Source organism: Ceratotherium simum, chromosome 21 (assembly GCF_057802395.1).
Source record: "Ceratotherium simum simum isolate JZ-2026a chromosome 21, ASM5780239v1, whole genome shotgun sequence".
NCBI classification, from domain to species: domain Eukaryota; kingdom Metazoa; phylum Chordata; class Mammalia; order Perissodactyla; family Rhinocerotidae; genus Ceratotherium; species Ceratotherium simum.
The window spans coordinates 30,643,301-30,769,402 of NC_141920.1; the positions used below are offsets into that span (position 1 = coordinate 30,643,301).

Sequence of the window (126,102 nt, forward strand, 5' to 3'; positions counted from 1 at the left end):
TACACATAGTTTAGTTCCATCTTCATTTTCACTAACTCAACATAATAAAGTACTTTTGATTTACCTTACATATAATTGTGTGACGTGACACTGTTTTCACTTATCCTACTTAATTGGCTCTAATTTGCACTAAGATAGTACTTTTGAAGCGACTGTGTGTTTCGGAGCTTATTTGCACATAAAAAATTTACATAGCACTTTAAAGCTCATACATTTTATATTAAATGAATGGTTTTGAGCTTGATTTCAAATAGACACTATTTGTTCTAATTTCCCATAGGAAGTTAGGTTTAGGAATCTTATTTTATCTTAATCTGCTCTAACTTGCAATAAGATATTTAGTTTGAGATGTGTCTTTCTGAGCTAATTTGTTAATTTGCCTTTCTGAGCTAATGTGCTCCAGCTCACGGTAAGAAGTCAATATAGCTTAGTTTTCATTTTAACATAAACTGCTTAGTTACATTTATATTTGCTCTAACTTACAATGAGTTACTTTTGAGATCAAAGATCTGAGCCTCTTTTAACTATACTGCTTAGATTCATGTAAAGTTGCTCTAACTCACAACAAATACTTATCTTGGCAAAGATAAGGTTGTTGAGGTTGTTTTCACGTATACTGGGTAGTGTCTGCCGATGATGCCGCCCGCTAAGCCTCCCCTCTGCACTGCCAAGGCTGTTTTTGGTTTTGCCTCCTGAGTCTGCGCCCGGGTTTTCCGCAATGACCAAGTCCCTGCCTGGCCGACGGGGGGGGGCCGACGAAACCGCCGGGACAGCGAGCTTCCCGGCCCCATTTCTCAGTCCAGGCGGATGGGAGAGCGGTGGAATCCGGGGCGGGGTGGGGGGGCAGAGGCCTGTGCTCAGGCTGTGAGGCCTTTCAGGCAGGAGGCCCCAGGTGCGGGGCGACGCGATGTCAGATCCCGAGCTCCCCCCACAGCCGCCGGCCAGCGGCCCCTCCCCCGGTCCTTTCCAGCCGGTGTTGTAAGGCAGGGCGATGAGGAGGGCCGGTCTGACCTGGAGCCTCCAGGCGCGTCGGCGGAGCGCGCGGGCCTTTCAGGGGGGACCCTCCGCACAGCTGGGCTTGAGATCGGTAGCTAAGCAGACATGAGCCGGGAGATCATAATTGGAGACCTTGCTACATCAAAGAAAGCGTCTTGCTGGCATCCCACAAGATACAGAGAGCACCGAAGTCTGAGACCTTCAACCACCATGATGAAAATAATGAGTGCACAAAACAAAGCCTTCTGCTCTACACCTCTAGAGGACATTGACCTTTCCTTAATTTACACACAAATTCCATATGCATTAGCCCCCCTTCCGCGGGGGATGACGGCCATAAGAGATCCAGAGACTCCCCTAAAAGGTCAAGAACTCCCCCTCCCGACGGGTGGGTGGAGGAAAAACCATTATTGGTGGATAACCAGATAATGCAAATTCCTTCTAAACAGCCCAAATAAAAATAAAACTACCCAAGACTCGGGGCTGATGCATTCTCTGGCACTGGCCGCTCCTCACTTGGAGTGTACCTGACCTTTCCTCTAATAAACCTTGGCTTGCTTGCTGTTGCCTTTGTGTTGGTGTCTTAATTCCTCTCTTACACTGACCTCTGTTACACTGGGCCATCTGACTTTTCAGTCCCGTTACAGGCCCAGAGGCCAAGTTCCCTGTTCTCGACTCAGAAGCTGAGTCTCTGTCTGCAAGTCTACCTGGATCCCTGCTGACCACTCCAGATGCTTAGCCCCCTCTCCCTCCCACTGTTCCTTCAGGAGTCCACCCCGGAAGCTGAATCTGGAATTTATGACCCAAAGTTTAAGTCCCAACCTTCCAGAGACTAAGATCTATGCCACCCTCACACCCCCACACCGCCAGAGGCTACATGCCAACGGGGACCCCACTTGTCACCCAAAAGTCAAGTGCCCACTTTTCACCTCCATGGCCTCTGGGTCCCAACTTTTACAAGCCTCCGTAGGAGGCACTTGACAAACCGCCAGGAGGGGACCAGCTGGCAGCACCCAGGTCATCCATGGGGTGCCCAGGCCTCTCAGGGGTGCTTCTGGGGACCTGAGGGGAGATGAAGCCCCAAACTCCACTCACCCTCTTTGCAAGCTGGATGCGCTCCCTCCCTACTTCTGGACTTGTAGCACAATTAGCTGATAAGAACATTCACCCCAAAAGTGTTACCAGAAGGCAAACATAAACTATAATCACAGTCAGCACCAAATTAGAAAAACTTAAGGGAGCAGTCACCTCTGAAAACCAGAGACAAATGTTGTGTGAATATACTAAAAACCCCTGACTTGTACACTTTCAAAGGATGAATTTTATGGTATGTGAATTATACCTTCATCAAGCTGCTATAAAAAAATCTTAGACCCCAGATCCTCTTCCCCACTGCTGCAGAAGATTCAGCCTTGACGCTCAGGAGAGGCTGACAAAGGGAGCAGCTCTGGACTGAGGGGTAGTAGACACAGTGGAGGGCAAGATGAAGTGCCACAGTGAAAACAGGAGAATTGAGTGAAAACCATATACTGAAGAGAAGGACTCCCAGCCTCCTCCTCTTCCTCAGCTCCCCAAACACTGGCAGCCAAAGTTATATTCCCCAGGCAGGAGATGGGAAGCCTTCTCTCTGGGAAGTCTGCCCTGTCCAGAAGAAAAGGTCCAGGAAGACTCAGAGTGACTGTCCCTTATCCCTGCCTCATCACCCTAGAGCAGAGATTCTCAACTCCCAGGGAATTTGCCCCCAGGGGACACTTGGCAACATTTGGAGACACTGTGAGTTGTCTGACTTTGGGGGTGGGGGTCCTACAGGCATCTAGTGGGCAGAAGCCAGGGATGCCTGCTAAACATCTTACAAATCACAGGACAGCTCCCACCCAACAAAGAATTATCTGGTCCTAAATATCAATAACACCAAGGTTGAGAAACCCTGTCCTGATGTGAGGCCCGCTCACCAGCAGGGCCTGCCCACATGCAGAAAGCTTCCACGTAGCCTTTCAGTACTTCAAGGTTAAGTATAAACAGATAGCCAATGACCCCCAGACCATAAAAACAAACATCAAAAGAGTGAAGACTTATGAGAGTTAACCGAAGTGACTGAGGGAGAGAAATGTCCCCATGAGACACATGCATCTCAGTGAGTGATGTCCCCCTGCACCCTTCCCGGCTCCCTTTGCCATGGTGCATGCTCACCGAGCGGCGTTCCAACCACAGGGCTGCTGGTTGTCCAGGGGTCTTAAAACAGGGGGAGTCTCCAGCTCAGTTAAGGTCTTTTTCTCCACCCCGAACTGTGCATGATTACCCTGACTTTCTAGTATATTAGATGGCAGTGTCTTGCTAGAAGGAGTGAGCTCTAGAAACAAAGTGGCAGGTGGAATTCAAAACATCTGGGGGAGGGGGAAGGTGTTCCTGTGGCAGAAGTGGCCACAGAACTTCAAGCTGTTAAGTTGTCCCTCTTTGAGATTTTCCGCCCTGGGCTCTGCTGCACTGGGTTACCTGCAAACTGTGGATGACGAGGGGTTGCACACCACAGCCTGGGCTTAGTGCTGCTCTGTGGAATGCAGTAGAAGCCATTCTACCCCCAGAGCCAAATGGGCCCAAGGGAGCACAGCAGAAGCCAGAGGTGGGGCAGCAACAGGATAAGTTTGGCCCCTCTGCCACCATGTAGCCACACCTCAGCGAAACAGTTACATGTGGTAAAGGGCTTTGTGGCGGGTGCTCTGAGGAGCAGAGGAAAAGGGCTGGTCTGTGCCCTGGTAAGTGGGGCCGAGATGCACCGCATGCCCAAGCACTGGGGCTGTGAGCCAAGTGACCCCTCTGAACTCTTCAGGGCTCTGGGGTGTTCTGGTTACAGCCACGTTTTCTCCCTCAATCCCCAAAGGACCCTGGTAGGAGTCGTAGCAGAATTAACCTCCACAGGTGAAGAAACAGAAGCATGGAAATCTTCGGTATCTTGCTTGTGGTCCATACATAGTTGGGGAGCTGAAGAGGGATTTGTCACCTGTCTGATTCAGGTGACATTTACAAATGGGCTTTGACTTTACTCATTTAACACATTTGCTTGTGAGGAGCGTTCCAGTTATTAATTGTCCTTATCTCCTACGGATAGAAGTAGCAGAGCCTCAGAATCCTGGCTCCCAGCTCTCTTTCCCTGGCTCTGCCTCCTGGGGTGGCGGGGGGAGAAGCAGACACATAAAATCTATGCCCCGTAGACACCATCTGGCTGCAGTTTTCCTCGTGGGCTGTGTAGGACGTGCCCAGCCAGGTCTGTTGATTTGTCTGGCTTATATCTGGCAAGAATCGTCCCCTGCGCTGGGAGTAATGCTCCCTCAGCTCCCAAATATCTGGGTGTCAGCCTCCCTTTCTGACTAAGAGCCTGAAATGGCAGATACAAGGCCAGCAGTTCCTTGCAAGCAGGACCCCTCTGCCCCTCCTTCAGTGCTGATGGAGAAAAGTCAAGAAACTAAGACCCTGCCCACAGGAGCCTTAGAAACACTCTGTTCATAACACACACCTCAAATCTTGTGGGGACACAGGGCTGCCATCCAGATCTCCACGGCCCCCCCGTCCACGGCTGCCGTGCACCACCCACTACCCCAGCAGCAAGCCCTCTGGTGCGGGTTGGGAGGTGGAGGGCAGCGGCTTGGCCTCAGGGCCAGCTCACGTTATCCAGCTGGGGTATTACCTCCCGTCACTGGATCCTCTCCATTGTGCTGCTATACAACATTCTGTAAGTGACACTGGGTGTTTTGTAAGCAAATACCCATAGCTAATTATATATATATGTCTTTTTAATTGGAGAGATAAATTAGCAAGATGGTCCAAGAAGCTTCCGCATTAACAAGGGGTTTTGAGACAAAAGCACCACTGGATTTGGATGTCCTGCAGCTTTTGGGTGAAATTGCACATGTTATTTTTCTTGATGTTGTATTGGATATTAGGGTTTTATTTTCTCTGATTAAGCCACATCTATGAAAGAGAATTACTACAGAGCTTATCATCCTTAACCCTAGCAATAGAAATGTTCACCATCCTGATAAAATATTAAGAGCACACCACTCCCATATTATTACTCTTCAGAGCAATGTTTATTCATGTTGAGTTGAATGCCCAATAAAAGTAACTCAAGTATTAATTAGCTAAAGCCTTGAGTTAAGCAGAATGAAAAAAAGAAAAAGAATATTTTACGAAAAGTTAAAAGATATGTTTTTGTGCTGCCCGATTATGCTTCACTGTCCTCAAAATAGATTATTTTTCTTAAAACTTGCAAATACGTGAAATCAAGAAGTTTCACGTTACCAACGTGGTGAAATTACCCCAAAGAAAAGGCAAATCTTGATGAGGCAAAATTCGAGGGCAAAGCAGAGAAGAAAATTTCCCAGAGGCTTGAATGATCTCCTCAGACCCCACCTGACAACTATTTAGGATAGTTTATTCTCAGGGATGAACTATTGACCTATACCTTGCTGCATCTCCCCCAGATAAGGAGCAGAGCTTGTCTTCTAACGAGAATTCTCGCGATGGTCTCAGGTACACCGCCTCTTCATCCTCTGAAAAGAAATCTACCACCTGCCCCAGGGGAAGTTGTACGTCGGAGTCCTCCTGTATCCCGCCATCCTGGGCAGACGGCACTGAGGCAAGGAAGAATATAAGCCAGAATCAGTATTTGCAAAGTGCTGACTTTATCCCAAGCGGGCTCAGAAGATCCACAGGAAAGGAGCATGAAGAATATGGACATGGATTAACTGTGATGCCTAAGCCAGCTGCCGGGAAAGGTCTTCCACAGCTATGGCCCCCGCTCCTCCACAGGACAGGAGACACCTGTTGGTAGCTGGAGTTGGATATTGCTTTCTAACACACCATGTCCCATGGCTCGAGTCCTCAAGGACAGCAAAACCTTTAGGATTCAATGACTCAGCAGCACAGGTTAGGACTCCCCTGCTTCTAACTCTCTGTTTGTTTGAGACTGTTGTGCTTTGATCAAAACCCTTCAGGGAAGGTTTTAAGCAGAGGAGAGATGAGGTCAGACTTCTGATCTAGAGGCTCCCCAGGCTGCCGTGTGGGAGAGAGACTGAAGGTGCAGGACCAGAAGCCAGGTGTCCAGGTGGGAGGCAAATGCAGGGACATTTGGAAGGGAGGATATGGTGCGGTACAGGTTTTCCCCGAGAGGTCAGAAGAGTATAGGAAATATACGCCTGGACCATGGAGTGAGAGCAGCCAACAGTGCTGATCCCTGTCTCCAGGAACTGCGGGGACACCTTGATTATCTCAACCTCAGTTTCCTCATCTGTAAGAAAAAAAAAGATAATGAGACTATCTGCCTCAAATGATTGTTGGGATGGTTAAATAAGTCATTTAAAGGGCTTGGCAAGTACCTGGCAGAAAGGAAGTGATGGATGACTCTCAGCTCTTGTTGCCTTTCAGGGTGAGCTTCAAGGGTGTGCAACCTGTGAGGCTGTTCATGGCCCCACACTCAGAAGAGCCATGCACTTGGTTTAATGCTGCACTGCCACCGTCTTGAAATTCTTAATGATTTTACCTTTGAACTTGTGTTTTGTGAGTGAATTCCAGTGGGACTTGTGCGTGAGTAGAGGAGACACGAGCATACACTGCCCCACTCACAGATAACGTCCATGATGCCCCATGAGCACATCTCTCCAGTGAACCCATGGTGCCTGGGAGTTCAGCAAGACTCAGAGCAAGGACAAGAGAAATGTGTTACGTCTGCGACTGAGCACATAGGAGCGGTGACAGGCTGGAGAGGCCACACTTTCCATTTTAACCAGAACTTGCTTCAAACACAGAAGAAGACAACAGTGTTCTAAGAAACATGACAGCAAGAGATCCTATCATATCCTTTCTTATTCATGTTACCTCCTTATATGAGCCAACCACTTACACTGAAAATAATGACACAGAAGGAAAGGAAGAGAATGATGACAGTCTTCCTTTCTCATCAGTAAGCCAAAGGCAAGGGAGTATTAGTAGAATGTGCAAGGATCAAGAAGTGAAATAAAAACAGCTGGGTTCATTTTGTGTGGCATTTCTGCTGCCCTGGTAAGAATGAAAATCATACTTATGTACAAGCTATAAAATACAAATTGTGTTATTTCAGTGATTCCACATATGAGCTAAATCCTCTAATGCTTTACATTTAAAGATGGCATTGCTTAATATAAAGATGAAGAGTAAAACTCATGCTAATAATTTAAAATTTTAAGTTTTCTTAGAATGACATTAAACAGCAGAAAGGGAAAAGCTTTATATTTTAGTACCTTTAACCACATTTTTTCCCTGCTTTTTGAACAAGGAGCCCCACATTTTCATTTTCTCCTGGGCCCTGCATTTTCAGCTGTTGCCTTATTATTAACACTCAGGGATAGATGAGGACCGGGGAGAAGGCCGTGGCATCCTGGCCCATAGGCACTAGAGCCTCGGGTGAAAGGCATGTCATATGGTTTGGAGATACACCTTGAACAAGCATGTACAAGCAGGTGAGCCAGCCCAGGGGATGGTCAGGCCAGTTCCACCCTCCCCTCGGACCCGTCTCCCCCTTGGTCTGAGTGAGCATCCTCATCCCTGCCCTCATCTCCCCCGTGCCGTCATCTCCATCAATCTAGCTCCCCCAGGTCTCACCCCAGCCTGCCACAGGAGGATGTGTGGCTTTTGCCCTCTAGTCTAGAAAAAGCAGCACTGGGCCTGGTTCCCTGGAAGCAGCGTCTGAGGTGGGGCAGGGGAGGGAGATAAGCAGGAACCCCACTGGAGTCTAGCATCAGCCGATCCCACAGGGAGCTCTGGAACATGAATGACACCAAAAAGCTGTCCCCCTTTGACAAAGAGGCTGGGGTCTTATATCTCCATTCAGTCAGTTGGTGGCTGCAGGCTGACCCAGGAGTGGTGGTGGGGTTACCTCAGGGCTCTGTGGCTCCCATTCAGCCAAGGGCAATTCTCCTCCACAGAAGGGGTCAGCCATGCACCACCAGCAGCTGGGGGACAGGGCAGCTGAGCAGGACACCAACAGTGGCCACCACAAAGTCTAACCCAAAAGTCAGAGTGACCTTCCCAATGTCACTCGGAGATGTAAGGGTAGACCCAGGTCAAAGCCACATCTCCTGACTTTGGGCCAGGGCTCTGTTAATCCATTGTCACAGACCCACCCAGGAGACACAAAGGCTCTATGTTTTTTCAGTCTCACCATCTGAAAAGTGGGGGTGAAGCACCACCTCACCAGGCACTGGGGAGGAATAGGAGGTCTTGTGGAGCAATCCTCGGGGGGGGCCACTCAGCACAGAGTGGCGTACAATACATGGGCAACATGGACAAGGGTTTTAAAACATCAGGTCATTCTCTGTGTCTCACTCCTTGATATGAGACCTTCTCACTCTTCCGAACCTGTGTTCACCTCAGGAAGCACTGGAATTGATGTAAGTGTGTGCAAAGATGAAGCAACACACTCTCGCTCCAGCGTTTGACTCCCTAACTTGGATTTTGAATTCCACACCAATAATTGTGGAAAACAGGCTTTGCTGTGAGAGAGTAGATATTTCTAAATTCCCAGATCACCCCTGAGACACTGCAGACTAATTATAGCCACCTTAGATGGCAGAAACACACCAGGGGTGTCTGCTTCATTCACTGACGAATCCCCAGTGCCTGGACTGGGTCTGGCCCTAGTGGGTGCTCCTTACTCTCTGTGGGACACAGAAAAGTGGTGTGTTCCACTGTGTAGACAGAGTAGGTGCTGCAACATGAGGGAATTTCCCTCTGGAGATGAAGGTGAGGTAGAAAACCTCCCTCCTCTGACCATACAGAAGCAGGAGGAGCAGGGCAAGGGGTGGGCTGTGAGGGTCCTCACTCATCAGGGGAGGGGGAGAGGCAGGCTGGAGAGCTGGGAGCTGCGCCCCTTTCCTCTGGGCAGGCCGGCCTGTGGCTGCACAGTCAGTTCCTGCCGTGGGATCGCTCCGCTGGGAGAGGGGCTAGCTGCAGGGACCCCAGGGCCCCACTCCTACAGCACGGAGGACAGAGAATGCACCTGAGTCCCCTCGCTGTCCTCGCACCCTGGGGATGAGGAGGTGCTGCAGAGCCCATCAGATCAGAGAGGAAGGTGAGGTGACAAAGAAAAGTTTTAAAGCTTGAGCTGAACTGTCGTGTGTGCATTTCAGATGCTACCACATGTGGTGGTTCCTTTCCCCCTTCCCTTCATCAAGTTCACAAGGTGACTGGCACTCCTACCCCTGACTCTGCTGGAAATAGAGTGTGAAAGTCTGAGGCTGGATCTGTCCTGACACCCACCTGTGACTTGCCCTGGGGCAGATTCTTAATCCTATTGTGTCACAGAATCCTGGTGAGATCCATAGGCCCCTTCTCAGATCCATAAAATAAAATACTGGAACTACAAAGGAGACCAACGACTGTGAAATAGGTATGAAAATAGTTTTTAAAATCTGTTGTATAATGACACATATGCTTCCTGATAATTAAATAACAAGATCTAGTGGCAGGTCTATAACTGTCATACTTTCAAAGTAATGATAAGCATAAACAATATTTTGAGATATCCCCAACTGCTTAATGTGCTATGAAAATATCTGTGACTTCTATTGGGGACAAAAATCACACCTTTTTGAGGGAAATGGTAAATTTCAGTTAAAGGCTAGGAAAAAGGAATGTGTAATATTTTCCCTGTCCCTTTCACAGACCCACGGAATTCCATCCATGACTCACAGGGTTCCAGGGACCCAGGCAGGTTAAGAACCCCTCACTCCAGGACCTGTGATTGCCTTCCACAGGGTCAACTCTACAAGTCTGCTCATGGTTTTCAAAGCAGCCACATCCGCCCTTTTTGATGCTGGGCAGCAGTGGGAAGAGTTGCGAATGAGTGAGCAGGCAGTGGGAACAGAGAGGGCTCAGGACTCCCGCATCAGGATTCACAGTGCGGATTCCTGGGGCCCTGCTCAGGCCGACTGATTCCACTGCCCAGTGTTAGTCCTGGGAATCCGCGCTTTAAACAGAGCCTGGTGATAACTTGCACAGACATCCTAGAACTTCCCTGGTGCCCTGTCCCACACAGGGACAAGAGAGAGGGAAAGAGCCCTGGGACGCTCCTCACACCTCCCCTGGCTGGAGTGCAAGCGGCGTCATTGCCGCGAGATGAGCCGGCAGCCCCTGGCCCCTCCAGGGCCCCTCCGCGCGTAAGTGATGCCTGAAATGCGAGGCCACGCCGCCGCCTGGAAGGGAAACCTGAGCGGAGGAGTGTGCGGCCGGATTGAAGAACCGAGGACTCACCGCCTCGCCGCCTTCGCCGCCTCCCTCCCACCCTTCACTCACCGCCACGTTCAATCTCAAGCACGCGGAGGAGCTGCCGTGGGGGCCCAGGAAGGGAGGCCAGCCACCATGAGGGGAGGAAAGCACCCCAGGCTGCAGGCGTGCGTGCACAAGCAAGCCGCATGAGCCCTCGGGCTGAGCGAGCCCTGTGGACCATGAGCCGCCAGCGGAAGGGCCTGGGGGAGGAAGGTGAGTCCGCCCTCAGCGCCGCGGGGCCCACCCCCAGGGTTCCTGGGCAGCAGAAGGGGACGCGGAAGCAGACGGGGCCTTTAGAGGCGCGGGAACCCGAGTCTGAGTCCAGAGCGTGCTGCTTGCTCATTGAGTGACCTCAATCTGGTTATCCAACCACTCCCTGCCTCATGCATGAGATGAAGGCAGCCATCGCTTCCTTGCAGGGCTATCGAAGGGATTAAAAATGAAGCGTATGTGGCTGGCCTGATGGCGTAGTTGTTGAGTTCCCGCGCTCTGCCTCGGAGCCCCGGGGTTGGCGGACCTACACGCCACTCATCAAGCCATGCTGTGGCAGCATCCCACATAAAAACTAGAGGAAGATTGGCACAGATGTTAGCTCAGGGCCAATCTTCCTCACACACACACACAAAAAAGACACGGGCAAAGTACCTTGCATAGTGCCTATGTCAACCTTGAGTGGCAGAAGCCATCAGAGCCTGCCAGGGGCTTTCAGCCTCCTGCTGTCTTGGTTAGAATCGCCTTCCCTTAGCAATCCCCTCAGCAGATTTCTCTGTCTGTCTGTCTGTTTGGGGCAAGGCATGGTGGGGATGTTCTGACTTCATGAGTCTTCCAGGGTGTCAGAGAAATGTCAGGACTGGGGCCTCTGGGACTTGCTGGTAAAATCCTTGGAGCCAGGTTCTGGTCCCAGGAGCTGTACCCCAGCTGAGGGTTCCCGCGGTGAAATGGGGGTAGTGCAGGGAGGAGGACCCTCCAGAGGTCAGCCGTTCATGCCGAGTCTGTCTCTTCCAGCAGGAGGTGGAGTGAGAGGGCAGGCCAGGAGCGGCTCTCCCGGCACAGGTGAGGTGGGGTGATGCGTTCTGCGGAGTCTGCAGTGCCAGCTCAGCCCCGCAGTCCAGCCACCATCCAGCGTTCTCTTTCATCCTCCTTCTTCCCTCCCCCCTCCCTTCCCCCCCCCCCCTGCTCTTACTAACACGACACAAGGAGCCCTCTGAGGCAGGGGTTTAATTGGGGAGGGGGCAGAGTGCTGCCCAGAGAGGGCCTGTCAGGGGAGACGCCCGGAGTCAGTGACACTGAGTTGAGCCTTGGGAAGCAGTGAACATTCACCAGCCTGGGGGCAGGGAAGCCTGTTCCTGGCAGCTGGGAGGACATGGAGCCAGGGCTCACATCCAGGCCCCCCCGACTCCAGACGGCACACTCCTAACCTCCACACAGTACCAGCAGTAGCGGGTGCTCCACCACCTTTCCACCGAGAATGTGGCCACAGCTGTTCCATGAGCCAGTGAGGACTTTACCCAGAGGGGGCAACCTGCTCCAGGAGAAGCCAGAGGAAGTTGCAGGCTGGAGAGAAGACTGTCAGCTGCCACTAGGAAGGCAGGAGCCACACGCACAGTTGGGCACCCTACACTTCAGGTCACGAGATGTGTGGATATGATTGTGTTTTCTCCTCTTCGCATCCCGGGCAGGGCCCCACGTGTAAGTGAGGAAGCAGCATCTCAGGGAGCGATGGACTTCTAGGGGGTTGGAAGACATGCTGAGGGGAAGGGACTTCTCCTGGCCCCCATCCTGGCACACGGTACATGGAGGAGCTGGCCCCAGGATCCACCTCATCTGCCTCCTCTGCCAAGCCCTTTCCTCTTGTCACCCACTGTCCCCCACTGCTGGGGGCCTGGGTCCTTGGTGAGGGAGCTCCGTGAAAAGGGGGGAAACCCAAGAGCAAGATGTGCAGAAGAGCCAGGGCCCTGCACAGGAGGGAGGGGCCGTGCAGGCACACAGGAGTCTCAACACTCCTCCCACCCCTGGAGCTGCCCCATGGCCTCTGTCCCTCCTCCCTACCCCACATGCCTCCCCATCCAGTCCTTACCTCCCTCCAGAGATATGTGAGCAAGCATGAGAAAGTGCACCGTGCCCCAGTGTGGCGGGATGAGAAACCCCTTCCACACGGGGTCAGCTCCCTTGATGACAGTTGTCTGCAGGGTACTCGGATCTCGTCCTCCACATTCCATTCTCGTGTTGCCCCCCAGTTGCTGTCCCTTCAGTACCCAACTGGCTCCCCCTGCCCCTCAGCTGAAGGGGCTGGCCTTGTGGGGGTCCCCTGGGCAAATAGTCCTTGGGCAGGACTGAAATGGAAAGTCGTTTTGCCTAAAACACAACCTTTTTGTACTGAAATATGCCACACACACCGCTACCCCTGGCCACTCTCCCTTCCCCATAGAAAAGAGGAAATGGGTCAGAATTTTCACTTCAGGGTTCCAAGTGGTCCAGGGATGCTGTGAAGTTAAGATATTGAGAATCCATTAAATTAACTGAAACCCAATTACATAAAGATTTCCATTTTATATTTCCTCTGGAGTCACCTCTGAGGGGACCTGATAGCCTATTCTGTCAGCTTATGTTCTACAAGGAGGGGGAAAAAAATGTCTGAGAATACAAAGTTCTCTTCTCAAAATAGTTTATTATTCCATTAGTGAAAAGGAGGGTCAGAACGCTCCCTCCTCCCGTATCATTGGGAGAATGCACTTCGCTGTTAAGATCACCAAGTTGGAGGGCGAGCCAGACCCACTGGGCTTCCAGTTTCTTCTCAGCCCATTTTTCGCTCTGAATTCTCTGACTCTAGCCATGCGCATAAACGTGAGGAGGCCTGTTACGTGGAAGGGAGTGCATGCTGGGCTTGGAGGTCTTCCTAATGTGACAGCTGCCTTCTAGCTCCTAAATTATGCATTATGTGGAGTCCATTGAAAACTGACTGTGAAAGGGAAGCTGACAAGGCAGCTTGTTTTCTGTGTAGGAGATGTTTGGGGAAGATTGAGGGGCAAATGAGGGCTTGCTTTCCACATTCCACATGAATTTCGTTCAGTTGGGAAATTAGATTACGACAGGAATTACAGCTTGGAAAAAAATGTATGAACCCCCCAAGTTATCTCTACAATGCTTGGAAGAATGCTTGATACAGTTCATTATGAACTAGAAAACCATATTATTAGCTGATTGAGGACACATGGAGTTCAGAAGAGGATGCAAACGTATATTGACTTTCTTATCCAGTCCTTTCAAGCAATATGGAGCCAGTTTTGGATGGGGATCCAGGAGACCCTTCTCCTTAATCCCTTCCCCACTCTCTCTGCTCTTCTGCCCTCTCTGAGAGCCTAGCTCAGTTCTAGAGCTCTCCTAGGAGTCACAGCTGTGGTGACACACACTCACTCCCATGCCTTTGGAGGGAGTGGATTTGTTTCTGGCTCCATCCCTCCTCCAGGAGAGGGTCGAAATCTTCCAGAACCATGAGGAGGAGCATCTACAGGACAAACCCATGTCTCACTGGCTAATACTGACCACCTTCCTAACTCGGATGAGTTATTATTACACTTAAATAATCTTTCTTTACATTGTCTTACCAAAAGTCCTTTTCCTATAGGAGGCGAGAAGGAGAAGAAAGAGGTTAGGGCAGGAGTGGGTGAAGAAAACCTGTCCTGCCACACAGATGGTTCCCTATCTTTGAATCTGTGAATAGCACTCAGTACTTTTCAGCGTGCTTACACCAGTTAGCTCCTTGGTCCTCACAGTAATTGAGCAATTGCAAACAGAGTCGCAAAGACACAGAGATTGTTAATGGTGGAGTCAGACCCATGCTTGATGCCTCTTCTTGCCTTCACAGCAAGTGAAGAACCGCAGCTAACATGCTGACAGGGCCTGCCCTACAGTGACTGGGGATTGGTGTCCCCACTTCCCAACAGCCTCCTCAGTGCTGCTAGCATGATCCTTTGATGCAGACCACATCCTTCAAAACACGCTCCAGTATCACACCCTCACCCTCCACATTTCAACCCAGCTCCCCATGGGCATGTACCACTCTCTGGGCAACCTCCTCTCTCCACACATCCCACCCTGATCGTATCAGAGTCTCAGCTCTGCCTTGGTTACCCACCTTCCAGGCTTCTTGGCATTTCCGCTGGGGCCCCTCAAGCCCCTGTTTCCTCTGCCCAGAATCCGCCCCCCCAACCTTGTAACCACCACCACCCCCTCCTATCTCCACCACTTTCTTCTCTTGGCAAACTCCTGTTCATCCTTCAAGATTCAGAGTAAACATCAGTTCTTTGTGAAGCATTTCCAGCCATTCCAATTGTAATTCATCACTTTCTCTCTCTGTATTTCCATGTCCTTTTGTCTTTAGTTCACCATTTACTCTTTCTTTTCAAAACAAAATATGTTTATCTAAGTTATTGTCAAAAGCTGGCTCCCTAAATATCACCAACACAACCTGTTGATAAGACAATGCTGATTTGTTGCACACAGCAGGCAAAGCTTTGGCAATGTCTCAGAGAGGGGAAGGTAAGGTAAGAATTTACTGAAAAGTGAAAGTTTGATTTAAGGCAAGTCTTTCAAAGTGAAAGTTTGATTAGGATTGGGTAAGAAGCACAATATAACAGCAAGGCCAGGATTTTGAAGCAAGGCATTTAAAGAATGCCTTGGGTGCATTCTTGCAAAAGGGTGCAAATTGTCTGTGATACTTTCCATTAAAGAGTTGATGGGTCTTTGGGAAGATCCATAATGAACAACCAAGCCATTTCTTTGCCTGGGCAAGAGACCCTTAGAAAAACAAAGTCATGCTACTAAAGACAGAGGCATAGCACAAAGTCATCTTAACACAGACACTAAGGTGTAGTTTAGGTTCTCCATGTTCAGGCTGAATGTGGGTTAGATGGTTTTAGTTCTCAGTCCTACCTTGTGGTCATTCTTCAGCCTGATGAAGGACACACCATCAATATCTGAGAGTGTCAATGCAGATCTTCACCACTGTTTGAGGTATCATAATTGCATGTCAATTGTCTGTTGATAGTTCTTTCAACCTCTAAGTTTCTCATGACGGTTGTTTCAATTTGTATGTCAGATTTTCTGGTTCTTTCTTCAGGATGACCCTTTGCTAGATCATTTGATGCATAGCAGTTGTGTCTGGAGATCACACATCTGAACACTGGTGCACAATAAATACTAAGAGAAGGATTATGACTAGAGTTTGTAGAGTCCACTTTTCAGCCAGGAACCAACAATGCCCAGACTAAACAAGAGAACAAATCTCATGCCCAATCTGAAGAGCCCACAGAAACAAATATGGGGTCATTAGTCAAATTACCCACTTTTCTGATATCTTTGTTTACTTCCTGAATCTTTTTAGTAATTTTAAAGATCTCTGAGAGATCTGCAGGAATGTAAATACAACATCTTTCCCTTAAAACAACTCACATTACGTTGGCCCTTGAGAGGTCAATATTATAGCTGAAACACTCTGTTCTGAACCACCACCTGTCCAATTTCAGAAATCTCCCAGGAGATATGTCCTATGGCCTTAGTGGCGTTGCCTGAATCACCTACTGTTCTCTCAGTCATAGCATGTAAGAGTCACTCTACTATACAGGCCTCTTGTAAAATATGAAATGAAGAGTCCTGAGGAGAGAAGAAAGAAATCCAGAATTCCCCTAGAGTAGTTAGGGTTTCAGTTCTTGAATCAGGGTCCACTTTTAATCCTTCTTCGCTGAAATTATCTACTGATCTGTGTTTCCTAGAGGACAAACCAATGGGCCAAAATGGACCCTGGGTGATGTCAGAGACAATCCTGAGAGTAGGTATCAGTTTACCAAGGTAACAAGTTCCTATCTGATTTGTAAGTAGTAGCTAGTAGTAACTAGGAGTCTTCTGTGCCAGATCCAATACCAGTCATTGGAGCCACCTGGTGATATAGTTTTGGCCAAAATACTCCTGTGGGATCATCAAATATTGCTGTAAGCTTTTAGCACCATTAATTAAGAATCGTTTGGTGTCAAGCAGTGAATTTTGTAGTATCAAGATCATTAGGGCGGTCTAAAGCAAAAGAAAAGTAACATGTCTTATTTGTAACATTTGTGAAAGTGAGACAGGCTCCAAATATACACCACCTGTCTCCTAATCCCCTTCCAAGTTCTATTTCATTGAAAGCTCAGTTACAAAGACTAGCTGTCACAAAAGGTCCCCAAGTACTGTTTCAGTGAGGCAAGGCCCTCCTAGGATGCCATGGGAGTTTTGGATTTCTGGCTACCCGGCCTATTTTGGAGTTTCCCATCTAAAAAGTCACCCAGTGGTTGAGTCCAGTTACCCAGGAAACCAACTGATTTCTTACAAGGAACTGAGACCAAAGGAAGCTGGGTGGTTCCCAAAGGAAATGTGCACTTTAGCCAGTTCGTGGGTGAATTGTAGCTGGGTACTGGAGTCATACCAAGGAGTGATTAAGGATACAAACAGCAATATTAGAAATAGGGGCTTATAAGTAGCACAATTAAAAGTAACTTTAAGTTAGTGAGAGGAAAGAAGAAAGGTAAAAGACTAGAAAACAGAGGAATGTAGGATTTAAAGTGACAATCTGCAGTCTTGTTCCATGGATCTTGGGCACAGCTGTCTATATCCAAAGCCTGTCTGCTCCCGAAGGGCTCCTAAGAACCCTCCATCTGAAGTCACCGGTAGGGACGGTCTTCCAGTAATTTGAGGACGGTTTATGTCTCTTTAGTTGAAGGACATGGATCCAAGAATCAACCTCTTATGAGTTTCACTAGTGTGCTAGTTAACAGCGCCCAACAGAATCCTTCCAAACAGGGTTCTGAGGCAGTCCTTTGTTGAAGATAAAAACTGGCCTACAGCTGAGGTTTCAAGGAAGATTTGGGGTAAAAAAAGAATAGTATCTGTAGGTGACAGAGATTTAAAATGGCTCTGGTTAACTTATTACTGATAACTTTCAAAAGTGAAATATTTCATCACAATAATGAAACTGACAAAGAAATTTGGTCGTTTCTGTAGCATGCAAAACAAGCATAATAAAGGCAATCTAAAAGTTTTGGACACAATGTACGTAATGATTCAGCGTGTTTTATGGACAATGAATATTACATCCAATTTATAAAGACGGTTAAACACAATCTTTACAGAGAAAATACCTTGAGGTATAACATACAATTAGATAAAGACACATACATAACATGCCAAGAACATACCAAGCATATAAGGAAAATATTTCAAGAATATCAAGTAAAAAGGTTCAGTAAGTCCGGAGTTGGTCCTAAGCATGTGTATTTTAATAAAACTCCACAGGTAAGTCTGATGTGAATCTCCAATTGAAAAGCACTACCCTAAAAGATGCTAGATTCAAATTTTAAAAGATTGTTACCAAATGAACATTTTAAATGATAACTGCATTATGACTGATAATTATACTGTAGCCTAACATAAGAAAACACTACCAGGACTCTGATAAATAGAAATAAATGATGGGCAGCAAGGCATTGATAAATCTTTAGGAACTGCGCATAGAGCATACAATTGCTGAAATATTTAAATATTTGACCTACACAAGTTTAACTTAGAAAAGGCTAAGCATCTCTTCTCATTTGACAACTTTTCCCATGAAACTTTAACAGTAACATATCAAATAATCCTAATGGATTCCAGCACCTCTCTTTTTTATAAGGTAGAAGAACAAGTCTTTCTGATTTTACCAGGGGCGCTCTGGGAAATCTCAAAGATAGTTTTAGATACAAAAGACATACTGAAAGTTATTATTCATTATTATACTTCATTTTACACTTAGAAGTCAATCTTAGAAACAAAAAAAAATTCAAAAGTTGTCAGAATTGAACACACAGGATAGGATCATGGGTGCCTTAGAAACAATATTTGGCTACTCATTTGAAAGTGAGAACAAAACATTTAAAAATAAGCATAGAAGGTGATAGGATCACCTACCAAGAACCTTAGCTCGTTCATAAGTGAGGAAGCTTTGTTTTCTTAAATAATCAAGGCCATAATAAAGCCAACACAAAACACAGAAAATTATTGTGGGAAGACACAATCTTTGCTATATAGGCAGATTAGTGGCGGGGAGGGGAGGGGGGACCCCGTATATTGTAGGTGAAGACAACAAACAGTAGACGATAAAAATAAACAGAAACAAGCCCATCAAAACTGAGCAGCTTTTAAGATTTTAACACATTTCATAGCTTTTCAGACTCATTATTTGCACATCTATAATCCAAGGCCAGTAAAATTCCCTTTCCGTGAAGTTTCTGCTAATTTCTATATCCATTCAGCTTTTGTCCTTCACCATTGTCCTTCTCACTCTGCAATAACCAGTCATTTCACTTTAGGACAAAGAGTTTTTCCTCTAATATAAACACATTTCTTTATTTTGCATACAAAGTGGTACTTGCCTGTCAAGATTGATCATAATAGAGTCTCATTTAATTATAACTTTTAACCAAAGGAACTTCTATTTCACAGAATAAACTGGGAAGATGGATAATTGTCAGCTGTCACACATCAGCATTTTAGACTAGCAGAACTAATGAATAAACATAACACAACTTTCTGCAAACATACACATCCCATACACAATATCCACAAAATAACTCACTGGGATTTTGATTGGGACTACATTAAGTCTATAGATGAAGTTGGGAAGAATTGACATCTTAATAATGTTGAGTCTTCCTATCCATGAACATGGAATATCTCTCCATTTATTTAGATCTTTGATTTCTCTAATCAGAGTTTTGTAGTTTTCCTCATATAGCTCTTATATGTATTCTTTTAAATTTATACTTAAGGATTTTGGGTTTTGGTACTAATGAAAATGTTTTGTTTTTAGTTTCAATTTCTAATTGCTCATTGCTGGTATACAGGACTTTTACACATTAACTGTTTATTCTGCAATTCCTATAATTGCTTATTAGTTCTAGGAGGATTTTTGTTGATTCTTTGAGAATTTTCTGCATGGATAATGATATGATCTGTGAACAGACAGTTTTATTTCTTCCTTCCCAATCACTATACCTTTTATTTCCTTTTCTTGTCTTATTGCATTAACTAGGACTTCCAGTACAATGTTGAATAGATGAGAGGGGACATCTTTGTCTTGTTCCCACTCTTAGGGGGAAAGTTCCTCACCCTTAAGTATAATGTTAGCTATAGTTTTTTTGTACAAATTCTTTATCAGGTTGAGGAAGTTCCCCTGTATTCCTCCTTTGCTGAGAGCTTTCGTCATGAATGGGTGTTCTGTTTTTTCAAATGCTTTTTCTGCATCTATTGATATGATCATATGATTTTCTTCATTAGCATGTTGATATGATAGATTACATTAATTGATTTTCTAAAGTTGAATGAGTCTTATATACCTGGAACAAATTCCACTTGGTTGTGGTATATAATTCTTTTTATACTATGTTGGATTCAAGTTGCTAATGTTTTATTGAGGATTTTTGCATCTATGTTCATGAGAGATATTGGTCTGTAATTTTCCTTCTGTGCAATGTTTTTTCTGGTTTTTGTATTGGGGTAATGCAAGCTTCCTAAAATGAGTTAGGAAGTATTCTCTCTGCTTCTATTTTCTGGAAGATATTGTAGAGAAATTGTATCATTTCTTCTTTAACCATTTGGTAGAATTCACTGGTGAAACCATCTGGGACTGGTACTTTCTATTTTGGAAGGTTATTAATTGTTGATTTGATTTCTTAAATAGATATAGGCCTATTCATATTAACTATTTCTTCTTGTGTGAGTTTTAGTATATTGTATCTTTCTAGGAATTTGTCTGTTTCATCCAAGCTATCAAATTTATAAGCATCAAATTGTTCATAATATTCCTTTATTATCCTTTTAATGTCCATGTGATCAATAGTGATGATGCCTCTTTCATTTCTGATATTAGTAATTTGTGTCTTCTTGCTTTTTTCTTGGTTAGCCTGACTGAGGCTTATCAATATTGTTGATCCTTTCAAAGAACTAGATTTTAGATTCATATTTTCTCCATTGTTTTCCTGTTTTCAATTTCATTGATCTCTGCTCTAATTTTTATTGTTTCTTTTCTTCTGCTTAGTTTGGATTTAATTTGCTCTTCTCTTCTAGTTTGCTAAGGTGGAAGCTTAGATTATTGAATTTGTCTGTCTTCTTTTCTAATGGATGCATTCAATGTTATAATTTTCTCTCTAAGCACTGCTTTTGCTGCATCCCACAAATTTTGATAAGTCCTATTTTCATTTAAATTTAGTTCAAAGTACTTTTGATTTCTTTTGAAACTTCTTCTTTGTCCTACGTGTTATATAAAAGTGTACTGTTTCACCTCCGAATATTTTGGTATTTTCCAATTGTCTTTCGGTTTAAGTTCTAGTTTGATTCCATTGTGATCTGACAGCATAATTTGTATGATTCCTATTTTTTTTAAATTTGTTAACATATGTTTTATGGGCCAGAATATAGTCTATCTTGGTGAATGTTCCATGTGAGCTCAAGAAGAATGTGTATGCTGCTGTTGTTGGATGAAGTGTTCTATAAATGTCAACTAGATCCAGTTGATTGATGGTGCTGTTCAGTTCAGTTATGTCCTTGCCGATTTTCTGCCTGCTGGATCTGTCAATTATTGATAGAGGGGTGTTGCAGTCTCCAGCTGTAATAATGGATTTGTCTATTTCTCTTTGCAGTTCTATCAGTTTTTGCCTCATGTATTTTTATGATCTGCTATTGCGTGCATACACATGAATGATTGTTATGTATTCTTGGAGAACTTAACTCTTTAACATTATGTAATGCTCTGCTTTGTCCCTGATAATTTTCCTTACTCTGAAATCTGCTTTGTCTGAAATAAGTACAGTTACTCTAGCTTTGTGTTGGTTAGCATTAGCATAGCATATTTTTTTCATCCCTTTAATTTTAATCTATGTGTCTTTATGTTTAAAATGGATTTCTTGGAGACAACATATAGTTTGGTCTTTTTTTTAATCCACTGTGACAATCTCTGTCTTTAGTTAGTATATTTAGACCATTGATGTTTAAAGTGATTATTGATATAGTTGGATTAATATTTACCACATTTATTGCTGTTTTCTATTCATTGGCCTTGTTCTTTATTCCTATTTTTGTCTTCCACTCTTCTCCTGCCTTTGTGGTTTTGATTGAGCATTTTATATGATTCCAGTTTCTCTTCTTTCTTAGCATATCAATTATCCTTCTTTATAAACTTTTTTTTATGATTGCACTAGAGTTTGCAATATCCATTTACAACTAATCCAAGTCCACTTTCAAATAATACTATACCACTTCATGGGTAGTGCAAGTACTTTATAACAGAGTGTTCTCAATTCCTTCTTCCTGTCCCTTTGACATTGCTGTCATTCATTTACTTATCCATAAGCTATAATCATCCAATATATTGTTGCTATTATTATTTTAAATAAACTCTTATCTGTTAGATCAGTTAAAAGTAAGAAAAATAAAAGATTTTATATTTCCTTCATTTATTCCTTCTCGAATGCTCTTTCTTTCTTTATATAGATCCAAGTTTCTGACCTATATCATTTTCCTTTGCTCTGAAGAACTTAACATTACTTACAAGACAAGTCGACTCAATCTTTGTTTGTCTGAGAAAGTCTTTATTTTTCCTTCATGTATGAAGAATAATTTTGCTGGATACTGTGGGAGATCAAAATTTGGCCCCAAAATATATCTCTTTACCTTGATTATTTTCTCTGAGGGACATTTGACCTCCCCCACTAACTGCCTACAGGAATTTAACTCTAGATGTGGATTGACGGTCAGGGTCCTTGCTAAGCCCATTCTTTTCAAAGTTTTGTTTACCAACCATTTACATTTGTAAAGGTGTCTCCCTCTGTGTGCTGGGAAGAGGCGGGGGATGACCTTATCTCTGGAAACTCTTATCAGGATGGAAGAATAGGACTTAAATCTACATACTCTTGATTACTGTGGTTTCTGTCTCTCTGGCCACATTCTCTATAGGCGGCCCTGCAAAGCATTGTCTGACAAACATTTACATTTCCCTCTCCATGTGAATTGTCTTCTTCCCCTCTGAAATCCCAAACTCCCCACCCCCAACATTCTCCTTTGTCTTTAGCTAAAGATAATATTTAAGATGAGAATCTTTGCCATTTTGTTAAGAAACTCAGTTTCCCTGGTTTCTCCCATGTATACATGTTATTAAACTTGGTATTATTTTCTCCTGCTAACCTGTCTTTTAATTATTTGGCCAGCTATAAGAACCTTAAGGGAAAGGGCAGAGAGGGATTCTCCCTCTTCCCCAACAATACAGAGTGGTAGGTTCTGGTTTTTTCCTTTCAGCACTTTAACTATTTCACTCCACTCTCTTCTTGCTTGTGTGGTTTCTGAAGGGAAGTCTAATATAATTCTATCCTTGCTCCTCTATAGGAAGATGAGTTTTTTTCCTCTGGCTTCTTTCAAGATTTTCTCTTTGTCTTTGATTTTCTGCCGTTTGAATGTGATATGCCTAGGTGGAGATTTTTTGGCATTTATCCTGCTTGGTGTTCTCTGAGCTTCTTGGATCTGTGGTTTGGTGTCTGTCATTAATTTTAGATGATTCTCAGCCATTATTACTTCAAATGTTTCTTCTGTTCCTTTCTCTCTGGTATTCCCCTTACACATATGTTACACATTTTGTAATTGTCCCACAATTATTGGATATTCTGTTCTATCTTTTTCATTCTTTTTTCTCTTTGCTTTTCAGTTTAGGAAGTTTTAGTTGACATATCTTTCACTCTACCGATTCTTTCCTTGACTCTGATCAGTCCACTAATGAGGCCATCAAAGACATTCTTCATTCCTGTTACAGTGTTTTCAGTTTCTAGCATTTCCTTTTGATTCTTTTGATTGAGAGTTTCAATCTCTCTGCTTACATTACCCACTTGTTCTTGTATGTTTTCCACTTTTTCGATTAGATCTGTTAGCATGGTATTCATTGTTGTTTTAAATTCTTGATATGATAATTCCATACGACTCTGCCATATCCGAGCCTGGTTCTGATACTTGCTCTTCAAACTGTGTTTTTCGCCTTTAGTATGCCTTGTAATTTTTTGTTGAAAGCCAACATGATGTGCTGGGTAAAAGGAACTGAGGTAAATTGGCCTTTAGTGTGAGGTTTTGTTTATCTGGCTAGAAGTTAGGCTGTGTTTACTGTTTGCTGTAGCTATAGGTGTCAGAGGATTCAATTTTCTTTAGTGACCTTGTTCTTATCTCCTTGCTGTTTTTGAGCTTTCCTAAAAACTCCTTTTCTCAGAGCCTGGGCCTTGCAGCTCTTTTAGTTGTCATCCCCTTTTATTATACAGAAGCCCTATTGATGTGGTGGTAAGGTACAGGGGCAGGGGAAGTGTTCTATAATCCTATGATTGGTTTCAGTCTTTCAGTGAGCCTGTGCCTCTAGAACATGACATTTACAAGTGCTTCTTACACTTCCCCCCTTCCCCCTTAGGTGAGACAGGAAGGCTAGATGTGGCTGGAGTTGGGTATTTCCCTTCCTCTAGGTCAGTTAGGCTGGTAACCTCCAGTCAATTAGGCTTACTCTGGTATAATAGTTTCTCTTGAGGACAGACCTTTGGTTAAGGAGAACAGGACGCGCTAGGTTTCTTTTCATATTTCAAAATGGTTACTTTCCCCTCCCCCTGCTGGAAGCACCAGAGATTTTCCTCTAATCTTCACAGTGAGAACCTGGTAGGGCTCCTGGAGGTAAAACTCATGAAAGTGTAGGGTCCTCCAAACTGGGCCCCCATAGATTTTAACTCTTATGCTAGTCCACACTGAGCATCCAGCAACTCATTGATTATAGCTTGTGTTCCTATCTATATTAACCATGACTTTTATTTTCTATATTCTGATGCTTTGGCATCTTGGGGCCCTGCTGACCTTGGAGGGACTCCTCTCCCAGTTTTAGTTAACTCCTAGAAACAGCAAACAACTCACCTGCAAGTGTGCCTTTCACATGCAAACCAACCAACCCAAAGCTCATACCCCAACCACCTCCTTTAACGGTCTCACACTATGGGCTACTATCCCACTTGCCCTCATAACCCCAGGGCCAGGTACCAGACAACTAAGGATGGCCCCTATGCCCTAGAGCCCACTGAAATTATTCAAACTAGCCAACCCTAATAACCCTGTTTACCTTGCTTCACCCATTCCTTCCCTCAGAAACCACAGTAAAGACTCTTGCCCACATTTTCCCTCTCTCCCTCTGCCTCCTGACTGAACCTGGTGCTTCTCCATGTGTCTCTACATGGCATGGTGTAGTATGCCTCCTGTTTCTAGGGATTTGTGAGTACAGTAAACCTCTTCCTTCACAGCAATCATTTCCATGTCTGAGTGTCTTACCATACCTGGTTAAAATAAGTCCTGAGTACCCCTTAAAACACTGGCAGTACTGGCTCTTATGAAGAGCTTCTGCTCCAGATAAGCTATGATTCTCTGCCTCTCTCTCCAGTTTTGGGGGAAGTAGCTTATCCTATGAATTCAATTCTCTAATGGATCTAAGATGAGTTGTTTTTCAGTTTTTTTCAGCTCTTTTCTTGTTGTTAGGATAGGGATGATGACTTCCAAGCTCTTTACATGTTGGAGTAGAAACCAGAAATCCAATCATTTCATTTTTTACATATTTTCTTTGTCTTCTTAGCCAAGGCAGGGCAATTTTTTCCAATGTCCTTTACAGTTTACTGTGTTTACAATTTCTTTAAGTATCTTTATCAAGGGAGTTTGAATGACTGAATGGGACCTTTATAAAAGCACAAAACTTGTCATGTCACCTCTGCTTAGAACTTTTCCAGGGGCTCTTCCCACTTGCAGCTAGGGTGACCAACTTGTCCTGGTTTGCCAGGGACTTTACCAGTTTTAGCATTGAAAGCTCCATGTTCTGGAAAACCCCTCAATCCCTGGCCTGGAACTGTCCCAGTGTTAAAATGGTAAGTCCTGTGTCCTAGAAGCCCCCTTCCCCACACCCACTTGGTATCTACCCCTGCTCCACACTCACTCATTACCTACCCACTAATTAGTGGAGGGTAGCCTACCCTCCACCCCACACCTACGCGCTATCTAACCCTGACTGATACCCACTTACCACATACCCCCACACTCCATTTTCAGGTTTCAGCTTAGAAGTTTCCTCCTTCAGAATGCCTTCTTTAAGTCTGGGTGAAGTCCACCCTGTGCTGCTTGGATCATAGAATTGATCACACTCTATCTCTTCCACTAACTCAAAACTTGATGAGGGAAAGAATCTCATCAGTCTCATTTACTTCTGTAGCCCTATACCTGAACAATGTCTAGCAGATGATCAATAAATGTTTTTGTATGGGTGAATGAGTTAATGAATAAAAGGACAAATGTGTATCCTTTGAGTTTTTGGCCAACTCAGTCAGCCATGCAGGTAAACACCTTGTCTGTTTGAATATGCTACCAATATCCTGGTTTGAGATACAAGAAGAGAACTTTGGGTAGTTTCTCTTTGAACCTCAAAGCAAATTCCATTCACTAAATCCAGCATGCTCCAGCTTACATCACACTTGCACAGGTGTTATCTAAGTTGGATTTCCCTACCAACACCTTGAGATAGGTGCCTATACATATATTGGGTGCCCCGGAAGCAGAGCCTGAGGTGGGGAGTCTTGTGCATGTGATTTGTCAAGGGCGGCTCTAAGAGACAAGGAGTGAGGGAAATAAGACAGGGAAAGGGAAGGAGCTGAGCAAGCATGTGTGTTCAGCTGGAGTCTAGCTGTGGCCTGATCCCATAGGGAGCTCTGGAGCATGAGTGAACCACATACTTGCTCTGCCTTGAGTCAGGAGGAGTGGACTTTTGTACCCCCTATATCAGTTGGTAGTTGGCTGTGGGCTGACTCAAGGAGAGGAGAGGGATGTAAACTCCCAGGCATTTCCCAACAAGACGGTTCCCATAAACCAAGGCTCCCTAGAGAAGGGAGAAGCTGTAAGCTGTTAAAGCCAACATGCACAGCAGCTAGGGGATGATGCAGCGGCCAGGTAACGGGGATCTATCTGTTGGCAGACCGCCAACAGCACATACTGAGTACCCAAGAGGAAGCTGACTCAGAGAGAATAAGCAACCTGCCCAGAGTTACCCAGGTAATAACCAGCAGAACTGGGCTTCAGGCCTAGACATCCAGACTCTGAATCCCCAGCTCAGTCTGCCCAAATTCATCCACACCAGCCGTCAACCAGTTTGGGTTACTGTTTCACAGGGTGGCTTGCTCCTCAGAACTAAAGCTCAAGGGTCAGAGAAGCAGAGAGGAAAGCTCTCTGTGACCACTACATTGTACGCACAAGCTTGGGAGGAGACTGAATAAGGAGTAGGATAGAGGCGAGAATTTGGGAACCTGGCACTCCATGGCCCAGACTTCATCACTGATGGGACTGCTGCTGGGAATGGTGGGGGGCAAAACCCCACCCTGCTCTGCCCAAAGTTTCAGTTCTCACAGTGCAGTTGGGGAAATCTGCCTGGTCATGGCAGAAAAGCCTAGCTGCGAGGGTCGGGGGATGGGGGACACAGACTGTAGACAGTGAGAACAAGTGTTCTGCAGCCAGATCGGGTTCCAGGCAACACCCACTTCTGACACAGGGCCTCAGAGGGCAAAAGTGGCAAGGCAGGCTGGAGGCAGGAGAGGAAAGAGCCTTTGTTGAGTACCTCCCCTGGGCCAAATCCTTTACTCTTTTTAATTAACCCTCCCAACCATGTAGCCATATGGGGAAGAGGGGCTACTAGAGCCATTTTACAGATGAGGAAACTGAGGTGCAGAAAAGTTACACAGTTTATCTATGGTCACAGAGATAAATGTTAGAGATGATTAAGTGACTTTCTCAAAGATACCCAGCTAGTAAGTGGTGGAGAGGTTGGTTATTAGTACCAGAATCTCATTATAATTTTTCCTGCATTTAATTTGTAAATGCCTGTACAGATAGTTGTGCTTAAACTAGCTGTTGGGCAAACTGTTTGGGAAAGTTCACACTGTTGAGTAGATTCTGCTCAACTAAGCCATTTGCCAATGCTATAAGTCATGGTTTAAAAAAAAAATTCAGGCAGTGTTGAGAAACAGAACCTGCTCGGCTGCTCTCGCCTTCCATCCCTTCCCTCATGCCACACAGGGCTGCATGAGGGGGCAGCCCCTGGAGAATGGAGCCAGCCCGGCACCTCCTGTCTCAGTGGTCCGGCCTTACCAAAAAGAGGCCCATGCTTGGCCTTGGCCCTGGGGGTCAGGAGATGACTCAGCTCTCACCCCAAGAAACTGAACATCTGAGAGGAGGAAAGGCATGTGCCTAGATCTTTACTCCCTAGAGTGTGGGAGTGCCAGCCAGTCAGAGGAGGGAGATGGTAATTCTCATCCTAGACCAGAGACTCTGAAAGAGGTGGTCCTTGGAGCCAAGAAGCTCCAGGAAGCGTCTTGGACATCTGATTTCTCACAGCTGGGGGCACTTGCCTGGGATCCAGACAGTGAGGTCAGAACTGTCCATTTCCTGCCCCTGCAGGTGACGGGTCCGGGAGGAGACCCTCGAGGAAGCCGGCTCCCAAAGCTGAGGGTGCGCCCGGCAGGCGCGGAGCACCTCCTGGCCGGAAGGAGCAGGCCGGTAGCAGCCCAAAGCCGGGGTCTCCCGCGAAGAAGCAGGCAGAGCGCAGGAGACGCCGAGAGGAGCTGGGGGAACCGGAGCCGAGCACGGCAGACAGGCCCTCCCGGGGGAGAAGGAAGAAGGACAGGAGGCCTTCCTTCAAGGAGAAGAGAGCACCCCCAAAGAAGGAAAAGGAGGTGCCGGGGAAGGAGGAGATGTGGAAGGGGCTGAAGAAACACAGGTGTGTTGTGACTCTGATTCAGGCACGTTTTCAGTCCGCGCTTTCCCTCTCCTGCCGGCCCTTCTCCCTGCCCTAATGAGGGGCAGATGTCCCCTCCCAGGTGAATAGGCTGCCCTGCTCTCTCCTTCTGCTTCTCTTTGCCCCTGCCTTTGCCACTGCCCAGCTCTCTGCAGCTGGGGCAGAACCAGGAGGATCACTGGCACCACAGGTGGAGTGGCCACTGGGCATGCGCAGCTCAAGGCCTCATGTCAGAAGCGTGCAGGTGGAAGCTCTGAGTGGAGAGGTGACATTGCAACAGGTGGGACAAGATCCAAGGTCTCCTGAATTTCAGCTGGTCACTCACCACAGCTCTTGAAGAGGAGCTGAGAGAAGTGAGCAAAATTGGACTTAGGAATCAGCATAGGGCTTAAGCACACCATTTTCCAATCTGGACCTGGGTCCTCCTCTGTGAAATGTGGCATTGATCTAGAAGACCTTCAAGGGTTCCACCAGCTCTGAAATTCTAGAATCTGGGGCTTTGATTTATTTGTCTTGTTTCCTTTGTTCCATTAGCACTAGCACACATGGGGTAGCAGACAGAGCTAGCTTATGGAATCAGCAGTCAGGATTTTAGTTCCATGTTTTGCTACCAATTTAGATGGGACATCTCTCTCTCTCATTGCCTCCCTTTTTTGCTTCACTCCCTTCTCAGGATGTTTAAGAATCCCAATTGATAAAGAGTGGGGAGGATTTTAAAGCAGCTGGATGTGTTGGAATTATGGTAAAGAGTTGCTGCTCCTTCCCACCTGGTTCTAACAAATCTTCTTTGCCCACACTGGTGGGGTATTTCACCGTACCTCCCCACCTTTACAGAGGGAGAACTGAGACCCTCAAAAGGGGCCACTGATTTCTTCTGTGACCCATGTCAGCCATCTCCAGCTTGGTTAGGGCTTTTGTCCACTGTCTGATTGTCCCTGGACTCAAGCTAAAGGGGTAAAGGATGCACAGTGCCCTTAGCAACTTAAAGAGAACTTGAATGCATCGCTGATGGGCCTGAAGTGTCCTGAACTTTAGAGGGAGGCTGCAGCCTCCTAAACGGACCACAGGTGTCTGGATGGCAGATGCAAAGTAAGGGGTACAGACAAGCACTCATTCATGCCATTTTCAGCTAAATGCCATAGCAGGACATAGAGAGATGAAAAAGACTCAGTGCTGTCCCCCCGATGCTGACACTCTAGCAAGGGAGACAGGACATGGGGATCAGTCATCATAAGGGCAAAGCGTAAAGCAATATGTATACGAGGAAGGATCTGATGAAGCACTGATTGGTGGGGCACTGGGGTATCCGAGTTCCTCCATGGAGAAGGTAAGCATTTCAACAAGGCTTTGAATCACAGATGGAATTTGAACAAGCAATGATGGAATGCACCCTGAGACTGAGGGAACAGCCTATGCAAAGACCCAAAGGCAGATGTCATGGGGTGTGCATGAGGTGTGGCAAAAAATCCCCATGTTCTAGGCTTTCCTGCATTCAAGGGCTAGGGACCCTCCTCTCCACCTCCCTCCTGTGAATTCTCCTTTGCTCCTCAGGAGTTCATCAGAAGCTAAAACTTACGGAGGCTGCTGAAACCTATGGTTACCCAAGCCCACATCCTGTTATTTCCATTTGTGAAACTTGCTAAGAAGGCAGCCCAGGTCCAGTCCCTTCTCCAGCCGCTCCCTCACCCCCCACCCCCATGCCCCTGTCAGCTGCCATCTTACTCAGCTGAGAGTCACTGTTTGTATGAATGAAGGAGGCTGTGAGGGGCACACACAAGAACTTGGATGTCGTGGCAGCTGAGCACATAGTATTGTCTGTGAGATGGTGAGGGTCGTCACACGGCAGGGTTTCCAGCTGGAAGTTCTCTGCAGCTGTGCTGTCCGGTACAATAGGCACCAGACACACGTTGGGCACTTGAAACGTGGCTAGTGTGACTGAGGAACTGAATTTCTAATTCAATTTAATTTAATTCAGTGTTAATACTATTGAGTTGACACAAGAGTTAGTGAATTTACTTAAGTTGGACAGATAGATATACTTTTGAAATTGATTTAACTTTGAAGCCAAAGTATCTTCTTAAAAAAAAAAAAAGACAAAGTAATTTTGTCAATGCAGATGCAAATGTCAAAGGAAAATGATATTCTGCTACTTGATTCATTTACTGGGAAACTTTTAGGGATATCTAAAACAATTTGGGTATGTGAATCTACTTTTTTAACTATAAATTTTATGAAATCCAAATACAGATCAAATGTGTTCAATGAAAATTCAATGTCTGAATTGACACACACAATGAGTACAAGATGAACACCAGATTTTGAAGACAGTACAAAAAGAATGTAAAATGTCTCATTAATAATTTTTATATTGATTACATGTTGAAATTATAATTTTTTAATATATTGAATTAAATGAAATGTATTATTAAAATTAATTTTATTCATTTCCTTTTACAATTTTAACATGGCTACTAGAAAATTTAAAATTATAATAAGTGTCTTGCGCTATATTTCTATTGGGCAGCACTGCACTAGAGTGTGGTGTATGGGGAGGACTCAGAGATATTAAGTTTGGGCAGGCAGCCCTCCCGATACCTTGGGCTACAGGACAGAGTTGTGGCCTCTTCTGACAGGTGGCGGGTGTCGCTGAGAGCTTCTGAGCAGGGGCAGGCCTGTGAGCGGTGGTGGGAGCTGTGAGCATCGGGGAGCATAGCCCACATGTCTTGCCCGTGGGCTCTTCTGCATTCCACAGAGCACCTGAGGACAGTTGCCTTCTTTTCACTCTCCTCTGCTCCACTCTGGCTCTGCCTCCAGATCGTCCTCCTTGGCCTCCAGCGCCACTGGTGGGGAGTCTCTGTCTGAGGAGGAACTGGCCCAGATCCTGGAGCAGGTAGAAGACAAGAAGAAGCTCATTGCCACCATGCGGAGCAAGCCCTGGCCCATGGCGAAGAAGCTTCGGGAGCTCAGGTGAGCAGGTGGTGGGCGGTTAGGGCCTCTCGATGTCCAAAAGTCTCCACTCCTTCTGATGGGTGTGGGAGTCCCTTCTTCCTCTCTGCCCCAAAGGATTCACCCTCCCACTCTGCTTTGGTCCCCTTCTGTCCCCAGAACAAGCACAGCACCGGGACAGGGTGGTGGTGGGGTGTTAGAGCCAAGACAGGCATGAGCAGTGATTGTTGATTGAGGCCCTGCTGTCGGCCAGCACGGAGCAGGGCCTGGAGGGAGAGATGGAGGATCATAACACTCTAGCCTGTGCCCAACCCTTCCACTGCCTGAGCGCCCCTTCTGTCTCGCGCCCCCATCTCATCTGGTGGCTTCTCTTCCTCCCTCGTAACCCGACACAGACATGCCTTTCAACAAGTTCAGACCTCTCTCATGTTCTTTAAGCACCAGAATCTCTCCTTGTGTAGCACACTCCTACTTACAGTGTGGAGAACAGGGAGAGGGACTGTCTGAGCTACTCTCATGTCCCAAATACCTAACACAGGGCCAAGCTTGCAGTCATGCTCCATGAATGTTGTTCCAGCCTCGCACCCAGGCCCCTAACTCCTGTTTTCAGCCCAGCCACTCCTGTGGTTTCCATACAAAAGCCTCGCACAACAAGCATTTTATCATTCTTGAGTCTCTGCTGTAGTTTTGAGATAAGGGCAGAGTCACATTGGTTTATAACATTGTAAAAATTTCAGGTCTACATCATTGTACTTCTATTTCTGCATAGATTACATCATGTTCACCACCAAAATACTATAATGCCATCAGGAGACTGGGCATAAATCTTAAGGACAAAGTAAAAAAAAAAAAAAAAAAAAAAAAGTTGGAATATTTGATGAACATTCTATGCTCCCTACCTAATCCACAGGCATCTAATAATATTGCCTAGCACTGGAATGACCTCCTAATAAATCAACTTAAAAAGGAGTCACATTACTTAACTTTTGGTTTTCTACTAAAAAATTCCCTTCCAACCTTACCATTTTCCCCCAAGTCCTCCTGCGTTTTTCTGCCACATTCCCTTTCCCCTTCCTTCTCTATAAAGCCATTTTCCCTGGCTCCTCTCACACCTGAGTTTCCTCATTGCTCAAATCAAATGCCTCCCCCTTCTGTTATGTAGAACAATATGGCAGCCATTTGACATGTTCAGCCTCACAGTTTGCACCCCAGAGGCACAGCAAAGATGCTGGCTGCACAAACACAGTGCAGACCCTGACAAGGGTTCTGGTAAATAGAGCTTACTCCACTGCCCTGCAAATTAGTACATTTGTCTCCTATGAGGCTGCAGGAAGAAATGCTCCCTGCAGTGCCTCCAGGCCAGTGCTGACCAGCAGAACTTTCTGGGATGATGGAAATGCTCTAAATCTGCCCTGTCTAATGCAGCAGCCACTGGGCACACGTGGCTTGTACTTGAAAAGTAGTTAGTGCAACTGAGAAACTGAATTTTTTGTTTTAATTTGTTTACATTTAAAACGTCACACGTGGGAGTGGCTACAGTTTGGGCAGTAGGTACAGCTCCAGGCAGTGGCTGTCTTCCTTCCCAGCCCCCCTTTTCTGAGTCTCTTCTCCTGATCCCTCAGGGACAGGTTCTTCCTCCTTCCAACTGTCACTCTAACAGAACCTCACCCGCACTCAGGTGTCACCTAAACACATCTTTTATTAACAGTGCAAAAAGCAACCCTGATGCTTGTGGAAATGAGATCTCCAGCTGGAAGTCTCAGGGACCATAAAATCCTGAGGGCCATTCAGCTGCCCAGAGAAGTCTGGCCTCTTCTCCAGGCCTGAGGGGCGGAGCTCCTGCTCTTGGTAGGGGTGGGAAGTGACTAAGGCCTGAGACACTAAAAAGACTCATGTCTCTCTCACTGGGGCAGGTCTCCCCAGAAAACAGTGGTCTCCTCCCTCCAGGCCTCTCTCCTTCCTCTTCCTTCTCCCAGGATGCCTTATCCCAGACTCAAGTCTAAGGCTTCCCAGCCTCTGGGTCTCCATTCCAGCCAGTGCCTCTGCCTAGAAGATCCCCGCTTTCTGCCAGCCCACCTGGCTAATTCCTACACACCATGTGAGACTTGAGCCTCTGCAGAGAAGTCCCATTGCCCTCCTTGCATTCAGACTGAGTTATTTACTGCCCCTCTGGTCCCCAGGTCACTTTCCCCTCTCTTGACTGGATGCTCTTGTTTACAGAGCTGTGTCTTATTTATCTTTCAGTATTCTTTCTTTTCCATATATAGCAGCATTTGCTGAGTGCTCCCTATGTGCCAGGCACTGTTCTGAGTGCTGTGTGTGTAACAATTTATTTAATCCTCATAACCACCCTGTGATGTCAGTACTATTATTATTGTTCCCATTTTACTGATGAGCAAACTGAGGCACAGAGCAATTGAGTAATTTGCCCAAAGTCACACAGTGAGTTAAGTGGCCTGGCCAGGATTTGAATTCAGGAATTCTGGTCTAGAACCTGCTCTCTTAATGTGTAACCACTTCTCCAGAATTACTAGATATTCTAGAATGCACCCCTTTGGTTCCTGTATGAGTTCCTCTTCTGGCAGTAAAGTCTTCAACTGCTGATAGCATCCCCAGACTACATCTTCTTTTTTTTAGAAGCAATGCTTTGGGGGCCCCAGTCTCTGGCCCAGTCAGGCAGCTGGCTGATCTGGGTATAGTTGTTGTAGACAATCTAAGAAGGAAGGCAAGGCATAAAGAGCAATAGCAGTGAATGGGGCAAGCCTGTGTTCACACCTCTGCCGCATCTGGGTGGCTTTGGCTGGCCATTCAGTCCCTCTCAGGCTGGTTTCCTTCCCTTAACCTCTCTGAGCCTCACATTCCTCATTTATAAAATAGGAATAATAATATCTGCCTCACAGAGTTGTTCTGACAAATTCAAAATATTTATATTAAGTGTCCAGCACATAATATGCAATTAATAAATGGTAGTTATTATTAAAGCTGGAACAATCTTTTGTGTCAGACACTATGCTGAGCCCTGAGAGATGAGGATGGGGAACAAAGATGAATCAGAGACTGCATTTATTAGTGGACATCATTAATAACGACACAGGTAGGCTGTGATGTTGGCAAAAGAGCTTCTAGAGCCCAGGAGTCAGAGATGTTTGCTTTAATCATAGAATTAATGAGGTGTGTCCCTCAGCTTTGTCAGAAGCCTAATGTCTTAGAAAATTATCAAACTCTCTTCAGAGAGATCTGAAGAATTATACTTCCAGGAAGATGGAGTAGACATACTTTTCTCTATTCTTCCCACTAAGTACAACTAAAACCCTGGACATTATATGTAAAGCAAACATAAGAAGGCTTATAAAAGTGGAGAGAAGATAGCAAACTAACTAAGGAACTCAGGACCAAAGGAATGACAGGGTGCTGAGTTCCAGGGTTTCTTTTTTGCCTTTTATATCCCAGACTGGATATTGGAGAAGCTGCCCTCCCAGAAACACTGATAGACACAGACAAAAAAAACATATCAAGAAAAGTCTGCTCTCTCTGGCCAAAGGACCTGGAAAGAGACAGCCTGGCAAAAGACTCTTAGACAATAACAACACTACTCCAGCCAAACCCCACAAACAAAAGAGCAGCCCCACCCTCATCCCCGGCAGCAAAAGCCAAGTGGGGAAGCCTAGATTTCCTCCTATGTCAGGTTATAACATGGTGCCCGCCAACACCCTCACTAGGTGTCAGAGAAGACCAAGTGGGGAGCAGGGACTTTCATCCCCACCAGGCAGCAATGAACCCTCCTTCTCCCTGTGGTGTCTGTGGAGGCCACATAGGGAGTCTGGACCTTCACCACCACCTGGCAGTAATAAGGCATCCCTCCTAGCCAGGATGATATGAGTAGAAGCCTAGTGGAGAGCCTGAACTCCCATCCCTGCTCAGCAATAACACAGAGCTCCTCCTAGCCCTGGTGTCAAAGAAGGCCAAGTGAAGAACCTGGCTTTCCACCTGGAAGTAACCAGGCAGCATCCCCCTTCACCTCCTGAAGCAGTGTCAGAGGATGCCTGCTGAAATGCAAGATTTAAATAAGATCCAGAGCCTCATAACATAATCTCCCAGAGGTCCAGGCTTCAATCAAAAATCACTCTTCATACCAAGAACAGGAAGATCTCAAACTGAATGATAAGACAATCAACAGATGCTAACACCAAGATGACATAGATGTTAGAATTAACTGACAAAGATTTTAAAGAAACCACAATAAAAATGCTTCAGTGAGCAATTACAAATGCACAAAACAAAGGAAGAAATAGAAAGTCTCAGAAAAGATATAGAAAATATAAAGAAGAACAACTAGAAATTTTATGAGTAAAAAATATAGTACCTGAAATTTTTAAAAATTCAGTGAATGGGCCCAACAGCAGAATGGAGAAAACAGAGTAAAGCATCAGTGAAGTTGAAGCTGGAACAAGAGAAATTACCCAATCTAAACTATAGAGAGAAAATAGTCTGGGGAAAAAAGTAAACAGAGCCTCAGGGACATGTGGGACTATAATAAATGATCTAACATTAGTGTCTTCTCCAAATCCCTTTCCCTGGATATAAGGGGGGGAAAGGGAGCCCCAGAAGAAAAGGAGAAAGAGGGCGGGGCTAAAAAAGTCTTCAAAGAAAGAATGACTGAAAATTTCTCAAATTTCGCAAAACATACAGATTCAAGAAGCTAAACAAAACCCAAACAGGACAAACCCAAAGTAATCCAAGTCAAGACACATCAAAGTCAAACTTCTGAATACTTATAAGCAGTCAGAGAAACAATGTATTACCTATAGGGGAAAAACAATTAGAATGACAGCAAATTCCTCATCAGAAACCATGGAGGACAGAAGGAGGTGGCACGACAATTTTTCAAGTTCCATATGAAAAGAATTGTCAACCCAGAATTCTATATCTAGCAAAAATATCCTTCAAAAATAAAGGAAAAATCAAGATATTCTCAGATGAAGGAAAACTAAAAAAATTTGTCACCAATAGACCTATGCTAAAAGAATGGCTAAAGAAAGTTTTCTAAACAGAAAAGAAATGATAAAATAGTAATCTTAGAACATTAAGAAGGAAGAATATGCTAAGAGCAAAAATATTGGAAAAAATAAATTTTCCTTCTCCTCTTGAATATTTAAAATTATGTTTGACAGTTGAAGAAAAATTATAACACCATCTAATGTGATTCTCAATGAATGTGGAGGAAATATTTAAGACAATTATAAATGGGGATGGTAAAGTGACATAAAGGGAAGTAATATTTCTACACATTTAACTAGTAAAACATCAGCACCAGTAGCCTTTGATATATATCCCTAAAGCATCTACTGAAAAAGCTAAACAAAGAGATACACTCAAAAACACTGTAGAAATGTCAAAATGGAATACTAAAAAATGTTCAAGTAACCCACAGGAAGGCAGGAAAAGGGAAAGCAGAAATGAAAAACAGAGAGAACAAACAGAAACCAAAAAATAAAATGGTAGGTTTAAACCTACCAATAATTACATTAAATGGAAGTGGTTTAAATACACCAATTAAAAGACAGAGATTGGCAGAGTGGATTTTATTTTTTTTTATTTTTTTTTTTTTTTTTTTTAAAGATTTTATTTATTTATTTTTCCCCCAAAGCCCCAGTACATAGTTGTCTGTCATAGCTGCACATCCTTCTAGTTGCTGTATGTGGGACACGGCCTCAGCATGGCTGGAGGAGCGGTGCCTCGGTGCGCACCCGGGATCCGAACCCGGGCCGCCGGCAGCGGAGAGCACGCACTTAACCGCTAAGCCACGGGGCCGGCCCTATGGCAGAGTGGATTTTAAAAATGACTTAACTACATGCAATCTATAAGAAACTCACTTTAAATATGGTGATACATGTAGGTTGAGAGTAAAAAGATGGCCAAAAAATTTTACCGTGCAAACACTAACCAAAATAAAGTAGTAGAAGAGGCTATGTTAATATCAGATAAAGTCAACTTCAGAGTAAAGAAAACTACCAGGGACAGAGACGAACATTATATAATGATCAAAGGGTCAATCCGCCAAGAAGACATAACAACCCTAAATGTGTATGCACCAAAGAGATCAGTGGTTTGGGTACTACAGTGTATTAGTTATCTAGTGCTGTGTAATAAATTATCCCAAAAATTAGTAGTTTAAAACAATAATAAACATTTATTATCATCTATGGGTCAGAAATTCAGAAGCAGCTAAGCTGATCAGTTCTGACTTGAAGTCTCTCATAAGGTTGAGTCAAGGTGTTGGCCAGGGCTATAGTCATCTAAAGGTTTGATTGGGGCTGGTGAATCTACTTTCAAGGCGGCTCACTCACATGGATAACAAATTGGTTCTGGTTGTTAGAAGGAGGCCTCAGTTTCTCTCCATAGTCTCCATAGGCTACTTGAGTGTCCTCATGACATGGCAGCCAGCTTCCCCCAGAAGAGGAGGAATTCAAGGAGGAAGTCACAATACCCTTTATGTCCTAGTCGCAGAAGTCATAAACTGTTGCTTCTATCCCTTTCTGTTCATTGGCAGCAAGTTAATAAGCCTGGCCCACATTCAAGGGGAGGAGAATTAAGTTCTAGATTTTATTTTATTTTATTTTATTTTATTTTATTTTATTTTATTTTATTTTATTTTATCTATTTTTTGTGTGTGTTTGAGGAAGATCAGCCCTGAGCTAACATCCACGCTAATCCTCTTCTTTTTGCTGAGGAAGACCGGCTCTGAGCTAACATCTATTGCCAATCCTCCTCCTTTTTTTTTCCCCAAAGCCCCAGCAGATAGTCGTATATCATAGTTGCACATCCTTCTAGTTGCTGTATGTGGGATGCGGCCTCAGTGTGGCCGGAGAAGCAGTGTATCAGTGCGCGCCCGGGATCTGAACCCGGGCTGCCAGTAGCGGAGCGCACGCACTTAACCGCTAAGCCACGGGGCTGGCCCAAGTTCTACATTTTAAAAGGAGGAATGTCAAATAATTTGCTGACATATTTTAAAACCACCACATATTGGAAGCCAGGCATTCTTGGCTAGCCTCAACTGGCCTCAAATTGACATGGTGAGGTCTTTAGAGCAGATGCCTCAACCTGGCTGATGTGAATTTCCACTTAGAGTGAGCTCACCATCTGTTTGATCCTTGTCTCTACAACCAAAAATGGAAATTGTGTGGGGACAAAGGGAGACACCAAACCAGCATGGCCCAGATCACCTTAGATCTCTGGCCACTTCTAACCTCTAGCCACCTCCTTTTGGCCGCCTATGTTCCTTACCTACATTCAGATGTCTTTGAGATTTCAGCCTGGCTGATACACTCTCCCAGCATTCTGCATGGGACAGCAAAACTCTCGTCATCAAACACAGGCTTCCCTGTGTCTATGTTTACCTCTGCATCTCAAAATTAAGTGTGATTTTGAATCCGATCTCCTTCACTGGGGGAGGAATGTGGGAAGTATATAATCTGAGTGATGCCTTGGGTCAACTTCAGGGTGTTCTATTGTGGAATGCCACATTACCAAGCCCCTTGTCCAGGCACCTGGGGGAGCAGAGGGTTCCTCCTGTCAGCCCCCTGGGTTAGCAAAGAATCTTATCAGCTTCCCACTCCAGGAGCTGCCATTTCCTCAGAAGGGGAAAGGGTGACTGCTCACAGAATGAAATTGTTGTGCTCACACTGCATGCATTCACACATTTAATTCTCACAATACTATCCCCATTTTCAGATGAAAACTCTGCCACTCTGAGAGGCACAGAATCTTGCCTGGTTCTCTGCCTGGTTCTCTCTGGCACTAACAGCCACACAATATATCTCCTTCCCTCCCAGCAGTAATTGCTTGCCACCTTGACCATGTTTTCCAAACTGTGATTTGGGCCACACTTTCTATAAGAAGAGTCTTCCTGGAGGCAAACGTGAGGAGTTTCTGAAGTGGTGTCTGTAGTGTGGCTGCCTCCAGAAGCCCTTTCTTCAATAACTTCCTCCTCTGCTGAGTGTTGGAGGGGCCTGATGGGTCAATAATCACTTGCCAAAAGTGACCTTGAGATTCAGGCCCCTAGAAGCTGCCTCAAAACAATAGATCTTTCCTCTCTTCCTTTCCCCTTCATTTACCACACACCATCTGGTTTGAGGAAAAGGAGAGGTGAGTTTTCGGGAAGTTCCCGTTTGAAAGGACAATGCTGACAAGGAGGGGACAGAAGCACCTTACAGAAATAAGATTTGCAACAGTTGGGAAGTGCAGGCCAGGAGCCACTGTTTCCATAAACCAAATACTGTCTCTGGTAAGGAAGAACACGATATTCTGGATCACAGGTAACATGTTTAAAGGAGTTTGCTCTAAAAATGTTAGTTGTTATTATTTAGGTACCTTCACTGAATCCAAAAAAGTTTGCTGTGTCCATCAAAATTTTAAACCAGGTGAACTCTTCATAGCAAATGGTCCTCAGAGTTTGCACCCAGCACTGGGCAGAGCCCTCTGTTCTGCTGAGGGCTCTCTGGGGGTCTGCACATCAAGAAGAGAAGCATTCGCTGCTGGGCTCAATGGCTCAGGCACAAGAGCTGCCCCTTGCTTTTGAGAACTCTCATCTAAGTCCCCAAATCTTAAAACTTGGCACATTGAAACTCACAAACCCCAAGTGCTCTTTGTTCACTTGTAAGATACAAGAACAGGACAAAAATATGAATTACATGGGGCCGGCCCCGTGGTGCAGCGGTTAAGTGCGCGCACTCCACTGCTGGCGGCTCGGGTTCGGATCCCGGGGCGCACAGACGCACCGCTTGTCAGGCCATGCTGTGGAGGCGTCCCACATAAAGTGGAGGAAGATCGGCCGGATGTTAGCTCAGGGCCAGTCTTTCTCAGCAAAAAGAGGAGGATCGGCATGGATGTTAGCTCAGGGCTGATCTCCTCAGAAAAAAAAAGATATATATATATGAATTACATGAAATCATTCTTTGGTATCACAGAATGTTGGTAGTCACAGATAACTCACTGCCAGAACATGTCCCGCCTAGATGGGGAACAGTGAGCTATCCCATTATGGAATACATACAGCCCACCTTTTGACCATGGGCTCAGGAGCTGGACAGTCAGCCTCATTGATATTGAGACATCCGAGTAAAACCAGCGTTGGGATTAACCCCAGGTTAGAAAGTGACTTTGATTCATGTCAACTGCCTGCATTTGCACTTTGGAGGGGGTGTAGGTATTGTGTAGCGAGCAGCGGGGGCTCTTTGCACTTTGGAGGGGGGCTACGTATTGTGTAGCGAGCAACAGCGGCCAGACACACAGCTCCACAATGCCTTCTTCTGTCCACCCGGAGATGGACTTCATTCTTCATCCACTTGTGTGGGTTTATCCAGTGGTTGCTGATAAACTGGCTCTCTGTGGGGTGGGGGTGAAAGGGGATAAAGGGGGCCTGATTTGTAGCATTTTCTGATTTCCTATAGTCTAAATGCTCCCACTATGGCCAATTTCAAGCTACCAATGGTTTAACAACTGGTTGGCCAAGTTCCTGAGCATTTAACAGTCGGTTCTCAGAGGCCAGTCCTCACCAGCTCCAGCATGCCACCCTAGAATATCTAATAGACAAACTGACCCATGTGTTTCTCTTCCAACTTTCCCTGGATGTTCACTCCCTCATTCAACACTCATGCAGTCCACAAATATCTACTGAATGCTGTATTCATTTTCTATTGCCACTGTAACAAATTACCACAAGCTTAACAATTTAAAACAACACTGGTTTACTAGCTCACAGTTCTGTCAGTCACAAGTCCAGCAAGGTGTGGCTGGATTCTCTGCTCAGGGTCTCATGGGGCTAGAATCAAAATATCACCAAGGTTGCGATTCCCACCTGGGATTCGAAGTCTGCTTTCAAGCTCACTGGTTTTGGGCGGAATTCATTTCCTTCTCTTGCTTTCCATGTGGTATCCTCCACAGGGGCCCAGCCACAGAGGGTCGATAATTCTCCTCCTCCGAATTTCTTTGACTTTCCCCTCCACCACATCTCTCTCTGACTCTTCTGCCTTCTTCTGTTTTTAGGGGTTCATGTGATTACCTTGGGCCCTTCCAGAGAATCCGGGATAATCTCCCTATCTTAAAGTCAGTAATCTTAATTACATCTGCAAAGTCCTTTTTACCATTCACGGGTGTACCACCAGAGGGAGAAGGTCAGCGAGGCCAAAATTCTGCTATTCTTGGCATTTGGGAAGCTTCAGTGGACAGAACCGACAAAATGCTCTGCCCTCATGGAACTTCCATTCTAACTAGGGGCATAAAAACGTTTAAGGATTTCAGCCATATACACATCCTCATAGTTCAGACTTCTTTGGGTTAGGGTGTTAATTGAATTCCTGCCCTTTTTTTTTTTCTAACCAGGGAGGCCCAAGAATTTGTGGAGAAGTATGAAGGAGCCTTGGGAAAGGGGAAAGGCAAGCGACTCTACGCCTATAAGATGCTGATGGCTAAGGTGTGTGGTGCAGAGGCAGTAAACCTGTGGGAGGGCTTGCTCAGCTTCTGAATCTGGGTGACTATCACAGGCACCTGCCCAGCCTCGCCATTTGTGTCCAGCTTGCCCAGAATTCTGAGTGTAAGGTCCAGTTGACCTTTCCAATTCATCCAGGATTGGAAACCAACCGTATCCTGTCAATTTCTCTACTTATCTGTAAGGGCTTCGATGTATTCGAGACAAATCCTCTCCAATGAAGAACTAAACTCACAGCATTAAGATTTTCATATCTATTACCAGAAAGTTGCAGATAGTGGTCTCATAATTTTTGTAATTACTTTCCATATATGTTGGGTTTAAATCTTTTTCATTCCTAATATTATTTTTTCTCCTTTTTCAGTTTTAATTTTCTGACAACTATCTCTGGGTCATTTTGTTAATTATATCTAGAAACTATTTACCGCTTAACAACTACACTCAAATCCTTTTTTTTCCCAACTGAGGAAGTGTGCTTCGTCCTCTGTATTTACCCTCTCTTATTGTTTTTAATTCTTTGTTTTCTCTTTCTTTGCATTGTCTGAAATTTCTCAGGTTTAACCTCAATATAATTGAATCAATTTTCTTCTGTCTCAATTATAATGTAATTCTATTACTGAATTTTTAGCTACTTTGCAATCCTTCCATACCTCAACTATATTCTTTTTAAAATCTCAAATTATCATCCTTTACTCTAGAAGCCATATTTCTTGTATCCTCTTAAGAACACTGTACCATATCTCAAAATTTAGTTATGTATCCTAGAGGAAATGCTTTCCAAAAATTTCAGAGAATGGTGTCCCCTTTTCCTTGTTCTGCGTACTATTTCTCAAGCCTCACCAGTTGTTTTTAGTCATTCAGACCCTGATTTCATCCACAAACAGGATGCATGGCTTGGCTGTGTCTTGTTCCACCACTATTTGAATTTTGTTTTCCTGTATATAGCTGGAGAACAAGACGACATGCCCAGCTAATAACCCAGTCCTGGGGCAGGAGCCACCATCTCACACAGCTCTGAGGAGGGGAGTTGGAGTCTCCTCCTGCCCACGCCCCAGCCCAATTTTCTGATTCTCTAAACCAGTGAAAGATAAGAGCTTCCATGCAGAGCTTCTCCCTGGCCTTTGCCTTCCCCCCTCCAAGGCATCACTTTCCAGGCTGAGATGCCCCTAGCCTTGAGGGGCTGTCAGGTGGCTGCCAAGTGACCAACTGGCAGGCTGTGTCTCCAGGGGCCTCACTTGGCAACGTTCGTTCCCTCTATTGGCCCTCAGCCTTGCAAGCTTATATTTTGTACCGATTTTATCAGCACTCTGACAGGGGATCCATCTCTCGGGGGAGGACTCACATTAATAAAGCTTATGAGACAGATATATAAAACCAGGTACAGGATTATTAATTTACAAGGAGAAATAACTGATGCAAGAACTGGAAAATTTGAAGTCTACATCAGCAGTGCCTTTTATTTCTGATAGTAGAGTTAGTTATATGGGATGCTAAAGCATAATTCCAATTCCAAGCTATTAATTTGCAATGAAAAATCACTGCCATGGAAACCAAAGTACTCACAGCACAGGTGATGGGCAAATGCTTTCCTTATAAGCCAAAGATGATTTTTAGCACAGAATCAGAACTGGGGACGGTAGATGAAGCAATGGGACTGGAGTGTCCAATGTCCATCATCCGCCATTCCCCACATCCCTGCCTTCCTGTCTTAGGGCTGTCTTTGCCATTATCGTCAACCAGTCTTTTGCTTATGGGCCCCTCTTCTCTTTTGCATCTGTGACCCTCTCCCTCTTCTGACAGATATTTTTCTTCCTCATATAGTAATTACCCAATCAGGATGTGGTCAAAGCCTTCAGTTCTGGAAGTCTGTCTGATTCATTCGGATAAATTTTCCCTATCATCCTTTAATGAATTTACAAGGGAAAATCTCATTTCCTTCATGAACAAGTTCTTAGGAGACCTTTGTAAGAGTAGAAACAGATCTTAGGCTCTTCTCCCTACTACCTTTTGGCTGTTTTCTATGAGTTTTTAAATTCCAAATGGATTTACTTCCAGGGGGTGGGGTTGTTGGAGAGCAGCCCCTTGAAGAGTTGACAGATTTTCACCCAGCCAGCAGACAGACAGCTACTCAGGTTTCTGATTGGTACAAACTCTGAGTGTTGGAGCTGGGAACAGACCTTGGAAAGGGGCAGAATGCCTTCCTAACTCCTTTCAGGAAAAAACAGACTGTTGTTTCACCAGACGAGTGGGAAGCCGTGGGCTGAGGTCTCTACCAGTTCTGCCATCCTTATAGTTTAGCAACAATTCCTAGCAGATTTAAGCACGTGGCTGCCTGCCAAATGTGGGTGTGAGAGTTGAGATTTCTTTTCTCCCTTGAATTTTTGTTTTAAAATAAAGGAAGTTGTATTAGAGATTGCTAACCCAATTTGATCCCCTAAACAAGAAATTATACACAGAATCCCTAAGTTCGTATATAAACTATCGAAACCTGAAATTTTATCAGCACTGTAGGCAAATGCAAGGTATTGCTGTTGCCCTGGCTTCTCTCTCACTCCACACCTGACTTTGGGAAGCGAAGATTTGAGCATCCACCTTGGGCAGCCTGGGCTTAATGACTCCAAGATGGCAGCCTCACCCACAGGTCAATCTCATGTTGACACATCAACATCAAAATGTACCTCCACCCAGGTTCGGATCCTGGGCGCACACCGACCACCACTTGTCCGGCCATGCTGAAGCCGCGTCCCACATACAGAAACTAGCAGGATGTGCAACTATGACATACAACTATCTACTGGGGCTTTGGGGGAAAAAAAAGGAGGAGGATTGACAATAGATTTTAGCTGAGAGCCGGTCTTCCTCAAAAAAAAAAACAAAAACAAAAACAAAGTGTACCTCCAGTGTGCCCCTCCAGGCCCCAAGGTAGCGTGTGAATGAACTGAGGGTGTTACCTGTTTGATTCCAGAAATGGGTCAAGTTTAAGAGAGACTTTGATAATTTCAAGACTCAATGTATTCCCTGGGAAATGAAGATCAAGGACATTGAAAGTGAGTATTTTGGTGGCACTGTTTTTAGTTGGTTTACTGAAGAGTTTTCCATGGGCTTGGATTGTGTTCTTGGCAGCTGGTTAGATTATTTCATAAATTCTGTTGCATCAGAAAAAACGAATGGGCTTTGGACTAGTCACACCAAGATTAACATTGTGTTTCTTCACTTTCTGATGGTGGGAGCTAAGGCAGATTGGTTAACTCTACAGAACCTCAGGTTATTTATCTGGAAAAAGAAAATGGAGATCAGGATGTCCATTCCACGGACTGATGCAAAACTTAAATCCATCACAGACACAAAGTGCTCAGTAGTGTTAACTTCCTCCTTCTGCAGTACTTATGTTTCACCATCTTTTCTCTCTTGAGGTCATTTCGGTTCTTCAGTGGCATCATATTTCATCTTTCTCCGATGGATGTATGGAGTTAACCTCGTCCTTTTTGGCTTAATATTTGGTCTAGTCATAATCCCAGAGGTAAGAAAAGAACTTCCTATATCTTTGGATAGTGTTGAGGCTTATCATGACCACCATCTTCCTTTATGTTAATAAAATACTCTCTGTTTTAAAGAGAATCAGTCATTCATTTAAAATTCTATACTCACATTAATTGCCCAGATAGTTCAGTACAAAGAATGGAAACAAAATAGTTGTGTTTCTGAATTGAGATGGATCCTACATTTTTCTACTTTTCATTTTACTTTAAGATCATTTGAGAGTTAATATCTCAGTGAATTTTTTTCTTTTACCCTGAAAAAAAAAAAAGGAATAGAATGCATTATATCATAATTTATTACCAAAAAACCTTACATTTGAATAGTGCTCCTCAGTATTCTCCCAGATATAATCTTATTATGGATGTAGGTAAATCCTTCCATATAGATGAGTAATTGAGAGACAAAAAAGGAATAAGCGACTTGTGCAAAGTTACACAATAAGTTTGTGGTGAATGGGATCCCAGGTCTCCAGAGTGTTGGCCTGGGGTCTTTTCGAAGGGTGCCTGGGGTCTACTAAGTGCTGAGCACACTAATTATTACAGTCCTGCCTGAACCGCTTATTGATGGTGCTGGATACACCAGTGGATTTACTTCAACAGCTTTTAGGGTAACAATATATCTTCATTTAGTATTTTCTTCCTTCCAGGTTTATTAATTAGTTCTATGATACCTTAGCGATCCCTATTTTATTATAAATGGTTCCATGAGCATATTGGAGTCCTTTCTAGCTGTAATCACATCCTTGGAAAACTTTTCTGCACATCTATTTTTCAAATTGAAAAAACTGAAATTGAAAGACTTCCACAGAATGTGAATTAAATCAGATTAGTTGGAAGAGGTTGATGGTGTATTATAATAGCGCTTGGTAGCAAAGGAGTGTTACATTATTTATTAAACCATTGAATTCTTTTCTGCATTACCTAAAAAGTGTACTTAAATATGTCATTAACTAGCTTTTATACTCCTTTATATTCATACGTAGAAATCAAGGGTTATGAGTCCACTTAGTTTTACGTATATTCTTAAGCCATTATCTCTCTCCAACCTAGAGATAAGGATTTTAAACTTCCTGGTAAGTGTGTGCAAATGCTCTTGCACCAAGTCTGGTTCTCCCCATAGGGAAAATATTGTCAGAAGCTAACTAGAAGTTTCACTTCTCCCTTCCATAGCCAAGGAAGTGTGAGTTTTCCCCAGTAGCCACTGGATTTATTTCCATGAGAAGAGAGTATATTTAAATGTTGTAGGCCTATGAGACATGGCTGAAATTGTGCTAGACAGTGGTCCAGGAAGGCAGTCTTTTTGGGAAGTTGAATAATTTTAAGGATACTCAGTTTTTTTCTTTAAGGAAACATTAAATTTTATATAATTTATGTAAATTGATATAATTTATAAATATTTCATATCAGGAGGGACATTTGTTTGAAACAATGACAGCTTAGTGATTGGTGCATTCCAATGAAGCAGCCAAAACCTGAACTGTCCAGGCAAGAGTGCCTTGACTTGGTTGGATGATGACTGGGAAAGCCAAATTGGAGTAGGGTGGCAGACGGGAGAGAGAGAGACAGAGAGAGAGTCAGAGAGGGCTGGCTAGAATGAGGAGCCCTGGGCCCGGAGGAGGGACCGCTAAGGGAGAAAGAGAGGCAAAGACCAGTTAAGAGCCTGTTGCAGTAGCTCTGTCCCAGATCAAGTTATTATCAGTGGGAATGGGTTAAAAGAGAGGAATTAGAGAGAAGTAGAACAGACGAGGCTTAATGACAGGTTGGATAACAGCAGGTGAGGATGTGGGGCATCCCAAGATGCCTTCCTGTTTAGGATAGTGGGAAACTGGCCACCTGGGAATCAGACACATCCAAACTCACTGCAAACAGAGTGGAGGAGGTGCCCTGTTGGTCAAAGACGTGAATAACTTCAGGGCCCCAGGGTTTTTAGCATAAGCCTGATGATCTTATATTCCCATGGCTCATGGATGTTTTAAAGCTAACCACGGTGAATCAGAGGATCTGGGAATAAGAATATTAGAAGTGCTCAAATGTTGGGCAACTTTAACAGAATTTCTCCTCATACTCATCTTTCTTTGCCACAAACCCTCAATACTATTTTAATGGAATTAAACAGCTCTGAATGCTAGAATGAATCTTGTTCAGCTTTAATGACAATTGCCTGCACAGCCCAGGATGCCTTCGTGACCACTGGGGAGCCCTCAGTTTTATGCTGCAGGAGCTGGCTATCAAGGCTGTACTGGATGACGAGTTCATGTACTTCTCGTCTCAACACTGGCTGCATGTGAAAATCAATGGAGAGTTTTAAAAAAATACCACGTCCTAGGCCCACCCCAATCACTTGAATATGAATCTCTGAGAGTGTGGCCTTGGTATCCCTATTTTAAAAGCTCCTGTGGTAGGCAGACATCTAAGATTTCCCCCAATGACTCCCACCTCCTGGTATCATGCCCTTGTATAATCCCCTCCTGTTGAGTATAGGCTAGACCTAGTGACTCACTTTTAACAAATAGAGTATAACTAAAGTTGCAGGCTGTCGCTTACATGACTAGGTTATAAAAGACTATGACTTCCGTCTTGCTGGCATTCTCTCTCGATTCCCTTCTTGGCTTGCATGCTTTGGAATCAGATCCTTCCGCAGCCAGACCTTCAGATGAGACCAAAGCCCTGGCAGACACCTTGATGGCAGCCTGTGAGAGACTCTGAAGCAGAGGACCCAGCTAAACCATACCCAGATTCCTGACCCACAGAAATTGTGAGATAATAAATGTGGTTGTTTTAAGCTGCTGTGTTAGGATAATTTGTTATACAACAATAGGTGACTCATACAGCTCCCCAGGTGATTCTAATATGCAGCCAGGGTTGATAATTGCTGGTATACATTAATTAATTAGATTAAATAATTCTTAAAAATACCTTGTAAGCTCTGCTGTGGGGTTCACATAAACAGCATTCAGTCAGTAAGCCTCATATTGATACTTCCTCTAAAAATTACTATTAAAATATTTCAGACCTATGGAAAGGTATAAAGAATGAGTCCATTTGCCTACCACTAAGTTTAAAAATAAAAATTACATATACACTAATGACTTCTAACTACTTCTCCCCAATCGTATTACCTACATAACCCTTACATGTAATATTCTTCTGAATTTTCCATTTCAGTTTACATTTTAAAATGTATTGGCTTAAAGTTAAATACAGTAGTTTCTTGTTTTTTAAAATCACTTGTGCATCTGAAGTTATATTCCCTTTTGCATTACAGTGTAATTTTTTCCTTTCATTTATATTAAAGATGTGTCTCTTTTCGTTATTTTCTTAAACAACTTTGGCTTTGTTGATTCTCTCTGATATGTCTTTTTTTTAATTCAGGTGTTTTAGGGGAGCATAACTTACATACTGTAAAATTCACTCTTTTTAGATGTATAGTTCAATGAGTTTTCACAAATAGATTCACAGTTGGTAACCATCTGGTTAAATACTATTTAGTAAATAAATATATTTTTACAGTCAGTAACCATCACCACAACTGAGTTATAGAATATTTCCATCATCTCAAAAAGAGTTCCCTTGTGCCCCCTTTGCAAGCAATTTTCTCTCCTTACCTTCAGCCCTTGAAAAGCAGTAATCTGATTTCTGTCCCTAAAGTTTTGCCTTTTCCAGAATATCATATAAATAGAATCATGCAGTATGTAGCTTTTGTGTCTGGCTTCTTTCACTTAGCACAATGTCTTTGAGATTCATTCACTTTGTTGCATGTATCAATAGTCTGTTCCTTTATTGCTGAGCAATATTCCATTGTGTGGATGTACCACAGTTTGTTATTCACCAGTTTATGGACATTTGGGTTGTTCCCAGTTTGGGGCTATTATCAATAAAGCTACTGTAAACATTCACATTCAGGTCTTTGTCTTATGTATCTTCATCTTCTATATCATTAATTTCTACTCTTACCATTTCTTTCCTGCTAAGTTCTTTGTTTTTTTTTTTTTTTTTTTAAAGATTTTTTTATTTATTTATTTTTCCCCCAAAGCCCCAGTAGATAGTTGTATGTCGTAGTTGCACATCCATTCTAGTTGCTGTATGTGGGACGCGGCCTCAGCATGGCCGGAGAAGCGGTGCGTCGGTGCTCGCCCGGGATCCGAACCCGGGCCGCCAGCAGCGGAGCGCGAGCACTTAACCGCTAAGCCACGGGGCCGGCCCCCTGCTAAGTTCTTTGGATTTGTATTAACTAATACAATCTCTTGCTGTGTAACAAAAATTCCCCAAAATTTTTTTGCTGAATACAACAAACATTTATTACCTCACAGTGTCCATGGATCTGGAGGTACACACCCAGAGTGTTAAAGACCTGGTATTCTGTTTCTTAAACTAGGTAGTGGATACACAGAGGTTAATTTTCTTTTAATTATGATCAACTCTACAAATATGAGATAGATAGATAGATATACTATTTTATATATAACATATTTCCCAATAAGAATAAAAAGTTAAAAACAAAAAGAAATGAGGGAATTACCTAAAAATGATGAACCTATAAATTAAAAAACAAAAGTAATGTTACATTAAATGGTCAAATACTAAATGCTGTGTTACCAAAAATCAAGAGCAACATGGTATGCTCCTATCCCCACTACTTTTAAACATTATTTTGAAATTTCTACCTAATGCAATAAGTCAAGAAAATTAAACTTATACATTTTGTACAAAAGAGAATACAAAATTATTTCAGTTTGCAGGTGATATTATTGCACACCCCAAAAGTCCCAATGAGTCTACCAAAAGTTACTTGAATTAATGAAAGTATATTGAGAGGGCTGGTAGTCATTTTAAATAAACAAACATCAGTAGCATTTTCCACACTCTCAATATCCAGTTTGAAAGGAAATTTGAAATTCTCAAACTCACAATAGCAATAAATCTATAAAATAACATAATAAATTTAACAAATTAGAAGATTTCTATGGGGAACACTATAAAGCACTATAGGACAAAAATACAACTGAATAAACAGGAGGACACATTCTTGGAAGGGGAAACTTAATATCATTAAAAAATGTCAGAGGCTGGCCCCATGGCCTAGTGGTTAAGTTCAGCTCACTCCACTTCGGTGGCCCAGGTTCAGTTCCCGGACGTGGACCTACACCACTCATTGGTGGCCATGCTGTGGCGGCAACCCACATACAAGATGGAGGAAGACTGGCACAGACGTAAGCTCAGAGCAAATCTTCTTCAAGCAAAAAGAGGAAGATTGGCAACAGATTTTAACTCAGGAAGAGTCTTTCTCAGCAAAAAAAAAAAAAAAGATAATATTTCAAGTAAATAACACAATAATTCAGTAATAAAAAAGAAAAGTCAATCCTTCCCAAATTGATATGTAAATTTAATATGATTCTGATTTTTTTTGTAATTAAGGATGCAAATAAAGGCATATATATATAAGGGTATTAATAATAGAATTATGTATACATGAAGAACCAGAAATACTCTAATGTCCAACAAGAGGGGATTTGTTAAGTAAGTTTATGGTACATACACGTGATTAGATATTTTGAAGTCATTTTATTTTGAGAAATACCATATGACATAGGGAATTGGTCATAAAATAATATTAAGCTAAATAACCAGACTAAAATATATATAAAACTCAGAAACAACTGAAAGGAAATACGTAAATATCTAATAGTCATTATCTTTGGGATGTGGAGGTTACATGTAATTTTTTAAATGCTCCTCTGTACTTTTTCACATTTTCTATAATGAATATGTGATACTTTTAAAATCAGGAAAGTGATGAATGTTACTTACAGAAGAAATGGATGTGTCCTGCTCTGAGAAAGAAAGTATGTAACCCAGCATATGAATGTCTCCATGTGTTTGTATTTCCTCCACGGATAATTGTGTCGTTCTGTCCCTACACAAGGTGCTGATGGGCATGCCTTATGGAAGTATACCCAGAAAGACAGTACCTCGGGCTGAGCAAGAAAAAGCCATGGATTTTTCCGTCCTTTGGGATTTTGAGGTACCATTGTGAACATGCCTATGTGATACCAAGCAAGGGCTCCATCTGCTCGATACAAGATAAAAGGCCAAGCAGGTGGTGTGGGAAAAACTTTAATAAGCGATAAGCTAGCGTATCGGAAGATGGTGGACTACTGTCCTAAAAAAACCCATCTTAAAAGGAAACTGATTTGGAAGTGACTCACATAAGGCAAACAGGGTTCAGAAGGGGGCTCAAAATGTCAGGTGATGGATGACCTCTCCATAGCGGATCTGGGCACCTCTCCATAGTGGATCTGCTGAATGCCACATTCCTGAGGAATCCAAGAAAACCTCAGTTACTTCCTTATCTGGGACAGAAGGAACGGTTTGGGCAGAGGACAAGTTATTCTTTCTATCGGTTAAGATTAGCTTGTCTACATGCAGTTCTAAGCGTTTTTCCAAAGCACATTGTGAGAATAAGACAGGGAGGGGAGCATGTGGCCTTGGCGCTGAAGTTCTAAGAGCCCTCTGCGCAGGAGTGACTGTCTTCCATATTTCTTCATGGGCCTCATGTGCAAATTCGTGGGTGGGGGAGTTCTATGTGTTGCATGCAGTACATCTTTAGTCTGTGACGTGTGAAGCTTACAACTGGTCATTGTAGCTTCTCAGTGCTCCTGTGAGATGCTTAGTCAGGCAGAGGGCTGTCAGCAAGTTACTCTCTTGTCAGCGGTCCTCCTGCTGTTCTGCAAGGCAAGCTCAGAAACTTTGGTTACTTTTTTCCTCATGTTAACCTTGTGGGTACAGGCACAGTTTCTTCCTAATCCAGGGAAACTTTAACTCCTTCATCCTCGGTTTCAAATGCACTTCCATTTTGTGATTGTGAGCCCTAAAGATTGCTTGGATAAGTTTGAAATGTTACACTGAAATATTGAAAAACCAGTGCTTTAATCAAATAGGATCCCAGCATTATGTAAAATGAGCTAGCCAACCACATCTCTCAGCAGTCCTCCTGGGTCCCCTTCATGAGTCTTTTCTCCAGGCACACACTCTGAGGATGTGAGTCCCCCACGAGGCCAATGGTCCCCTCATTCTGCCAGCTCTACGTATGGTGATCTTAGAGTATGGTTTCTCTCTCCATACCCACATTAACACCCCAGGTCTATCACCACTCCAGCCTTTCCCCAAGTGTCACATGGCATCTTCAAGTGAATGTCCTACCTGCTCCTCAAATTCAACATCTATCCAAGCAAACTCACGTCTCCTTTCCCATCTCCTTTACTGGAACCATCGCTCATCCAATCATTCAAGTCTGAAACCTGAGAGTCATCCTACACTTCTCCCTCCTCCTCACCACCACCCCCCTCTTCCAGTCAGCCACTAAGTCTGAGCCTACTTACTAAATATTTCTTGAATAGGTTTCCTTTTCTCCATCCCGCTTACCTCTCCTTCGAATAACACCCCCACCATACCAGGACTGTCAGAATCTTCTACCTCTGCTTCCTGTCTTGGCTTGGCTCCTAAAATCTCCATTCCCTCTGCTGCCAGAGTGATCTTTCTAAGATACAAACCTGACCCTGTCACTCCCCTACCTCCGATATTCCTTTATTCCTATTCCCAAATGGAATAAAATCCGATGTTCTTATTTGGATTTCCAAAAGAACTGTTCGTGACCTGGCTGCTCCCTACTTCTCCAGTCCATGTCTATCTAAGACTTCACACTTTATGCCCCAATATTACCAAGTTTGGGGGAAGACCCTGAATAAAAGACACACTTTAGTGCCTCCCTGCCTTTGGTCAGGGTCTTATGCCTGGAACACCTCTCCCTCCTTTTGGAATCCCTACGCCCCCATGCCTTGGGGGGGCTTGGTCTGCAGCTCCAAGGAGTTCCTGAGGCTGCGAGGCCTGGCTGAGGTGGTTCAAGCAACAGGTCATTGCTGCCGCCATCTTTCACTCTCATGGTCAGATTCAAGACCCCTCAGAAATGTGTGAAAGTGAGTTGGAGTATTTTTCCAAGTCATTGGAACAGGGGTGGTTCCAAATAACTACTCCACTCCTAAGGGTTATATACTACCACTACTACATATTACTGCTAAGGGTTTCCTTTGTTCTTTATTTCACCCAATAACCCCTGATGAAGCATCCTATTTACCCAAAACAAACTGAATTTATTCAACAACAATCCCATTTTATATTCAACAAAGACATATAAGGGCTAAAATTCTAAGCTAATATTACACCTAAAAAGTATACTAATTATACCTAAAGTTAATTATACCTAAAAATCAAAACCAAAACTAGCAGTTTGGGTTAGACTGTGAGACTTATCACATACAGTTTTCTTTAGAAGTTTTGAAATGCTAAGAAAGTTCACAGACTCCCGTCTACTTCCAGAGTGTTAAATTAAGACCCTGCGAATGAGAGGAAAGAATTTGGAGCTATCTATGCATGTGCACGCAGACATACACACACTATCTTATCCCTAATTTTATCCTAAATGTAAACAACACTCTCGTCTCCATCCTGTATCTCTATGCACTCTGTACAGTGGAGAAATAAAGAAATGGAAGAAAAGAAAGAGGGGGAGGTGTGGAGACATGGAGAGACTCTGGAGCAACTGAGGGAAGTGAAGGGAAGGACAAGTATGTCCAGGACTGGTCCTTCCTCCTCTCAGACTCCTGTTAAACCCCTGAGAAAGAAATCCCCAGTAGAATGGACGTGTCTGATGACTGTGTGTGCTGAGCTTACAAAGCCAGAGCGTTTGGGTTTGCTGTCCCGCAGGGCTACATCAAGTATTCTGCTCTCTTCTACGGCTACTACAACAACCAGAGGACCATCGGGTGGCTGAGGTACAGGTTGCCCATGGCTTACTTTATGGTGGGGGTCAGCGTGTTCAGCTATAGCCTGATGATTGTCATTAGATCGTAAGTATGACCATCTCATTTACAGGCTTTTAATTTTCTTCCCACAAACAGCCCACTCCCAGGGTCGCTCTGCACCTACTTACCTTCTTGTAAGGAATTTAGAGAGGAAAGAAGAAAAGACACAAAGCAAATGCAATTGCAAAATGTAGTATAAAAAACATAAACAGGGTAACGTAGGAAGTTCTTGGAAATGGGATATAACTCCTCTAGATGAGGTTGAGAACACTGAGAGTCTGGGGCACAGCATTTTAGACAAAGCAAGAGCATGTGCAAAGGCCCAGAGGCAGCCAATATCCTAGTGAGTTCCAAAAACTGTCAGAAGGCCAGTGTGGCTTGAGGAGGAGCAGGTACCTGGTATGGTAAGGCTGAAGAGGTTTGCAAGACCTGTATCTACTTTCCCCAGAGCTCAGCTTCCGCAGAAGATCTCTTCTCCTCTTCTACAACTGTAGCTTGCATGTGAGAACCCAGCACGGTACTTATAAAGCTATAAACAATAAGCCTAAATGAATATATGTGGCTGTAATTAACCATGATGTCCTCTCTGGCCCCAACTCTACCTGTCTTTTTGGTCAGAAATGACCTTTTAATGTGTCTGTGGTTCTTAATACATATTCTCTAAAGAAAAAATTGGGACTAGTCCAGGAATTGCCTTCTAAGTCAGGGGACCCCAGTCAGTGAAGGCTGGGGGAGTGGGGCACAGTCTTCTTCACATTCCTCACCACCAGGGCCCACCCACCCTTCAGCAAGGCCACAGGGGTCACTTCTTCCAGAAGAGCATGGGTAGCCGTGTCTGCAGGAGAGGAGTGGAGCCCTCTCAAAGCCTGATTGGAACCCTGGAAGCACAGCGTGTGGGCCCAGCTTGGCTTTCTACCTCATCGTCTCAGGGGAGAATGCCGCTGCTCACGAGGGCCTGTCCTGCACGCGACAGTGACCACTATGTGATATGTGGCTGCCCAGCTCTAAGAAGCAAAAGGAAAAAAAAAGCAGAGAGACAGGCTTGGCTTTATTCTTAGCCCTCATGTTATTACGTTTTTTCCTGCTATTATCCCAGATTAGCATAAGGATATAGAATGTTTCCCTGATGAACCAAAAAGCTGACTTAAGCCAACCAAGCTAACCAAGCCCCTGGACAGCACCCCCTCCCGCCCCCCGCCATTGTATCTGATAGAGCCACTGTTTGGAATTCGGTGATTCCCACAGGGCTGAACTCCAGGGAGCACCAAGAGAGGTTGAGCACAGGGAGGATGAAATAGATGGTTAACAAGGCAGGTCCAAGGTACTTCCAACCAAGCTTGCTTAAGAAAACAATGTGAGTGTTGTCTGGTTGTGGTACCAACTGCCTCAGGGCTTATTGGATTTTATATCAGAAAAAAATATACTTCTATCCAAGAAAACAGATGAATTAGAAGGGGATGTTCCTCTGCGAGAATAGAGTTCTAAAACATTTGCAGGTGAGTCAAGCCACCGGAAATCAGATGGCAGGGCAGAAAACGTGGTTAAGTGTCCTGTATCTTGCAGGCCCCTTATTACCCAATGGATACCCTGTGTGCTCACAGGGGACTCTGAGTTTGGGGGGAAGGCACCCTGGCTATCATTAGTCCGATTCAAATCTGTCTTGGCTCGTTCCCTTCTTTGGATGTCTGCTACCTGTGCCCAAGACCAGCTCAGGGTGACGCAGCAGAAACAGGGCAGACATAACAACAGTGGTGTGCGCCCTACAGGATGGCCAGCAACAACCAGGGCAGCACAAGCGAGGGAGAGAGTGATAACTTCACGTTCAGCTTCAAGATGTTCACCAGCTGGGACTACCTGATCGGGAACTCAGAGACGGCTGACAACAAATATGTCTCCATCACCACCAGCTTCAAGGTAGTCACCCTGGGGCAGTCCCCACTTCCTGGGGGAACTTTGGATCCCTCCAGTCATTGGGAGGCTTTTTTCACCTGGGGCATGGGAAATAAGATCCCCAAGTAATCTGTGGCAAGAGCTTTACCAGAGGGATCAGCCTAGCTCTCAAGCCATGAAGAATGTTCATGGCTGGTACCCACTGTCTGTTTCTTCATATGGCAGAGAATCCTGGATGCTGGCACCTGGTCGTGCCTCTTTCCTCGTGGAACTGTTTTCTGCTGGAGGAAGTGAAAGGATCATTTGGGACAGCAGTTCTCAACCTTTTATGCATGTTTTGATCACCTAAGGAGCTTTAAAAACCTCTGGGCTCCACGCCCAGAGATTCTGGTGTAATTGGTCTGGGGCAGGATTCTAGCATTGTTTTTTTTTTTTAAGCTCCCCAAGTGATTAGAAGGAGTCGAGAATCCTCATTTTGTGATGTGGGAATAAAGGAATCAACTAAGAGTGCAGCTCTACACTTAATTATCTCATTAATTTGTTCACAAAAGAGTGGCCTAAAGAATATAACATAAAAACAAACCGGAGGGTAAGCAAACGAATGAAGGCAGAAGCTGGTACACTGAAGCACTGCACATCTAATTTTTTCCTCCATGACTGTAAAATCATTCAGAGCTCTTGATAGTTCAATATTTCTCCTATCTGATCAGTCAGACTTTCTTTCCCCCAGGACGTGGCAGAGGGCAGATTTACATTGCAGCTGTGCTTGGTTGTCTGGTCGTCTTCCCTCTCCTCTCTCCTTGCCCTCCCTGGGAGGAGAAGTGGGCTCCTGCCCACTGACTTGTGGCTACAGATGGCAGGTACACCCACCAGAGACAGGGCTTGGGCTCAGCAGCTCACTACATGGGTTTCATGAGCCCCAGAGTCCAGTTGGCTTGGCAGAGTGTGGAAGTGGGAGCTGACTCCTTCCCTTCTCCTTCTCACAGCAGTGGGGAGCTTCTGGAGGAGCATCCAAGGGCAGAGTGGAGGTCAGTGAGGCTTTGACTCTTCCTCCAGAGACAAAGTCAAAGCCTATGAATCACTTTGAACATCTGGGAAGGAGAAGGCTTCTCCTCTGAGTCTATTAAAAACCAAGATTATACATTCACATAACAGAGCACATGCTGTGAGAACTCTGTGCGTTAATATATATTAACTGCCTGATGAGTTACTTAAAGCTGAACCTGAACACAGTAACTGTTAATTGATTGGCAAACTCTCCTTCCATGTACTTTGGTGTTGGGGAGACCTCATTTTCCATCCTGGCTCTGCCATATACTATTTGTGTCTTCATAGAGTTACTGATGTAGGATACAAAGCTAATAATAAAAAAATCCATTGTATTTTTATATACTAGCAGCAAACAATTAAAAATAATTTTTAATTCCATTTACAATAAAACTGCGTAAATTACAAAGAACTTCTAGGAATAGATTTAACCAAAAAAAAAAAAAAGTGCAAGACTGCTACACCAAAAAGTACAAAACATTGCTGAAAGAAATTAAGAAATTCTAAATAAATGGAAAGAGATACTATGCTCATGGATTAGAACAGAGGTCAGCAAACTCAGGCCCAGGGTCCAAATCCAGCCTGCTGCCTACTTTTGTAAGTAAGATTTTATTAAAACAAAGCCACGCCCATTTATTTATATATTCTCTATGGTTGCTTTCATGCTACAATGGCATAGCTGAGTACTTGTGTGAGAGACCACATGGCATGCAAAGCCAAAAAGATTTACTGTCTGGCTTTTTACAGAACAAATTTGGCCATAACTTTTTTTTTAGAAAAAGCCAGTCCCTGGATTAGAAGACTCAATATTGTTAAACTTCAGTTTTAATCTATTTGATCTATAGATTTAAAACAATGCCAGTCAGTTACTGAAATGTCTCTGAGCCTTGGTATCTGTAATGTGGGTAATAATAGTAACCACTCTATTGGTTTGTTGTTGAGATTAAGAGGGATATGCATGGCAAGTGTTTGGCACCACATCTGGTGCACAGTATGTATTCAAGAAATCTAAGCTTTTGTCATTACATGAACCAAAATAACAGTATCAACAAAATATATTTTCTTAAAGAAAAGAACTAATTCTCCCTAGCACAACAATGCTTTGCACCACCCACTCTGCATTATTTCATGTATGTAAATAGAGAAAGTAGTCATCTCAGGAGCCCAGCGACAGTGAATCCTATTGGTTCCTGGCCTGTCATTATTCACATCTCATTTTCACACATCAAGGAATCAATAGTGGATGAACAAGAGAGTAACAAAGAAGAAAATATCCACCTGACAAGATTTCTCCGTGTCCTGGCCAACTTTCTGGTCATCTGCTGTTTGTGTGGAAGTGGGTACCTTATTTACTTTGTGGTGAAGCGATCCCAGGAATTCTCCAAAATGCAGAACGTCAGCTGGTATGAAAGGAATGAGGTAAGGAGGGCATCTCTGCTGAAGTGAATACTGTGGGCAAATCCTGAAATTATACTGATTCCTATGCCATTCAACTGAATTATTGAAAGTCTGGGTTATAGGACTTGTTTTAAAAAGTGAAATTACATCCCTTTCCAGTCAAGTAGTATGAACATCTTGAAGACAGAGTCACCTGTTATTAGACTTTTGTAGCTAGATAAAGCTGGATTTAATTAGCATGTCAGTCAACTGGATAGCTAGTTGTCTTAACACCAATCACTGAAAAGATGATCCATTTCCTCACAGCTCTACAGTACCATATATCATACATCAAGTGTCTATTATTGTGTGGATGTGATTCTGAGCTCTCTTTTCTATTCCATTAGTCTATTTGTCTGTTCCTGCATTAATAACACATAGTCCAATGAACTATGGCTTTATAGTGAGTTCTCTCATTGAGATCCATAATAAAACACATTACAGTTTTATTGTGATTATATTGAATCCATAAATCTCTTTTGGGAATTTGACATCTGTGGTAGTTGGAAAAAGGGCTACAAATTCTTCCCATCCTTGTATGCACATTTCTTTGCAATGTAGTTTTCCAGTTCCTCCCATGAAGAGGTGGAATTTGTTTCCCTATCTCTTGATTCCAGCTGGGCTTGGCCATGTGACTTGCTTTAGCCAATTGGACAGTAGCAACTGTGATACAAGCAGACTTGGAAAGTGCTTGTGTATCAGGACTTGCCTTCCTGGGAACCCTGAGACCTCCACCATGTGAACAATCCCAGGCTAGCCTGCTGAATGATGAGAAACACATAGCCCAGTTATCTCATCACCGTAGGTAATAGCCAGTCAACCACCAGATAGGTGAATGAAGCCGTCAACCATCAGCTGACCATAGATTCATGAATGAATCCAGGTGAGACCAGCAGAAGAACGACCTAGCTAAGCCCAGAAAAAAATGCTGACCCACAGAATCATGAGCTAAATAAATTAAATAATCAGAAAAAATCTATCTCCCCCCACAAAGCAAGAAAGGATAGAAAAAGAAATATGGAACCAATAGGACAAATACAAAGCACAAAATCAGATAGATTTAAATCTAAATATGTCAGTGATTACAATAAATGTAAATGGATTCAAGCTGCAGTTTAAAGGCAAAAATAATCAGACCAAATTTTTAAAAGCTACATGCTATTTACAATTAACTCATCAGGTCACTAAGCTATGAGAGAGATACAAAAGATGCCCAAGGTGAATTCTGCCCTGAAGTGATTGCAGTTTCCTTAGGCAGCAGGCTTGACAAGAATAAACCAAAGCACAAACAGCAGTAGGCAAGAATAACGTGATCAAATAAGATGTTTTGGGCTACGGATATGTAGCAGGTGGAAATGTTCATGTGAGCTGGAAAGATGGGGGATTTTGTGTCAAAGGCAGGAATTAGGCTGAGCATTAGACAAACGTATAAAAAAGAGCAGTGGTGGATGTGGTGCAGTGATGGCTCTTGAGGTGGGAAGAACTGTATGAGCAGGTGTGGAGGTGTGATGGTGATAGGAGGCCAAGCCAATGATCAGCGTGAGAGAGTGGGGGAGTCAGGACCAGAAATGTTGACCAAGCTGCAATTTGGTCAGCAATGCAAGGATTTTCTCTTCACTGAGTGAGCAGTTTAGTTGTAGAGAGAAAGTTCTCCTTTGATCAGGTTCAGATATACAAGTCAGATTCTCCCCAAATCAGCACCAAAATTGAGTGCTTACCACTTACCAGGCTCTGGGCTAGTAGATTTATGTCCATTATCTCTTCTGACTCTCACAATAAGGACTGTCATCGCCATTTTATATGTGAAGAAATAAGAAGCTCAGAGAAGTTATACAACTTTTCCTAAGTTACAAAGCTAGCAAGTGATAGAGCTGGGGCTCAAACCCAGACAGCTGACTCCAAATGCCACCCTCTTAACCACATCCCTCTGCTGTTAGTTCCCTTCTGTGATCTGAGCTGCCTGTCTTCCATACTCCTGAGATGAGGGCTATCAGGGTAACTGCTGCCTGGCTTACAGCTTTTACAGAACACAAAGCACTGTCCCATATGTTAACTCATTTACTTCTCAAAGAAAGTTCCCTATTTTTATCAATACCAACAGCAACAATCATGATAGCAACTAGTTGCAGAGCAACTATGATGCATGGAACATATACTGACTCTTTCAAGCATGTTGGTGCCTTAGCCAGGGTCACACAGCAAGTTGTGGAGACCCCAGGGCATCGCCAGGGGCAGAGGAGGAGACATCAGGGAGATGGAGATGCATAGCCCTGGGGGTGCAGGGATGATGGCCAAGCAAGTGATACCGATGACACAAGAAACCCAGGCTTTCCTGATTTCTCAGGTAGAGATCGTGATGTCCCTGCTTGGGATGTTTTGTCCCCCTCTGTTTGAAACCATTGCTGCCCTGGAGAATTACCACCCGCGCATTGGACTGAAGTGGCAGCTGGGACGCATCTTTGCGCTCTTCCTGGGGAACCTCTACACGTTTCTCTTGGCCCTAATGGATGATGTCCGCCTCAAGGTAAAGACCACAACTCCCCCCAGTTCCTGCTGCCCACCAAATTTCCTTTTTAAAATATAATAATTTCCTTATGTATAATTTACATTAATTAAAGAATTTTTAGAAAGTTCAAAAAAGTAAAGGAAGAAAAAATACCCCCATAATCCTATGACCCAAAGACAACCGTTGTTAACATTTTGCTGCAGTTCTTTACTGTATTTTTCTTAGGCTGTCTTTTTTCACGTCATCTACACATCATTTGGTACCCTTAATATTTTACCTGCTGCCTTTCCCATATTGTTTCATAGCTGCCCTGAATGTTTACCAGCCGAGTAAGTGTCCATTGAGGTGATATGTCATGGTTGACTTAACCTTTCACCACTGCTCAGCAGACAGTTATGGAACACCCACTTATGTCATGCCCTGAGGCATGACACAGTCCTTTTCCAAGAGTGTTAACTCTCTGGGCCAGGAGACAGCTCATTCATTACAGCATGCTGCAGGATATGATTCAATGGGGGCAAACCCAGGGCAGCATGGCAGTGCATAGGACGGGCTCCAGAATCCCCCTGGGGAAGCTATGCAGACATTGGAAAAAGCAGAGGAAACAGCTGGTGCAAGCAGGGAACTGCAGGATGGCTGAACAATGGAGTGGAGGGGAAGAAGTGAAAAATGAGACTGGGGGCAGGGCCAGAAGATGACACTCCTCTTCCCCACCCCTCCCTCTTTGTTATTGAGCTGCATGAACTTTTTCCTGAAGTTAACAGGAAACTATTGGAAGGTTCTAAGCATGGAAGTAACTGAATCTGGCCCTTTCCTGCCCTTCCACCCTCATCTCTGGCTTCCCTCCTGCTGCGGTAGACTGTTCCGCTCTCCTGAGCCTCACATTTCCTCCATGGGGCAAAATTCTTTCTTCCCTCTCTCTCCATCCTTCTCCCCATATGTGACTGGTTGACCAGTCCTGCCTCCAGAAAGTCTTCTGTGGCCCCCATTGTCTGATGTGGTTGTTCCTCTGTTCCAGGGAAAATTTCTCACAGCTCTCATCACTCTGTTCTGTGACTACCTGTCTGTTCATTTCTGTCACTTACTGGACTGTGAACTTTCTGAGGGAAGCCCCATCTCTCTTGTTTACTTCTATATCACTGCTGCCTTATTTGCCCAGGATAGACCTGAATAAATTATTCTCAAAAGAAGAATGAATGATTGGATGGATGGATGGACAGATGGATAATAACTTAGTGAAGATAATTTCATGGAAAAGACCCAAGGACTTCAGCTAATTGCCCGCTTCTCCTGTATAGATTGAAAGACTGGTGAGGGCATTTCTGGAGAGACTTTGTTGAGGGGTAGGGCAGAGGCTAGGTGGTAGGATTATGGTAAATGCTGGCTTTAATTGTTGTTCCTGTGGCCAATGGTTGGCCCATGCCTGGCTCCTTCCAACACCACATCTCCATCTTCCATTCTAGCTTTCTAATGAAGAGACAATAAAGAATATCACTCACTGGACTCTGTTTAACTATTACAACTCCTCGGGTTGGAACGAGAGTGTCCCCCGGCCACCCCTGCACCCTGCGGATGTGCCCCGGGGTTCTTGCTGGGAGACAGCCGTGGGCATTGTGAGTAGTTATGCTCTCCTGAAAAGGTGATTCCTATTCTCAGTTCTTTGTTATTCCTTCCTTGATGTTTCCATTTTTAAGCCACCAAAATGTCCATCCAGTATTTCTTAGGAAAGTTCTACCTTTTTACTTCCCATTTTTTTTCAGTGTCCCACATATTTCTCTCTATGCTCCATTCATCAATCTAATACCGCTTGGATTTATTTAGAACTTTACTGCAGATTTCACTGAAAGCCTGAAGTTCTCCACCTGGAAATCATGAATAAATACTCCTAAAAATTGGATGAAGGATTTTGTGTGTATATGCATTTATGCATTCTTCTGTAAAGAGAATTAATTAGAATCTCAAAAATTAAAAACTATCATTTCCCATTATCCACTTTCACTACCGTTCCTGTGGCTTGCACAGTGTGGACTTCAAAGCCTAGTGTTCTTTGCCTTCCCAGGGAGAAACTTGAAGTATTCACGGGTCACACAGGGATCAGCTGCCTTCTATCCCTCAACTCCATCTCTTTGCATGGGGTTTCTATTCATCTGACACCCCACTGAGATGCAGAGGTTGTCACTTTTACACAGGTCCCCTGAAGAATCACTCACCTAGAGCATTAGGCAACAGTGTTTTTAACTGAGGATAATGAAATATCACAGAGGAGGGCATTACATCACACAATCCATCAAACACTGCCTTCAAGTCCCTGTGGAGAAAATATCTGCTCTTTCCCAGGGGTCCTGGGCCTTTTCTCCCCAATTCCTTCAGGGAGGGCTCAGACTCACCATTTGTCTCCTCCAGCTCAGATTCCTTCATACTCTTCAAATCCTCGTTATCTTTAATGGGCAGAGCAACTCAGCTTCCCCAGCTCCTGCATTTCTAAACCACCACAGTGTGTAACAGAAAGATTCTTTAAGTCAATAAAACTCATCCTCTTTGGAAGGCAGAAGAGAGTTCATCACCTACGTGATTCCTTCGGAATATTCTGGTATAGAATTTCTCATTTCCTGCCTCACATCCTTGGAAGGCATCTCTCTTGCCCTCCTCCCTGAATGTTCATCACTGTTCCCATTACTGATTAAATCTTGCTTCTTTCTGAGCTTATTGGTAATGATGAGTTTGAGGTGTTATGTCCTGCTTATCTATATCCTTCACTACCTCCACTGCATGCCCCAGAGCGTCACCTTGCACAGAAGTGGAGACCTGAAACATATTGGCTTGTCTTTTACTTAGGAGCATTAGCTGGAATTCTTATCGAAAAATAACCCTGAAAACTCATCAGCTGTTCATCCAGAAAACATTTATTAATCATCTTGGAGGATACAAAAATGAGTAAAGCAGACCCTGTGCCCCACTAGGACCTCCAAGGGGGAATGATGTGATTAAAGGTTGTGATGATGTCTGGCAGATCTTTTCAATTTTCCCCCAAAAAAATTCATAAATTATATATACACTCTGAAGCAGAAAAAGCTTTGCTGCTTTGCTTTTGGCTCTTCTGCCGTGTGCTTCTGTGAAAAAAACTTCGTTATTTTATCTATATACCAAGAAAAAAAATCCAATTAGCAGGAGGTGAAGAAAGCTGGCCGTTATCCCCAGTGACAATGGTCAAATTCAGTCTTAGCTGGGGCAGCTGGCACTTTGGAGCAGGTGGGGGAAGCAAGGAGTGAGCCTTCAGACCCTTTATCTGTGCAATAGTGCAGATAACTACCAAGTATTGGGCATTGCCAATGTGCCAGGCAATTTGCATACATAACCACTAAGCTTCCCAATAACCCTGCAAGGTTTATAGCTTTATTAGCTTCAAGAGGTTCAGAGATTATTCCAAAGCAATACAATTAGTAACCTGTAGAACTGGGACCTAAATTAAGCATTTTCCAAAGCCTGGGGTTGTTTCTCTGCACCATCACTCTGCCACCAAGAAGCAGAAGGTCAGAGAGAAGAATTCAGGTGGGTGGGGGAGAGTTTGCGTGGCTGCAGTCAGTTGGGAGAAGTGGACACGGTTGAACCCTGACCACCCCTTTTTCTGTGTCCCTCTCTGCAGGAATTCATGAGGCTGACGGTGTCCGACATGCTGGTAACGTACATCACCATCCTGGTGGGGGACTTCTTGCGGGCTTGTTTTGTCCGGTTCATGAACTACTGCTGGTGCTGGGACCTGGAGGCTGGATTCGTAGGTCACCGTTTCACAGACATTCCACAGAAAGGCATTTCAACCATCCTCTTTGATCTAGTCAGATGCATTCTTGTGCATTTCTTTAGATACTTAATGCCAGTCTCTGCTTTGTGAAGTAGTAAAGTATTCCATCTGTATTTCCTTTAAAGGTCCTATTTGCCTTCTTAGAGGAAAGTGTGCTTTTTACCATGTGACTTACTAATGTGACTAACAACGTGACATTCTTATCTGGGAAATGGAGCCGTTTGGCCTTGGGAAAGGTGGCCACACTCTTCAGTGCTGAGCAGATGGTTGGGTATAGAAATGCCAAGGTAGCATCAGCTCTCATTAGGGAAGGCAAAGAACACTAGACTTTGAAGTCCACACTGTGCAAGCCACAGGAACGATAGGGAAAATGGATAAGGGGAAATGGTAATATTTAATTTTTGAGACTCTAATGAAATCCTGGAGCGGGGGAGGGCAGATGTGGATGTGACTGTTTCGGAAAGTCCTGGAACACATCAAGAATACAGTACCCATGGGGCCAGCCCCATGGCTTAGCAGTTAAGTGCCTGCACTCCGCTACTGGCGGCCCGGGTTCGGATCCCAGGCGCGGACTGATGCACCACTTGTCCGGCCATGCTGAGGCCGTGTCCCACATACAGCAACTAGAAGGATGTGCAACTATGACATACAACTATCTACTGGGGCTTTGGGGAGAAAAGGGGGGAAAAAAAGGAGGAGGATTGGCAATAGATGTTAGCTCAGGGCCGGTCTTCCTCAGCAAAAAGAGGAGGATTGGCATGGATGTTAGCTCAGGGCTGATCTTCCTCACGAAAAAAAAAAAAAAAAAAAGAATACAGTACCTGTTGGTACTGTCTTTGGATTATGCTTTGAGAGACCTCTTAAGCATATTCCCTCTACCTGGGGAATAAGGGGCTCTTATTCCCTCCACCTGGGATGCTCCTCGTCCCCACCTACCTGAGAAAGTGCTCATTGTAAATGTGAGTCATTTCCTCTCTGTAGTGGCCGTCTATGATCTGGTGGAAACTCTGGTCTCATTTGTCCTGTGTGTGTGTCTTCCACAACATCTCACTTTCCGGCCCAGTAGTCACTGGTGTGGGGGTTGGAGGAGGACCTCCCCTTAACTGAGCTCCATGCCTTATTTACCTATGTCATCCCCATCCTGGCCTGCAGCAAGGTACCTGGCCCAGGTAAGGGCCCCAGTACAGGTTTCTGTCATATTTTTTTCTTTTAGTCACCAGCCACAGTTTTACACAGCCTACTCAACTCATCCTCAGCAGCAAGGAAAATGTCATAATCTTATCTGAGAACAAGGATGCAAGACCCTTTGGCTCAAAGAGGATGGCATCTTTAATAGAAAGACATAACATTGCTAAGATGTCATTGCCCTCAAATTAATTTATAAGTTCAACAAGATCTCAAAATAACACCAAAGTTCATTTAAAAAAATAAGCACACGGAAAGAGCCAGGAATATTTTTAAGACAGCAAAATTAAAGGGACTAGACCTACTTTTATATTAAAACATTATGAAGCTATAACAACTAAAACTGGTACTAGGGAAGAGACAAACTTATCAATGGAACAGACTAGAAAATCCAGAAATAGGTACAATCTATGTGGAAATTTAGTTTATGATGAAGGGAGTCTTTCAAACCAGTGGGAAAAAGGACGATTATATAACAAATGGTCGAGACAATTGGTTAACCGTCAAAGGGGGAACTGTATCTCTCACTCATTTCACCTAAGTAAATAAATTGGAGGTGAATCAAAGTTTTAAACATCAAAAAATGAAATCATAAATTTCTAAAAGTATGTATAAACTTATAATCTTGGGATGAGGAAGATTTTTCTAAGCGGGACACAAAACCCAGCAGATAAATAGTTTTTTAAAATCACTTAAAATGTTAAGTTTTAAATTCCCAAGATATAACCCTCGTGTAATTGGATTAGGTGTGTTTTCTCCTTCAATCCATGCTTGTCTGACCTTCTTTCTCTCTCTCCTAATTTCTCATTCCTGCTTCTCTCATTCCGATCACTCTATCTTCATTTCTGGAAGACAAATTGGGAAGTCGGTTATAAGGTCCCCAACTCCCTGGCACTCACAAACTTTGTGTTCTTTCAAATATTTGACAAATCTCCAAAACTCTGAAAATCAGACCAAGGCTGAAAATATGAATCTGACTGAGCTTTCTTTTCCATAAACTGCTCTCAGGCTAGAGGAAGATGGCAAGGAGAAAAGAAAATTAGAGGAGTGATTTATTTATTTTTGTTTGTTTGTTTTTAAAGCTTTCTTTTCATTTGACTCCTCATTTAATTATTTGCATTTCAATATTTATTGTAGTTACTCCTTGGTGATAATTTTAGGGCATATTTCTTTTTTTTTTTTTTTGGTGAAGAAAACTGGCTCTGAGCTAACATCCATTGCCAATCCTCCTCTTTTTGCTGAGGAAGATTAGCTCTGAGGTAACATCTGTGCCCATCTTCCTCTATTTTGTATGTGGGACGCCTGCCACAGCATGGCTTGATGGGCAGTGCATAGGTCTACGCCTGGGATCTGAACCCATGAACCTCAGCACACATTTCTGATTAAAGCAGTGATAAAATATTCTCTTAGGGGCCACATCCTCCCAAGAATGCACTGTCAGCCTGCAGGCCCTAAAAGGTAAAAATTCTCACTTCTTTAATTGAAAAAGACATTGAAAAAAGTTTCAACTTTGAGAACTTCAAAACTTTTCTTACAAGTTGAAAACATGTTAAAGAAACAGAACTCTGAATCTAAGGTTCCTCTCTAATCACCAGAGTAGGTTCTTTGAGATGGAGTGGGCCTAGCTTGACCAGTTGGCTGGTGTGGGGTCTGGCTGACACCACCTAAATGCTTCCTTCCTCTCTCTCTCCATCTCTCAATCTCTCTCTGCAGCCCTCATATGCTGAGTTTGATATTAGTGGAAATGTGCTTGGTTTGATCTTCAACCAAGGAATGATCTGGTGAGTTATCCATTTCGTCTGGAGATCACCTCATTTGGGGAGTCAAAAAACTGGAATCCCAGGCTTTGCCTCTCAACTAGCTGGGGAGAGGTTGGACAAATCCTCCAGCCTCTCTGAGCACCCTTCTTTCATGTGAAAATTAGAGGGTAGGACTGGATGAGAACCAGCACAATGTCTGGCCCACTCATGTGCTACCATGGATGTAGAGAGGGAAGGAGATAGAGAGAGAAGGAAAAACGGAAGGAAGAGGGAGTAGAGAGGGAATAAGGAAGAAAGGAAAAAGTGGGGAGGGAAGGAAGGAGGAGAAAGAAAGGGGGGGAAGGAGGAGGGAAAGAAGAGGAAAGAAGAAGAAGGGAGGGAGAAAAAGGAAGGAGAGAGGAGGGAGGTAAATGAACTAAGGAACTTACTCCTCTGAGAAGAGAGTTAGAGGAGGCTGCACAACTTCAGCCAAAGACTTTCAAGATGCCAAGGGCTCACTGCAAGCCAATGTCCAATTCTCCTAATAGAAAGACTTCAAATACTTTTTTGAGCAGCAATGCTGTTTTAGGGAGACCATGGAGAAACAAACAGGAGGCCATGTAATTTGCTAGATGCCTGGTGGTGTGCCAGTAGTGCTCCGAGTGTCTCCCTCTCCTGAGGAATGGATGCCTATGGCTTGGTGATAAATGTCCCGATTAGATGGGAGGCCCCTTCCCCTGGGAGAGAAAGCAGCAAGGCCTCATGCCCCTAACCCATCAATCCCACTTCCTTCTATCATCCTTCCCTGGCCTCTCCTGCTGCTGGGCCAACCAGGTGTGTGGTTTCTGCCCCTCCAGGATGGGCTCCTTCTATGCTCCGGGACTGGTGGGCATCAACGTGCTGCGCCTGCTGACCTCCATGTACTTCCAGTGCTGGGCAGTGATGAGCAGCAACGTCCCCCACGAACGCGTGTTCAAAGCCTCGCGATCCAACAACTTCTACATGGGCCTCCTGCTGCTGGTGCTCTTCCTCAGCCTCTTGCCGGTGGCCTACACCATCATGTCCCTCCCGCCCTCCTTTGATTGCGGGCCGTTCAGGTGCACCGTCTTGGTTGCATGGGAGCAGCTCCTCTCCCAGGGCAGTCTACTCAGAGAGCTCTGGCTAGAATTCCAGTTCTGGTTTCATGTCGGCCTACAAAAGGCCATGAAGCTTGGGCAAATCATCAGTGCTGTTCAATAGAGTTGTCTGCAAAGATGGAAATGTTCTATGTCTGCACAATCCAATATGGTAGCCACTAGCCACCAGCCATGTGGCTATTGATCACTTGAAATGAGGACCGAGAAACTGAATTTCTAATCTCACTTAATTTTAATTAATTTTAATTTAAATAACCACACATGGCTAATGGCTACCATATGAGACATCATAGATCTAGCCTTTTAACATGAGTAGTCTACTGCCCTGGGTTACCTTACCATAGGATGAGTAACAGGAGAAGATGAAATGACTATACATTTACAAGTGCCATTCAAGTGAAGCAGCTACTGAGACTCTTAACTGAATCCCCACACTCTGTGGAGCGTTTGCCAGCACTGTGGGTTCAGGGTATTAATCAGACTAATTTAGGAGACCAGACATTGTATAAAGAGACAAATAACTATATAAAGAGGTAGATTGAGAAGTAACGTGTATCTACTACTCTCTTTCCAAATGTGAGAACTTCTAAAAACAATACCCCATCTCTACTCCATAAAAAGGGGTCCTGTGGTTCAAGCAGTTTGGCATATGTTGCGCCTTTTATCTGCCAGTTTCTCACTTAGAAATGCTCGATGCATGCTCCTTTATTAAAGGCTCAGAAGAATCGTGCAATAAGATAATGTGCACAAGCCAATGTTTCCATCCTTATTGACCACAGACCCTTTCTTCATGTAACACCCATCCAGGGCCAGGAATAGGGTGAGGCGAGTGAGGCGCCCACCCTGCACATGCACGACCCTAAGAGAGAGTACCCCAAGGGTACTCTGCACCCCTGGGCCTCACCCGCCTCACTCTAGGCCCGGCCGTGCCTACCAGTGTGGATCAACACACTTTGGGAACTGCTGATCTGGTACTTCTCAGTCTGTAAGGGACTTACCTGGATAGAGCCCTGTGGTTGGTGCCCCACAGCGAGTGCCACGGGGGCTCAGAGGAGACATTAGCAGGAGTGCTCACAGCAGGGTGTGATCTGGCTGAAGAGGGGTTCAGACAGAAGGAAGGGGGAGCTAGGTCTAGAGTGGAGGAGCATGCTGAGCTGTGGAAGGCCTGAGGCGCCAGGCTGCAGAGAGAGCCACGTGGTAGAAGCCTCGTTTGGCTTCTTCCTGAACAAAGTTTGGAGGGCTGGGCCCTGGGTGCAAATGCCAGCGCCCCTTTGCTCAGGCTGCCAGCCTGTCCCCAGGCAGGAGGCCAGTGAGGGAGCCTGTGCCATGCCTGGGCCTCCCCATCCGCCCCACCCTTGCTCCATCTGCTTCTCTGAGAGGCCTGACAGCCCACTCCCGGAGATCCGAGGAAGCGATCTGAAGATGGAACTCAGAAGGATAACGGGTCCACCTCCTTCTGTCACTCCTCTGACCAAAACCCACCAACAGCTGGAACGTTCCCTCAGATATTTTCTCCACTGCCCTCTCACTTGCTTCAGGTCTTTTCTCAAAGGCCACCTTCTCAGTGAGGCCTTCCCTGGAGACCCTAACTGAAATGTCACACACTCACCAACACACAAACACAGGCTTACACGCACAGTTCTTATCACTGTTTCTGTTTCTTATATCTCCTTATCACCATCTAGCAAGCCATCCCTTTTGCTTATTTATCTTGTTTGTTGTCTGTCTCCCCCACCAGGACATAAGCTCCACAGGGATGTGATTTTTGCTTCCTTTTTCATTGCTTTATACGCAGTGTCTAGAAGAGAACACCTGATTTATGGTCAATGTTCAAACTACACCCTTCACCTCACAGAAATTCCCCTTTACAGGGAGGGACTTAGGGTTTGGACCAGATCAAATGCCTACAGGGGCCAGGCAGGCAACATAAATGAATTAGGTGAGCATTGCTGAGCATAGAGTTAAAAGCAGGGGTCGGTAAACTATAGCCCATGGACCAAATGCAGACCACCTCTTGTGTTTGTAAATAAAGTTTTATTGGAACACAGCCATGTCCACTTGCTTACATACAATCTGTGGCTGCTTTCTCCACACAACAGCAGAACTGAGTAGTTGTAACAGAGACCGTCTGGCCCACAAAATCTAAAATCTTTATCATCTAGCCCTTTTCAGAAAAAGTTAGCCATCTCTCTGATTCAGAGCACAGACACTAGAGCCAGCTCTGTCATTTGCCAGCTAAGTCACCTTGAGCAATTTACCTAGCTCCCTGCACCACAGGTCCATTGCTTGTAAGATGGAGATAACGGTAGTGCCTACATCATAGGGTTGTTATAAGGATTCGGTGTGTTATTATTTGTAAAGCACTTAGAGGAGTGTGCTAGTCCATAGTGAGGCATGTATACGAGTTCGTTATGCCCGAGCCCTACCAAGGTTGGAGGTAGCTGGTTCTCACCTCCAGCCAATTGTTACCATCAGGAACATCAGACCAGTATTCCCAGATCTTCAAAGAAATCCGAACTTTTAATTGAAACACCCTAATATTTTTATTACAGCAACTAATTCAATACCCTTGAATTAGTATAGTATACTATATTATACCCTTGAATTATATATACTATATAGTATAGTATATATTATATATACTATATATAGTATAGTATACTATATTATAGTATACTATACCAATATACTATATATTGGTATAGTATTTTTTTAATACTGTACCAATCCACAGAACAAATCTGTGGACATGCACTTTACATTGACTAGCATGTCACCTATGTTTCCTCCCAGAGCCTATAGGCATGCAGGTATGCATATAGCCAGGTATGCAGAGCCACAGTCTCTTGCCTGGGTCATGGTAGGGTAAGGGTGGGAGAAAGACTGGTGCTTGACCATGGGCTCAGGCTTTTCCTGTGGCCAGTGAACCAAAAACTAGCTAGACTTCTGGAGCCAACTTAGAGAAGTCTTTTATAGCATTCAGCGCACCAGGGCATACTGGTCACTTTTAATGATTGGTAACATTGAGCACTCGTGTCTATTTCAAATTCCTCATTCATTCATTCATTCATTCATTCATTCATTTTTGAGGGAAGAGCCACAGCCATGCCAGGCAATGGAATATAGGAAAACTACAGATGCTCGGCCCACAATATAACTCACAGGAGAGAAGCAGAAGATTATATCTGCTAGAAAATCCCCAGATCCATTTCAGTCTGTATTCATGGCCCAAATCTAACTTTTTTACTTCTAAAGGGGATAGGGACTGATTCGAACTTCCTTTCTCTTCTCTCCCTGGCTTTGTTGAAATTCTATCAACAGGCCTCATTATTGGCCAGAATGAGGAAGGGAAGGAAGAAGAAAGGTGCCAAGGACCCTGAGAATCCCCAACATGACCACACACTTATCAGTGAAGAGGGACAGTGGTGGTAATGAGGGCGTAGCCAAGGTATTTTGAGTGCCTGGTTTGTGCCAGGCATTGCATAAGGCACAGATTTAATCCTTATAACAATGCTATGAGGTGGGAAGCATTATCTACACCAGGGGTCAACTAACTATCTTTGTAAAAGGGCTGATAGTAAATATGTTAGGTTTTGCAGATCAAGAGGCAAAATCAGGAATATTACGTAGATACTTATATAACAAGAGAGAAACAAATGCCCACAAAGTTTTTATTGACAAAATTCAAAATATGATAATAATAGAGTATAATTTTTTGTAATACAATGAGAAGAATGGAATTCTTTTGGGGGGGTGATAATATTTCACATAACTGGGGTACAGAATTATTGTTCCCTATGATCAAAAATCAATTGTACTGCCCAAATTGCCGTCTTTACTGCCTGGAGCCATCATTGTACCAGACATGGCGACACATCTCCTACCATAGGAAAAAAAAAATAACCATAAAGCTTTACTAAAGCAAAGCCATTGAACTGCTGTACAGGAGGGCAATTTAGGATATTCAGCTTCTATTTCTGACAAAAATGTACAGATATGAAAATGATTAAGTCAAGAGAGCAAATGAAGTTCACCATTGACACTGTTGATTTAATTGCACATGATAGATTCAAATATTTTTTGCAAATTACCTACTGATGAATAAGACAATGAATAACCATAGTCTACAAACACCTAAAATTTCACAAGCTTTGTAAAAGCTAAGCCTTTTTCTACTCCACACATATTTTGACCAGTATCAGTTGTAGCACATCATAGTAGATCTCAATTCAGGTTGTACTGAATTAGCGTTTTCTCAATTTCTTTGAAAATATTCTCACCCATATTTGTTCCGCATAGAATATTCATAAAGATTAATTCTTCAGTCACTTAAACCTTGGCATTAACTCATCCAATAAACAACAACTGAGCAGTATCCATAATATCTGTTGACTCATCAAGAACCAAGGAAAACCACTTGAAGTCATTTGCCTTGTTTTTGTTAGGACATTGCTCTCAATGTCCTCAACTCTTCAAGCAGCTGCTCTTGCTGGAAATTTTAAGTCTTAAACATGCTTATTTTCTCTGGATACATTTCTGTATCCATCTCCTGCAATTAAATACAATTTAATTACTTCATCACTGGTAAATGAGGAATGTGATTTTGGAAACTGGAGGAAAGGGGATCCTTGTTATATAGAGACAGAAAGCCTAACTGAATTGTGTCCTACAGTTGTGTGGAAAGCTGAATTTGTAAGCAATGAACTTGGGTATTTAGCTGAGGAGATTTCTAAGCAAAGTGTTGAAGGTGCAGCCTGCTTTCTTCTTACTGCTTATAGTAAAATGTGAGAGGAAAAAGATAAATTGAGGAAAGAACTAATAAGCAAAGGAAGCAGGACTTGGAATTTTGGAAATTCTGCGCCTATCCAGATTGCAAAAGCTCATCCAGACACTAAAACAGATTCACTGTCAGGAAAGAAGGCTCTAAAGAGAAAGCCAGGGCTAAAGCTAGACAGCCTTTGGCCAGTGCTTCTGAAGGATCAGAAGATCTGAATATTCATTCACACAGAGGGCTCTTTGAAGCATGTGACTCATGGATCCTCTGAACCATCTCAGCAGAAGCCAGAAATAGAGATAGGATTATTCAGGAAGGATATGTGTAGGACCTGTTTGTCTAATGGACTGAATTCCCACGGCATAAATGGAAGACCCACCAGGTTCTTAAGAATGTTGGATCAGTAGGAACACTGCCAGCTTGGACTGAAGGGAACAGAGAAAAGACAAAATGAAGTAAAGCTGTTGGACTCCAAAAATTCTACAGGCAGTAAACAGGCTGATAAAATCTACTCAGTCGAAATGTGTGCTACTCTTCAAGAAAAAGGAAGGATGATTCCAAGGGCAGAGTATTGGGCCTAGGGTAGAGCTGAGGGCACAGAGGGTGGAGCCAAGAGCCCAGAGGATTATTCTCAGACCTTTGAAACCTAATGAAGTTTGGCTGATTAAATTTCAAAATTTCTGGCGACTGATGATTGCTTTCTCCTTTCCATTTTGGAATTGGAATGTCTATAACTGTTATCCTATGGCTGTCCCACAATTGTATCTGGGGACTAAATAACTTGTATTACGGTTTCACAGGTCCACAGATAGAGAGGAGTTTTGCCCCAGGGTGGATCATACCCAGAGTCTTATCTATACCTGATTTAGATGATTTAGGTGATGAGATTTGTGACTTTTGAGCTAATGAGACTTAGATGAGGGTTTGGACTTTGAGTTGATGCTGTAATGGGTTGAGACTTTGGGGGATGTGTGGATGGGGTGAATATATTTTGCAGGTGGGATGAACGTGATCTTTGAGGACCAGAGAGCAGACTGTGGTAGGCTGAATAATAGCCCCCAAAGTTACCCAGGTCCTAATCCCTGGAACCTGTAGATGTTACCTTATATAGCAAAAGGGCCTTTGTCAATGTGATTAAGAATCTTCAAATGGGAGATTAGCCTGGGTTATCCAGGTGGGCCCTAAATCACAAGTGTCTTTATAAGAGGGAGGCCAAGGGAGATTTGACTACAGAAGAGCAGAAAGCGATGTGACCATGGAAACATAGAGATTTGGAGACTCTATGCTGCTGGCTTTGAAGATGGAGGAAGGGGCCGTGAGCCAAGGGTTCAAGGAATAAAGCTCTAGAGGCTGAGAAAACAAGGAAACAGATTCTCCCCTAGAGCCTTCCTCTGAAGGGAGCACAGCCCTGCCAACACCTCGGTTTCAGCCCAGTGAAACCATTTCAGACTTTTGGCCTCCAGAACCGTAAGAGAATAAATTTATATTATTTTAAGCCACCAATGTGATAATTTGTTACAGCAGGCACCGGAAGCTAATACATCATCTAACACATCATAATTCAATGACAAAATAATCTACATTCGACCATGACTTAAACGCATAACATTTGAAGTCTATTTTTCTTTTCTTGTTTTTACATGATGGGTATGCATTGATAATGAAAAAATAAATCAAATGTCATAATAGGGTAATATACGTAGCACCTGAAATGCTGTCACATTATAACTGCATTGTTGCAATTTGTAGTGTGCTGTGCAACAGTGCTAAACATTGAGATGGCCACAATTGGTCCCTGACACAACTACTCATCTCTGCCATAATAGCACAAAACAACCATAGACAATCCATAAATAAATGAACATGGCTGTGTTCCAAGAATATTTTGTTTACAGACACTAAAGTTTAAATTTCATACTTCAACTTTTATGTGTCACAAAACATTCTTCTTTTGATATTTTTCCAATCATTTAAATATGTAAAAAACATTCTTAGCTCACAGGCCATATAACAACATGAGGAAGTCAATTTTGGTCCATGGCCATTGTTTGCCAATCTCTGATCAACACTTCAGATAAGAGAAAAATGAAGCTTCTAGCTGCAACATTTTGGAGGGGACTTATAATTTGACAGCCCCATACTCAATGTTTTATATGAATTCACATCTACATCCTCTAAGCAATCTTCTGAGGCAAATACTATTCTTATACTTATAATACCATATTATAATATATTATTATTATATTATACAGATGAGGAAACTAAGGCAGAGAAGTTTTCAGTATCTTGCCCAGAGATGTCAATCCTCTGCAGCACTGTCCAACAGAATTTTCTATATGATGAAAAAATTCCATATCTGTTCTTCAAATATAGTAGCTACTAGTCACGACTATTGAGCACTTGAAATGTGTGACTAAGACTGAATTTTTAATTTTATTTCACTTTAATTAATTTTATTTTACTTTTAATAGCCACATTGGACAGTACAGCTCTAGTGGGGAGAACGAAAGTGTGAATAGAGACTGAAAGTGAATTTAAGTAAATTGTCTATAGTGTCCCCCAGCTAATAAATGGAGAAGCAAGGATTTGAACTAGGAATTTCAAATCCCCAAGTCAACTTCTTGGCACCAAAACTACCAACCGAAAGCCAGCAGCCACCAGTAGTCTCTGGCAGGCATTAGTGGAAGTCAGTCTTCGTAATGGTTCTTCGGTATTCAAGGAAAATCAAAATTACTGATGTGAACTGTCCAGGGCCCTGTCCTAGGCAATCCAATCTCCTGGAATTGTAATCTAAAGACTAATTGTAGGTATTTTTGAGAGGCATCATAAGGATGTCCTTCACATCAGCCTCTGGAGAACTGTTTCCATGCCAGGGGGCCCAGAGGAAGCTCCATGTTGGCCTTATAGCTACATCACAGGCAATTTTCTCCCATGAGAGTGTAGGAGAAACCCATTTCCATCTTTCTGAGGAAGATGTCAGACACGGGAGACCTGTGTAGTTTGAGAGGTTGTGAGGTATGGAGGACATGAAGGGTGCTGACCCAGCTATTAGCCCCAGCCAAAATGGCAGCCCCTTGTGGGGCATTTTTACTTGCAGTCCATTTGGAGCAGAGCTCTGGTTCTTCTAGGAAAGCAGTGGTGAGTGGTAGCTTTGGACCATGGGGGCAATGACACAGTTGTGTGTGCCACGTGAGCTCCACAGCACAACGTAAAATGTCCTCTATTCTTTCCAGTGGGAAAAACAGAATGTATGATGTCATCCAAGAGACAATTGAAAATGATTTCCCAACCTTCCTGGGCAAGATCTTCGCTTTCCTCGCTAATCCAGGCCTGATCATTCCAGCCATCCTGCTGATGTTGTAAGTTAGCCGAGGCCCATGGCTCTGCCTCATGGAAACCTCCCCTTGCAGTTGAGACTCCTTGGCAGGTCCTTCTTTCTTGCCCCCTTAGTCTGGATTTCCCAGAAGCAGATCCTGAGACAAAGATTCAAATGTAAACAGTTTATCAGGGAGGGGAGTAAGGAAGTGAGACAGAGAAGGGACAGGAAGGTGCGTTATTACCACTAGGATGACTTTAATCCTGCTGGGGAATTCTGGGAAACAGTGTGCCTCAGAGTCATCCCACTCAAGGGTGAGTTTTCCGGGGCATTTGTACACCAGCTCCCATCAGCCACTGGTTGAGCTGCTGGGAGATGTGGAAGGGGAGAGGCATTGATTACTTCCCCGGCAGTTTGGGCCAGCTGCATTCCTGGGTAGAATGGTTTCTGTGAGAGGGTGGGAGGTGGAGGAGAAGCTTCAGGCACAGAAGGAAGGAAAAAAGAAGGCCAGAAGAGAGTCAACTCTTCTTCTTTAATTACTGTCATCAAAAATATACCAGTGAAAATACGAGTACTTTTTCTTTAAAAAATCTATTTTGGAATGCTCTTTTAAAATTATGAAATATTCCTAACATACAGAAAAGTATAGACAATCATGTATAGGATCACAAGATTAAACAGATGTTAACATTTAGCAACATTTGCTTCAGATCTCTTTTTTTTTTTTTTGTCCTGAGGAAGATTAGCCCTGAGCTAACATCTGTTGCTAATCCTCCTCTTTTTGCTGAGGAAGACTGGCCCGGGGCTAACATCTGTGCCCATCTTCCTCTACTTTATATGGGACACCGCCACAGCGTGGCTTGACAAGTGGTGTGTCGATCCGCGCCTGGGATCCGAACCTGCAAACCCCAGGCCACCGAAGCAGAGCGCATGAACTTAATCGCTATGCCACTGGGCCAGCCCCGTCTCTCTTTTTAAAAGAAATAAAATATTACGGATACACTTCAAGCCCCATCTAATCCTTCTCCCTTCCTCCCTCTCCAAAAGTAACCACTATTAGGATTAGTTGTAATCTTTTGCATGTACATTTTGGTACTTTCATCACGTGTGTATGTACTATTGTTTTCTGAGTTTTAAAATTGTTCATGAATGGTTCACAGTACACAGCTTTCCTCATTCAACATTATGTTGGGAGATTTACCCACGTGGATACATGAGCACACATTTTAATGGCTCTCCTGTGTCCCGTTGTATGACCAAAGCACAGTTTATCTATTCCCCTGCTTAGACATATTTAGGTTGTTTCCACTTTTTTTGCTATTTCAAGTGTGCTCCTTGTATATGTCTCCTTGTGCAAATCTGAGAGTTTCTGTAAGACAGACCTCTAGAAGTGGAATTGCTGGGTCATGGATATGTGTTTCTTCAATCTTTTTTTTTTGCTGGGAAAGATTCACCCTGAGCTAACATCTGTTGCCAATCTTCCTCTCTTTTTTTTTTCCTCCCCAAAGCCCCAGTACATAGTTGTATATTCTAGTTGTAAATCCTACTAGTTCTTCTATGTGAGCCACCACCACAGCATGGCTACTGATAGACAAGTGGTGTGGTTCTGCAACCAGGAACCGAACCTGGGCCACTCAAGCAGAGCACACTGAACTTGAACCACTAGGCCATCAGGGCTGGCTCAGTCTTTTTTAGATAGTGCTGAATTGCTCTCCAAAATAGATATATTTCCTTACATCCTCGATTTCAAACATCATCTACTTCTAGTCCTGGCATGAGAGTGGGCTGACATCATATAACAAGCTGGACTGTCCTGTTACCTCCTGAGGAAACTCTGGAACCCAGACACCAAACTTGACCCTTGAAGGCAGCAAAGGAAAATGCTAAATTTGGAAACAGCCTCAGGAGGAACACAACCACTCATGAGCATTTTATCCTCCCTGCCTCCAGTTCCTCCGTAATAAATGGGTAGTTAATTAGGAAAAAGGGCAAGATCCAGCGCAACGTAGAGGTCTTACAAAACAGATATTGGTCCCTTCGCCTGTCCTCCCTTCACAGCTCTGCCACAGTCCTCTGAGTCTTTGCTTCAGGAGGCTCATGTGACAGCCTCTGACCCACACTCTGCCCCAAAGACAATGTGGTCCCTCTTCTCTGGTTGGAGAGAGCTCACAGACTCTACCAAAGTGGCTACGAGTGGCCCCATCCTGAGGGGAAGGCTCAGGAGACCCAAGCTGGAGCAACTGAGGCTTGAAATTCACGGAGAAAAGTCACAATTAGGATGAACCTAAGAAGCTCCCAGGCAACGGGCTGGCAGAGCACCCAATTCAGGTGGCACCCTGGCTTTTGGGGCCCCTCCCTTCTCAGGTGGTACAGTCCAGGTCTTAGGCCCAGATCCTAGGTCTTGAGAAAGGGAAGCCCTGGCTACAGCCTCAAAAGACACCCAGTCACCCAGTCAGCCAGTGGGGGCTGGACTATGAAAACCACCAGCCCACGACAGACAGTCCCTTCAGCGCTCCCTGGGCAGGGGGCCTTCGGGGCCTCTGGAGTTGTGTTTCTAGGCAAACTTGGAGCAGGCACTGAGCACCTCTGTCTCCTCTCTCAGCATTCGAAGACTGCAGAAAGAGCTTTGGCTTCAAACGTGGGCTCCAATGAGTGCTAATGGATGGGGTGACCTTGGGCAAATTACTTAACCTCTCTGAATTCCAGGATATCGATCTGTAAAGAGGGGAGTCATCCTTTCTACTTCATGAGGTTTCCTCAAGACCAATGAGATGTGGGTGGGATGCACATGGCACAGAGCCTGGCACAGGGCAGGTGCCCGGGAAACACAAGCAGCTTCTGCAAACAAGAAATGCTGCTACTCCCCCACCTCCTCAGATTTTCCAGAAGAGGGATTCCTTTAGCCAACCTTTATTGAGCACTCTGAGAGCTAGAAATTCGTGTAGGTCATTTCCACGTTCAATAAAACAGAGGGAGAAAGGGAATGTCCAGGACCTTCTCCACGTTGAGTGGGCAACTTAGGATGGTAGGACCTCCCTCCACCCCACCCAGAAGCAAAGCCTTGACACCTATTCCAGGAAGCCTGCCTTGATTCCTCGGGAAAGGCAGCCAGCTCTTGCCATTTTCCAAGATCGCAGAATCACAGGAGGCACGCTTTTCTCTTGCAGCCTGGCCATCTACTACCTGAACTCAGTTTCCAAAAGCCTTTCCCGAGCTAACGCCCAGCTGAGGAAGAAAATCCAAGTGGTGAGTCTGTTGGGAGTTTTCATTCAAAAAGATGTCATGTTTTGGTTTGTGGCTAATTTGCTCTGTGAGCCCAGTTGTATTCTTTAAGTGGCTTTCTTCTAAACCAAATCCAAAAATACCTGTATTATAGGAAGCCACCTTGTGAGATTCAACAACAGGTATTTATATTCTGAGGACATTTGGGACTACAGAACAATAATGACTTAAATTTTAAGAGGTTGCTAAAGAACAGGAGAAATTCAGTGGATTCAACCAATGTTCATACATAATAAAATCACTACCAACAATAATTCCTACAGATTAAAAATAATACTATAAATGCTAAAAAAAATACTGTTGTCAAAATGACATATTGCCTTGTGCCCCATGGCCTCGGCGGTCTCTTAAGACCCTCCGCACGCGGGCAGCCTCTCTCAACATCAGCTGACACCCTGACTTCTGACTGCTCTCTTCAGTTCTCCCAGCCCCACCCCCACGTCCTACACTTGGTAAAGGGTGGACCCCAACCCTCCCTAAGCCCTGTCCTGCTTGCTCCCTTGCTCCCTCTTCTGGAACTACCCTCATCTGCCTCGCATCCAGTTAGTTCCTCATCTGCACTTCCTTCTATTGATCTCACTGTCCTCCTGCCCCGGTATAGAAAACCACTGAGGGGCCGGCCCCGTGGCGTAGCAGTTAAGTGCACGCTCTCCACTGCTGGCGGCCCGGGTTCAGATCCCAGGCACTCACTGATGCACCGCTTGTCAGGCCATGCTGTGGCGGCATCCCATACAAAGTGGAGGAAGATAGGCACAGATGTTAGCTCAGGGCCAGTCTTCCTCAGCAAAAACAGAGGAGGATTGGCATGGATGTTAGCTCAGGGCTGATCTTCCTCACAAAAAAAAAAAAAAAAAAACACTGAAACATGGGATTGGAGAGCCTCTGTCCTCCCCCAGTCAGATGTTCCTTCAGATGCTGTGCAAACCTGAGTCTGGGGCTGCCCTCTCCAAACAGTCATGAGGACCAATACCAGGCGACTGAAGGTAGTTACCAAGAACTGAAGACAGAGCCCTTGCCCTCCAGACTTACCATCCTGGGCTCTGAGCCTCAAAGACCCATTTCCCTGGCCAGGACTAACTGTTAATTTTTTCCCGCAGCTCCGCGAAGTTGAGAAGAACCACAAATCTGTCAAAGGCAGAGCCACAGCCAGAGATTCAGAGGACACGGCTAAAGGCAGCACCCAAAATGCCACCCAGCTCCAACTCACCAAAGAAGGTAAATTCTATTTCATAATGATTACTTGTCACAAGGCCATATGGAAAGGTGGAAAGAGTGTATGTTGTGAAATCACATGGGTCTGGGATTGAAATCAGATTTCGGACAATCATTAGCTGTATGAAGTTGGGCATTAGCTGTATGAAGTTGGGCAAGTTACAATAAGGATCAGTCGTAGCACCCACATCACGGAGCAGGGAAAACGAGATGGGATTGTGTGTGTAAAGTGCTTCCCAGAATTCCTGGCACAGAGAAAAAACCAAGGAATCCAAGCTGGCAGGAGTGTCTGTAAAGCAGGGGATGCCACCACTTTCTCCTCTTGCTCATTTCTATCCCTTGAGTCTCTCATCACATTTTCTATGGTGACAGTTCTTCTTATGTTCCTTGCAATTTAGTCTCATTTCTGAAATGACTTAGTCTTCTGCTTCTTCACTTTCTCTCCTGAGTCTGTCAGATCCCATGTCACATCCTCATCATTTCTGCTACTTAATCCCCTGTAGGAGCACGATTGGTGTCCCACCCAGATCCCTAGGTGTTGGCCAACATGGATCACAGCTGCCAGGGCACAGAGGAGGTATTTGTTTTCTACGTTGTTTTGAATGTTCTCTTAGGAGGAGAAATAGGGAGATTTGCATCTGGCAGCTGCTGCTCCTACCAGAACAAGTTTGTATTCTCTTAAAAAAGAGAAGCACTGGAATTTATAGAATAAAGGGTGAGAAAAGGCGACATGAGAAAGTGTCACAGGGCTTCCGAGGGGAGTGAGCACAGACCATCTCCACCCTGGGAGTGAGGGAAGCTAATGTGAAAGAGGCCATCTCTGAGATGATCCCGTTTTCTAAGGATTGTCCCTATTACAATTAAACGACATGCTGTACTATTGGCCTTTGGTGTGAGAATTGAACGAGATGCACAAGAAATGGCTGATAGTTTAGAAGTTTGAATTTTTAGTGCAGAAATTATTTACCATCTGTTTGATGCCTTTATGACATATAGGCAAGACTACGAGAAACAGAAACAAGAAGAATTTAAGCACATAGCAGTATTTCCCTGCAAGATGAAAATTCTCCATCAGTTTGTTTTCAGTTCTCGAGGTCCAATAGGGAAGGGAGTGACTGCGGAAGCAGGTCAGGAGAAACGGGCCCCCGCGTGCATCCCTAGCACACATTCTGTTGATACTGGAATAGTAACAAGTATTGAAATAACTCATAAACAAGTAGATGTTGCAAAAAGGGGACAAGAAGTCTGTGTCAAAATAGAACCTGTCCGTGGTGAGCCTCCCAAAATGTATGGAAGACATTTCGAAGCTGCAGACATTCTTGTCAATAAGATCAGCCGGCAGTCCATCGATGCCCTCAAAGACTGGTCCAGAGATTAAACGCGGAAGAGCGACTGGCTGGCAGCTCATTGTGGAGCTGAAGAAAATATTTGAAATCACCTAATTTTTGTACACGGGGCAGGAAATGGAGTAAATGCGATATTATGTTGTAGTATCACCAACAAAAACAAGACAAAAAATGGCACAGACGTATTTGAACATCGATGGACTTAAGTATGGAAGGAAAAGAATAGATCTATAAAACGTTTTTCATGAGAAACCAAGAAACTTACCCTGGTTTGACAGTGGTCAATTCATGTCTCCACAGTCCCAATGTGCCTGCCCACTTTACCCACTCCTTTACCCTCCTTTCTCTGTGGGCTGCTGTTTTAAAGTCTGCCCTTGCCCAAATTTGAATTTTTATTATAGATCTAAAGCTCTTTCAGTTGTATACTAATTAAGTCAGTGCAGCAGTATGTGATTTTTAAAAAGTGAAAGTGTTATCTGAACACGTCAGTGGGACTAGGGTGTCGGAGAGAGCTTAGGAAGATGGTTAACCTTTTGTCTGGAAAACTCCAATAGCCTCTATTGTTGCCCTCACTTAGCCTCTCTTCTTGAAGTATTTGCTAAAATGATGCTAGCTGCTGTTAACAAACAGGCCCCAAACAGCTAATGGCTCAAACACAATAAAAGTTTACTTCTCACTCAACATAAAGTCCAAATTCGGTGTTTTCACTGGATGGCCACTTTCTTCCCAAGTGATGATGCAAGGACCTTGGCTCCTTCCATCCTGTGACTCTACCTGCATCGAGCTAATGCAAGGGGAGGACCCTAGAGGACCCACCCAGAGGTGGTGCACACCTAAGCCTGGACTTGGGTCACAGGTCACACTCATCCACAATGGAAACTTAGGGCATTTCTGTGTCCCAGGAACCGGGTTTGGTGAAGAACAAGCCAGTAATTGTCCCTAACTTTGAGTTAGGGAAAGGGAAGGAAACGGGTAAGTGAAAGAGCTAGAAATTGGATCTGATTTCCAGGAGCACCATCCTGGGGCTGCTCCAATTTACACAGCCCCTTCCATCACCATATTGCACCATGGCAGCCACCTGCGAGGCTCTTATTATTGTCCCAATACTATAAAGAAAACCCAGGTTCAGAGAGTCTAGCGTTCAGAATCTACTACTCCAGCCAGCTGACAATACTCCTCCAGCACATCTGTTAATGTAAAGACTAAGCCAAGGCACTCCTAGATGCCTGAGGGCAATCTGACTATCCTCACATCACCAAATAGGACTGAAATCTATGTGCAGCACAGGGCAGCTCCAGGGAGCTGCCATTCGTACCAGGAAACTGTAGGAAAATCTCCCACATCCTCATTCTTGTCTTGTTCATTTTTCAGGGGCTACACCTCACTCTGCCGGCCAAAGCCAGACCCTGGACAAGAAGGCACAGGGCCCTGGGACATCTAGTTCTGCCAGCAAGACAGTGCTGCCTGCCTCCCAGCACCTCCCTGTGTCTCGGCCCCCTGGCGTCAGACCAGATTCTGGCCGAGCCCGGCCTCAGACTCATCCTTGGAGATCAGCCTCTGGAAAACGTGCTCAGAGACTGCCCCACTGACAGCTGGGACTCACAGGAGCACCATTCCGGGCCGATCCTCGGGCCCCACCGGCTCACACCCCCCCATATCAGTGTTCTCTCTTCCTCTCTCCTCTCATTGAATGTGGGAACTTTGATTACTTAGTCTCAGGCCCTTGTTGGCTACAAAAAGGAGAGGACAACAGCTTCCTCTACCCATTAGAGGAGCTGAGCCTCTGCCCCCCTCTCCCCCCCCGCCAACTGCCCTGGTTCAGGCAGCTCTGGGCCTTGCACTCACGGTGGTCTCCCTTGGCTCCAGACTTCAGGAGGAGGGGGCAGGGCTGTCACCACCATCATAGACTTTTTTCATGGTGCCCATGTTGGGACACAGGTTTCTGCCAGCTCTACCAGCTGGGAGGAGAGTGCAGAGGGACCCACCTTTCTCACCATCACCTCTACCCAAAGGAGGTAAGGTGGTTTAAATAAAGGGTAAAGAAGCCAAGGAAAATAAAAGTAAATGAACCAAAGTCTAGCCATGGTGAGTGGGAAGATAGTGATACCCCAAAACCCAGGCTGAGGGGAGCTGATGCCTTTAAGCACCAAAAATGCATTGGAGCCTCCTAGCTGTAATGCAAACGAGTGAGTGAATAGTGTAGTTCTTCTTATCTAATTGAAGGAAACTTCAAGATTGCTCAGGGCATAAAAATCTTTCTCATGCACCAAATTCTAAAAGGAATTTGATATCCCAGACAAGCAAAAATTAAAGGAGTTTGTCACCAGGAACCAGTACTACAAGAAATGTTAAAGGGACTGATTTAAGGGAAAATGAAGACCACAAATAGGAAAAATTATCTATTTCCAGGATAAGAGGGTAATGGATACAAATGCACAAAAAAGAGGTTAGATATGATATCAAAAACATAAAAAGAGGGAGGAGGGGAGTTAAAGAGTAGAGCTTTCAGACAGAGGTCAAACTAAAGAGACCATCAATTCTGTATAGAAGAAGAAAGGAACAGAGAAGGACTACTAAAACACTGAGAAAAACAAAAGTTAAAAAATGGCAGTAAGTACATATCAATAGCTACTTTAAATGTCAATGGACTAAATGCTCCAATTAAAAGGCATAGGGTGGCTGATTGGATAAAAAAACAAGACCCATATATATGCTGCATACAAGAGACACACTTCAGACCTAAAGACGCTCACAAACTGAAAGTGAAGGGATGGTAAAAGATACTCCACGCAAATGCCAATGAAAAGAAAGCTGGGGTAGCAGTACTCATATCAGACAAAATAGACTTTAAAACAAAAACTGTAAAAAGAGACAAAGAAGGGCATTACTTAATGATCAAGGGAACAATCCAACAAGAGGATATAACACTTGTAAATATCTACGCACCCAATGTAGGTGCACCTAAATATATAAAGCAATTATTGACAGACATAAAAACAGAAATAGACAGTAACACAATAATAGTAGGGGACTTAAGTAACACTCCACTTACACCAACGGATAGATCATCCAAACAGAAGATTAATAAGGAAACATTGGCCTTAAATGACACACTAGAACAGATGGACCTAGTAGATATATACAGAGCATTCCATCCAAAAACCAAAGAATACACGTTCTTTTCAAATGCACATGGAACATTCTCCAGGATTGATCACATATTAGGCCACAAAACAAGTCTCCATAAATTTAAGAAGATTGAAATAATACCAAGCATCTTTTCTGACCACAACGGTATGAAACTAAAAATCAACTATAGGAAGAAAATCAGAAAAGCCACAAATACGTGGAGATTAAACAAAATGCTACTGAACAACAACTGGGTCAATGAAGAAATCAAAGAAGAAATCAAAAAATACCTGGAGACAAATGAAAATGAAAATACTACATGCCAGAATTTATGGAATACAGCAAAAGCGGTTCTAAGAGGGAAGTTTATAGCAATACAGGCCTATCTCAACAAACAAGAAAAATCTCAAATAAACAATCTAACAATGCACCTAAAGGAACTGGAAAAAGAAGAACAAACCAAGCCCAAAATCAGTAGAAGAAGGGAAATAATAAAAATTAGAGCAGAAATAAATGAAATAGAGACCAAAAAAACAATAGAAAAAATTAATAAAACCAAGAGCTGGTTCTTTGAAAAGATAAACAAAGTTGACAAACCTTTAGCTAGACTCACCAAGAAAAAAAGAAAGAAGGCACAAATAAGTAAAATCAGAAATGAAAGAGGAGAAATTACAACAGACACCTCAGAAATACAAAAGATTATAAGAGAATACTATGAAAAGCTATATGCCAACCAATTCGACAATCTGGAAGAAATGGATAAATTCTTAGAATCATACAACCTTACAAAACTGGATCAAGAAGAAGTAGAGAATTTGAATAGACCAATCACCAGTAAGGAGATCGAAACAGTAATCAAAAACCTCCCCAAAAATAAAAGTCCAGGACCAGACGGCTTCCCTGGTGAATTCTACCAAACATTCAAAGAAGACTTAATACCTATCCTTCTCAAACTCTTCCAAAAAATTGAGGAGAGGGGGAATCTCCCTAACTCATTCTATGAAGCCAACATTACCCTGATACCAAAACCAGACAAGGACACTATAAAAAAACAAAACTACAGGCCAATATCACTGATGAACATCGATGCAAAAATCCTCAACAAAATACTAGCAAATCGCATACAACAATACGTTAAAAAGATTATACACCATGATCGAGTGGGATTTATTCCAGGTATGCAGGGATGGTTTAACGTTCGCAAATCAATCAACGTGATACACCACATTAATAAAATGAAGAATAAAAATCACATGATCATCTCAATAGATGCAGAGAAAGCATTTGACAAGATACAGCATCCATTTATGATAAAAAACTCTGAATAAAATGGGTATAGAAGGAAAGTACCTCAACATAATAAAGACCATATATGACAAACCCACAGCTAATATCATCCTCAATGGTGAAAAACTGAAAGCTATCCCTCTAAGAACAGGAACCAGACAAGGATGCCCACTGTCACCACTCCTATTTAACACAGTATTGGAAGTCCTAGCCAGAGCAATCAGGCAAGAGAAAGAAATAAAAGGGATCCAAATTGGAAAGGAAGAAGTGAAACTGTCACTATTTGCAGATGACATGATTTTATATATAGAAAACCCTAAAGAATCCACCAGAAAACTTTTAGAAGTAATAAACGAATATGGTAAAGTTGCAGGATACAAAATCAACATACAAAAATCAGTTGCATTTCTGTACACTAACAACGAAGTAGCAGAAAGAGAAATTAAGAATACCATCCCATTTACAATTGCATCAAAAAGAATAAAATACCTAGGAATAAACTTAACCAAAGAGGTGAAAGAGCTGTACACAGAAAACGATAAAACATTGCTGAAAGAAACTGAAGAAGACACAAAGAAATGGCAAGATGTTCCGTGCTCTTGGATTGGAAGAATTAACATAGTTAAGATGTCCATACTTCCTAAAGCAATCTATAGATTCAATGCAATCCCTATCAAAGTTCCAACAACATTTTTCACAGAAATGGAACAAAGAATCCTAAAATTTATTTGGAACAACAAAAGACCCCGAATAAGCAAAGGAATCCTGAGAAAAAAGAACAAAGCTGGAGGTATCACACTCCCTGATTTCAAAATATACTACAAAGCTATAGTAACCAAAACAGCATGGTACTGGCACAAAAACAGACACACAGATCAATGGAATAGAATCGAAAGCCCAGAAATAAACCCACACATCTATGGACAGCTAATCTTTGACAAAGGAGCCAAGAACATACAATGGAGAAAAGAAAGTCTCTTCAACAAATGGTGTTGGGAAAACTGGACAGCCACGTGCAAAAAAATGAAAGTAGACCCTTACCTTACACCATACACAAAAATTAATTCCAAATGGATTAAAGACTTGAATGTAAGACCTGAAACTATGAAACTTCTAGAAGAAAACATAGGCAGTACGCTCTTCGACATCGGCCTTAGCAACATATTTTCAAGCACCATGTCTGCCCGGGCAAGAGAAACAATAGAAAAAATAAACAAATGGGACTACATCAAACTAAAAAGCTTCTGCACAGCAAAGGAAACCATCAACAAAATGAAAAGACAACCTAACAATTGGGAGAAGATATTTGCAAACCATACATCTGATAAGGGCTTAATCTCCAAAATATACAAAGAACTGATGCATCTCAACAACAAAAAAACTAACAACCCAATTAAAAAATGGGCAAAAAACCTGAACAGACATTTCTCCAAAGAAGATATACAGATGGCCAACAGACACATGAAAAGATCTTCAAAATCATTAACTATCAGGGAAATACAAATCAAAACTACAATGAGATATCACCTCACGCCCATCAGAATGGCTATAATTAACAAGACAGGAAACAACATGTGTTGGAGAGGATGTGGAGAGAAGGGAACTCTCATACACTGCTGGTGGGAGTGCAAACCAGTGCAGCCACTATGGAAAACAGTATGGAGATTCCTCAAAAAATCAGGGATAGAACTACCATATGATCCAGCTATTCCACTACTGGGTATTTATCCAAAGAACTTGAAAACATCAACGCATAAAGATACACGCACCCCTGTGTTCATTGCAGCATTCTTCACAATAGCCAAGACTTGGAAGCAACCTAAGTGCCCATCAAGGGACGAATGGATAAAGAAGCTGTGGTATATATACACAATGGAGTACTACTCAGCCATAAGAAATGATGAAATCCAGCCATTTGTGACAACATGGATGGACATTGAGGGTATTATGCAAAGTGAAATAAGTCAGAGGGAGAAGGTCAAATACCGTATGATTTCCTTCATTAAGTAGTAGATAATAACAACAATCAACAAACACATAGAGACAGAAAAAAAATAAATAAATAAAAATAAAAAATAAAAGGAATTTGATAGTCTGCTTTTGTATAAGGGACATTGAAGATGGTTTCTTTGAGGCGTTTTGCAAAAGTTGCCGTGCAGAGCTTTGTCTCTGGCGATTCCCCATTCACCTAGTATCATATCGTGGTTCTGTGCAGAAGTCTCCTGGGGGGCATAAACCAGGGAGGCCAGACCATTGAGAAGGCCTTGCCAGCAAGGGCAATGGCTCAGCAGGTGGGAGGACAGGCCAGGACTCCTCAACAGTGAAGGTATCCGGCAGGCATTCTCTCCTTTCCTCTACCCCGTGCTCCCAGGCCCGGGACAGCGTGCTGCTTCAGGATCAAGGGACCATCTCACCCCACGTCTCTGAGTGTTCTAAAGGGAGTCCTCTCCCTCAGCCACCCCCCAACCATGTCCCCAAGGTTCTCAGGCAAATCCCCCACACCCTGGAAGTCAGGCCATGTCCTGGTGGAAAGATGGAGATTTTACAGAGATTTCATAAGCTGTACAATTAAAATAATTTCCAACTTCCCTCTCAATTCTTTCCCCTTCCCAACCCAGCACCAAAACTTCACACACAACCAGGGATTGGGTGGGAATGGGGACACATGACAGGGAGAAACGATAAATTATTTTGCCCCAGTCCATCTCCAAGCAAGGCTAAAGATGTGGCCAGTGCCTCATCTCCATGAACCGAGGTCCAGTCCTCAATCCAAAACTGCTTGTGTGTTGTATGTCTTCTTCTGGAAGGACACTCCCTGGCCTTGAGCTAACCTAACTAAGACCTTGACAGGGAATGCAGGCAATCTAACAACAGATCAGGACTAGAAGGCCCAAAGATGGCCACCACACCAACGCCTGGCCTTCAAAGTCATCCTGCCTGAGGATAATGCCAGCCTCTGGGTAAGGGAGCAAGAGTGGCCTCAGTCATCAGCCTCCTAGTGATTACTGCCAGGCTTCCGATGGTTACCAATATACCTAAACACCCACCATAAACACAAACAAATTATTCTGTTCTGATGACGCATAATTTTACGTGAGGGAATGTTTGTTATCTATTGCTACACAACACATTATCCCCAAAACTTAACAACTTAAAACAATAAACTTTTATTATCTCGCACAGTTTCTGTAGGTCAGGAATTTGGGAGCAGCTTCACTGGGCAGTTCTGGTTCTGGGTATTGCAGTCAAGATCTCAGGTGGGGCTACCGTCTTTGGAAGACTTGAGTGGAGCTGGAAGATCTGTTTGAAAGATGGCTCACACACATGGCTGTTGGTAGGAGGCTTCAGTTCCTTGCTGGCTATTAACAAGAGACTTTGATTACTCCCCACACGGACCTCTCCCTGGGACTGCTGGGGTGTCCTCATAACAAAGCAGCTCGTTTCCCCCAGAGCAAGTGATCGAGAGAGAGAGCAAGGAGGAAGCACAATGCCTTTTATAACCTAGTCTCAGAAGTTATACCATCAGTTCTACCCTTTTCTATTCATTAGAACTGAGTCACTAAGTCTAGCTCACACTCAAAGAGAAGGAGATTAGGCTTCATCTCTTGAAGGGGAGGGTTATCAACGAATTTTTGGACATATTTTAACACGAGATTTCCTAATTCAAATAGTTCCAAGAACTCTATCAAGAAAACTATAAAGCTTTTTTGAGAGACGTCCATCAAAGGATGAGTTAATGGTGGCCCCTGGCATCCATAAGCAATAGGAAACTTCTGGGGAGCTAGGGAGATGGGTAGAGGAAGAAGGCATGGGTAAGAGAGGAAGGGTGTTGATGTGGTGTGACATTATAGTTGCCACATGTTATTAGATAACAGTCTAAGGGTTGCTATCATCTTTGCGTTCTTAGGTTTGACTTTCCAGCTCATTCCATCTTAAAACTTCACTATCCAGTCTATCCAGGGGCCATCAGGCATGAACACCACTCTTCCTTCTTCCCTTCCTTCCTCTCTTTCTTTCTTTCTTTTTTCCTTCCTCAGCTCACCTAAGAATGATTTGAACTAGAAAGTCTATCTAACAATTTATCCAGAGAACTATAACTGGTATCTTACTGATATTACCCTAGTTTGTCTGTGCATTCCTTAGTGGGGGGAAATGAAACAGACACTGAATTTTATCTGTCTGAGGCTATTTTTCCAGGCTGATAATTTCATTCCTAATAATCTACATGCTTGATGTCCATAAAGAGCTCCATTGTACACAGAATCACATACATAGGAACACACTTTTGGTGCAGATCAAGGGGGACACCTGATCTCCCGGTGACTTGCACACTCACAGAAACTGGGGAGTGACACACCAGCCAGCAAGGAGACCTGGGGAGAGTACCAACAGCATCCCCTACACTGGTGATCCTCAGTTCAGTAAAGTCCCTTCGCATATGCTCTGTGGATCCCCCCCAAAGCTGAGGCACCAAAGTTCCTCATGCTCTACAAGGGACCGTAAGGAATAAACCCGCCATGCAGAAAGAGACATTTGTCTCTCTTGACCTTGACAGAAAGTAAAAGAGAAAAAGTCTCCCTTGGAAATTTATATCCACAAGGCAGTCCTCACCCAGAGGATCTAAATTCCCATACCAACTGAATGTTCCAAAGAACAGAAATTTTATTTTAAAGTGATCTTAGGTTACTAATACCTCCAAGAAATGGAGGGGGGTGGGGGCAAAGAAATGAGAAACAAAACAAATAGAAAGCATATAAGATGACAGAAATAAAATATATCGGGAATCAAAATAAATGCAAATGGACTAAACCCTCCAGACAGAAGACAAAGATTATCAGATGAATATTTTAAAATCCCATGTGCTCTTTCCAAGAGATACCTTTACGATCTAAGGATAGGGTGAGTAGGGACTTTGTCCCTTTTGGTTCCTAGGGCACAAAAAGCAAAACACAATTTTCAAGGGCAAAATAACCAGAGGAGTGAGTGCCATCCAGTTTTGCAAATTGGGCTTGTTTTGAGTGCTAAGGATTTCTACTAAAGACAGCTGTCTGTGGTATTGTGCCAGATAATTTATTCTTCAATGCAGTATTAGTTTGGAAGATGTGAAGAAAGGCCCAAGATCATGGCTGGGACAGATGAGGTATACAGAACATACAGGTATCTATATCACTGAACCATATCTGGAAAATGGGCCATATAAACCCAACCTTCAAATTCTGTTATGAAGATTCAACAAGGTGACGCATGTTAACACTAAGTGCAAAGCATTATGCCAAGTGCTCAATAAATAACAGGTGCTATCACAGGATAAGATCAGTCAGCCTCAGGCTCAGGTTGTGAACACTAACAGCATAGGCTGAATGAAATTTTACCCTATAATCCTCATTAACTCTGGGCTTCAGAAGCTGCGCCCAAAAAGACAAGGAACTCTGGGCTAGAAGATCTTGTCAGATGCTTTCATTCTTCTGTGTCTATGGAAGGAAATGTTGCATATATGTGTAACTCATTACCAAAGACTCTTGCAGGGTTTCTTTCCACGTTTGAGAAAAGGGCCAAGGAATTGCTAGAAGCCTTTCAAATTTGACCTGAGGGTTTTCTCATTCACAAAATAAGTGTAAAGTGCCGCCATCTTGTGGTTGTTTCCTGGAATTTCGTTTCCTGAAGCTCTCCCTAGTCATGGGAATTTAAATAGCACATTCTGTTTCCAATGGTCCGCATTCGTGTTGCCCTGAGTAAAAACTCGGGGTTGATTTACACCAAAATGACACAGTGAGCCATAGGCTGGGCTAAATAAGAGAGGAATGGATGCTATAGAGTATGATCCTTCCCAATGGGTGAACAGTCTTATCTACGCAGAGAAAGGAAAGGCCCCAAATGCCACACGGCTTTAAAGCTTGAGCCTGGAGCCCGCCTGGGAAACCCGAAGCTCCCCTTCAGACCTGCTGCCATGCAGAACATTTCCTCAGCTGGAACTTTTTGGGAAATCTGTCTTGCACGTAACCCCGAAATTAATACCTGATTAAACACTGCTTGATGGAGAAAAAGAGTATCATCAGACCCAAGCCTCTCGTCCTGGCCTTCATTCAAGGCTTCTTTATGGCCTAGAACTTACATGCTAGATCCTTCAGTCTTTTGTCCAACTACTGACCAGGATGAATCTTACACCTCTAGCAAGTTCTTTTGTTTCCAGCTTTTGCTTCCACTCTCTTTCCATCCTGCATCTCTAAATGACCTACACATTCTTTTATGAATACCCCAAATCCCTTCTAGCTGTGAAGGCTTCCTCAGGAACACTGGCCCAAACTGGCTTCCCCTCAGCCTCCCATACTACTGCATTTCGGTACTTGATTATGGTCAGTCCCCCAGCATTATGCGTATGAGCTCTGCTCCAATGTCACCTCTTCGCTGAGGGCCTCTATAAAACAATGCAACATTCCTTCACACTTATCAACACCTGATGTATTACATATCTGCTTGATTTTCCGTCTCCCCCTAGAATGTAAACTCCATGATGGCAGTGACTTGGTTTATTTCCTACCATATCCGCATGTCTGTGAGGTGTCTGCAGACTAAAATGAGTCCCCCGGGCCTAATGCACATAAAATGATGCTGGCTGTCAGGGCCACACAAGCACTTAAAGAACTGAGCAGAAGTTGACAGAAGCTGGAATGATACAATCAGGGTAGCAAATCAGATGTTAGGAACCTCACCAGCTTGTGGCACCTCAAACTTGTTTTGACCAATAACATCTTGCCTCCTCATCCAAAAGGTAAGTAATGTCTTTGCCACTGCAAAATCCAATGCTACCAGGCAGTGATGGGGGGGCCAGGATTTTTCAAAGAGAAAGAGGAGGAAATAATACTTAGAAGAAAGCACCCATCGGAGGCAAGGAAGACACCAACCTTTACCATCCATTTAAATAATGTGCAGATGGGCCGGCCCGGTGGCGCAGCAGTTAAGTGCGTGCGCTCCGCTTCAGTGGCCCGGGGTTCACAGGCCCGGATCCCGGGCGCGCACCAATGCACAGCTTGTCAAGCCATGCTGTCACGGATGTTAGCCCAGGGCCAATCTTCCTCAGCAAAGAGAGGAGGATTGGCATTGGATGTTAGCTCAGGGCTGATCTTCCTCACAAAAATAAATAAATAAATGTGTGGGTCATAGAAGCAATCATAATAGAAACTAGAATAAATTTGGAATTGAATTATAATGAAAATATTGCACATCAAAATTTGTAGACTAAACTATAAGCAGTACTTAGAGGAAAATGCATATTGAAGAAGTTTAAATGAATGAGCCAAACATCCATATTAAGAAATGAAACCGAGAACAGCAAAATAAAGCCAAACAAGTAGATGAAATGAAATATAAAGAGCAGAAGTTAATTAAAAAGAAAATAAACACAAAATAGAATCAACAAAATCAAAAGTTTACTGTTTGAAAAGTGAATAAGATTGAAAATTTTCTCACAAGACTAATGAACTAAAAAAGAAAGAAGGTAAAAATAAATATTAAGGATAAAAAAGAGATCATAACTACAGATGCTGCAGAAAAGATTAAAAATTTTCCAATTCAAATCTAAAAAATGGGACAGCATCGATGAAAAAATTGCCAGAAAACTAACAAAATTGCTCCAAGAAAGTAGAAAACCTGAATAATTCTATGACCATTATAAATTTGATTCAGTAATTTAAAATATGCTTTCAAGATCTCTTTGTTTTGGTGTTTTGTTGTTTTATTATAATGGGTGCAAGTGTGGATTTCTTTTTACTTATCCTGCTTGAGATGCATTCCTGTACCTTTGGATCCATGCTTTTCATCACTTCTGGGGAAACTGCATCCACCCTCTCTTCAAATATTGTTCTTCCTGGTGATGGTTAATTGTATGTGTCAGCTCGACTGGGCTAGAGGATGCCCAGATAGCTGGTAAAACATTATATCTGGGTGTGTCAGTGAAGGTGCTTCCGGAAGAGATGAGCATTTGAATTGGTGAACTGAGTAAAGCAGATGGCCCTCCCAAATGTGGGTGGCCATCAGCCAATCCTTTGAGTGCCAGAATAGCACAAAAAGGTGAAGGAAGGGCAAATTAGTTCCATCCCTGCTTGAGCTGAGACATCCATCTTCTCCTCCCCTTGGACATCGGCGCTCCTGATTCTCAGCCTTTCAGACTCACATCCAGACTTACATCAGCAGCCCCCTACCCCCATTCTCAGGTCTTTGGTTTTGGACTGAATTACAGCACCAGCTTTCCTGGTTCTCCAGCTTGCAGATGGCAGATCATGGGACTTCTTGGCCTCCATAACCATGTGAGCCAATTCCTACAATAAATCTCCTCTTATATATACCTATATATGTCCTATTGCTTCTGTTTCTCTGAAGAACTTTGACTAACACACTCCATTTTTCCTTCGTATCTTCTGGGCAGAACAAGGGCTAAACCCTTTCATTCCAAACTCTACGTCTCCTAATTGCTCTTTCACCTTTTTACCTCTCTTTGTTGCATTCTGGATAAATTATTTCATTATATCTTCCAGTTCACTAATATTCTCTTCAGCCTTGCCTAATTTGCTAATGAGTCATTGCATTTCTTTTAAATTTCAACAATGAGTTTTTTATTTCTACAAGTATATCTGTTCATTTCTGCCCTGCTCCCCTGACCATGGCACAGATGAAGCTGTATGCCTCGAAAACAGACACTGACAATCTTTTTCTGTAAAGGGTCTAGTAAGTATTTTAGACTGTTATTTACTCTGTCACATATTATTTTTCTACAACCCTTTAAAAATGTAGAAATCATTCTTAGCTCTTGGGCCCTACAAAAATAAGCCACAGGCCAGATTTGGCCCGTGGGTCACAGTTTGCTGACCACTGCTGTAGAGGTCCCACACTCCACCCAATGCAATGGTCAATACAGCACAGTATTCATGAGGGAAGTGTGAGATTAAAAGTCCCTCTGGTAATGAGCCTGGTCCTCCCAGCCTATATATGGCAGGCAGGTGATCACAAAGATTATGTATGCACCATTGAGGCACACCATGTATGCCTCAATGAGGAAACACATGGGTGCCACATGGCATGGAACCAGTAGACACCTGAAGTAAGGAGACTGAGATGTCAGTGATTTTGAGCATCTGGCTGAGATCAGCAAGTCTGAGGATAGAGTGCACAGGCCTAGGGACCAGTCCAAAGCAGCCACGTTACACCAGAGATTAATGGGGTCCCAGACACAGCACTAGAACCTGAGCACAAAGACCCGAGATATCCCCCCGCCCCTTCCCCCTACAACTAGGCTGTGAGAGTGCTCTCACATAAACCCTGGTGCCATTTTGAAAAGAGCAGAAGACGACAGAGGAAATCTAGAAGACTTAGCAACATTGTTTAAAACAGAAACAACTGAGATACCAATAACTGTCAAGTTTACACACTGAGTATATTTTCCAGATTCCAACATTAAATCAGGGTGACAGTAAACTGTCGATCTACTGCCACTGGAAATTGAAAAGTGGAATGCACAACTGTTTTACCATGTGAAACTAAGCTGTGTTTAGAGACGATCTGCCTACATGTGTAAGTTAATGGCTAAAGTGACAGAAATGAATCAGGGTAGCTGGGTGTATCAAATTGGGGTTCTAGTAGGTTCTATGGGAGGTGATAGGAGAACTGGGACGCAACGGAGAATAGGTAAAATGAAATGTTGTTGTGCTACTTATTGATAAAGGGGACAAAAGAACAAGATGAAAGACCACTAACATTTGTTGAGTTCCTACTACATGCCAGGTACCACACCTGTGTCACACCTGGTAGATGTTCAATAAAATGTTTGTTGCAGAGATGAAGAATCCTCACTCTTCATTCTGCAGAAGAAATGAAAGCTCAGGAAGATTAGGTGATTAACTTAAGGTCACCTGAACCCAGGTTTGCTGACTCTGATTCATGTTTACCGCTGCTTAACAAATCATCCTGAAATTTAGTGACTTAAAACCACAATATTTATATTTTTCACAATGCTGTGGGTAGATGGGGCTCAACTAGGTGGTTCTTCTGCTAGTCTTATTTGGGGTCACTCATGTGGCTGCAGTCAGATGGTGGCAAGGGCTGGAACACACAAAATGCCTTTACCCAGGTCTTCTTTCTTGACAGGGACAGCTGGAAAGCCGGACCTCTCCATCAAGTCTCAGGGCCTTTCCTTCTCTATGTGGTCTGTCCAGCAGAGTAGCTGAACTTCTTATAAGGCAATTCGAGGGCTCCCAAGAATGCAAAAGTCTGAGGCCTGGAAATGGCACAGAATCACTTCTGTCGCGTTCTATTGGCAAAAAAGAGTCACAGACCCAGCCCAGTTCATTGTGGGAGGAGACTATACAAGGACCTAATACCAGGAGGCAGGGGTCATTGGTGGTCATCTTTGGAGACTAGCTACCGCAGGTGATCCTGGGACACCAAGCCCTTAATCTTCCCATTACTTCATGCCACGATGAACACCCACAAATAGAACATGACTAGATACTCCACCTTAGAGAGATCATTCTGGCAGTGGAGAGAAAGGTGTTTTGGAGAAGGGGAAACCAAAGGTTTTGCAAAAGTCCTGAATTAGGTAGGACTGGTGGTAGTGGTGGTGGTCAAGACCTGAACCTAGGCAGGAAAAGTGAACCTAGCAAACAGGCCAAAAAGAAGGAAGATATGGTCTCTAACATGACGCAGTACAGATGGCCCATTCTGGGCAGGCAGGATTATGAAGTATCGGGGAGACAGTTTAGTCAAGAGATGGAGGTGAAGAAGCCAAAGGAATATTTTTAGTGTTTACACCATGTCCCTATCTAATCATAAGTGTTTGTATCTCACTAAGTGAAGTGCACTTTTCTTCGGCCACCCCTCTAAGCTAGCAAACTGCTTCAGCACAGCTCCTTTATAACCAGAGGACTCAAATCTACTCAAAGTACGACTGTGGTGACTCTCAGGCTTTTTGTATTTAATCCACAAAAATCTGCATTTACATAATTTACTTATATACTACATATATTTGTATCCATATTTCTCCATGTATACATGTGTATATTTATACATACATGTATACATATGTAAGTTTGGCTGAGACAAAAGTTTCACAAATCATACCCCTCCTCACTCTATGTGACATATTATTATTTCCTATTCTCTTTCATCCTATGTTTTTAATGCCGGCCAAGAATGTCTAAAGTCATTCTACAAGCCATTAATAGACTCCGACTTCTCCTTTGAAAACTGCTATCTTAGTAGATAAGCCCCTGTAATCCCAGGAATATTTAGGATTAAGTATAGAAATAATGAAGTAAATCAAAGTCACAGCATTAATATTTTCCATTACATTTTGGAATCACCTATTTAATTTGGTATTTATAAAACAGAATTTAACATACTGATGTATGTAATAGATTAGTTTTGCAATTCAATTTTAAAATGTGGAGTAACTGATTCAGACTCAAGGTTATAAGTGGATATATGTAACAGAATGTAACCACATTTGTAAGCAATACTCAGATTATGAGAGTTTAAGATTTACCAACCATCTTTTTTAAGTTTACTATATTAGGTTTTAAAAGTGAGCTCAGTACTTGGATTTTGTTTGTCAAGTAACTGAATTGCTTAAGAAAATAAAATATATTAAATTTATAAATGCACTTCAGTTATGGGAATTTAAGTTTAAAACCATCCCCTTAAAATGACTTTAATTTACCAGCATGTATACTACTTTAGGATAACCAAGTTTTGGATTTGCAAAGGTAATTTCAAAATAGTCGCCTGAGTGCCCAAAAGCCTCCCTCTAGGACATGGAAGCAGGTCCGATCCATTCGGAGCCAACTGGGTGTTAAGAGGCGAGCAACACGTGGCCCCGCAAAGGAGCTGGGTTCTGCTGAAGTAGGGGAACGAGAAACCGACCTGGGAGGAGGCGGGATCGTCTTCCTTTTCTACTTTGTCTCCGGCCACCCTCAAGTTTTAAAAATAATAAGTAAAATACAATGTAACAGTACGAAGCCAGCCACCAAGAGTCACGATTCCTCAGGGTCTGCGCCAGAGCGCCCCAGGCTCCGCTTCCGTGCCGGAGAGGAAGAAAGAGTGCGCGGCCACAGGGCTCCTGGGAGGGTCGTCCCCGACTGGGAAGCGGGGACAAAGGGGTTCCGGGAGCGTGGGGAGCATGGAGGGGTCTGGGGCCCCAGGTCACAGCTCTGCGGAAAGCCGGGTGGGCAACAGTTTCTGCCGGGGGATGGTCGCCGCGGCCAGCGCGGGGCCTCCCGCCCGGGTGTCACCGAGCTCTGCTGCCCGTAATTTATATGACGAAAACATGAGGGATTGGACTATTATTCAGAAAAGCGGCTTTCCAAACCATTCTGCGGCCTGCAGGAACAGACCAGTCCCGCGCGGCCGCGGCAAGCGCGCCCGCCGACGCCGCAGCAGAAGCCGGAAGAGGCCAGCCCCACCCCCCGCTCCGGGCCATACCACCCCGGCGGATTCCCCCTCCGAAGGCCCGGAAAGGTATCGCCCCCGGCCTCTGATTGGCCGACGGCGCGGGGGCGTGGCCTACGGAGCCTGGTTCCGCGCTCCAGAATCCGCTCGCCGCATTGCGAGCCGGGCCAGGAGCAGGCGCCATGGTGAGGAGTGGTTGCGCGTTGTGGGGGAGGCGAAGGCCGCGTTGCGGGCCTGGTTGCGGGCCAGGGCCGGGGCCTACCCTGCGAGCGGGGCCAGGTGAACGGGGAGGCTGCGCTGACGCTCGCGCCCCGGCTCCGGTTCCAGGTGCTGCTGCACGTGCTGTTCGAGCACGCGGTCGGCTACGCGCTGCTGGCACTGAAGGAGGTGGAGGAGATCAGCCTGCTGTTGCCGCAGGTGGGTGAAGTGGGGGCCTCGCGGTGCGCGCTGCAGCCCCTCCAGCCGCGGGTACCCCAGCATGCACCGCGCGCTCCCACGTGGCTGGCCGTGCGTTGGGGGTGCTCTGGGCCAGACAACTCCAGAGTAGGGGGTAGTTAGCTGCAGTCGTGATTAGACTCTCGTTAGGAGCGCTTAGAAGTAAGTCTCCCCAACTCCACTCCGTACCGATGAAGCAGAACCGGGACTTAGGGCCCATGATCGGTTCATTTTTAAAGAGTTCCGTTGGTTCTGATGTGCGTTCAAGGCTGAGAACCGCTGCTTTACTGCGCCCTAGAGGCAACAGCGAGGGAAGGAGACCATTCATCCTTTCTCCCCCCAGGTGGAGGAGTGCGTGCTCAACTTGGGCAAGTTCCACAACATCGTTCGTCTCGTGGCCTTTTGTCCCTTTGCCTCATCCCAGGTTGCCTTGGAAAATGCCAACGCTGTGTCTGAAGGTGAGTAGGCCACCACCAAGTATTGTTTCGGAGATAAGTCAAGATAAGGGTTCCTGCTACTGTTTTCCTAGGGGAGCTTGTGATGATATTTGCTTTCCTTGGCTGGATTGTTCTAAATCTGACATGTGCTGGGCGGTATTTAATGTGTACAGAATGTATTTGAATCTTCACAGAGCTCAAGGTCTGGGGAATATGGTAGGCTAAATGTAATAATTAAAGCGCACAATCCAGGGTGAAGGCTTTATTTCCCTGTGGGCGCTGTAGTGATAAATGATACTTAAATGAAATCTGGTAAGTGAGGCTGGTTTAATGCTAAACCCAATCAACCGCGGTTTTCTGCTACTTTGTTCAGTTGATTGGAAAGGGCAATTCTGATACATAAAAGCCAAGAAAAAGAGGTTGGTCCCAGAAGGCAAATCAGGTATTACTTTCATAGTGCTCCAGGTTGTTTTAAGCTTTCAATTATGTATTTCACTGAGCTGTTGAACCTGAGTCCTGTTCCTCCCATAGTTGATGAAGGCTTTGCAGTGATGACTTGAGTCTGTCAATCCCCTGAGTGCAATCACTGATGTCTCCATGTCTCTGAGCAAAGCCTGAAGGGGAGGGGTCTAGGCAGGCCATCCCAGCATGCTCTGGGAGACCTACTGTAGGATCAGTCTGTCACTTAAATCAATTGAGGGGACAGGATTCCTTTTATGATTCAAGCATCCTTCAGCTTGGTAGTGGGAGCTCTGTTCTTTGCCCTGAGGTGTTGTTCATGAGGACCTCCGCCTGCTCTTGGAGACTCACCTACCATCCAAAAAGAAGAAAGTTCTCTTGGGGGTTGGGGACCCCAAGATTGGTGCTGCTATACAAGAAGAGTTAGGATACAACTGCCAGACTGGAGGCGTGATAGCCGAGATCCTGCGAGGTGAGACCGTCATCTGTTAGCATTCATGCCATTGTTCACATCTTTGAGGGGGGTTCTGGAAATTTATTTTAGGGTGCTTATGGTTGCTTCTGGGAAGCCCTCCTGCTTGGCTGGTGCCCGTGGGTGCAGAAGCTAGCTGAGAGCCCTTTTTTGCTCACAGTCTTGCCCTCCTCCAGGAGTTCGTCTGCACTTCCACAACCTGGTGAAGGGTCTGACTGATGTGTCTGCTTGTAAAGCCCAGCTGGGCCTGGGACACAGCTATTCTCGTGCCAAAGTTAAGTTTAATGTGAACCGGGTGGACAATATGATTATCCAGTCCATTAGTCTCCTGGACCAATTGGATAAGGACATCAATACCTTCTCCATGCGTGTCAGGTAAAGTGCAGGGGCAGCTCCTGAGAATGGGGTCTTTGGCTTGTGGTTTAGCTAATTTGGAATCCTGAGATCAGGACTGGCTGCTGTGGGTGTAACCATGTGGGGTGGGGTGGGGCTGGGCCTCCTGATGCTTACCACAGGCTGTGTTCTTACACTGACTGTATAGAAAGAGGAGGCAGAGTGAACCCACCCCATATACACCTCAGCCCAGGCCCTTTGCTTGGTCTGTATTGTGAATGGGGGGACAAGGAGTTGAGGTTTTGAATCTTGACTTCTTCCCCATTTCCTCCAGGCAAAGAGTAGATGTGGAGAGGGCTGAGGCTGTAGCTTTATTTGAGATGGCAGCTGAGCCAGGGAGTGATTGTGGTTCTCTGCAGGGAGTGGTATGGGTATCACTTTCCTGAGCTGGTGAAGATCATCAATGACAATGCTACGTACTGCCGCCTTGCTCAGTTCATTGGAAACCGAAGGGAGTTGAATGAAGAAAAGCTGGAGAAACTGGAGGAGCTGACAATGGATGGGGCCAAAGCTAAGGCTATTCTGGATGCCTCACGGTCCTCCATGGGTCAGTATAGGGTCTGGCAGCCAAAATAAGGTATGGGGCTCTGAGTATCTGACTCCTGCATTCACACTTGGTGTCCCTTAGGCATGGACATATCGGCCATTGACTTGATAAACATCGAGAGCTTCTCCAGTCGTGTGGTGTCTTTGTCAGAGTACCGCCAGAGCCTACACACTTACTTGCGATCCAAGATGAGCCAAGTAGCCCCCAGCCTGTCAGCCCTCATTGGGGAAGCGGTGCGTCACAGGGAATGCAAAAATGGGGAATTGAGGAATATTACCGTGTATATCCAAACTGCTGTATTTCCTGACCCACCATAACTTCCCCTGATTGCACTTGATGGGAAGAGGTGAAGCAGGGTTATGCAGTTGGTGGGCTGGCAATTCTAGCTTCTCTAATTCCTTGAATCCTTCTCCAGGTAGGTGCACGTCTCATTGCTCATGCTGGCAGCCTCACCAACCTGGCCAAGTATCCAGCGTCCACAGTACAGATCCTTGGGGCTGAAAAGGCCCTGTTCAGGTACCAGTGAGGACACCTGCCCACACTCAGGTGCCACTTCTGGTGCCCACTGCTTGTTTGGGGATCACAGTGATGGCTGACCAGGGCTCCCTGACCTATACAGGCCTCTGCTATGGGGGTGATGGCCAGTCCTGGTGTCTGAGTGATTCCCAGGGCCCAGCAAAGGGACCAAGTTTCCAGGTCAGCGACATTGGATGCCTTCCCTTTGCCTCTGGGAGCTGTGGGTTGGCATGAGGTGGGGTGAAGACCCAGCCTGGCCTGAGGCTTACTCTGGAAACTGGGGGAAGAAGGGAGGGAAGGAGTTGCCGTGGCTAATAAGGTTGAAATTTCTGATCTTAAAGTCTCCACTGAATATTTTTCTCCCAGAGCCCTGAAGACGAGGGGTAACACCCCAAAATATGGACTCATTTTCCACTCTACCTTCATTGGCCGAGCAGCTGCCAAGAACAAAGGCCGCATCTCCCGATACCTGGCAAACAAATGCAGTATTGCCTCACGAATTGATTGTTTCTCGGGTATGGGTGGGGCGTTGGCAATTGTGAGGAGAAGGGGCTGGGAGGGAGGGGAGGCTGACTACCTTAGCAGCTTCTACAATGATGGCAGTATTTTTCGTCAACAGCAGTTCACCTAGTGAGTGTTGAGACTTTGGGTCTGAGTGAAGCTGAGGGTAGAGGGAACACGGGTAGGGAGTAGTTTGTCCTTGTAGGGGCTGACAGGCTTTGTTTACCCATATACACACACATCCAGAGGTGCCCACAAGTGTATTTGGGGAGAAGCTTCGAGAACAAGTCGAGGAGCGGCTGTCCTTTTATGAGACTGGAGAGATTCCACGAAAGAATCTGGATGTCATGAAGGAGGCAATGGTTCAGGTCAGTTTGGGCTTTGCTAGGTGGGGGAGAACCATAGCTGGCTGTTGGAGGTGATGAACTATCTTAGCCTGACCTGGTAGAGTGGAGGCAAAAAACTGATTTAATGAGCCTGATCCAATAAAGCCAGAAGGGGGACCTGGAGAGCCAGAGGTCTTGAGAACCTTTTTAGCACTTTTCTTTGGCCAGGCAGAGGAAGCGGCTGCTGAGATTACTAGGAAGCTGGAGAAACAGGAGAAGAAACGCTTGAAGAAGGAAAAGAAACGGCTGGCTGCAATTGCTGCCCTCGCGTCTTCAGAAAACAGCAGTAGTACTCCGGAGGAGTGTGAGGTCAGTAGGCAGGTCAGCCCTCAGGCCTAGGCATGAAGATCCTAGGTTATATTTCAACAGAACAAAGGATGTGCTACCACAGGCCATGGTTAGGTCCAGACTTTTGGACTGAAATAGGGACCTGAAACATCAAAAACGACCTCTTGATTCTATAGGAAGGAGATAGGTGCTGAGAGAACTTGCTCAAGAGCCCAGAGAGCTGGTTGTAGTACACACCAGTTCCCTGGGCAAGTGTGTTCTGTCCTCAGCTGCCTCCCAGGAGTCTTCAACAGGGGGTAGTGTAAATTCCTGCTCTGCTTGTGGTCAGACAAGACGTGGACAGACGTAGCATTTCATAGTGGGGATTGGGGCAAGGAGGTCTCCAATGTGCTAGGTTAGAATCACTCTCCCTGGGATCTTCTCATAGTGCTCAGTTTGCCAAATAGTGTTTCAGGGTCCCTTCTGGAACTTGGCATGGCAGTTATCTAGTGACCAGTATGGTGGGGAGCTTTTGTAAGTTATTCAGTGGGCTTAGATAACCACATGTTCTCCCCACGTTCTAAGTGGGTGTTGTCTTTGGGGTAGATTTCCAGTTATATCCATATAGTTAACCATCCCAGAAACACTGGCCAATTTTAACAGCATTTCCACCAGTCTTTCTGCCCTACTTAATTGCCGGAATTTTAAGGAGGTATGTGTGTGTTCACACAATGATGGATGACACTGTTCCATGCCCCTTTGCCCCTTTAGGAGACAACTGGGAGACCCAAAAAGAAGAAAAAGCAAAAGTTCCAGGAGGCTCCTCAGGAGAATGGAATGGAAGAACCAGCTGTCTCTTTCTCCAAACCCAAGAAAAAGAAATCTTTTTCCAAGGAGGAGCTCGTTACTAGTGATCTTGAAGAGACAGCTGGCAGTGGAAGTCTTCCCAAGAGGAAGAAATCGTCCCCCAAAGAGGAAGCAGTTAGCGACCCTGAAGAGGCAGGAAATAGGAGTGTCCCCAAGAAAAAGAGAAAATTCTCTTCCAAGGAGGAGCCACTCAGCAGTGGACCTGAGGAGGCTGCTGGCAGCAAAAGCAGCAGCTCTAAAAAAAAGAAAAAGCTCCAAAAGCTATCCCAGGAAGATTAGAATGGACATCCCCTGGGGTGGCATAACCCACAGTGACATTTCCCAACAACCCAACCATCCCCTATACCCCAATAAAAACATCATAAGAGTCAACATAACATGTTTTATTTGACACCTTACAAAGGTGTAGGTGGGACCTATGGGCGGGACAGGGCATCAATGACAGCCTCAGTGAAGTCTTGGCAGGTAGCATAGCCACCCATGTCAGAAGTTCGAACCTGTGGGGGAGAATTGTCATCATCCCTGTGGCCTGGGCCCCATCCCTAACCACCCCCCAACCACCACCTAATAAACAGTTGCCTAAGGAAGCCAGCCCCAGGACAACCTAGGCTCTGCCCAGAAGGTGATTATGGTCAGGTTAAGGGCTCTTCTCTGGTCCACTGTACTGAAGGGAGATGTAGGTAGTATGGTCCTTGTGAGGTTGGAGGGACTAAAGGGCTCTAGCCCCCATAAGGGTGCAGGTGGCCGATGACAGACTTGATGAAGTCGGTTGTGGTGCTGTAGCCGCCCATGTCTCGAGTCCGCACCTACAGCCACCACCGGCAAGAGCCGTGGGGGAGAAGAGAAGAGAGCCCATGAAGAGGGGGTAGGGCAACGTGATGGCAGTGGGATCCAAGAAGGGTGACAAGGCCAGAAAGAAGAGGCAATACAGCAGAGAGGCAAGGCCAGAAAGAAGAGGCAACGCAGCAGAGATGCAAGGAGGCGGCCAGGTTTGGAAGAGCCTGGGCCCATCCACTCCTGTCTTCTGAGAGCCAGAGCCACTATTAGAGCTGTGCTGCAGCCTGGGCAGGATGGGAGGCTGAGCATGAAGCGAGATGGGAAATGCAGATCAGAGACAGGATGAGGATGCCTTAAAGGAAATGAGACAGAGACCAGGTGGGAGGAAAGATGAGGGCAGGGGAATGCAGATGAGGATGGGCTTTCAGGTGTGGAGAAGGTACTACCAGTGCCTCATCCTGCTTGCTACCGCCCTCTGCTCCTCCATCCTCCATCCTCTCCCCCAGAGAGACAGCTGCAAGTTCTGCATGAAGATGGCCCATAAAAGAGCCAAGGGATGGAGCAGGAAAGAGGGAAGAGCAGATGGGAACTAAGACAAAAGAGATCAAGAGGATGCAACAGCCAAGAGAAGGGTGAAGAACAGCCCTGAGAGGGACGGGGGAAGACCAGATAGCAGATGTTCTGGGAACCTGGAGGGAAAGGAGGCCCCAATTCAGGTTCCCCAGAGAATAGCGACAAGGCCCTGAACCCCACAGCCTTTCCAAACTCACCTTGCCAACTTTGATCACCTTCTTCACAGCATCGGCAATCAGGTTGGAGTGATACTCGAGACTGTCAGTGTGGACAGGAGGAAACTGAGATTCCCTCACATCGTCCCCGACTTCCCCACCTGTGCTCCCCGTTACAACACCCGTCCTCCTCCCCAAGCCCGCCACGACCTACTTAAGATGCCGAAGCATGTTGGAAGCCGACAGCAGCATGGCTGTGGGGTTGGCTATGTTCCTGCCCACTGCCTGGGCAAATGGGTGCCGGGCGCCCTGTGGAGAGAGGGGCAGATCAGTCACTGGGAGCAGACGTTATGCAGAGGCTGAGGTCAGGGAAGGGCATTAGAGGAGAGGTCAGGCCAGGGACACTAAGAAAAGCCATGGAGGGATGGGGAGCGGGAGCAGGCCAGGGTCACTGAGGAGAGGGATGCAGTGGGGGGAACTATCAGGGAAGACCTGAGGTCAGAAGGGCATGCAGAGAGGGCTGAGGGAGGAGAGGACCTCACTCACCGTCTCAAAGACTGCATACTCTGCACTGTAGCTCTCACCAGGGACAACACCAGCTCCCCCAACCAAGCCAGCAGCCAAATTGTCGATAATGTTCCCATAGAGATTGGGCATCACCAGCACATCAAACTGGTAAGGGTTCTGCACCAGCTAGGGGGCAAAATGTGGGCATGGGGAAGAGAACTAAATCCCACTCCTGCCCTCCCTCAGCACAGTGAGAGTGGAGACATAGGGAAGGCCTCACCTGCATGCAACAGTTGTCTATGATCATTGTCTCAAACTTGATTTTGGGGTACAGTTCAGCAACTTCCTCACAGCACTGCAGGAACAAACCATCCCCAAGTTTCCTGTCCATGGGCCAAAGGAAACAGATTCAGCCAAGAGTGCAGGGGCCTACTTTCCCAGGATCCTACCCCAGGCAAAGCCATGTCCCTCACATGATGTTGGCCTTGTGGACAGCCGTGACCTTGCTCCGCCCCTTCTTAGTGGCATAGTCGAAGGCAAACTTTGCAATTCGCTGAGATTTGGTTCGAGTGACAATCTTCAAGCACTCAATCACGCCCCTTGCACTCTGGGTAAGAAGAGAGAAGCATCTGGGTGACACTGGAAACAAGGGAAGGAGGAGCTATGCCTCTCTCCCACCTTCACCCCTGCCCTCCCCAATTTCTAGGTCCTAACCTCATGTTCCAGAGAGCTGTACTCCCCTTCTGTCTGCTCTCGAATGATCACCAGATCTAGGTTGTTGTGTCGAGTCTTGTACCCAGGAAGTGACTTCACGTGGACTACATTGGCAAACAAGTCCAACTTACGCCTGGGGGTGGGGCAAAGCCATCAGCACTGTGCCTGGTGCCCCAGTACCCCTCTGACCCATGGCCCCTCACCACCTACCTCAGCCGCATATCATAGGAGGCTAGTTCCCCCTTATACTCCATTGGGGTGTGGATCTTTCCTGCATAAACAAAGGGAGAGGGGGTATCAGGCACAGGCCAAGCCTAAGGGAACTCATACTGGGATCCAATCCTCTCAGTGACATAATGCAACCCAGACTACCAACTCCCACTCCCAAATCAGTGACCCTTAAATGCCTGTGGAAACAAGGGGCAAAGAAGAAAAATGTAGTTAAAACCAGAAACATCTGTCCACTGTTTTCATTTTAGTCACCATGTTTAATTTATGTTGAAACTTCAAAATGTCTTAAAAAGGGAACAGATGATTTTTTTCCTGTTATCAAAGAGCCTGGGTTTAATAGGTTGAGAAACAATGCTAGGAGATCTGTGACCTTTCTTGATGTTTCTGTGTCTTCCTATTTGACATTTTTTCAACCAAGACTTATTGAATATCAACCATGTGTCAGGCACTAGGGCTATCAACCAAAAAATACAACACACAACTCCTGTCCTCAAAGGGCAAACAATGCATTGGGGAAGACAGATAATATGAAAGACATGATAAACACCATGGGAGAGGTATTAACGATGTGCAAAGGAACATAGAGAAGACATTCCCTTTGGTAATATCAAGAAGTGTCACAGAACAGCTGGCACTTCAGCCAGACCTTAGGTTAAATGAGCTTAGTAGGTTGAATAGTGACTCCCAAAATGATATGTCCAAACCCTAACCCCAGACCCTGTAAATGTGACCTTATTTGAGAAAATAGTGTTTGCAAATATAATTAAGTTAAGGATCTTGAGGGCCGGCCCCGTGGCTTAGCGGTTAAGTGCGCGCGCTCTGCTGCTGGCGGCCCGGGTTCGGATCCCGGGCGCGCACCAACGCATCGCGTCTCCGGCCATGCTGAGGCCTCGTCCCACATACAGCAACTAGGAGGATGTGCAACTACGACATACAACTATCTACTGGGGCTTTGGGGGAAAAAATAAATAAATAAAATTATAAAAAAAATAAAAATAAAAAAAAAAGGATCTTGAGAAGAAATCATCCTGGATTAGGATGGGCCCTAAATCCAATGACAAGTCCTTATTTGTCACTGAAAGAAAGGGCGAAACAGATACACAGAACAGAGGAGAGAAAGCCATATGAAGACAGAGGCAGAGATTGGAGTGATGCATCTACAAGCCAAAAATACCAAGGAACACCAGGAGCCACCAGAAGCCACCAGTAGCTGGAAGATGCAAGGAAGGATTCTCCCCTAAGCCTTCAGAGACAGCCCTGCTAACACATTAATTTCAGAAGTCTGGCCTCCAGAACTGAGAGAGAATAAATTTCTGTTATTTTAAGCCACCAGGTTTGTGGTAATTTGTTACAGCAGCCCTAGGAAACTAATACAGTGAGTAAAAAGGATTCTGACAGGTAGCATCAAATGAAGAACATTCCAGACAGAAAGAACAGCATAAGTCAAGACAGTACGTGTATCTGGAAACTAACACAGTCTAGTGTGACCAAAGCACAGAACAAGTGTTGTGGAAACAAAGACAGAAAAGCTGTGTGTCAGCTTATAAAGAACCTACTTTCCTATGCTAAGGCTGGGCCTGGCAAAGTCATGCTGGTCTTTCCAAGCGAAGAGATGTAGAAGATGGACTGTAGGGGCAGAATTGGAAACCAAAAAATCTAATGAAGGGAAGCTGAAAGGAAGACAGAAAAAAAGAGGCAGCTAGAAGTGGTATTCTAGAAACACAATTAACAAGACTTGATGACCCATAATGTAGTCCCATGACAGACCCCCAACTCTTGGAGCCTTCCTGCATAGACGGCTCACATGACCTCACAACTCTTGGGTTCCCAACAGGAAGGAACAAATGGCCACCAATCAGTGGTGGGAGCTCAGGGGAGTTAATGTATTAGTATGTGCGGAGAGAAGCTTAATGACCATTTATTTGTTCACTTGATTTTAAATGACACATGGGCGGGACAGCAAAGGAGTACACGTACCAATGATGGCCACCTTGTTCTCTTTCATGGAACTCAGCACCTGCTCCAGCTTCTCCTCAGACGCCATATTCTGCACCTCGCTCAGGTGATGCTCCTGGAACTCCACTGGGACAGAGGCAGCCTTCAGGAACAGGTCCCCAAAATCGCAAGGTCAGAATCGAGTAAGTCTTTTCCAACCCACTCCTTCGTCCCTTGCTGGCTGATTCCCCCAGGCCACTCACCTTGAACACCTCCTTGACAGCGTGCATCAGCTCAGGCCCCACGCCGTCTCCTGGCAGCATAGTCACGGGAAAGGCGCCCTCCACCCTTACATCCTCGGCCTGCAAGCGGGGCCATCAGAGCTAGAGCTGGGGCGGGAACAGGGGTCCTGGGGGGAAAGAAGGAAGGGGGAAGCCCGGGGAGGAGGGGACAGGGACATGGGCGAGACCGGAACCTGACTTGAGTTTACCTGGCTCCGCGAGGCGGCGTGCGCCACGGCCGAGATACTGAGGCTCCTCCATGCCCCGGGGTTCGGGGCGGCAACCAGCGCCTGCCACAGAGACACAGAGACACCCGACCTGTGAGGTCGGGTCTGGGACGCCCGAACCCCGAATACGGCAGTGAGCCCGGTACAAACGCGCTGCTCCCCCGCCCGCCCCCGGCCCGGCCCGCCCCCGGGCCTCACTCGGGTCAGCCAGCGGACACCGCTGAGAGCCGCCATGTTCCCCGCAGGAGGTCGCGAGGGAAGTGACGCCGGAAGCCGGCGCCGCCCGGCACGCTGACTTCCGGTCCGTCATGGGCTGCCGGGGGCTCTCTTTCTTCCTCCAACCAACGTTTCATGTCCGGTGCTTTTCATCCTTGTCGTTCATCCTGCCTTACTCACCTCTTCCCCTGGAGGCTCACGGGAGACACAACCAGTTTGTCCGTTGTTTTATTTTCAGTCACCATATTTATGTTGAAACTTCAAAATAACGGTAAAGAAGAATATGAGATTGTATGTTTATCAAATGAGGATCTGATAACAAGTTGAGAAACAATACTGGGGAATCTGTCTTTATGTTTTTGTGTCTACGTGTTTCTTATTATTTTAACGGATTCTCACTGACCATTCATATGTAAGGCACGAAAGGGGTTAATGAACACAACACAGCCCATGGGAGCAGGTGTATGCCTGGTTTCCCCTTCAGTCTCCTAGCCTGCCCCCTTACTCTGAATTAACCAAGTTTCCTCATTGTTTTTTCCTATGTGGTCTTGTTCTTTGGTCTGACATTTGTTTCCCTAATGGTGTGTCCCAGGCCTGAACTCCCCTGAGCAGGACCAAAAGTGGAGACAGAAATTACTTTGAGCATGTAAGTGTAACTAAAGGGGAATTTTAGACTGATTTTTTAAATTCCAATCACATGCTGTTTACAAGTGATAGCCTAAAAACAAAATGGCACAGGAGGATTTGCCTAAGCCAGTATTCTGGAAGTGTGGTTTGGGTCACATGTCCCAGTGGACCAGGGGCACTTGTTAAAAATGCAGACTTACGGGTCCTACCCCAGACTTGCTGAATGTGAATCGCAGGATTGGGACCCCAGAAAGTACATTTTTAGTGGGCTCCCCTAGATGATACACACTGAAATTTAAGAACAACCAGCTAGGTTCTCTGTGATTCGTGTACCTCATCCATCCCAAAAGGTGCAGGGCAGTCTCCCAGCCCAAGGGAGGGAATGCAGTGGTTCTAATCTTGGGGACCAAGCACAGGCTTTGTGCCTCCTTCCCTCCATTCCTTTAGGCAGGGGATTCTCTACAGTAGTAGGATGAAAAGATTTATAGATTTAAAGATTAAATAATAAATATGTAAGAGTCTTGAACAAATGAAAAGTGCTGTGCAAATATAAGGCTACTATAAGTATTATAGTTAATATAACACATTAATATATAATATTTATATAAGATAATCCTCAATCTCCACTCATATATCCCATGAAATATCAAAACCAGAGAGCATCACCATCTTGTTCCCGTAGAGACCCTAGTCGCAACTTGCACACTGCCATTGCCATCCACTACCATTTTTCTCTTCCAAATATGGCTCTTTCTGATGAAGAAAAAGTGGGAGATTTACTCTTTTTAAAAACCGTATTTCATGTTACTTTAGGAAATTTAGAGTGAGAAAGAAGAGTGATGTGCCATCTTGATCCAATCTCTTATAATAATCTAATTTTCATCTCAGAAATTATCAATTTTCCTAAGGGTCACTACAACATTATTTCCATCTCTAAATTCTGCACAGACATGAGCCCAGCCTGACACTCAGACAATATCTGCAAACTGATATAATGCTATGTGGCTGTCAGCATGGTAAAAAAGACAGATGAAGGGTACCAATTGACCCTGGAGAAGACGAGATGAGACCATCATTGTCTAAAGGCCATTGTGTTCTCCCTGTGAGCTCGGCAAGCTCTTCTGGCCTTGAAGTCCCCATGAACGCACCTCTCATACTGCCTGAGAATGAGGACGTTCAGTCAGGACCCTCGAAAAGTTTCTTAACCAGTCTCTTGGGCAGGAGAGGGAAGTTAAATCATTTTGTTCCTTTTAACTGTTATGGAGCATACATGAGTGTTCGGTGTGAGGCTGGGTGAATTGAATGTCAGTTTCCTAGGCCTACAAATCCTCCAGTTCAGGGGTCCACAGAGCCTCCAGGTGTCCATGAGTTTAAATCAGTGCCATGAACTTGAATGGAGAAAATCCAAAAGTCACATCTTGGGCCGGCTCCGTGGCTTAGTGGTTAAGTGCGTGCGCTCTGATGCTGGCGGCCCGGGTTCGGATCCCGGGCGCGCCCCGAGGCACCACTTCTCCGTCCAACGTGAGGCCGAGTCCCACGTACAGCAACTAGGAGGATGTGAACCTATGACATACAACTGTCTACTGGGGCTTTGGGGGGAAAAACTGAATAAATAAAATCTTTAAAAAAAAAAAAAAAAAAAAAAAAAAACAAAAGTCACATCTTTATTCTCACTAACCTCTAACTGAGATTTAGCATTTTCTTACCTTGTGAATATAGAATGAAATTACAGTGCTACCTGTGTACCCTTGACTTTGTCACTAAAAAAATTATATTTCATATCACATTTCCTTTGTGGCAGATATCTTGGAATATCATTTCAAATATCACTCTCATTCCTACTTTGACATTATTTGACCCAATGCTAGATTTTGTTATTTGATACATTAATAAAGCAGCACACAGTACTATATTACAAGGTTGCTTTGTTATTATTATATATCAGTATAATCAGTTTCATCTGTAATCCTGTTTGTTTTATTTTATGCATTTAAAAGCCTTTCCTAAGAAGAGGGCAGGGGAAGGAGCTCAGCGAGATGTGGCCTCAGCTGGAGTCTACCTCAGCTTGATCTGGGGAACTCTGGAGCACAAATGATGTCTCAGGGTTGTACCAATTTGAGGCGAAGCTTAATAACCCTGCTTCAGACCTGCATGGCCTGATCTCCCAGGCATCTCTGGCTCTTGGAGGCTCCATCTGGCCATGGACAAGCCTCCAGAGAAGGGAGTAGCTGTGAGCAGTTAATGACCAACACCTGAAGCAGTTGGGGCACTGGATGCACCAGCTGGGAAAGAGGATCTGGGCAAGGCAGCTGCTACCCTGTGGAGGTGAGAATGAACGTGGTGCACTGGGACACAGTGAGGAGAGCAGACGTGTTTGAGGAGATGAGGTACAGTCAGGAGTAGTGAGTAAGAATGGTGCAAGTTCTAGGGCTGAGAGAAATGGAGAGGGATTTATGAGCAATACTAAGGACCCCTTGGGGATGGTGACCATGAACTTATCATGGTACAATTGTGTGTGATTTCATGGAGAGAACCAACACTTAGTTTCATCCAAAAGTAGTATTTTGCCAGAGAGAGGTACAAGGGAGTTGAGGGTGTTGGCAAAGTGGGATCAAGAGGGAGATGAAGAGAGTCAAAAGAGACCTAATGGATGAGCAGGTGAGAAAAGGATCAAAGACCCCAAAGTATTCAAAGAGTAGTGCTCATGGGAGTCATTGAGCAAGTAAGATGGAAGGAGAGGAGGGTGTCTCCACCCGCAGTGTTGGAAGTGGAGAGAATGCCAGTGATAAAGAAGTCCCAGATAGGACTGTGGGAGTGGATGCCAAAGAGAGCTCAAGGAGAGCCCTGCAGAGGAGGACTCAGATCCACAATATTGGATGGGTCATCTATGTCACCATGGGAGTCACCCAGGATAGTGTCATTAGCTGAGGCAGGGGAAAGACTACAATCCAAGCACCAGAGTCTTCTCTTTTTTTTTTTTTTTTTGTGAGGAAGATCAGCCCTGAGCTAACATCCATGCCAATCCTCCTCTTTTTTTTTTTTTGTGAGGAAGATCAGCCCTGAGCTAACATCCATGCCAATCCTCCTCCTTTTTTTTTTTTTTTGTCTTTTTCTCCTCAAAGCCCCAGTAGATAGCTGTATGTCATAGTTGCACATCCTTGTAGTTGCTATATGTGGGACACCGCCTCAGCATGGCCAGACAAGCAGTGCATGGGTGTGCGCCGGGGATCCGAACCTGGGCCACCAGTAGCGGAGCACACGCACTTAACCGCTAAGCCACAGGGCCAGCCCCGCCAGAGTCTTCTCTTGATGAGCAAGAGAGACCAGGAGGTCAGAGATGTCAGAGAAGGAGAAAGGTGATCTCAGTGAATGGGAAGAGCCCCCCAAAAGTAGAACTTCTTTTTTAGTATAAATTTTAATTATATTTATATTACATCTTTTATAATTATATATTTATATAATTGTATTTATATTAGTTTTAATATAAAACTTTGCTTGGGCTTTGTGTGTGTGTGTGTGTGTGTGAGGAAGATTGGCCCTGAGCTAACATCTGTTGCCAGTCTTCCTCTTTTTTTTTTGCTGAGGAAGATTAGCCCTGAGCCAACGTCTGTGCCCATCTTCCTCTACTTTGTAAATGGGACGCCACCACAGCATGGCTTGATGAGCGGCACGTAGATCAGCACCCAGGATCCGAACCTGGGCCGCTGAATCAGAGCGTGAGATCTTAACCTCTATGCCACTGGGCTGGCCCCTGCTTGGGTATTTTTAATTAGACAGTAAGTAAATGATTACATTCCTTTTTTAAAAAAATATTATAAATAGGGCCAAAGTTTATTACCACTTCAATCATAGCCCCCAATCCTTCTGCCCTGTCCCCAGAGGCAGTTAGTCATCTCCTTCAAAACCTTCTTCCTCTGCATGTACACCCTCCTACACACACAGAGAATGTATAGTATTGTATTTAGTGTATGGGTGTGTGCTTCAGAATAAATGGTTTCATACTCTATATACTTACTATCCTATAATTTATTTTTTTCACTCAATACTATGTCTTAGAGATCTAAGATACCATGTCTTAGAGAATGAGCAGACTCATTGTTTTATTTTGCTGCATAGTATTTTATAATATGAATTTACTAAATTTATTGAGCCTTTCTTAAGTTGATGGACACTTGGGTGGTCTCTAGTTAGGGCCATTGCCAGCAATATTTCTGTGTCTATCCCTGTACGATTTTCTTTGTACACAGGATAAATGTCACAAAGTGCCTGTACCCATGTATATGTTTCAGTTACGAATGTGTTCTGCTGCAACAAACAGAAAACCATTAAACCAGTAAGGGTTGTTTTTTTCTCCTCACTTCTGAAGGTAAGGAGTTACTCAGATTGGTTGACTTGCTTGGACCCCCTGGGATCCAGGCTCTGTTAACTTTCCACTCTGCCATTGTGTTGTCTGATAGCTTCATCCTTGGTGCCTCATACTCACAATGTTACTGCTGCAGTTCTAGACATCACTTCTGCATTCAGAGCTTGAGAGGGGGAGAAAGAACAGTCCCAGCCATATCCAGTCCTTATCAGAAATGTAAAATCTTCCCCAGAAACACTCTCAGCAGATTTCCATTTAGGAATCACAGGCCAGAACTAGGTCCCTGACCACTCATACTGCAAGGGAGACTGGAAGGAAGGGAAGAGGTTTGTCCTGACTGGATTAGACTAATTCTTCACACTCTGGCTGCACATTAAAATCACCTGGAGAGCTTTTAAAAATTACCTGTTTGGGCTCCACTACCAGAGGTTTTGATGTATTTGGCTAGGGTGGGGCCCAGATACTGGTGTTTTGGTATAGCTCCCTGGATGACTCTTAAAGTCGAGCAGAGTCAAGAACCAGTCAGTGGCTTACACCAATCATGATCCTTCACCTGGGGCTGGGCAGGTGTATCAATAGGATTAGATTCAGCTGCAGTGACAACACACAACATACCCTCAGCCTAAACGAGAGAGGGGTTTCTTTCTTGCTCACATAAAAGTTCAGTGAGAGTTTGTTCAGGGCTGGATCGGCCCTCCACGGTGGCAGAGGCTCAGACCTGGTTATCCTGTTGGTCTGCCTCGCAAGGGCTCCATTCCCAAGGTCATTCAAGATCCAAGACAGTTATTCCAGCTCCAGCCATCATGTATGCATTCCAGCTATCAAGAAGGACAGGGAAGAAGAGCAGAGGCCCCCAGCCCTGTAATGACGTCCTGGAAGTTGCACGTACCATTTCTACTTACGTCTCATGTGATATGGAAATGTGTTCATCTTTTCCTTCAAAGCTCTAGCTTTTGCTTCAGAAGGCCTCCTCTTCCTTAAGATGATGAGCATATTCTCCAATATTTCTTCTAATGCTGTTATGGTTTTGTGTGTTTATATGGTTTAGGTCATTAATTTATCTGAAATGTAGTTTTGTAAAAGGTGAAAGATAAATACCTAACTTTATTTTTTCCAAAAGGTTAGTTAACTGCCCCGGTATCATTTGTTATCTTTCATCCAGATAAGAAATTCTACCTTTATCAAATACTAAATTCCCACATATATTAAATCAAACCATGTGAAACTGCTGATGTCCGTCACCTCACCCAGCTTTATTTTCTCAATTATACCAGTGGTCACTACTGGATGTCTTATTATGTATTTGTGGCTTTTTTTTTTTTCCTTTGGTGAGGAAGATTGTCCTGAGCTAAATCTTCCTCTACTTTTTATATGGGATGCCACTACAGCATGGCCTGATGAGTGGTGTGTAGGTCCACACCCAGAATCCGAACCTGGGAACCCCAGGCTGCCAAAGCAGAGTGCACTGAACTTAATCACTATGCCCTGGGACGGACCTGTTTTTTCTTTTTCTTTTTCTTTCTTTCTTTCTTTCTGTCTTTCTGTCTTTCTTTCTTATTGGCCCTGAGCTAACGTCTGTTGCCGGTCTTATTCTTTTTGCTGAGGAAGATTGGCCCTGAGCTAACATCTGTGCCCATCTTCCTCTGTTTTGTATATGGGACGCCGCCACAGCATGGCTTGACCAGTGGTGCGTATGTCCGCGCCCGGGATCTGAACCTGCGAACCCCGGGCTGCTGAAGCAGAGCGTGTGAACTTAACCACTACACCACCAGGCCAGCCCCCCTTATTATGTATTTTTTGGTTTTTTGTCTATGTCTCTCACTTAATCTAAGTTCAAAGAAGGCTGGGATTTTGTCATTTTCGTCAACCGCTGGCTCATATGTATCTGCTGGTTGAATGGATAAAATTTATCCTTGAGTATGTTAATATATATTGATAAAACTTCTAATATTGAGCCATCCTTATGTTAGAAAAGCCAGGTTGGTTATGATATATTATTCTTTAAGTATACTGGCCTATTTTATCTGTTAACATCTATTTAAGACTTTTACATCTGTGATCTTAAAAGAGCTTGGATTTCTCTTTTCTTTGCTTATGTTGCCATCCTCCAGTTTGGACGTCAGGACTGAGAAGCAGGACTTTTAAAAAAGAGACAGATGCAGGCATAGCCTGGAAGTGGACATGGGGGAGGAATATTGGGAGAGGCAATTGGCCACAAGCCCTGAGTGTCCCCGCACCTTCTTTCTGGGTATGCCAAGAAGGTCAAGGCCTACCTGCTCTTTGCCCACGCCATTTCTCAGGCTTGTCTATGCAGTGAGCAACCTTGAGGAATGAGATATCTCCCTCTAGGACAAAGAGCAGCCTTGCTTATTTCCTGCTGTAAAAGAGGTGGGTTCCCCGAGCTCAGTGTTCCTCAAATGCAACACAAACCCACTGCATGCACAGCATCTACTGGGGCCCTCCACATTGCCCCCGTGGGACCTGGGGGGCAAGGAAGCCAATGTAAACACTATGCATATGCTGCTTGCTGTGCCATAATGAAGTCCTTTGTCTCTGACCCAGGAGTCTCATCTTGGCCAGTATCCATGAAACAGTAAGAGGTTATTCACCTATCAGCAAGGTAGATTCGAATACTAGACCCTGACAGTTTTAGCAATGAGAATGGGGTGCTGACAGAGACCTAGCTTTGTGTAAGAGGAAGGACAGGATCCCTGGACCAGATTAGGGGATACAAAAAGACTTCCTGGCATATGTTAGTGAATCCTTTCACTCAAATGGTGGGCAGCAGGGCAAGGATGGCTAGGGCGAGGGTCCTACCTGTTAATGAGGCTAAGCAGTGAGAGGCAGGGTTGAAACAAGCCACCTGAATGGTGCTTTGGTTCTTCCACGCAGGAGGTGGAAGGGATGGTATGACAATGGGGCAGCAAGCCCCACAGCCCCACCCAAAAGGCAATATGAATGTGGCTGCTGAATCCGAGTCCAGAGCTGAAATACATGGTATCAGCCATGATGTCTGAAATAGAGCTTTAAGTGAACCAAAAACATTTCAAGTTTATTAGGTTGAGCCCCACAAGGGGCCACTCAAACCCGAAGTGAATGAAAAGTCTTGCTTACTGGCACAGACCTGCCCTCTCCCCTCACTACTCCCCCTCAGATGCTCTGATGAAAAAGTGGAGTATGCTGGGACCTTCACGGGGGCAAGGGCCTCAAAGGTTTGTAGCTCTGTTGGACCCAAGCACCTCTGATGAACCCATGTCACCATCTTACCCCTTCAACACGCAGGGGTGGCTGAAGGCACCAAGCAATGCAGTGAGGAGCAGGGGGCAAAGTGACCCCGGGCTCTGGTGCCCCCTGGACTGACGCTGGAGGTATACGGGGGAGGAAGCGGCAGCATGCCAACCCTGAAGCCAGAGGCCAAGAGAAAATAAAAGCTTCCCAGCTGCCCTTGGGGGCTAGCCTCCCCCAACACCCAGCACTCCCCCCCCCGACCTCCCACTCCCTGCTGGAATAGCCTGATCTCCTGTAGCTGTTGGGATAGTTCCTCATCCACACACACTGAACTCCTTGGTCTGTTTTCCCATAAGGTAAAAATAATCATCCAATTTCAACAAATGGGTTTTGAGCAAAGTTTGCAGTGGGGAAGGGGAATTAAAGTGACCCTGTATTCTGCACAGCAAAGGAAACCATCAACAAAACGAAAAGACAACCTAACAATTGGGAGAAGATATTTGCAAACCATACTTCTGATAAGGGCTTAATCTCCAAAATATATAAAGAACTCATGCATCTTACCAACAAAAAAACTACCAACCCAATTAAAAAATGGGCAAAGGACCTGAACAGACATTTCTCCAAAGAAGATATACAGATGGCCAACAGACACATGAAAAGATGTTCAAAATCATTAACTATCAGGGAAATGCAAATCAAAACTACAATGAGATCTCACCTGACGCCCGTCAGAATGGCTATAATTAACAAGACAGGAAACAACATGTGTTGGAGAGGATGTGGAGAGAAGGGAACTCTCATACACTGCTGGTGGGAGTGCAAACTGGTGCAGCCACTATGGAAAACAGTATGGAGATTCCTCAAAAATCAAGGATAGAACTACCATATGATCCAGCCATCCCACTGCTGGGTATTTATCCAAAGAACTTGAAAACACCAATTTGTAAAGGTACATGCACCCATGTGTTCATTGCAGCGTTATTCACAATAGCCAAGACTTGGAAGCAACCTAAGTGCCCATCAAGGGACGAATGGATAAAGAAGCTGTGGTATATATACACAATGGAATACTACTCAGCCATAAGAAACGATGAAATCCAGCCATTTGTGACATCATGGATGGACATTGAGGGTATAATGCAAAGTGAAATAAGTCAGAGGAGAAGGTCAAATACCGCATGATTTCCTTCATTAAGTAGTAGATAATAACAACAATAAACAAACACATAGGGACAGAGATTGGATTGGTGGTTACCAGAGGGGAAGGGGGGAGGGAGGAGGGTGAAAGGGATAATTCGGTACGTGTGTGGTGATGGGTTGTAATTAGTATTTGGGTGGTGAACATGATGTAATCTATGCAGAAATAGAAGTACAATGATGTACACCTGAAATTTTTACAATGTTATAAACCAATGTTACTGCAATAAACAAAAAATTAAAAAAAAAAAAAAGAAATGCAAAAAAAAAAAAAACTTAAATATATATAAAGTCATATCCACAATTAGACAATTGTTGTTTACTCAACAAAATTATGTATCAAAATATGTGTTGTAAAAGTTGTTTTTTAATTAAAAAGATAAAAGGCAAGCCAGAGATGTTCAGAAAAAAAAAAAAATAAAAATAAAGTGACCCTGTAGGTGGGTCCTTTGGGCCAATTCAATGTACTGTTGAGGTTTCTACTGCTGAATGTATAATGGTATTGATGTTTGTACAGGCTTGTATTGGGAATGCCCATAAGTATCAGAGAGGGTTCACCATTTCAGAGACTGCTGCATGTAGAGAGATGATTCCTGAACCCCCTGGGATGGTCCAGAAGGAACTGCCTAGGTTTGCTAAAGGAGCAAGGGAAACCGGAGAAATACTCAATGGCTCCCAGATTTTTGAGAGGCCATTTTCCAGCACAACAGCGCCACCTGCCCGACACAGTCACCAAGCACATCCCCCTTTATTTATTTATTTATTTATTTATTTGTGAGGAAGATCAGCCCTGAGCTAACATCTATTGCCAATCCTCCTCCTTTTTTTCCCCTTTTTCGCCCCAAAGTCCCAGTACATAGTTGTATACCATAGTTGCACATCCTTCTAGTTGCTGTATGTGGGACGCCGCCTCAGCATGGCCAGGACAAGCGGTGCGTCGGTGCGCGCTGGGGATCCAAACCCCGGCTGCCAGTAGCGGAGTGCGCACACTTAACCGCTAAGTAAAAGAAACCTACTAACTCATTACAGACCCATAGAGGTCCTGACACTTCTCCAACCTGATGTTCTAATTTTGGGATGGGTCAGCTTGGATTTGGTGGCTATCGAGGGAAGGGCACAAAAGGCCTGTTACTCAAATGGAAATGCTATATTCAAGAGCACAGCTGGCCTAGCCCTAACATTATCTGGGTTTTATGTGAAAGAATGGCAGCAATCCCTTTGAGGGACATTCCATTCCTCACTTCATCCCCTGAAGCAAATCTGCTAGCTCAATGGGGCCCTCAAATCACAGAGGGTCCCCTAAGTGCCTGCCTGGTTTGTTGGTGGTTCAGTAAGCTGACACCTGATGGTATCCACATTCAACTTCAGTGCCAACTATGCAGAATCAAAAGCAGGCATGGTCGTTCTTCTCAATGGGCAGAACTCAAGACAGTGCTGAGTCCTGGCCAACACTTCCCCTGATGAACTTGCTACATTTTTACCACCTTTTGTGCTTTGCCAATGTCTTAGCAGTTTTGTCTGCAAGACTAGCAGATTAAAGATTCTTTGGAGCTGCAAACTGTGGAAACAAATTCAGCTGCCAATCAGACAGCCTGGATCACTCATGTAGATGCCCATGGTAAGGGCCCTTCTCTAATAAGACCAACTGGAATCAAGCTGCTGATACAACCTGCACTGCCCATACAACCGCCATCACTGCCTGGATCCATCATCGCGCCAGACATGGCAACATATCCATCATCATGAACTGGGCACAAAGTAAGGAACTGTACGTTTCTGATGCAGAAGCCACCACTACATACCAGACTTGTGACGCCTCCCAAAAGTGGAACTGTTTGTCTTACAGTAAACGGGCCACATTGCAGGGGGCATTGCTCCCGATGGCTCCTGGATGATTGACTACATCAGACCTTTGACCCCGTCTCCGGACAATAGTCCTCAATGCTGTGGGCACATTTTCAGGTTACAGTGTTGCTGTTCTAGTCTGAGCAGGCAACTCTGGCCACACCATTGTGGCCCTTGAAACTAAGCCATGTCAAGTTTTTGGCTTTTCAGACCATCTGTAGTCTGACAATGATGCACCCTTTGTTGCAAAAGCCACCCAACAATGGGCCAATACCTGATGGCCATGCCATGCTCTCTGCCATCTGCAGGCATCCGGTGTTATTGAGCACTGGAATGGCCTCCTCAAAAATAACTAAAAAAATTTCTGACTATCTCCTTCATCTCCTTTTGGTCCACACACCTCAGTGAGGCAGTGTGGTCACTGAATGCAGCCATCCCCAGACAAGGATCATCTCCTCTCTGCCATTTCCTGGGTAATGATCAGGACAAAAGGGGCGGAGGGCTATACAGACCTATTCTGAAGATTTGGGACTCTGACCTTTCCTGGGCATGGTGCTTCTTTTTTCTCTCCTAACAACAACCCCAGGCCAGCCTCAGGTAGTGGGTGTTGGCCCGGCAAAAGTAGGCCTAGGGGATTCAAGATGAATTCTGATCTAGACACCTACATTCTCCTAATGGATTAACATGATCCTAGATCATAAAGGTGATGACCATGTGGTTCAGTACACTGTTTGCCAAGTTCCTCTACACTGGCCCACAAAGGCCAAGATGGGAGATAGAATGGGTCTCTGTAAATTTTGTCCCACTCACACCTGGCCCCTTCAGACAAAAGGTCAGGGTATGAGTAGGGAAACACTGGAGAAAAGATGAAGATATAGCTACTGGAATGCAACATGCTGCTCTCCTGGCTATGGAGGCTCAGTGGGAAGACACTTTAGATGCCAGCAGGTGCAAGGAGGGGGGACCGATTAATGTTTCCTTTGTCCTCTGGATCTAGCACTACAGCCTGGCAAAACCATCACCCAGTTCATCTGAGTCAAGCAACAGCTGCAGCTGGCAACTGACCCCTTTGGGTTTGTCATCCTGTTCACGAGCTATGGAAACAGAACTCATGTGGGCATAGCCAGTCCCAAACTATTTGGTTGTGCCCTTTGCCATCAATGGCAGCTCCTGAATATGGAACCTCCCCCTCCCCGATACTTGTACAAACACACCATCCAGAACGACCTTGTTTCAATCTGACTGGTGCACGTACATGTACTTTTCCCATCACTGAATGGCCTTGGTTCATGTACAGTAAATGAGGTTGCAACTATTTGATGACACTGCCCACGTGACTTAACCAAACCATCGTAATGATGATGCAAATCAGATTTAACACCAAATCTTGAACTCGAGTGACATGTGACCCTTCGGGGTATATGTTTGTATGTGGGCCGTGGAATGTCTCTCCGTTAGGGGTGGAGATTGCTTTTTGGCCCATCTGTTGCCTCCTATAATTATTGGCAATGACATCAAAGATCAGCAGATTTGTCTAAAACTCACCTGTGAGAATTTTAATGGATAATAACCTGGCTTTAGACTATATCCTGTCTGTCTGAGATAAGACCTACTGATCCCCTTGAGACTTATTCACAACTGACTAAGTGTGGGACCCTGGGGGGCATGTCGAAACCAACACTTCATCTTGCTGCTTGAAGTTCTATGGATAGTAGCAGAGACTGGAGATGGGAGCTCAACTTTCCTGCCAAAGTGCCCCCCATTGGCTCCCATTGTGTCATTATTCAAGATTGAATAGCTCAGCCTAGATTTGGGGAATGGGATGGATCCTGAGGTAAAACTAATGCCTGTAGTGTGGGTTTTTCTTGAAGCAGTTGAAGAGACCTTAGGAGTCAATGGGAAGGAAGGCTAAGAGCTGAGGCATACCCACCAGAAAACCTTCAGGGATGGCCCTCACCTTTTTTTTCTTCATGGTACGGTGCAAACAGCCATATTCAGTGCATGCTTTAATTTTTCAATTCTTCCTATATACTTTAATTCCCTCAGAGGTCTCGACAAGAAGTGGATCCAAGTACCTGCCTGGCTCTCTGGGACCTCCAGGGGGCGCTACGGCCCAACACACAGTCTGACCAAAGGACCCTCTGCCTAATGCACCACCTTGGGTCTGTTTTCTAGGCTGTTGCACCTCTTTTTAGAGAAAAAAAGTGAGAGAGGGAGGAGCACTGCTGATTTTTAAAGTATCACTTTAAGGCCCAGGTCTATAGGAAAAATTCCAAGCTCCTCAGCATGGCATGCTAGGCACGAGCATGATGCTCCGGGTGCTAAAACCTTCCCCCTTGAAGCAAGCGCAGCAAGCCCGCTCATTCAGCTCTACTAGTCTTCACGTATGCTGATCCTCCTGCCCAAGACCCCCTTCGCCCCCTCTCAGGCTCAGGCCCTTCTTCTGTGCTGGTCCTGGTACTCGCCCCTGCCTCTTTAACAGCCAGGTCACTCTGGAGTGACGCTGAGTGTTTACAAGTCCCCCACACCACACTGTGGAGCCCATAAGGGCATGGCCTGTGTTTTAGTCTTTGCTTATTCACTAGCACTGTGCACACGACAAGAGCCCTTCCTGTGGATTTGAGCACGAATGTCCATGACGGAGAAGGGTGAGGTCAGAGGCTCTGGGCTGGTGGGCCAGGGTCACCCTCTGCTTGGGCCAGATGGACTCGCATTCTCTGCGTGCTTGGACCCAGCCTCCTCTATCTGTCACTACCGCCCCTCCAGCTCTCTGTGGCCACAGCCACAGCAGGCCTCCAAATCCTTTTCTCACGGAGAAGCCGCAGCAGTTTGAAAGGAGAAATTTACCAAAGGAACCAAAATAAATAATGCAAAATAAAAACTCACATAGAGTTCCAAGAAACAGACTTGCTGAGTCTAAAGCAGAGATACTTAACCTCTGACCCCAAAGACTGACGGAGAATTGGCTCCCTGGCCTTCTACCTGCTGGGTCCAGTTGGTGTCCTCAGCACCCAGAGGCCTTGCCCCTTGGCTCAGCAGCTCTAACCCAGAAGCCCTTCTCTGGGGCTTTGGGCCCTGGGAAGCCTCAAACACCAGCCTGGGTGGTTTCTTTCTAGTCCATGTGGTTAATATAGAATAGAAACCCACACAGGTCAGGAGCCCGTCCAGCCTGGCCTTAGCTCAGTGCCACTTTCCTGGGTTGACTGACTCTCCTTTCTGCCCCAGGTTAATTCTGAGCACCTGTCCCCCAAATCTACCTTGGGAAGGGTCTTCTTGAACCATGAAGATTGCAACACCAAAACCCTTCAACTATCATGAAAAGGAATGTGGACCCCGTTTCCTCCTAGAGAAGAAAGGTGTTGTAGAAGTGAGGGCACTGCAGCTGGAGGGGACAGCTACAGCAAAGGCATGGAGCTGAGCTGTGTCTGGGAAATAGCAAGATCTTCTGTGTCAGGCAAGCAAAGGACTCACACAGCAAGGGAATGGAGGGCAGGCTGGCAAGAGACATTTGGATCAGGCACCAAAGGGCCTAGAATGTCCCTAAATTGAATCCCTAAATGTCTACTTGGGGAGCCATGAGAGACGTTTGGAAGTTTCTAAGCAGGTGATGGCCTGCTTTTAAGAACCGTGGCAGGAGGATGGAGGGTGGTCGGGGGTGGGCAGCTGGGGGCAGGGAGATAGCTAAGGAGGCTGTGATCAGATTGGGGCAGATCTCTCCTCCAAGCAAAGGTGGAGTCCGGTAGAGGCCAAGTAAGTTTCACAGTTAAAGATACACACTGTGGGCCCAGGATTAGGGAGAACGACATGAAGGGAGAATCCTTAAGTCCTGACAGAGAGGTGGCTGCAGACAGGGCGAGGAAAGTATCCGAGATGAACTCCTGGGCCCCAAGCCTGGAGGGCATCAGGAGGAGGTACCATGGACAAACAGGGAGCCAGGAGGAAGAGCTGGTTTGTGAGGAGTGGGCATGAGTGGGGCAGGGGCATGTGGAACTCAAGCAGCCCCACCCCCAGCCCAGGGGCAGAGCTCTTTGTGATAGGGACCCTCCCTGGAGGCAGGTGCTCCCCTCCTCCTCGAGGGTCAAGCCCAGCTCTGTCCTCAGCAGTTGATGTTCAGGACTGACACAGCAGGACAGAGGCCCACACTAGGAAATCACTTCCCCAAAGACGGCCTCTGAGACTGCAGAGGAGCAGGAGTTCTCTGAGGGGAGAAAGGGAGAAGGAGCATGGCACAGGAGACCGGGGCGCTCAGGGGGGCAAGAGGAGAGACAGTGTGCTCTGGTCGTCAGGATGGCCTTCCCAGATGTGTGTGGGAGGAGGAGGGGAGAGCCTGATGCTGCAAGGTCAGAGGGCCTGAGGTGGAGAGAAGTGCAAACAGCGGCATAGCTGGAAGGGAGCCAGACCACTGGGGCTTCGG

The 126,102-nt window shown here is 44.7% G+C and overlaps 3 protein-coding genes, 1 long non-coding RNA gene and 5 other non-coding genes across 12 annotated transcripts; 7 read left to right on the top strand and 2 right to left on the bottom strand.

Moving 5' to 3' along the window:
• The first annotated feature begins 9,694 nt into the window (after nucleotides 1-9,694).
• Nucleotides 9,695-84,267, top strand: TMC2 (transmembrane channel like 2). The gene is made up of 20 exons (XM_004433835.3): nucleotides 9,695-10,506; nucleotides 11,299-11,346; nucleotides 27,844-28,162; nucleotides 30,995-31,147; nucleotides 41,507-41,597; nucleotides 44,578-44,659; nucleotides 45,026-45,132; nucleotides 51,075-51,173; nucleotides 53,912-54,054; nucleotides 55,776-55,923; nucleotides 58,177-58,365; nucleotides 60,728-60,907; nucleotides 62,353-62,502; nucleotides 64,533-64,661; nucleotides 67,587-67,654; nucleotides 68,470-68,709; nucleotides 76,756-76,881; nucleotides 80,006-80,084; nucleotides 81,218-81,335; nucleotides 84,050-84,267. The coding sequence occupies exons 1-20, from the start codon at nucleotides 10,440-10,442 to the stop codon at nucleotides 84,265-84,267; spliced, it is 2,754 nt and encodes a 917-aa protein (XP_004433892.2). The 5' UTR covers nucleotides 9,695-10,439.
• Nucleotides 72,371-99,481, bottom strand: LOC147914269 (uncharacterized). Of its 2 annotated transcripts, none has more exons than XR_015555628.1 (3): nucleotides 99,005-99,481; nucleotides 96,842-96,945; nucleotides 72,371-76,995 (listed from the first exon to the last, which is right to left on the bottom strand). It is a non-coding gene; the product is annotated as an uncharacterized LOC147914269 (long non-coding RNA). The 2 variants fall into 2 exon arrangements; XR_015555627.1 differs by lacking the exon at nucleotides 72,371-76,995 and adding an exon at nucleotides 89,603-90,453.
• Nucleotides 99,482-99,660: 179 nt separating this feature from the next.
• On the top strand, nucleotides 99,661-105,186 carry NOP56 (NOP56 ribonucleoprotein). The gene is made up of 12 exons (XM_004433831.2): nucleotides 99,661-99,714; nucleotides 99,857-99,946; nucleotides 100,308-100,422; nucleotides 101,171-101,332; nucleotides 101,509-101,707; nucleotides 102,085-102,272; nucleotides 102,354-102,505; nucleotides 102,688-102,788; nucleotides 103,155-103,303; nucleotides 103,536-103,657; nucleotides 103,844-103,984; nucleotides 104,714-105,186. The coding sequence occupies exons 1-12, from the start codon at nucleotides 99,712-99,714 to the stop codon at nucleotides 105,086-105,088; spliced, it is 1,797 nt and encodes a 598-aa protein (XP_004433888.1). The 5' UTR covers nucleotides 99,661-99,711; the 3' UTR covers nucleotides 105,089-105,186.
• Nucleotides 100,945-101,012, top strand: LOC147914270 (small nucleolar RNA SNORD110). Its single transcript, XR_015555701.1, has one exon. It is a non-coding gene; the product is annotated as a small nucleolar RNA SNORD110 (small nucleolar RNA).
• On the top strand, nucleotides 101,826-101,957 carry LOC147914271 (small nucleolar RNA SNORA51). Its single transcript, XR_015555698.1, has one exon. It is a non-coding gene; the product is annotated as a small nucleolar RNA SNORA51 (small nucleolar RNA).
• LOC147914272 (small nucleolar RNA SNORD86) lies at nucleotides 102,851-102,936 on the top strand. The gene has a single exon (XR_015555697.1). It is a non-coding gene; the product is annotated as a small nucleolar RNA SNORD86 (small nucleolar RNA).
• LOC147914273 (small nucleolar RNA SNORD56) lies at nucleotides 103,377-103,447 on the top strand. The gene has a single exon (XR_015555695.1). It is a non-coding gene; the product is annotated as a small nucleolar RNA SNORD56 (small nucleolar RNA).
• Nucleotides 103,703-103,773, top strand: LOC147914274 (small nucleolar RNA SNORD57). Its single transcript, XR_015555694.1, has one exon. It is a non-coding gene; the product is annotated as a small nucleolar RNA SNORD57 (small nucleolar RNA).
• On the bottom strand, nucleotides 105,178-110,481 carry IDH3B (isocitrate dehydrogenase (NAD(+)) 3 non-catalytic subunit beta). Of its 3 annotated transcripts, XR_001391622.2 has the most exons (13): nucleotides 110,408-110,481; nucleotides 110,192-110,272; nucleotides 109,965-110,063; nucleotides 109,744-109,864; nucleotides 107,746-107,806; nucleotides 107,536-107,668; nucleotides 107,295-107,428; nucleotides 107,102-107,204; nucleotides 106,861-107,007; nucleotides 106,529-106,623; nucleotides 106,357-106,417; nucleotides 105,414-105,615; nucleotides 105,178-105,306 (listed from the first exon to the last, which is right to left on the bottom strand). XR_001391622.2 is itself a non-coding variant. In XM_004433834.3 (12 exons), the coding sequence occupies exons 1-12, from the start codon at nucleotides 110,441-110,443 to the stop codon at nucleotides 105,226-105,228; spliced, it is 1,152 nt and encodes a 383-aa protein (XP_004433891.1). In that variant the 5' UTR covers nucleotides 110,444-110,481; the 3' UTR covers nucleotides 105,178-105,225. The 3 variants fall into 3 exon arrangements, 2 of the variants coding, with proteins under 2 accessions (XP_004433891.1, XP_004433889.1); XM_004433834.3 differs by lacking the exon at nucleotides 105,414-105,615; XM_004433832.2 differs by having other exon boundaries at nucleotides 105,178-105,615.
• Nucleotides 110,482-126,102: the final 15,621 nt, after the last annotated feature.

Bases quoted from the DNA above. Each gene is read 5' to 3' on its own strand.
- IDH3B (XM_004433832.2), bottom strand. From the start codon at position 110,443: ATGGCGGCTCTCAGCGGTGTCCGCTGGCTGACCCGA. The intron at 110,273-110,407 runs GTGAGGCCCGGG...TCTCTGTGGCAG, and splicing joins GTGTCCGCTGGCTGACCCGA to GCGCTGGTTGCCGCCCCGAA. The intron at 107,205-107,294 runs GTGAGGGACATG...GCCCATGGACAG, and splicing joins GTCCACAAGGCCAACATCAT to GAAACTTGGGGATGGTTTGT.
- NOP56 (XM_004433831.2), top strand. The intron at 100,423-101,170 runs GTGAGTAGGCCA...CTTTGCCCTGAG, and splicing joins TGCCAACGCTGTGTCTGAAG to GTGTTGTTCATGAGGACCTC. The intron at 101,708-102,084 runs GTAAAGTGCAGG...GGTTCTCTGCAG, and splicing joins ACCTTCTCCATGCGTGTCAG to GGAGTGGTATGGGTATCACT.
- TMC2 (XM_004433835.3), top strand. From the start codon at position 10,440: ATGAGCCCTCGGGCTGAGCGAGCCCTGTGGACCATGAGCCGCCAGCGG. The intron at 11,347-27,843 runs GTGAGGTGGGGT...CTGCCCCTGCAG, and splicing joins GAGCGGCTCTCCCGGCACAG to GTGACGGGTCCGGGAGGAGA. The intron at 68,710-76,755 runs GTGCACCGTCTT...TATTCTTTCCAG, and splicing joins TTTGATTGCGGGCCGTTCAG to TGGGAAAAACAGAATGTATG.